The 142,312-nt window shown below is 39.1% G+C and overlaps 9 protein-coding genes, 2 long non-coding RNA genes and 1 pseudogene across 16 annotated transcripts; 6 read left to right on the forward strand and 6 right to left on the reverse strand.

Moving 5' to 3' along the window:
• Nucleotides 1-14,452: 14,452 nt before the first annotated feature.
• On the reverse strand, nucleotides 14,453-15,198 carry LOC112203889. The gene is made up of 2 exons (XM_024344793.2): nucleotides 15,093-15,198; nucleotides 14,453-15,003 (listed from the first exon to the last, which is right to left on the reverse strand). The coding sequence occupies exons 1-2, from the start codon at nucleotides 15,177-15,179 to the stop codon at nucleotides 14,488-14,490; spliced, it is 603 nt and encodes a 200-aa protein (XP_024200561.2). The 5' UTR covers nucleotides 15,180-15,198; the 3' UTR covers nucleotides 14,453-14,487.
• A 4,470-nt stretch (nucleotides 15,199-19,668) lies between these two features.
• On the reverse strand, nucleotides 19,669-22,481 carry LOC121049532. Its single transcript, XR_005800651.1, has 3 exons — nucleotides 21,316-22,481; nucleotides 20,455-21,150; nucleotides 19,669-20,256 (listed from the first exon to the last, which is right to left on the reverse strand). It is a non-coding gene; the product is annotated as an uncharacterized LOC121049532 (long non-coding RNA).
• A 4,214-nt stretch (nucleotides 22,482-26,695) lies between these two features.
• LOC112168452 (protein fluG-like) lies at nucleotides 26,696-33,767 on the reverse strand. 2 transcript variants are annotated; one of them, XM_040507163.1, is made up of 5 exons: nucleotides 33,652-33,767; nucleotides 33,475-33,580; nucleotides 32,930-33,086; nucleotides 27,031-27,126; nucleotides 26,696-26,879 (listed from the first exon to the last, which is right to left on the reverse strand). In XM_040507163.1, the coding sequence occupies exons 2-5, from the start codon at nucleotides 33,489-33,491 to the stop codon at nucleotides 26,859-26,861; spliced, it is 291 nt and encodes a 96-aa protein (XP_040363097.1). In that variant the 5' UTR covers nucleotides 33,492-33,580; nucleotides 33,652-33,767; the 3' UTR covers nucleotides 26,696-26,858. The 2 variants fall into 2 exon arrangements, with proteins under 2 accessions (XP_040363097.1, XP_040363096.1); XM_040507162.1 differs by having other exon boundaries at nucleotides 26,696-26,886.
• A 9,887-nt stretch (nucleotides 33,768-43,654) lies between these two features.
• LOC112203890 lies at nucleotides 43,655-45,512 on the forward strand (annotated as a pseudogene).
• Nucleotides 45,513-49,370: 3,858 nt separating this feature from the next.
• Nucleotides 49,371-49,817, forward strand: LOC112203891. The gene has a single exon (XM_024344794.1). It carries the CDS (start codon nucleotides 49,371-49,373, stop codon nucleotides 49,815-49,817), a length of 447 nt encoding a protein of 148 aa, XP_024200562.1.
• Nucleotides 49,818-51,425: 1,608 nt separating this feature from the next.
• On the reverse strand, nucleotides 51,426-53,070 carry LOC112166984. The gene is made up of 3 exons (XR_002923533.2): nucleotides 52,413-53,070; nucleotides 51,816-51,923; nucleotides 51,426-51,659 (listed from the first exon to the last, which is right to left on the reverse strand). It is a non-coding gene; the product is annotated as an uncharacterized LOC112166984 (long non-coding RNA).
• A 2,504-nt stretch (nucleotides 53,071-55,574) lies between these two features.
• LOC112165045 (transmembrane protein 208) lies at nucleotides 55,575-60,803 on the forward strand. Of its 2 annotated transcripts, none has more exons than XM_040506319.1 (6): nucleotides 55,575-55,781; nucleotides 58,618-58,749; nucleotides 58,844-59,037; nucleotides 59,556-59,640; nucleotides 60,163-60,228; nucleotides 60,299-60,803. In XM_040506319.1, the coding sequence occupies exons 2-6, from the start codon at nucleotides 58,666-58,668 to the stop codon at nucleotides 60,404-60,406; spliced, it is 537 nt and encodes a 178-aa protein (XP_040362253.1). In that variant the 5' UTR covers nucleotides 55,575-55,781; nucleotides 58,618-58,665; the 3' UTR covers nucleotides 60,407-60,803. The 2 variants fall into 2 exon arrangements, with proteins under 2 accessions (XP_040362253.1, XP_024157201.1); XM_024301433.2 differs by having other exon boundaries at nucleotides 55,577-55,781; nucleotides 60,314-60,803.
• A 380-nt stretch (nucleotides 60,804-61,183) lies between these two features.
• On the forward strand, nucleotides 61,184-66,087 carry LOC112165046. 4 transcript variants are annotated; one of them, XM_024301434.2, is made up of 3 exons: nucleotides 61,184-61,338; nucleotides 62,982-63,158; nucleotides 65,825-66,087. In XM_024301434.2, the coding sequence occupies exons 2-3, from the start codon at nucleotides 62,997-62,999 to the stop codon at nucleotides 65,990-65,992; spliced, it is 330 nt and encodes a 109-aa protein (XP_024157202.1). In that variant the 5' UTR covers nucleotides 61,184-61,338; nucleotides 62,982-62,996; the 3' UTR covers nucleotides 65,993-66,087. The 4 variants fall into 4 exon arrangements, with proteins under 4 accessions (XP_024157202.1, XP_024157206.1, XP_024157203.1 ...); XM_024301438.2 differs by lacking the exon at nucleotides 65,825-66,087 and adding an exon at nucleotides 63,832-64,618; XM_024301435.2 differs by having other exon boundaries at nucleotides 61,188-61,342.
• A 41,451-nt stretch (nucleotides 66,088-107,538) lies between these two features.
• Nucleotides 107,539-113,350, forward strand: LOC112165626 (ubiquitin-conjugating enzyme E2 variant 1C). The gene is made up of 4 exons (XM_024302210.2): nucleotides 107,539-107,685; nucleotides 108,615-108,754; nucleotides 112,381-112,506; nucleotides 112,927-113,350. The coding sequence occupies exons 1-4, from the start codon at nucleotides 107,652-107,654 to the stop codon at nucleotides 113,065-113,067; spliced, it is 441 nt and encodes a 146-aa protein (XP_024157978.1). The 5' UTR covers nucleotides 107,539-107,651; the 3' UTR covers nucleotides 113,068-113,350.
• Nucleotides 113,351-120,297: 6,947 nt separating this feature from the next.
• Nucleotides 120,298-123,206, reverse strand: LOC112167591 (probable ubiquitin conjugation factor E4). Its single transcript, XM_024304630.2, has one exon. It carries the CDS (start codon nucleotides 123,204-123,206, stop codon nucleotides 120,357-120,359), a length of 2,850 nt encoding a protein of 949 aa, XP_024160398.1. The 3' UTR covers nucleotides 120,298-120,356.
• Nucleotides 123,207-129,527: 6,321 nt separating this feature from the next.
• LOC112166597 (probable CCR4-associated factor 1 homolog 11) lies at nucleotides 129,528-130,580 on the forward strand. Its single transcript, XM_024303476.2, has one exon. It carries the CDS (start codon nucleotides 129,636-129,638, stop codon nucleotides 130,485-130,487), a length of 852 nt encoding a protein of 283 aa, XP_024159244.1. The 5' UTR covers nucleotides 129,528-129,635; the 3' UTR covers nucleotides 130,488-130,580.
• Nucleotides 130,581-134,346: 3,766 nt separating this feature from the next.
• Nucleotides 134,347-139,131, reverse strand: LOC112203894 (eukaryotic translation initiation factor 3 subunit A-like). The gene is made up of 13 exons (XM_040505864.1): nucleotides 139,021-139,131; nucleotides 138,899-138,920; nucleotides 138,095-138,598; nucleotides 137,529-137,683; nucleotides 137,406-137,435; nucleotides 136,770-136,997; nucleotides 136,525-136,686; nucleotides 136,102-136,258; nucleotides 135,897-135,957; nucleotides 135,494-135,815; nucleotides 135,228-135,353; nucleotides 134,699-134,827; nucleotides 134,347-134,610 (listed from the first exon to the last, which is right to left on the reverse strand). Exons 1-13 carry the CDS (start codon nucleotides 139,129-139,131, stop codon nucleotides 134,578-134,580), a joined length of 2,040 nt encoding a protein of 679 aa, XP_040361798.1. The 3' UTR covers nucleotides 134,347-134,577.
• Nucleotides 139,132-142,312: the final 3,181 nt, after the last annotated feature.

A 142,312-nucleotide genomic window follows, 5' to 3' on the forward strand; every position in this document is an offset into this window, starting at 1 on the left:
TTTTAACAAAAATCTCTCATTGTTTTGGGAAATCGGAAATTGGGAGAGAATTGAGTTGTGTTTTCATTGATAATAGGGGCCTATTTATATAGATGATTACAAGCAGAGAATATAAGTCTTACAAGGAAACTGAATCATACATTGATTAGAATTTATCCGAAGATATCTGTAAGACTAACCCTATTACAACTTGGACAAGTCACTAGAGTTTGAGCCAGACACATAAATTCGATGCCCTTAAACACTCCCCCTTGTGTCACCCAAATGCGGTGCTCCTCTCGTTACCTCGTCAAAAACCTTGCCGAGTAGCAAAAACCCAGTGAGACAAAGATAACCTCGGTCGACTGACCAAACACATAAATTAGATGTCCTTAAACACTCATTTAATTTTTAACAATAAAAAAACTAAAATAGATTAAAGTTTTCTAATAAAATTATAATCTAATTTACTTCCATTTAAAAAAAAAAATCTTTCAGTTTCAATGTTCGTCTATTTCAATCAATGTCAAAAGATTAGTAAGTTAACATTTAACAACTATGAGCAATGAAGAACTGAAGAAGAGATTGAATTTTTTTTTGTGTTTAAAATTTTTACTTTCGGTGTTCACAAAGGTTGCAAAGATTTTGCGAAAGTTAACACTTATAATTTTGTGAATTGAATAACGAATTAATGATGAGACAACAAAAAGACAAAAAAACAGTAATAACTTGAAATTTGGGTGGAAAAGATAAATTTATGTTATCCAACGAGAAATTAAGTATAAGTTTTTCTATTGGAACCTCCAATTTTACTCATTTGACCTCCTATGCTTCTTACACCTCCTATCAAATTTTCAAATACTAAATTTACTCACTAAACCTCATTCAAATTTCTCAAATAACCTAACTCATATAGTTTATAAACTATTACCTTCAAAATATAAAATTTAGCCATTTCAATAATTTAATTACTTTATAAATCTTAATTACATGTCCATTCCTTAATTAGACAACATAAATTTTTTATCCAATAAAAAAATCAAGCACAAGTCATTGGGTTTCAAAATTAATTTCTAATCAACAAGAAAATGTTTTAACATGAACTATTCTATTTTTTTTTTTCACTTTTTCTTTTTCTGTTTTAGCTGTGCAAAAAAAAATTAAGATCTCTAATGTTTATTTTCTTTCTGTATTTTCTATACCTCATGGTGAATTATTTCAATAAAAATAATTTTTTTTTTAAATTTGCTAGCTCCTTTTTTTTTTTTACTAATATAATGGATAGACTTAGACTTAGGTCATAATAAGAGTTATTTTGTGCTCCCTCACTAATATGCGTTCAACACATATGATGATAGAAATTTGTATGTCACATGATTTTAATCATAGTGTTAATTCTTATTAAATATATATAAATGCTTTAATGAGTGTCTATTGAAATTGGAAAATAAAAATGGATAAGGAAAATAATAAAGAATGCAATCTATTTTTATTATTGAATTGGAAAGTCTAGAGAAAATAAATAAAATATTATTTTGATATTATTATTGGCCTTAGTAATCAATTTATAGGAGGATATATATGTCATTTAATAATTCATAACAGAGTGAGGTCAACTGAGCATATTTGAAGGTTCCAATAGAAACATTCATTAAGCATTTAGTTTCCTTATAGATTTGGATTTTAGAAAAGGGTCCTTGACCCAAAGCACCAAAATTGGCCAAAATTATCCCACTTACCCCAACAACAGATTTTTATTCCCACTAACCCAATTTAAAGAGAAATGACAAATATGCACTCTTCTTATTAATTAGGGCTGGGTGTTTGAGGCTGAAAACCCTAGGAACCGATCCGGAAGCCCGAGAAATTGACAGTTCAGGTCGGGCTTTACTACGTTTTTTTACGGTCCAGGCTAAGACCGAACTGACAATCTTGTTAACGGGCCGGTCTCGGTTTCTAATATCTCTAAGTTCGGGTAACCCGAACCGGCCCGATATCTACACCATGTATACTTGTCAGCCTTTCATTGGCCTTTAATTATCTCATTCAGTCGACCTCAGCCTTTAGTCCTTCACGTTTTGACATTTTATTGTTATGCTTTATTCAATCGAACACGAACCCAGAACCCTAGCCCCCAAATTTCTTCCCCAATTTCTTCCTCAATGGCTCAATCAGTCGATCAGTGAATCGGGTTGATCAAGCATTGAAGCCTCAAGCCTCTATCCCAATTTCTTCCCTCAATCAGTCAATCGACTCAATCACTCAATCTTTTCCTGATCAGTCTCGACTCACTCTCCCTATCTCTTAGTTCGTTGCAAAGCATGGCGTCAACTGATATAAGCATGGCTTCGGGGGGCACCCCAAATGCTATAATTCCGTCTGCTGAACCAAGTCAGTCCAATCCGGCAAGTTCAACAGCTCTACCACATGTTGACCCGAAAGCGAAGGGGAAGAGGAAGAAGGTTGAGAACGCCGGAAAGTTTCGATCCGATGTTTGGCTGCACTTTCAGAGGATTGAGAAGCCTGTGTTCGAAATAGTTGATGGGAAGATGCAGCAGGTTCGAACTATCACTCGTGCCCAATGTAACTACTGCTCAACCGATTTGGCTTGTGATTCATATGAAAATGGGACTAGTTCTCTTAGGAGACACATTCATGATGTCTGTAAGAAGTATCTGGGTAGGGCTGACATAGAGAAAGGGCAGACGCTATTGGGTAGTGAAGGGAGTGTAAGTGTTGGTGGTGAACCGAGTCTAGCTATTAAATTGTGGTCGCAGGATCAATGTAGGGTAGCTGCAGTTGAGATGATTGTGATGGATGAATTGCCATTTAGTGCAATTGAAAGGAAGGGTTTTAGGCATTTTTGTTTAGTGGCTGTCCCAAAGTGGGAGATTCCATCTAGGAGAACAATAATGAAACTGTTTTTGAAGACGTATAATGCAAAAAAACTAGAGTTGAGGAAGGAATTGATGAGCCATAGTGTGTGTCTAACCACTGATACTTGGATATCAGTGCAAAACATAAACTACATGGTGCTAACTGCACATTTTATAGATTATGGATGGAGGATGCACAAAAGAATTCTCAACTTTTGTGTAATTAGTAATCATTCGGGCAATAGTATAGGGAAGCTTATCGAAACATGCTTGATTCAATGGGGTATCGAGAGGGTTTTGACATTTAGTGTCGATAATGCCGCAGCTAATAAGCATGCAATAGATTATGTGAGGAAGAAAATAGGGAATTGGTCGAAGCAGCCAGTTTTAGGGGGTAAGTTTTTACATGTGAGGTGTTTGGCTCACATCCACACTCTCATTGTGAGATCAGGACTCACAATGTTAGATAGGTTAGTGGGTTCAATTTGGAATGCAGTTAAGTTTGTTAGTAGCAGTTCATCCAGGTTTGAATTATTCAAGAAGTGTGTTGAGGGACGATTTGGCTCCCGATACTGCCCCCGAGGGGTATCGGGATCCCTAGTTGGGAGTTCCTTTGTTATCCTTTGATAGCTAGGTGAGCCTTGTGCTTTCGGTACTTGTATTTGGGAGGTATATATATAACAACAAGTCCTCCAAGTCCCCGGTCAAGAGTTCTCTTGGGTGGAGAGTTTGTCTTTTCTCTAGTAGAAGTATTGGAAGTTCAAGGTGAGTTCCTAGCCACGTGGCTTCCATACAACCATTACCCTCCCAGTCCCTCAAGTCCCCATCTAAGAGAAGTGTTGACTGGGGGGGTAGGGACCATTTTCCGCTTTTTGGCGTTATATCGCTATCGTGTGCTCGAGTTAGGGTTTCATGCCTCTGTTGGCGTATTTGCTATGCCCTGGCGACACTTGTGTTGTTGTCATTGGCGTTTCGTGTGCGGGAAGTCAGGTGTACTAGATTCCTTAACAGTTAATAATGGGGTAGTACGTAAGGAGCCAAGGTGACAGCGCATGACCACTGTGACGCTCAGACCTATCGGACACGTCGCGGGATCCAGTGTTGTAGTCCTTGCACGTCCAACAGTCCCTGTACTCTCGTGGATCCTATATATAGACAGAGGAGGGAGATGGAGATGGCTACGTACTGTTCCCCGTGTTCTGATTAGATTTTGAACGAGAAGACGGGTAAAGTTGGAGACTTTGGTGCCCAAAAGGTTTGAATCTTCGTCTGTTGCTAGAATTTGTAGTTGCAGAGGAGGTTTCCGGCGTTCGGTCTTCGTCTGTGGAAGAGAACGGGTACGTCAGCCTTTTTGTTTTTTGGGTTTCATTATAGCAGTTTGTTGTTGAGAGAATGTGGGTTTGACTTGGAATTGTTGTTTTGAGATCACAGTGGCAGGGAAATTTTGGGTCTTTGTGTTGCTGAGTTAGGTTTGGGGAGTCTGAATTTTGGGTTTGGTCGGTGCTTGTGTTGTGGCTCTAAACTAGTGTGTCTGGATTTTGAAAATTTTGTCGTGGAGTGTTTGGGGAGGGCGAGTGGCAAGAGTGATTGACTTACTTTGGGTGTCATTCACAGTATGGCTCGTGAGCAACGTAGCCGTCGCAGGCGGGTCAGTGAGGACTCCTCTAGAGGTAGGGGTGGTGAGGGTTCCTCTCACGGCTGTCCGAGTGGTGACTGGGCTCCCAAGGAAACTGCGGGTCGAGAGGTTCCCAATGTGGAGGAATTCGAGTTGTTGGAGGTTCCCCAATCGCCTTGTGGGCGGTTGCTTATTGCCCCTGACGATATGCCTATCGACCAATCGGGGCCGAGCATGACAGAGGAGCTGATTGCCTAGATGAGGGTGACTTGGGGCATTCCGAACAATGTGTTACTGCGCCCCCTGAGGGATGGCGACTTCTTTAGCCATCCCGAGATGGGGTGGGCGTGCTTTTACGAGTACCAGCTCAAGTCTAGATTGACGTTTTCGATACCGGAGGAGATGTAATATTTGTTGTCGTGCCTTAACATTTCTGTGGGGCAACTGTTGCCTAATGTGTTGAGGCAGATGATGGGGGTTTTGGTGTTGGGGAAGCTTAGCAGACAGCAGTGCCCCAGCATTAATGAGTTTAGTTCCATGTTCAAGATGCAGTACTCCACGAAGACTGGAGATAGCGGGTGCGTGAATTTTTGAGCGCGCATGTGCATAATCATTGAGGACGTGCCTTCCAACATTTATACTCGACGAAGGGGGAAACCCTATCTCGTTGGTGGTCTTAGGCAAAACCTCGATATGGTGCATCGGGCTCCAACTCAGTTTCAGCCCATTTGTGAGTATCGTGATTGCGTCTTTAGTATATGTTCGTTACTAGTGTGCTAACAATGTTTCTTTGTATTGTAGTAAGGCAGGATACTAACCTAACCCCAATAGAGAAAAAGCGCATCATGAGGGTTCTGGGCAAGTTTCCAAAGTGGAGGATGGGTTTTTATCGCCTGTGTAGACCGGGAATTTACTAGAGGTTTGAATTAGGGAGGCGCCCTGGTGAGGGGTGTTAATGTTTAAAGTTAAGCGGTAGCTAAACTTTTTCTAACGCTGGTCCGATGGGCGGACCGCTACCAACAATACTCAGAGTTCCTGCTACCTATCAAGTAAAATACAGAGGGCGTCAAAGGGAGACCGCGTTGGGCGGTCTTCTCTTCTCCGATGCCTAAATTAGTCAATGTATTTGTGTTGACAGAGTAACAGTAGGTAAGTATTAAAATGCGTCATCAATGAGGAGAGAGGAGAGAACCTTTTATAGGTGAGGAGGGAACTGATCTTCTCCATGTTTTTGATGTGGGACTGATGTGCTTCAGTCCCCAGCTTCTGAAGCTACTGATGCCAACTTGGCCTGGCGCGTGGTGGCACGTCAGCCGTGATCTGGGGGCGAGCCGGGGCTCAGGCGATAGCCTGTTTGGCTGTGTTTCTATAGGTCACTCTTTTGGCTAGAGTTGGTACCGCTAGCGGTAGCATGAGCGTGGCTCATTATAGCTAATTATGCTTGTGAATGCCTATGTAAGTACAAGGGGTTTTTTTTTGTCTTGCTTACATGTTGGTATCGTTTTTGGTCTTGTCTTCTTTTGCTTTGCTGATAGAATTCTTTTCTTTTGTAGCCAACATGCCCAGCGAGGTTGCTAGCAAGAGTAATGCCCCCCATGCTGAGGTGAATACGAATGCCATCATTGAGGAGTTGCTAAAAGACTCGGAGGTGGTAAGGCGTTGCAACATGGATTTGCCAGGCGGAGAGGGGTTTACGAGACCGAGCATCAGGTGAACATGCAGCTACTCAATGACGTATACGAGAGGTTTCCTGATATGGTTTTGGAGTACCACAATAGCCAAGTAGTTGATGCCAAGGTACAGGCGGGCGAGGATGCGATACAAGGTCAACAAGATCAGGCGGGCAAGGCGAGGTGGCATTCTCGAGACTCGGCAGGTAGGGCAAGGCGTCGTTCTTGAGTCCCAGTAGAACGAGGGGGACAATCCCCCCCGAGTTCGAAATGAAGAGAGGCAGGCCCCCAAAGTCCCGATAGGGGGAGGAGTTAGGGGGGCAATCCCCCGATATTCAAGTGAATGAAGGTGTTCACGATATCGAGCAGGGTGCTCCAGGCGTTGTAAAGCAGCAGGCTCCGTCTTTGGAAGTGGAGATCTCCGTGGAAGAATTATTTGAGGAAGTTGAGGGGCATTAGAGCGATACCAGTGCTAGGGTCCACTTGGGGGAGGACGTGGTCTTGGAGCAGCTGGAGTTTGTTTTTGGCACCGATACCGAGGGTCTGGGGTCCTGAGAAGTTATCGTTGTTGATAGCTGGGAGGCTGAGGCTGGCGACACTCAGCCAGGTGCTGGGGAAAGTGGAAGTGGTAAAGACGCCCAGGTGGCTGAGGTGGTGGCTTCTGTTGAGCCAGGCGAGGGAGATTAGGCCCAAGGTACTGGTACCTGCACGCGCACTGACCGTGCTGGGCTAAGAAAAAGGACTATTTCACAGCTCCGTCTTGGGAGTCCTCTCGTGGGGGTGAATATCAATACTCGTGGGGGAAAGAGGTCTCGAGTTGATGAGGTGGCATGCTCTCACTCTACTAGTGAGGGTTCCAGACACTCTCGAGATAAGGTTGCTAGGGGTCTCACGCGGACTCTAGGTGAGATCGGTATCACTGACGGTGCAATTGTGCATATGGTGGCGGATCTGCGGAACTGTCATCGCGACCGGGGTCGTGTTAATGTGGAGGATCCTTGTAAAGGATATCGGGACGCCCAAGAGAGACTGATGAAGGTGAGTGCCGCGTTGTTAATATTCGCTTTCACTCCTTTTGTTCTCTCTTTTTGTAACATTTGTGTGGTGTTGTACGCCGACTGTGAATATGAATTATCAAACTTCTGCTGAGTTACTTGCTCATTTTGATCGAGAGGTTGCAAGGCTCCGGGGAGAGTTGGATGCCGAGAGGGAGCTAGCTCGTGAGCTCCAGGATTTTTTGGATTGATGCCAGGCTGACCATGAAGAAATGAGGCGGGCCACTGACGATGGCATTGCGAGGAGGATAGAGCTGGAGCGGTCGTTGGCGGTGGAGGAGACTCGACGGCTGGAGGCCGAGGAGGCTGTTGCCCTTTTGAAAGAATCAAACATAGACCTTACTGGGAAATTGCAGCAGGCCGAGGTAGAGTTGAAAGCCTTGGAGGAGGTTAGGGCGCAGTTCTGCACTGTTGGAGAGAGTCTGCATGAGTTGGAGAGGCAAATCCGAGCTCGGGATGCCGAGTTGGAACTTCGCGAGGCGACATTATAGCGTTTAGCCCCTTACCTGGATCGCGTGGTCAAGTTGGAGGGGTAGCTCAGTGGTTTCCAAAGGGAGGTTGATCATTTAAGTGTTATCGAACGCCAGGCTAGCGAGAAGGATGTGGAGCTGGAGTAGTTGAGGAAGGAAATGGTTGAAGAGCATTCTCGGGCTAGTGCCTTTGCTGAGGATTGTATTGTTTACGTGCGGAAGCGGCGACACATGTGGACAAGCTCAAAAAGGCGAAAAGGGATGGTGCGTTACGCGCTGTCGATCACTACCTTCTATCGTCCAATTTCAAGGAAAAAGTGAACAAAGCATTCTTGGATGGGGCCTTGCATTCGATTAGCGATGGTATCGCCAGAGGATGGATTGACCAGGATAAAATGGTTCACAATATGCAGGCAAAGAAAGAGGCCAGGTCGCAGGCCAGTGCTGTGAGTGGTGGCCATGGAGGGGGCATTGTGATCTGGGAACATTGGTGATAGGCTTGTTGACGTGTAAATACTTTGAATTTTGTGGGAACATTGGTCGGTTAGTTTGTTTCTAGAATTTACTTTTTCTTTTTGGGAATATAAGGAGTCATTTGTTGGGAACAGCTACTTCGATGAGCGATAGTTCTTCATTCATTGAACGTATTAACTGCCTTTTCTATTTTCAATGCTGTCATTATTGCAGGCTATTAAAGCAGTGTGACTTTTGGGAATTCGGAGGCGGTTTCGGTGGTGAGTTTGGGGTGGAGCAAACTCACAACATAACTTCTTTCTTGTTTTTCATTTTACTTCTGCTTATAAATCATTCCTTCGAATTGTCAGTTTTCCTTTTCAGATTTTTGGGCTTTATAGCTTAATCTCATGCCTGGGTTATAGGCTTTATAGCCTATTCTCAGGCGGGCTCAGCCCTTCCATCACTTGAGGGGTTGAGCAATCGATGCTCCTGGGAAACTGAATCTCCGTTCAAGTGAGAAACCCAAGGGCACTGATTGCTAGCGGTGCGTCGCGGCTACAATGATGGAGATCAGGTGGCGATAAGGCAGAGAGTGAGTCTGTCCCCCAGTCTTTCCTACCAGAATTTGACTAGCCCGTTAGCGCCGGTGGTAGTGATCTTCTTCCAGAGCTCCTCAAATTCTGAAGAATCAGGCTTGTCGGAGGAGTGACTTTCACCTAGAATAGACTTATGTATCGTGTTCTTACAACTAGTAGACTTTGAGGTATCGCTATTGGCCACAAAGCCCGTTGTAGTAGATGGTCTTAATTGTGCTGCTTAAACTTGGGTTCCACCATACCTGGGTTTGCCTTGTTATGAATTGTATAACTTCGGCTTCCATGACTCTCTTGATCAATGGCTCTCCAGGCAGGAAATTTAGACCCACAAGGGGTTTACGCCAAGGTGACCCGCTCTCCCCCTTTCTCTTCCTGTTTATCAACGATGTGCTATCTACAATGATCAGAAAGATATGTCACGCAGGTCTTTTAGATGCTATCAAGCTAAACACTTATGGACCTTTGGTTAGCCACCTCTTTTTTGCTGATGACTCAATCTTCTTTCTCAAGGCCACTTTGTCAAATTGTGAGGTGTTGTCTGACACAATTCATCACTACTGCTGTGCTTCGGGTCAGTCTATCAATAAGCAAAAGTCCACTCTCTTTTCAGCCCCAACACTCAACCACAGATTGCTCATCTTATTAGCTTGGTTCTGGACATGAAATCGGTCCCAAATCTGGGCCGATATTTGAGTCTTCCTACTGTTTGGGGTAGATCAAAGATCTCAGCTTTGGCTTATGTTAAAGAAAACATCCCTCAGAAGATTTCGGGTTGGTCTAAGTCAACTCTATCTCAAGCAGGCAAGGAGATATTGATCAAATCTGTTGCAATGGCAGTCTCGATGTACCCAATGACTGTTTTCAAGTTCCCAGTAGGGCTCTCAAATCAAATAAACTCAATGTTGGCTGATTTCTGGTTGGGGAACGCTTCATCTCCGGGTATGCACTAGAAAAAATGGGCTTCTCTTGGTATTCCAAAATCAAATGGAGGTTTGGGCTTCTAGAATTTGTCAGATTTCAACATTGCTTTGCTTGCAAAGCAGGGTTGGCGCATCCTTTCCAGTCTAAATGCATTGTGGGTAAGAGTCTTAAAAAGCAGATATTTCCCTCGCTCCACTATCCTAGAGGCCACCCGTGGTTCTTCCCCTTCATGGGCTTGGTCTAGTCTCCTTGAAGGTAGGCATCTCATCTCGGGTGGAGGAATGTGGCAGAGGTTGGTTCTGGCTCCCAAATTGACTTCTGGAAGGATAACTGGATCCCTAGATGCCCCTATGGTAACCTCCTCCAATACAGGCCCCAAAATGTCCCTTTACTGAACTCGATGAATGTCTCTCATGTTATTGATAGATCATCCAACTCTTGGAACCTGGATTTGGTCTCAACTTTCATTCCTTTGGAGATCTTGAATGCTATCCAAGCAACCACTTTTGGCTCCCAGAAAGACCATGACAAGCTAATTTGGGCTCCCACTACATCAGGAATTTATTCGGTTAAGTCTGGTTATGCACTTCAAGTCTCTCGTACTTCACATAACCTTGCCTCTCACCCTCATCAATCCCATTCTATTGACTCCAAAGTTTGGATCTGGTTATGGAAAGTCCGAGCTACTCCAAGAGTGAAACATTTCCTTTAGAGGGCTCTGTCAAATGTCTTGGCTACAAATCATAATCGTCACAACAGACACTTAGCTCAATCTCGTTTGTGTTCGCTGTGTCAAGCTCATCCTGAAACTGTTGAACACATTCTCTTGTTATGCCCATGGGCCATGTGTACCTGGTTTTCCCACCCACTCTCTTATAGAATTGACTCTCAGACCATCACTTCTTTGGACAGGTGGCTCACTAAGTTGTTCCTTTCTAATGGTGGCCTTTGTACGACAGACTCACAGTTCACTACACATGTGGTTTTCTTACTGTGGTTCATTTGGAAAGAACGGTGTAATTGTGTGTTCAATCATACCTCCCCAAATTCCCTATTGGTGGCTTCGAGGGCTTTTAGAGCTTCATCGAAATTTCTGACAATTCCTACATTTTTAAGCCCAAAGATTCACCGCACTCGCAACTCTGAGGACTCCTCTCATTGGCTTCCTCCTTCGGTTCACTCTTGGAAAATTAACACGGATGCGGCTTGGGATTCTACCATTCTTTCTTGTGGGCTCTCAGCTCTATTACGTGACTCTACTAGAACTTTAGTGAAAGGCTTGTCCCAGTCGAATTTTGCTTCCTCCTCCTTGGCTGCTGAAGCTATGGCAATTGATCTTGGCCTCAGCCTTGCCTCCTCTATACCTCTATCCTCTTTTCAGTTGGAATCAGACTCTTTGGTATTGATATCAGCTTTTTTAAACCCTTTGTCTGCGGTTGACTGGTCGGCTTCTCAGATTGTTTCGACCATCCGAACGAAGGCCTCTCGTTTCAACCGTGTAAACTGGCGTTGGACTAGTAGGAGGACAAACGCTACAGCTGATCTTGTGGCCACATGGACCTCGCGCAGGGTGTTCCCGGTGGATTGGGACTCTAATCCCCCTCCCTCCCTAATGCGCATTTTACTTTATGATGCAGCTGGTCCCCCACCTTAGCCCTGCTAATATGAGTGTGCACTTTAATGGAGTTTGTTCTCCATTTTTTCTTTACTTTCTTTGTTTTCCTGGCGTTTAGCCTCTGTTTCTGTTTTCTGTTGGCTTCTTAGCCTGTTTGTTTCTCTTGTATTGTTCCTTTGCCAAAAATAAATAAATAAATAAAATAAAATAAAAATAAAGCAAGGATTGATCAAAAGACTCGATCAAATATACCATTTATAGTCTCCCCAAAAACCTGTACAAAAACATTTACACTTCCAAAATAATCCACCTTTATTCTTTTCACTAGAGCCACCCTGCTCCCTATATCACAACATCTCCCATTTCACAAACAATTCTGAACTGAAGAATATTAATCTCATAGGTTATCAGAACAATCTAATGTACAGGCGTACAAGAGAATAGAATACAAGATAAAGGACCAATACTTTTATAATGCGGAAGCTATGACAGCTATGTCTCAACCCCAAGTACGCTCAACCTCAAGCTAAACTGGCCTGCAAACTGGGCATTTAAAACCGAAGGGCCCAGGGGAAAACATTTAAAAAATCGTTAGAGTGACTGGACGAAAAATAAGTAATTTCGAATGAATAAGTAAAACTTAATGCTTTCCCAAGTTATTCTCTAAAACCTCGCATGCAGTAAAAATCTTGGAAATACTTTAAATCATCACCTTTACTGCAATCTCTTAAGATCTCATCCTCAATCCTTTTTAAAACATCCTTTTTCAAGAGGTTCGTTTGATGACTAGAAATGACTGCTGTCTAGTCATCTAATGCCATCTGGGAGGGACTGCCACCCAGATGACGCATCGGAAGGGACTGCCAACCGGAATAGGAGGCGGTGGATAGAAGGGACTGCCAACTAACCACAGGTAGTTAGAAGGGACTGCCAACTAACTACCTCATATCATCTGGAAGGGACTGCCAACCAGGTGATGCATCGGAAGGGACTGCCAACCGGGATGTAGTCTAGAAGGGACTGCCAACAAGACTATTACCTAGAAGGGACTGCCAACTAGGTAATGCATGCATGCGCTGACTGATAGCCTCCTCAATAAACTAGAAACAACCTCTTTCAATTACTTGCTTTCGGAAACAAACTTGATATTACTTCAATAAATCATTAATAATTCACCGAAAGCATAACTCAGGATTAACTCGCTAACTCAAACCTCAATATCTCAATAAATCCTCGAAAGCATAAATCAAATACTCTGTAAATCAATAAATGTGTTCGGAAAGAAATCTCAATCTAACTTCAAGGCTGATAAGTGCGGAGCTCAAAGCTCAATAAATCTCGATAATTCAATCATGCTCAAATATTCGATGAAACATTCGTACTTGTGAATCCTCATAAAAACCGATATTCGAAATCAATAATTCTCATAATATTTTCTTAATCAGTCACTTCCCGAAAATCATTTCCCAACTCAAATAACTCATAAATAACTATCTCGAAAATCTACTAAAAGCCCTCGGGAAGGAATTTCAATACTAACCTCGTAATTCATAAAGCTCAAATCAATAAACTAAATCTCATAAAACCATAAAACTCAATAATTCAAATAATAAATTAAATCTCAATCGGAAAATATTAATATAATGCATGCACAATTAATTTAAAATAAATGTCCACTCACAGTACAATTTTGGCGATCACGCATACAAGTTCCTTCATCGAGTAATAACTCGGTATATCGCCTTGTACACAATTATAATTCATGAATATCGATTCGGCAATTAAATACGATTCCTAAAATCAAATCCTCATAATCATATCTTCACTTCTTCTCGGATTCAACCCAAATTATACCACTAATACCAATTCGTTAATTTAAAGGTTCCACGGCAGAACCGAGAGATATCCGACTGTCGGATTCTCGTAAATCAGTAATGGAATTCTAAATTCCGGAAATTTCATTATCAACACAACTTTTCTTCAATTCCAACCAAATTCACATTTACGAGCTCTACATCAATTATAGGATTTAATAGGCTAAAAATCAAAGTTAGAAAACTGCCCTACGTGCCTCCACCTGCCACCTACAGTGGAGGCGCGTGGGGCCCACGAGCAGACGGCCACCGCCTCCGATGGCCACCAAATTTTGGCAGCAGCAACATCACAACAGACCCAACAAGTTTCTCAACTACAGCACATTCCAATTTTACCTTTAAGTGGCCGGTGAAGGAAACCCAAAAAATCCAAGAACCCTAGGATCGGGTTTTGATCGATTCTCCCTCTACACTGCAAATCATGGCTCAAGGCTAGGGGGAAAATGATCCTTGGCAAAAACTGCACCTTCGAAGTCGGTTTGGTGGCCAAAGACGGTCGGAATCGCCGGAAATCGATGAAACTTCCAAAATTGTTGCAGTGAGCTTCACGGCTCAAATCCGAGCTCCTCCGGCCGTGTCATCGAAAAACACCACCGCAGGTGTGACAAGGAGGAGGAGGCGAACTTGCCTGTGCCCGGATTCCGTAGTGGGGTGGCCGGAGGAGGAAGAAATCGGTGGAGGAAAAATCGGGCCGAAGAGGAGGAAAGGATCGGGGGAGAGGAGAGAGAAAACTCGGTAAGTTTCCGAAAATGCAAACTTACCACAGTAGTTTCCACCTTTTATAGAAACTTACTATGAACAGTAACTTTACCTTTTTGCTTATAACTTTCGCATACAAACTCCGATTTTTACGTACCACATGTCCACGGACTCGGTTTAACGTCATCTACAAATTTTATGAAGAACATTTTCTCAAATTTTAACCCGAACAAAAAGCCAACTTTTAGGGCCACTAAAAGCACTAAAACGATAGTAAAAGTGAAAGTAAAGATCGTTCACCGTCCAAGTGACTAGTGAACCGGTGAATTCGGGTTCGGGACGTCACATTTTTGGGCAAAGTTCACATACAGCAAAGTGATCATAGATTGAGAAGAGCACTAATAACATCCATAATTTCATAGATTAGTAAGCAACCACAATATGCATACTTCTAGTTAGTTTTTACACATCGACAAGTCCACCGATTAATACAACACAGTGAGAGATACACTGATTTAACATTCCACATGCTAATAAAGATCCATCTAGCAATTACAAAAATGAATGTTAATCTAGCAAATAGTGGCTTGTCCAACATGTGTTAAGGCAGCAACTTGTGGTTTTCCAAAAAAAAAAAAAAGAACATATCTTCAGTCAACAGCTAGGTAGATCCTCTAGCAGTGCCCGCAAGCAAGTTCTTGACATACACTTTTCTCACTTCATCATCTAAGGACATGAACACAAAGATATTCTGGGGCTTATCCAAAATGATTTCTAATGCCTCAATTTGGTCTAGAACAGAAAGTCCCATTTTCTTAAGTTGCTTAGCAATATCAAATTGATCTTCGATACCTTTCACTATGGCATCAGTCACTGCTTGCATTCTTTTTCCAGATTCTTCAAACAATTTATCCAATGCAAGCATAATTTTATCTTCATCATTTCTTTTCCTCTTTTTTTGACTGACCTGAGATTGTCCAGTGCTATCTTTGCTCATTGACATGGGGCTTGTGTTATTCTTAAGGCCTACATTATCTTCATTGTTGCTCTGCTCCTCCATCATATCAGCAGGGACCTCAGCCCCATTTCCAGTAGCATGGTCACTCCCAAAGATGGTAGCTAGTCTATCAAATAATGGATACTTCTTGTTTCTCCATCCCTTTATCTTTTTGTTGTGCTATGACAAAAACAGAAAATGAATGGATCAAACTCTTGCAATGAAATCAGTTAGCTTAAAAATCAAACTCTATGAAACTTCCTCATTACCTGCAAATACGTATCCCATACTTCATTACTATCAATTTCAATGCACATTTTGATATCATTCCATGCAAATCCACTCTTGTTCATCATGTCATATATGATGCTATAATCTTTCTTAAGTTTCTTCAACTTTGACTCAGTATGTGGACTTGCCTTCATATTAGAATTGGGACATAAAAGATTTAAAGCATTCTCTATTTTGATTAAAGTACCAGATTTGAAACTTCCAGTGTCGCAGCGTTGTCCTCCAACAATAATTCCATCAAGAACATTCAACAAAGATTCTTCTTCAAAGCTGGTCTATACAAGCCAATTGACTTCCCTTGCTCTGTATTTTCATCACCACTTTCCATTTTCTAAAAAAAAATCAGCATCTCATGGTTAAAGAAACATAAATATGATCAACAAACCAAAAATCATTGCTGGTTCCAGTTTGGGTTCACCTCATCTTTCCAGCTAGAAAATTGACAAACCAAAAACATAGCAACTTAATGTAAGTTCATATCAACAGAAGGTAGTGGAGGCAACAGAAGCACAATGGCAACTAGTTAAAGTTGTAAGTAAAAAACTATCACCTATTTATAGAAGTTTAGATTCAAATAATGCTTGTACAAATAAACACCAAGAAGGACTGTGCATGTGGGAGACAGCTTCCTTGTTTGGTCTTCCATTAATAAGCAAAGTAATGAATGCACACTTGAATGCAAAACAACAATAATAGTCCTTCCTCACTCCATGAAAACCAGAAACTCTTTCATTTGGTCTTCCATTAAACAACCGCCATCATCTTACCAAGAGTTCAAATATGAAAAGAAGTGCAAAACTAAGTTTAACTTATTCAGTTGTTAACACCAGCAGAAAGACATCAGCATAACCAATCCCTTGCCTTGGTTGACTAGCGACTAAATACTTACTGTACTTTCAAATAGTTCCATCGACAATTTTCCCATTCCATTTAGTGCGAAAATGTAAAGCATTCTGAGTTTGCATGTGATATGCTCGACTCAGAATATATCCTTAGGTTGGAATAGTCCAGACCAGAATGTAATCAATGCGAAAGGAATGATCAAAATTGTAGATTGAAGAATGGCAATCACACTAAATCCAGAACTGAGTGCTTCATTTCAGTGCAAGCAAATAGAGAGGTATTGCCTTTCATGTACATGTTAATCTGCATATCTTCATCACAGTTTTTAAGATGATTGTGTACTAATTTAGTCAAGCATCACGCTGTCCAAAGTGATCAACTGCAAGTATAAAATGGTCCCAACCAAGACATAAATGGGAACAAAAACATGAAATAAGAAACTGCACAGAGTAATACATTGCAGATAGATAGCAAAGAAGAATATGAGAATGTAAGCAAACAAACATAAGAAAATCCTTAAAATTTTCTACACACATATAGTGACCATACTGGTTTTTTTGAGTATTGGGGAGGATGGATTTGAACATAAGACATCTTCCACCAAAGAATGAAATGAAACAGATAATCTAAATGGTTTCTTATTTTTCCCATTGTATGTCTGCAGTGGCAGATATTGCATTCCTAACCAAAAATAATTGGTGATTATCTCCTACACCAAAAGCAGATATTTTTGTTCTTTCTGGGTTGTGTCTCAGAGCAAAGCTAGAAGAGCAGAGGGAAGAGAAAAGCTAGGCTGGTATGTATGTAACTGAGCAATAGCATTAAAATGCATTCTCTAAGATAACTCTACTAAGCAATAGCTCCTAACGTACAATGCAAGTAATTGATGTAGAGAGACAGTTAGCTAGTGTCTCATCTAGTGTTCACAAAAAATGATCCTTAGTACTTAGATATATATAAAGCAGAAACTACATAATTTATTCTCTTGAAGCTCTTGCATCCCTTGCAGCCTAGCAGCAGCACCTGAAACCACTGTATCTCCTGCAACCCTTACAGCCCTTCTTCCCGTCCATTCATTATGCATTTGTAAAGCTAAGTCATTCCTCCAAGTAGTCCATTGATTAGACGCTTCAACCGTGCCAACTACATCAACTTCTTCCCCATTTTGTGCATCTAATTCACATACTGCATACTCCATCGGATCAATGGACATCTCTCTCCTAATAAAATTATGTAAAAGACAACAAACCGTAATTTTGCGGCATTGTGTCTTTATTGGATAAAATGATGGACTCCTTAGTATTCCCCACCTTCCTTTTAGCATTCCAAAACACTGTTCTATGACATTTCTTGCCTTCGAATGCTTCATGTTAAAATATTCCACATGATCCCTAGGCATATTTTTTTCATCCCATTCCAACAAATGATACCTTGTTCCTCTATATGGTGAAAGAAATCCCTCACCATTTGTGTAACCACCATCTACAAAGTAATAATAACCTAATAGCCAAAATAAAAATTCCTATTAGTGTGTCAAAGGCACATAAACTGCATTAATTTAATCTACACATTGTTGGCCAATAACCTTACCAGTGGGAACTCTTAATCCATTCGGCCTAGTGACTGCATCGTGAAGAACTCTAGAGTCTAATGTCGATCCCTCCTAACCCGGTAAGACAAATATGAACTGCATATCACGAGAACAAGCAGCTAACACATTTGTAGCAACTTCACCTTTTTTGTGCGGTATCTTGGCTTGTCAATTGCAGGTACACGCACTCTAATGTAAGTTCCATCTAGTGCCCCCAAGCAATTCTATTAAAAAAATATATATATATATTCATGAAGTTTATAAACTGTACATATAGAGATGAACCTTTAACGATCAGAAAAGGTATAATTGTAGTCCCTACAATAAACTAACCTTAAAACACTTCCATCTACGATCTGTGCAGTCAGCAAGTACAGGATCAGGTACCCTCAACAAACTACCTTGCAATCGTAAAATACCTTGTACTATAGAATGGAAATACCTACTAATTGTCTATCGAAAAAATCTACCTCTAATAGTATGATATTCTTCACATGATGTGAAAGTATATGTAAAAACATACATACTTGCTCTTCCACATACACCAAACCATCACTCTTTATCTTTCCATCTGTGCGAAGGAGTTCACAAAAAAGGCCAAAAGTCCTTCTATCCATTCTTAATTCGTGTACACATTCGTTGTCACTATTGCCTATAATACTATCTAGATAACTCAAACGAGTCTCACGTCTAATGAATGAACGATTATTTAGAGCATATCTTTCAGCATGTCTTCGTCTCAAATTAAACATCAGTAGCATAGTACAAGCACACATTGTCTCTAGGTGCCACAACTCCACCAATAAGAGCAACATAATTTGCCTTCGATCCATATCCAAGATTCACAGTAACATCCAAAATCAATGAAAATAACCAAAAAAAGAAAAGATAAAAACACAGAAGTTGTTAGAAGAAAAAAAATCCAGTCTTGAAATTGATCAATTCTTAGCAAATCAAGCTACCCAGACACCAATTGTTACAACCCATAAACAATTGTTAATACAAAATCAATCAATAGTCTTTAATTTTACAAATCACAGTAGATACATGACTTGATACACATTTAAGCAAGCGTTCGTATCATTGTCAAGATAGGGAAATATTATGCCCAAAGTTTATCGTACCACATGGATTAGTGGCTAACCCACAATCCTTGGGTAATCGGAAATAAAGACACTTAGCAAACAAAGAAAATAAACAAAAATGTTAATCCAAGGCACCAAGCCTTACCAATGCTCGGCTTTGATTTTTACCAAAGCCTAATCAAAACTAAGAACCTAGTGGTGGATATGCACAAATGAGTGGAAGAGTTTAATATTTGGGAGTTGATTTCAACTTAACAAAAAGATAATGAATGTAAAGCAATAAAAATAAAAATGAAATGTAAACAATAAAAATGAGAATGTTAGGTGCTAGGGAGGTTCCTTCACCCAAATTCTATGTGGCGGAAGCTAATATAATGTAGATGCAAATCTCCTATTTTGGCGGTAGTTGTATCCAAGGCGGTTCAAGGCTCAAGGACCGAAATTCCCTTTCATGATATTCCTACTCCGGTTCAAGGGTCGTAGGAACTCACTTGACATGAATTAGAGCTGGTTCAAGGGTCACTAATTCACATCAAGAGGCGTAAAGATTAAAGAATTAGACTACTAAGCGACCCGCCCGTGCAATCACGCAACGGGTGTAAATCACCATGCTTATAACCCCTTGAATACGAAATTGAAGGTTTCTAGCTTAGGAATTAGAGGGAGTCAAGCCTCTAACTCCGTCCTAGACATGCTCAAAATATACACCCTAGAGTTGATTAGGCTCCTAGACATGTATTTTAACCCAACAAAAATAGATATAAGCATCCATCATATGAAAATTGTATTATTACATTAAATTAAACATCTTTTACACAAAATTTGGGCTAGGGCACACAACCCTAACCCCCAACAAGGAAATTACTCACAACCCATAATTATGAACATCAAAGATACAAAATTCAAAGGGAAAAGAGTAGAGAAGTGTAGGAGAAAACAAGGATAGTCACAAATAGCTATGAAGCTAGCATGACTAGTCTTGAATTACAACCCCACAAAATACATAAATCTTGAATCTTGTAGAGATTGAGCCCCCTTGATAGATCCTTGAAGCTTTGTATGAGTAGGTCCTTCAAATCTCAAAATAAAATAGAAAGAAAAGAGGAAAAATGGAGGAGAAGTAGGAGAGAGAGCAGCCCAAAGGGGCTGCCTCTGTTTTGGTGGTTTCAGCTACTGTTGCTTCTCGAGTTCTCCCCCTGTTGGTGTTGTGAAAAGAGAATATATATATATATATCGGTACTCTGTGAGAGAAAGAGATAAATGGGTGGCTATTTCGTGTGGATGAGGAAAAGGTGAATGGGATAATGGGACACGTGGTTGGATTGGAGGGTATGATTGATAGCTTTGGTTAATTGAAAGGAGAGCACGTGATAGATTGTTCTGATGGTAAGTGAATAGAATGAAAAATTGCCACATGCCAAGCTTATATTTGGTCAGAGCAATTAATGGTTATAAACGTGCATGCATGTTTAAGTAAGTGGCTAATTAACCAAATGCTCAACTGATTAATCAATCCATGCTAATTGGTTAATTAAGTCATTCTAATTTCGTCATTTTGTCGAGAATCACAAATTGCTCTCATTTCGCCCATTTTCTTTCGAAATCGACAACTCCGCATATTTCCTACAAAATAAATAAAAGTGGATTAGTTATATAATAATTGACATGAGGATTAGCTTGATTCTAGTGTTTTAGATATAATTACACGTATATAAATGCGTGTAATCAATACACGAGAAGAAGAAGGTAGAGGGGGTCGAAGGGAAGAGTGAATAATGATCAAAGCAAAAGTAGGAGCATGAGAGAGGAAAGAAATTGAACCTGGACAAGAGTAGTTCAAGGAGGCTGAAGCGGGAAAGAGAGTGGAGAGACGATTGAGCGTTGTTTAAGCCCTTGCTTCCACAGTCCGGTGAGTTTTGGGGGGTCTATGTAAGAAGGTTGGGAGCTGATGCAGGGACTCTCTTATCTCATTTAAATGAGTCCTTATGTGTGCCAAACGTGGGATAAGTCTAATTTTATTACATAAACTAGTCCAATCCCGTCCAGTCACACGAAACAAACACAACCTTAAAGACTAAGCAGACTCCCTTATTCTGATCGAGCAGAAACAATCTAAAATTAACATATACTTCCCAACCACTATGTAATGAATCTGCTTCAGCCATTACTAAGTAGAGTGAGATGTGGTTTTGTACTTTCTTCTTCTTGTTTCCATTAGGGTAGAACACAAGTTTCCTGTGACCAAAAATGGATATAAGGGAAAAGTTAAAGCCTGTAGATATAAAAATATGAAGTTACAAACTTACAATGATTCACTATTACTTGGTGTCTGAAAAGCAATGAAGATGGAGAAAGAACACGTGTGTGTGTGTGTGGGAGTTGGCATATGAGAATATTACCATCAGCTTCAAATTCTTATCCATCCTCTAAACCTTTCACTCACCAATGAAGACAACTTTATTTGTACGGTGTACTGAGTTGGCGGTGAATCTGAAATTGATTTCGGTACCCCTGAAACTAACTAAATGCAAGAAAAGAAGACAATCAAGCAGTAGGCATCTATATATGACAAACAGTTTACTGAGGGCATCCTTTATCTTAACTATGAAATTTGCTTATGATTGATACTGTACTATAAATACATGCTTAGAGACAGAAAGAAAGGATATCCTAGTATCTTACCATCTTTCTCAAAGTTAAGGCTCGCCATGGCAATAAACTTCAGCTCGATACAAACTAATTACGGATTGCATCAAGAGGATTGCCGGTAACGACATTAGAGAACTTGGAAGAGAATTGAAAGCCAAAAAAGAGTGGAGTAGTACTACGATCAAGATTCAAGCAGAAATGTACAATTGATACATATAATGCGATTTGAAATTGAGTAAGAGAGAGATCGGTATCTATTCACACAGAGACATATATACTTGCAAAAACTTTAACCTTCACTCAGTTATAGTGTAATTTGAAAATGAGTAACTGTATATCTATATAGTCTACATCCCAGTTCACAAATTTTCACAAGAACTCGATGGAAAATCAATCAAATATGATAAACAGGTTACAGAAGCTAAGCCATTTCATAGATTACAATTTCTGGAGACCCAAGTCGTAAATCTGTAATTTAGCCAAAAAAAATCTCACCGCAGTAAACCAAACAAACCAAAATTCACCTCACTTATGGACCAATACCAATCAAACAAGCTAAAGGAAACGACGATCAAGCACTAGATTAGGGTTAGTGTTAGGGAATATGAGTGTAAATTAGAGAATTTTACCTTACAGTCCCAGAGATGGTTAGACAGGAGACCAGACTCAAGTCGTAAATCAGTAATTTAGCCAAAAAAATATCACCGCAGTAAACCAAACAAACCAAAATTCACCTCACTTATGGACCAATACCAATCAAACAAGCTAAAGGAAAGGATGATCAAGCATTAGATTAGCGTTAGGGTTAGGGATTATGAGTGCAAATCAGAGAATTGTAGTAATCATACCCAGAAGTACTGCATCAACCGTTCTACATTAATGAAAGATACAGACTACTCAAGGATTAGGAGTGCCATCTTGATAAAGTCTCAAGCATTAACAATTTTGACAACCAGAAGCTCTCCTAGAGACTAGAAACCTAGCTTAGCTTGTCAAAAAGAAACGACAAATAAGATATAGACCAGACTTAGAGCAAGTTGGAGGTGGGTGTGGCTGAATTGAATGAGAACTAAATCAGAAATAAAAGGAACCTGGAGGTGGGTGTGAATGAACTGAATGAGATTGATGAAAGGCGGTTGGGTAGGTTGTTAAATGCAAGAGACCGAGGCAAAAGCTCATAGCACTTTTCTCTCTCAAGGAAATGTAGAGAAGTGCTCTAAGCTTTTGTCTCGATCTCTTCTTGCATATAACAACCTACCCAACCGCCTTTCATCAATCTCATTCAGTTCATTCACACCCACCCCCAGGTTCCTTTTATTTCTGATCTAGTTCTCGTTCAATTCATCCACACCCACCTCCAAGTTCCTCTATGTCTGGTCTATATCTTATTTGTCATTTCTTTTGACAAGCTAAGGTTTTTAGTCTCTAGGAGAGCTTCTGGTAGTCATAATTCTTAATGCCTCAGATTTTGTTATGATGCCACTCCTAATCCTAGAGTAGTCTGTATCTTTCATTAATGGAGAACTACCTAACACCGTTAATCAATCTCAATCAGTTCATTCACACCTAACTCCAAGTTCATTTTATTATGAAGTAGTTCTCATTTAATTCATCCACACCCATCTCCATCTTCCTTTAAGTCTAGTCTATATCTTATTTGTCCTTTCTTTTTGACAGTCTAAGGTTTCTAGTCTCTAGGAGAGCTTCTGGTAGTCATAAACTCATAATTGTTAATGCCTCAGACTTTGTCATGATGCCACTCCTAATCCTAGAGTAGTCTGTATCTTTCATTAATGGAGAACTACCCAACACCTTTAATCAATCTCAATCAGTTCATTCACACCTAACTCCAGGTTCATTTTATTTCTTAAGTAGTTCTCATTTAATTCATCCACACCGACCTCCATGTTCCTTTAAGTCTAGTCTATATCTTATTTGTCCTTTCTTTTTGACAGTCTAAGGTTTCTAGTCTCTAGGAGAGCTTCTGGTTATCATAATTGTTAATGCCGGAGACTTTGTCACGATGGCACTCCTAATCCTTGAGTAGTCTATATCTTTCATTAATGGAGAACTTGTGCGCCAAAAACAAGTGCGGCAATTTAACCCTGCAACAATGTCATATTGTAGTATAGAATAATTATGGATCGTTCAAGCTAGGGATTGAGGGTACACAATTAATCACGCAAATAAAATAACTAAAATACAAAACAAAAAGAAAAGAAAATACCGTTTGGGGGTTTTTTAAATTAACAAAAATAAAAAGAAAATAAGAAAACAAATTTGATTTTTAGGTTTGAAAAGATATGATGAAGATTTCAGGGATTCGGTAATCCACCAACAAACATGCTCAAGATAAGTACCAAGTCATGAAAAAGGTTTCAATCAAGAACAAACCATGAACGCATGCAAAAGTTCTTATTACTTTTTTAAATCACTTAATTAAGCAAGATGAACGCACCATTACTAAGCCTTAATTTAGAACAAACAATCAAGGTATAGAATGCTATCCTATCAACAATTTATTCTAAGCATTAATCACATGTGGAAATTTGATCAAAACAAGAATCCAATACTAGTGTGGAACGCCAACCTAGCATGCAACTCTCATTATTTGATTTGGTCTATTGTCCTATAGACTTTGCTACCTATGAAACAAGCATTATTAACAGTTTAGGAGATTAAAAAACATATTTCTTACCCCACTTACATGCTCATAATATTCTATGTGTACATCATAAAACATAAACATGCAAGAGTTATCCATCAAGCGAAATCAAATAATCAATCCTAACAACAAAGTAATTTCTAAACTAAGAATCAAAACAATGTCAAAAACATGTCTAGGGGCTTCAAACCTCCCCCCTAACTAAGAAATTTAGTTATACAGTATAGCAAAATCACAAGCATAAAACATAGTATACAAATAAAGAAAAAGAAAAAGATGGTAGCGGATGAACAAGAAAGAGGGATACAAGAGAAGGTGAGGGGTATATGGTTCTCTTCAACGTGTTACAAAGCTTCTTTGTATAGGGGATGCACAGCCCTAGTTTCCTTTTCCAATTCTGCTCTGCAAACCTTCCCTAGTTGCTTAAGGTTTCCTTTGATTGGTGCACAAATTAATTACTCTCAAGCCTTTGTAATCTTGCCATAATCTCATAGGATTATTCTAGGACTCTCCTTGATAATTGCATCATCATAAACCGTCCAAAAACGCACAGCAAAGCCGCCCAAAAAGGATTCTCGGCCAAACTCCCCGTATTTGACTAGGATTTGATTTTTGTCTCTGAAGCTTCCTTCTTGGACTAGTTTTGACTTGCTATTGCCATGTTTCTAGATGGTTCTCGATTAACATAAGAACAAGGCACCAAAACAATAATTTATACTAACTTGGACTTTTATTAATTTCACAAAAAATACAAGAAATTAATACGAAAATCCATTTCATTACAAATCTAGACAAAGTTGTCCATATTACATTAATGCTTTGACAAATATGTATATGTACACTTCCCAATTGTAATATTGGTAGGATAGTTATGGTACGTAGCAGCTCTATAAGAGCATAATTGTAAATCATAAGTGTGTGCTTGAATATATAGAAATACATTACTAGATTTGACATGGTATCAGAGCAGTTTTGCTCTTGAGATTGATATCCATACCCATACCCATATTCCGCTGCCAGAAATACCAAGAGAAAAACTTTGTTTCTTCACCTTACCCAGTACCCAGAAACTCATAAAGTATATCCATATCAGTACCCAGACAATACCATATGCAATGGGACGCAATGGGTTAGCAACATGACTATTGTACAAGCATTGATGCAGTATATAGAAAAATGAAAGGAAAAAAAAAAAAATCTTGACAAAGTGCAGGCTGTGCAGCCCTATAGTACCTCTATATCCACTTATCTTGAAAAAGTTGTCCATATTACATTAATGCTTTGACAAAGATGTATATGTATACTCAACTGTAATTTATGGTAGCAGCTTTACAAGTGCAGAATTGTAAATCATTAAGAGTGTGCTTGAATATACAGAAATACATTACTAGATTTGACAACCTAGCAGATGGCATGTCCCCCGTATCCTTAATTTGAAACAATTGTTATATGAATCAGTGAGGGTCATGTGTATGGTAGCAGCTCTGCAAGAGCATAATTGTAAATTATTAAGAGTGTGCTTGAATATACAGAAATACATTACTAGATTTGACAACCTAGCAGATAGCATGTCCCCCATATCCTTAATTTGAAACAATTGTTATATAAATCAATGAGGGTCGTGTACACTCAATCGAATTGTTATAGTACAGAGAGCTTTGAAAACATTGTGTACTAAACCATGGCGAGTTTCTCGTTACTCTCGGCTATTGCAAGAAGGTATTCACTATCCATATATACTTCTAGAATCTAGCTAGTACAAACTATAATGGTGCGATTCAGATTAAATTTAGAGGTTTTTAGATGTATATCGAATTTTATTACCTCATATTGGATTCAGTCCATAGGTAATTTCATTATCAATCTAAGTCCATTGACTTTTTCATTATATCACTATACCACAAAGTTAATCAGACAACTGTCGAACGACTGTTGTCTGAATGAAAAACCTGCTGTTGTCTAGTAGCCTGATGTCTGATTGACTTCATTCAGACAACTGTCGATAACAGTTGTCTGTTTCTCAGTCACACAACACATATAAGTAAATATTTGTTGTCTGAATTTATCCAAAATCTAATGTGTGTTGACTTAGACAACAGCTTGTTATTTTGGTGTTGAGTGAAATTACTTTAGGACAACTATTTCCTGAATGTTGTGTTGTGTTTGATGAATCTCCAACAACAACAATATGTGAATGTTGTTGTCTGAAATGAACCTCAGACTACACATACTTTTTTTCTGTTGTCTGAAATGTATTTAAGATAACAGGTTGCTAGATGTAAATGTTGTCTGACAGCATTTAAGATAACAATGTGCTGGATGCATCTGTTGTCTTGAATGAACCTCAGACAACACGTAATTTTTGTTTCTGTTGTCTGAAGTTCATTTAAGATAACATGTTGTTGGATGATAATGTTGTTTGAAATTCCATTAAGATAACAATGTGTTGGATGCATGTGTTGTCTTGAATAAAACTCAGACATCAGTGATAGTTTGGTTATGTCGTTGCAAGGAATTGCACACAATGTCTCCTTTATTAAAACTGTTGTCTGAATGTTCCTCAGACAATAGATATTATGTGTTCGTAAATTTATGTGTTGTCTGATGATATTGCACTACCACAGTTAATAGCCTTATATATGTTGTTTGAATTGAATAAGCACAACTGATTTCTGGAAATAGGCAAATATGAAATACAAATTAGTTCAAATGTCATTTACTAGCACATCATTGTCATACATCGCCAAAACACACCGAAACTACAAATAGGGTACCCAATTGTATGAAGTATTTCTTACATATCAATTCAAAGTACTAGCTATTTCTTACATATCAATTCAAAGTACTAGCTATTCATGTCCAACCAAAACGTAACCACAAACTTTGAAGAAGCTGAAATCCCCAAACTGAACTAATTCTCTAACTCTCTGTATTGTTTCCTTGAAATAAGAGAGAGCAAATTTCAGTCTTGAGAAACCAAGTATAGTAAGGTATAATAAATTTTCATTCAGATATGCATTGAAGAACCAGATACATTCTTGAAAGAAAAGTAACTAACAACTGAAAACCAGATATACTGTTACCTTCTTAATTGGAGCAAGCTCCAAAAGTTCTTTTAGTGAAGATACCATCCCTTGGACACTGAGCTTGGGTATAGCCAAGCCAAAGTCGAGGTAGACCTGTATGTGAAAACGCTTATCATCCTCAATGACCTACCAGTTTACATTCTGTTAATGCTTGGATCCGTGGGGATCTAATTAACGATAAGTAAAGAGAGTGAGAGAGAGTGACACGAGATGTATAGTGGTTCGTCTCCCGCCTTAGCGGAAAACTACGTCCACTTGAATGTGTACTAGTGTGTCGAGCCTTGCGGCCTAACAAGATTACAAGAGATGTAATGGTTCCTTGAGTAAGTGAGAAGGAGTCTCCTTTTATAGGGGAAGGAGGCTCCCTCATTTACATTTTCTTAGATGTGGGACTCAAAGTTACTATTCTAGTCTAGAGAAGCATATTGTGGAGGCAACTTGGCAAGGCCGGGAAAGTGGCTTCCCGGCGACGGATTTGAGACTTCCGGATACCGTAGCGTAGCTTGAACATAGGGCTACAAGATGCATGTCTCGGTTGGGCTTCACCATGGCTTGTGGGTGTCCCAAAGAGGGTGTTACTTATGCTTGGTGAGATAGCAAACTAGTGTCACTAGTAGAGGTATCTACAAGTCCCCGAAGTCCCCAAGTCAGAGGAGCTCTTGGTTGGGGAGTTATAATCATGAAGTCATCAAGCATAAGTAATAGGGCGGCATGGAGCCCCTACAAGTCCCCGAACTCCGTAAGCAAGAAGGGACTCGTTTCACCTGCAAAACAAAGACAAAAAACCAGCATATGTAGAATGCTCGTTGCATTGGGCAACAAATGTGAGTTGCATTGATATGCGTTGGCATATATGAACGTAATAGTGCGCATATAGTCGTGTGAGCAAACGAATTGCATATGATAAATGCGTGATGCGCGCAAGGAGACGAACGAGGTCGAGTTTGACGGGGTTATGCTCGCGAGATGCAAGTTGCATGAGCGCCGCGAAGGTATCCATTTGTAACTCATGAACGATGACCGCGCGTACGGTTGTGTTTGTTTGGTTGTCGCTCGTATTAATGGAACGAGAAAAGAATTCAATTTGTCGCAAGCGACAAATGGTAGAAGAATTCAATGTTCCATTAACGTGTTGTGTGTCGAGTAGACATGAGTGTAAAGCTCGAGGATTGCCGGGCAGGCAGGAGCGGAAAACTCAGGGTTGCCGGGAAGGCATGAGCGGGAAGCTCGTGGGTTGCCGGGAAGGCATGAGCGGGAAGCTGGTGAGTTGCCGGGAAGGCATGAGCGGGAAGCTCGGGGGTGCCGGGAAGGCATGAGCGGGAAGCTCGGGGGGTGCCGGGAAGGCATGAGCGAGAAGCTCGTGGGTTGCCGGGAAGGCATGAGCGGGAAGCTCGGGGGTGCCGGGAAGGCATGAGCGGGAAGCTCGTGGGTTGCCTAGAAGGCATGAGCGGGAAGCTCGTGGGTTGCCGGGAAGGCATGAGCGGGAAGCTCGGGGGTGCCGGGAAGGCATAAGCGGGAAGCTCGGGGGTGCCGGGAAGGCATGAGCGGGAAGCTCGTGGGTGCCGCGAAGGCGTGAGCGGTAAGCTTGTGAGCGGAAGCTCGGGGGTGCCGCGAAGGCGTGAGCGGTAAGCTCGTGGGTGCCGCAAAGGCGTGAGCGGTAAGCTCATGAGCGGAAAGCTCGTGAGCGGTAAGCTCATGAGCGGAAAGCTCGTGAGCGGAAGCTCGTGGGTGCCGCAAAGGCGTGAGCGGTAAGCTCGTGAGCAGAAAGCTCGTGAGCGGAAGCTCGTGGGTGCCGCAAAGGCATGAGCGGTAAGCTCGTGAGCGGAAAACTCGTGAGCAGAAAGCTCGTGAGCGGAAGCTCGTGGGTGCCGCGAAGGCGTGAGCGGTAAGCTCGTGAGCGGAAGCTCGTGGGTGCCGCAAAGGCTTGAGCGGTAAGCTCGTGAGCGGAAGCTCGTGGGTGCCGCAAAGGCTTGAGCGGTAAGCTCGTGAGCGGAAGCTCGTGGGTGCCGTGAAGGCCTGAACGGTAAGCTCGTGAGCGGAAGCTCGTGAGTGCCGTGAAGGCTTTAACGGGTAGCTCGAAGCTGATGCCCTGAGGCTTGAGCGTGACCGTTGCTAATTATGCTGGGCTGTATGTACAAGTCCCCGAAGTCCCCAGTCAAGGAGGGTATTCTTGCGGGTTGATACCAAAGCATAGCTTTGTGCCGTATATCAAGCATAATTAGTGCGAGTGCGTCGTCCATCTAGAATTGGTTGGAGCGAATGCTTTTGCCCTTTCGGGTGGGCCCCTGCTAGGCCCGCCAGGTAGTCCCCCACTCCCCAGCCACGACGGACCTCCGGATGGTCGGTAAATTGTTTGTTGAGGGGGAGCTGCACGGAGCAGAGGGTGTTGGGTAGTGAGCCCAATCTTTGGTACCCAAGCGTCAGGGTTAACTGCCGGATCAATGGCTGCCGTGGGCTGTGTTAACTAGTTCCTTTACTATTTCTCGGAGGAGAAACTTGACTGCAATGCCGCGTAGCGGTCATTGTCATTATGAGTCGCTGCCCTACTGCTTGGCGGTGACCATAGACTCGTAAAGTTTGTACTTGTATGAAACATGACAAACAAATAGAGCAAGTAACAAAATTTTGTTTGAGTGACCCATATTTATTTAATTTTGCAATTAAATAGAAGCATGGCATGTGCAACATGTACTTGTAGTAAAGTTGCTAATAACATTTTGTAGGCATGCTTAAGGGTCATAGAGACATGTATAGTCATGGCAAGGGCTCTATTTGCAAGAGTGTAAGAGATAAGATATAGTGACTTATCTTGTGTCGATTTAGAGCGAGTTGGAGTTGGAAATGATCTAAGTACCCAAATCATGTTGGAGTTGTCCAAGCATGACGCTCCATTGCTCCGGCGAAGTTCCTTAGTAGAAGGCTAATGATCTCGTTGATTGAAACGGTGCTTGTGCCTCATTGACATAAGATAAATGATTAGCATATAAATTTGTAACATTTATTAAATGTTTGGAAAATGCATTGGTCGGAGAACAATGGTAGTGCATTCAATGGGTGCAATGCAATTTATGCAAATGGTAAAGTAATATACTTTTTGTACGAGTCATGTGCACAATGGCTGACTATATTGAACATGCCTATGACCACAATATGAATAGGGAGTCATGTTGCTTGTGCATCAGACTAATTGAGGCATGCTAGTGAATGGCAACTTTGATAATGATGGAGGGAAATGAGCTAAGCATCGATTTAATGTGTACATGAAGTTTTAGATTGTCGGTGCCCATGGTATGGCCCAGATTGTTTTGGCAAATGCAAATGTATATTGCTAACACTAGTGCTTAGTCAAATATAAACCAAGGCCCAGTGCCGCTGCACATACAATTATATATGACCAAGTTTGTGCATGCTTTTGACAAAACAATCAATATAGGCAGTATAGGCATTTATCATTTTTAGAACAAAGATGCCAGGCATATATAATTATATATGTCATATGGACAGGTGTAGGGATTGAATGACAATTATGCTTTTCATTATATCAGATCATCATGTGCAGCACATAAGTATTGTAGTGTATACGTGCAGTATGGATAGGAGCACGAACGTGTGCATAGCTATAATGGTGGGTCATGTTATTTGATAACAAGTGTATAAAATCATGGTGTAATTGCAGCACCGCCAGCACGTGAATAACCAAACATAAAGTATATGCATATCAATACATAAAAAATGTGCACAGGAGATGCAAACATAATTTATACATGGCATGATGGCAACTTTGTGCGTATAGCCTAGGTAAACCACATGAGGCTACAGCAATTGACGGTGGATCTCGATAATAGTAAAAGAAAATATGTGTTGTGCCTGATGACTGACGACATGCACTGAGTAGGCACGTGGTGTCCATATAACATTGTATATTAATAAGAAGATGAGGGATAAGAAGCAAGAGCTTATCTTATTTCGTTGGCTTATCGACGAAGAACCCAGCGCTCGGAGCGAGAGCTGCAGTTGCTGCGTTCTCGAGCCCGTGCAGTTGTAAGCAAAGTGGGTGCAAGAGTGGAGTTGCATGGAAGAGCTTGAGGCTGTGGTCGAGGCTGTGGTCAGCAGATAAGCGCGGCTACAAAGCTCTACATAGATGCCGGCAGTGTTTCCGAGCTCAGAGGAGTGGCGGTTGGCGGTGCTGAGGTGATGGCCTCGTTGAACTGTAGCTGAGCGGATGTGGGTTTCCGCTGATGGAGATCAGCGGAGGAAGTACCGCTGACGGAGAGTTGAGCTGGCAGCAGTGCCTAGCTGCTGTGGAGCTTTGCTGGCGGAGGTGATGACTAGCGGAAGTCGACTTGCGAGTGTAGTCCAGCTAGCGGAGGTCATGAGGTCAGCGGAATCCTTCTTGGGCGGATGGTGCCTGGCGCTTAGTATTGACGGAGGAATTTACCGCGCTGCCGCCGACATAGCTCGGCGGATGAGTTGTTCAGCGGAACTTGCTGGCGGAGGCCTGGGACACCAGCGGAGTTTACTGATGCTCCGCCAAGGTTGTGAGCATCTGGAGCTAGCGGTGCTATTTTGCCGCTGATAGTGTTGGGCGGAAGATGTCGATGCTGCCGCTGGCGGAGGTACTCCCAAGCTTCAAAAGATAGCCGGCGGTGATGATGGGCAGCGGAAGTGTTGGGTTACCGCTGGGGATGGCAGGCGGAGCGGGTCAGCGGAGTAATCGACAGAGCTGGGTGGAGCGGAGTCGCTGGCTGGTGGTGGCAATGAAGCCTGCTGCTCACTTGGAGCTTGGACTGAGCTAAGCGGAGGCTCGGTGCCGGCGGAGTGTCGTGAAGGTGGCAGCGAGCTGTGATCGCCGCAGGAGGTAGCGGTATACAGTTCAGCAGGGCGCTGATGACTGAAGAATGCCAAAGGGTGTCCAGAGCAATATGACACCTGAAATTTTTTTTTTTTTTTTTTTAAGTTCAGCGTTGACCTTTTTTGAGATGGTCGTTGATCATTGCTTGACCGCTGTTGACCAACCTTGTCAACGTTGGCCGGAGTTAGTTGGCGTTGATGGAAGTTGGGCGTTGACCAGAGTTGACCAAGCCTCTAAGATGCAAATTTCTGCACATTTTTGTTCTAATTGTACCGCTGGAGTAGTGTTTGATTATGCCTTGGCAAAAGTTGCCGCCAAGAAACACAATTTCAAACATGAACTCACTGGGAACCAATGAAGACTCAAGAATGACCAAAGAGAACCGGGTGACCAATGAATTTGAAATGGCTCAAAGAAGGAGGGAAGAATTTCTTTGAGTTTCGCTAAGCAGATTTAGCTCATGGTAGGTGACGAAGCCAATGTGTTGGCTTCCCACAGACGGCGCCAATGTTAATGCTTGGATCCGTGGGGATCTAATTAACGATAAGTAAAGAGGGTGAGAGAGAGTGACACGAGATGTATAGTGGTTCGTCTCCCGCCTTAGCGGGAAACTACGTCCACTTGAATGTGTACTAGTGTGTCAAGCCTTGTGGCCTAACAAGATTACAAGAGATGTAATGGTTCCTTGAGTAAGTGAGAAGGAATCTCCTTTTATAGGGGAAGGAGGCTCCCTCATTTACATTTTCTTAGACGTGGGACTCAAAGTTACTATTCTAGTCTAGAGAAGCATATTGTGGAGGCAACTTGGCAAGGCTGGGAAGGTGGCTTCCCGGCGACGGATTTGCGACTTCCGGATACTGTAGCGTAGCTTGAACATAGGGCTACAAGATGCATGTCTCGGTTGGGCCTCACCATGGCTTGTGGGTGTCCCAAAGAGGGTGTTACTTATGCTTGGTGAGATAGCAAACTAGTGTCACTAGTAGAGGTATCTACACATTCAATGCCCAAAAGACTATTTTAATTCAACGAAACTGCAAATATCACCTGGGGATAACCAGAGGCTAGATATGATGCTTCCTTTGAAAACGGGTAGGATGCATGTAAAAGAACAATGCGGCTTTTAGAAAATCTCTTGGCCTCAAGCACAGCCCGGAGATGAAGGGGATTGGATAGCCTCAAGTCCAAATCTTTGTCGCCAAAACTAGTTACAGGTCAAAAGTGTCAATCAATTATATCCAAAGAACATACAACTTTGAATAATCACAGAAGCATACAGCTCACCTATAAACTTTTGCATCCTAGTTGAAAATAGGTTGTTGAATTAGTACTAGTACTTAGAATCATAAAATTTGGTTCGCAACTCCTAAAAATGGATAAGCCTGTGAATCTATTTCCTTCACATTTCATTTCAGCATTAATGTTTTTCTAAAATTGACCCAAGTTTCTTACATGAAAGAAGTAATCAGCTAACAAGAGAAGTATTCCTTCAAATAAACAAAAAAAAAAAAAATCCATATTTTTCTATTATATTAACAGTAATCATTCCAACAATGCAAAACCAATTTGATAATTGCAATACTCTCCATTACCCTGTATGTATCTGCATTGGCAAGTCAAAAAGTAGAGCAACCTCCAAACTACGAGTGAAAATATAGTCGATAAAACTTTTATTTGATATGTGAACAGGCTTTCCAGCTGCAGAGACAAAATAATTAGCATACATTCCAGTTAACAAAGATAAAACATCATCTAAATGCAGTACTCACCCTGTATGACCTCAGAAAGACCTTCCTAAACATCTTTCCTAGTGACATGTGTACTAATTTCCAGACCGCTGCGATATGCAGCTATACTTTTCAAGCCAAAAATCTTATCAGCAAATGTAGCATAGGTGTTAAGAAAATCAACTCAACCAGGGAGTTTATTTTTATATCATTCTAGGAAAAAGTTACAGAAAAAAATATACCATAAGCTAAATGAAAGGATATGACTTCAACTTTCCAACAAATGCTTCAGTGAACACATCCAATGTCCAAGAAGATCCACTCGGCAACTTCTAAAAGAAACACAAAACAACAAAAACTCAAAAATGAGTATCACTTGTAGTCCAGACTCCACAGAATAAACACCTCATAAACACAAACCATACAATCCTCGGCACAAATGACGCCTCATTCGCAACTAGATTTCCGAAAGAACTACTAGGACTGAAAAGAGTTAATATTTTACAGAAATCATATTTAATTAACAAAACAGAAGTATAATACGAGATTTCAGGGTCTTCAAACCAGATGCTTCTGGGACTTCTTTCTCCTCCTTGCTAAATTTATCCTTCAACGATTTCAGGGTTCCACCAGATTGCTGACCGCCTGTTTGAGGACTACTTGCCTAAAACAAGACAACTATAAGCACAGGAAAGCAGGGTAGATAATTAATGTCTGTGACGGTCAAATTCACATACCCTGTTCATTATTGATTGCTCTGCCTCTTGTCCTTTTCTCTAGGATTGAGTTTTGACTTCTTCCTCTTTACGCTGTCTCTCCATCCTACCACAAACCAGTAATTGATAGCTCATGTATTAAGCTCATATACATACATATAATATATATATATATATATATATCCTATTAACACAAGAGAAACCATTTAATACAAAAGATTACACAGGGACAAAATCCTCCAAAGCTCGTGCAAAAGTGCACACACATATCACCTACACTCTCAATCGCATGGGGAATTGGTGCTCATTTGAAAATGCAACAAACTACTAAATGTGTCATATTGGCACTATGTTTTACGAAGTTGAACAAAGAATAGAGACTACCTCCTCTGTCGAAAAAAAGTGAATTTCTACTTACAAGGTTCTTTTGTCAAGCTTGCAAAGTCTTGGCCACTAGTACTTTTGTATGGATTCCAGCACTGGGTACGTACCTATGAAAACCCAATCAATACACCCAATTATATCAATAAACCCAATTGAAACCCAATGAAAAAATGGAGAACTGAACTAAATATTTTGAAATTCAAAGTATCAATCGATCTCAGAAACCCAATAAATAAGAAACAGCAATATCTGAAAATCAATCATATCAGAACTCAGAAACTCAATCAAAACCCAATGAAAAGAAAACGAAAAACTGAATCTGATTGAGAAGTAAGAGATAGAGAAGAAGAACAAGGAGGGAGGGAGGGAGAGAAGAGAGTCGCGACTGAGAGAGACTGAAGGAGAGAGAACCTGCAGTGGAGAGAGAGGCGCAGGCAATAGAATTGAGAATGTCAATTATAGAATTGAAATTACTGCAATAGCTGCACACCAATATCACAAAACCCAATCAAAACCCAATTTTTTTTTTCGATTTGAAAAATTGAAGAACATGAATCTTATATTGAAGTAAGAAAAACCAAGAAGAACTTATGAGAGAGAGAGAGAGAGAGAGAAAGAGAGAGAGAGAGAGATGGAGGTTAAAGACTAAAGTCAGTCTAGATCGACAGAGACAGCCCATTGAGAGTGTATCGACTAAGACTGAGAGCTACAGTGAGTGTGAGAGAGGCTGAGAGCGATTTGGGAGGGAGAGTGACCTAAAATTTTAGCTAAGGGAGGGAACACGGGTTTTTCACAAAGGCTGCTAGGTTTTGAGTGTTTTGAGTTGGAAAAAAATAAATGTAAATTAAATTTTTTTTTTTTTTTTCGTTTTTCAGACAACATATATCCTTGTTAGTGTTGTCTGAAATCTCTCAAATTTACCAAAGGATCATGTGTTGGATGAGTAGAAGTGAGACGACAGGTTTAAAAAATCTGTCGTCTGACTAACTCAGACAACAGGAAAAACTCATGTGTCGTCTGATGGTTGTCGTGTGATTGAGTTATTCTAATAGTGTATGTTCATGCCCAGTTTACCCTTTGAGTTAAATATAGAAACAAATTAATTGCGTTTAAGTATTTATTTTTTCAATTTGAATTTTGAACCAATGATGAACCTACAATAATTTAAAATAAAATTATTATTATTATAAAATTAGCAAATAGAGATGAGAAATAAACCTAACTGGAAGGTGTAAAAAAAAAAAAGTGCATAAAAAAATTCTAGCTAAAAGGTACGTATAACCTAAGTAAGAGATATAAATTAGAGATTAACTTTCTTATATTGTAGGTATACCATAAGTAAGACATACGTACCTAAGTAAGAGATATACATTTACATATTAATGTTCTTCGATTACTATAATCGAGAAATACTTAGATATAAATTTATGGATTAATTTTCTTCTATTGTAGGTACAAATTATAAGTCGAGATATAAAGTAAGAGATATAAATTTACAGATCTGTTAAAGGAAAAGCACATTATGTGTCTTCGTCAAAGAAACAGACGAAGAGGGAATCAAGCAATTACAAATCACAGCTCAATCAGCATTTAGTATCATCAATGTAATTGATATTTCCGTTGTAATCCTATCCCTATATAAAGGGGTTATGAATGAAATGAGTAGACCAATTCCAATCCATTTTTACTTTTACACGTTATCAGCACGCTCAGAGCAAATAGCCAACAGAAAAAAATCTTAATTTTCTAGTTTTCTTTCTAACGAAAAGAAACAAACCCTAGAAGAAAAAATATTTTCTTTTGTTTCTGCCGCCACCAACAATCAAAAAAAAAAAAAAAAATCTCTTCTTCCCCGGCGGCTCTTCCCACCCGATCCCGCTGTAGATCTCTTCTGATCCTGTTGCAGATCCCACCACCACCAAGCCCAGCGTGGCCCCAGCCCCGCCTACAACAGTGCTGCTCCCTACCGGCATCCAGCACAGATCGCTGAAGAATCCGGCAGCCCATCTGTAGCAGCGCCTCCGCCAGCCCACGTCACCGGCCTCCATCCCGATCCAACGACCTTCCCCCCTCGATCCCAGCCCTCCAGGCTGCTCGCTGCAGTCTCCAGCCTACAGCACCACCTGCAGCCCACACCCACGCCTTCGACCAGATCGGGGACCGCAAGCCCTACCTAGCCACCGCCTGCGCAGCCACCTCCTGCTCGCCCAGACCGCCCCCTGAGCCTGCAACACCAGCTGACCAACCATTCCAGCCGGCCTCAACCAAATCCCATCACTGCACTGATCTAGCCTCCACCGAGCCGCTGCCTTCGCCGATCCAGCCTCCAACGAGACGCTGCCTTCGTCGATCCAGCCTCCACGCCCACAGCCGCTGCCCTGCCAAAACAAAAAAGAAGGACAGAGAACAGGCAAAGAAAGAAGGAGGAGAGAGGAAAGAGGACGCGAAAGAAGAGAGAGAGAGAGAGAGAGAGAGAGAGAGAGAGAGAGAGAGAGAGAGAGAGAGAGAGAGAGAGAGAGAAGAAAAAAAAGGAGCAAAGAAAAAAAAATAATAACAGAAAAAAAACTGGGACCCGGCCCAAAGTAAAGAGTCGGCCCGAAAGAAAAGAAACAGGCCTGAGGCCTAAGAAAAAAAAGACAAAAAAAAAAAAAAAAACAAGAACAAAGCTCATTACTGAAAAGAAAGACGAAGCAGTCCAGTTTTCTCAAGCCCAAAAACATCGCTACGCACGCCTGCACCAACACGCGCGTGCGCTAGGATCGTTTTATTTTCTTGACATCAAGTATGTTTTCTTTATTTTATTTTTTATGATTTTAATCAAGCATGTGAATTTTATTTATCTTTTTTTTAAGCATGCTTTATACCTTATTGTTTATACATTTATTACATTTTGTTATTGAGCATGTTTAGTTAGATAATTTTGATCATTTAAAGTATGTCTTGTTATTTATGCTTTATATGATTATCTTCAAGCATGATTATATATTTTATTGTTTATATTTTGTTATATATTGTTTATGAAATTTTTAGCATGTTTTCTTTTTACGATTATATAAATTATGCCTACGCATGCTTCGTATTATACTATTGTTTATATTTTATTGTATGCATGATATATTCTTGCTATTATTATATAATTTGCTATGATTATGTGTAGTATATAATTTGTTGTATATTTATGAAATTTGAGCATGGCATGTACTTTATTTCTTATATATGTTATGTGCTATGTTTTTATTATTTATTACGTGCTATGATTATTACTTGTTTAGAATGCTATACAAAAAGAATTGCGTTTTGCCATGATAATGAAAGTTCATGCGCATTATACACACACTTACTGTGATAAAGTATTTTCACATAACATCGAAAAATGTGACCATTACGAATCTTGGTCTTGAAATCTAATTCATATTTTGGAAAATAATTCACGTGGATGTCTTTATGACTGCGTAATTTATTTCTTCTCTCTTGTTTATGTAGATGGTTGATCCAACTAGACCTGAGTTTGACATTTTGGACTCAGAATGACTTGAGTACCATCGTTGGGTTTCCGATGTAGAAACTGCCTTTGTGGCAAAAGACTACACTGCCACCATTACTGACCCCAAAGATGATGAACTATCTAATAAGGTGAAAGCAGATGCCTTAATGTTTCTGAGGCGACATATTGATCCTAGCCTACGCTAGGAGTACCTTCAGTTGAAGACACCCAAAGCACTGTGGGATGCCCTTAAAGGACGTTTTGGGAATATTCACGATACTTTGCTCCCAGGACTGGCTGTTCAGTGGAATGGAATCCGCTTGCTTGACTATAAAAAGGTTAGTGACTTCAACAAGGACATGTTGCGCTTAAAAGCACGTCTCAATTTTTGTGGAAGGGAAATCACAGAAGATGATATGATCTACAAGACTCTTACCACCTTTCCTAATTCAGCTTTTATACTAGCGAACCAGTATCAATTGGATTATGACAACAAAAGAATCACAACCTTCAACAAGTTGATAAGCCTACTGCAAGTGGCTGAGAGACACAATGAGATTCTCTTGAACAACAATGCCAGGCCCACTGGGACAAAGAAAATTCCCGAGGCTAATTATGGAAAAATGAAAGGTGGAAATAACTCCAATGCAAGGGGGTTTAGACGTGATAATCCCTACCCACGTGGCAACAATGCACCACGTGGAAAGCGACATGGGGATCGTGGAAACAAGATGCCAAAGGAAAGAGTTGACAATGAACCATGCTATAGGTGTGGATTCATTGGGCATTGGTACAAGAACTGCCAAGCAAACAACAGAGTAGCAGCCAATTACAAGAGGTATAGAGAGTCTAAAGAACAAGAGGCTCACTATATGGAAGAAGGAGGTCATGACCTAGACGTCAACCTTACAATTGCAGACTTCAATGGCAAAGAGGAACTTGCTAAGTCAATGGATGCTCTCAATCTTGACTGATCTGCTTTATTCATTTTTCCAAAGATAGTTGTGAAGGCATAATGCCTCATTTTTAATTAGACTATTATTTGGTCTTAAAGAATGGTTTGATGAATTAGATTTCTGAACAAAGACCTTGATTTGATTATCGTTGGCTCATTAATAAATTTTGAAGTTTATTCTTAAGCACTGAATTTATTCAAATTTATTTACTACACATATTTACATGGTTTGAAATTGCAATATAAAGATGTAAAGCAATACATCTAGAGAAAAAATTATTATTAGAATGAAAAGATTATCATTCTACTAAAATAGAATTACTCTAAAGAATCTGAGATATATTTAAAGTCAAAGACGCTCTGTATGCACCAAGAGCTAATCGAACCTTGTTAAAGTTTCAAAGCAATTTGTGTCAACGGTTATCATGTAAAAACACACCGTGAGAATGGAACTGAATACCTTGATATTACATCTAATGACTGTGGAAGGAAACACATCTTAGAGAAACATATGAGTCAATTTAGTGGACTGTACCTCACTACGATTCGGCTCATTGAATCATATACTGTCACCAACAATGAAATGTGGGACACTGACTCATACAGGCTTTTTCATGACCACCTATGGCACCGAGGTCGTGACATGATGATCCGTATTTTTCAAGAACTCACACGGACATCCCTTCTTTCGACATCTGCCACACTGCAAGGTGTCGGTTCTAGGATTGCTCAAATGCAGTCATTGCTTTCTGAAGTACCAGAAGCACTACCTCCCTCCCATTATGCCTCATTGACTATTTCAAAGGCACATCACTCGTTTTGCAAAGCCTGCTCTTTAGCAAAAACAGGATCAAGACCTTCCTATGCTAAAGATACAAAACAAAACATTCCATTCTTACAAAGGATACAAAGAGATGTCTGTGGACCTATCCATCCAGAATGCGGACCATTCCAGTACTTTATGGTTCTGGTGGATGCTTCGACAATCTGGTCACATGTCGTTTTATTGTCCACAAGAAATGATGCAATACTCATAGCACAGATTATACGTTTAAGGGCTCACCACCCTGATCATCCTATCAAGTCTATAAGGCTTGATAATGCTGGAGAGTTTATATCAAAAGCATTTGATGATTATTGCATATCTATTTGGATCGATGTAGAGCATCCTGTACCCCATGCGCATACACAAAATGGTCTCGCAGAAGCCACCATCAAAAGGCTACAGATGGTGGCTAGGGCATTGGTAATGCGCACCAACCTGCCTATATCTGCATGGGGTTATGCAATATTACATGCAGCTTTACTTATTCGTTTCAGACCCACTGCTAGCCAACCATTTTTTGCGTACCAGTTGGTAACTGGATATGAGCCTGACATTTCACACTTACGCATATCTTGTTGCGCAGTATATGTGCCTATTGCGCCCCCACATCGCACTACACTGGGTCCTCAGAGACGATTAAGTATTTATGTTGGATACGAATCCCCAACAATTATCCGCTATTTGGAACCCTTGACAGGCGATCTCTCTACCGCTAGATTTACGGATGGTCACTTTGATGAGACAGTCTTCCCGTCGTTAGGGGAGATAGGAAAAAAGATTTTCCAAGGGAACGACTGGAATTTTCATGGTTTGTCCCCACTCTGTCTCATTTTGATCCCCGCACTTCACAAAGTGAAAGTGAAGTGAAAAGAATAATCGATCTTCAGAACGTAGCAGATTCGATGCCTGATACGTTTACTGATATCGCAAAAGTGACGAGATCACATATACCAGCTGCAAATGTGTCTGCAAGGTTAGAAGTCCTCAACAAGGGGCACAGTGCCGCAGATAGAGGCACTGCAACCGCACTTAGTGGAGGTGTGGTTGAGGCCGTGACTCCCCAAGGAAGAGGGGGACGTCACTTGGTTCGATAGACACTCACCAAGGAAGAAAAGGGTGAGTAAGGCACAAACCAATCATCAATGTATAGAATCCCTCTCATGAGATTGTCTCTGATTATAGTTATGTCCATAAATCAATACTGGAGGACGCTCCGATGTTAAAAATGATTCCAGAGAACAAAGAAATCTCAGAGGATTATGAGAGTGCGTATGAGTTGATAGAAAGATCTTCCATACACATTGATGATATATACTGTTGCTCAAGGAATCATAGAGCACGATGATATCGAATCACGCTCTGTTGCAAAATGTCAACAAAGAGCAGATTGACCTAAATGGAATGAAACAATCCAGGCAGAATTAGATTCTCTGACAAAGAGACAGGTATTTGGTCTGGTAGTGCTAACCCCACCAAGTGTAAAGCCTGTAGGACATAAATGAGTCTTTGTCAGAAAGCGTAATGAGAAGAATGAAGTCCTAAGGTTTCTCACAACGCCCTGGAATTGACTACGAGGAGACATACTCTCCCGTAATGGATGTTATAACGTTCCGCTACTTAGTTAGCTTAGTAGTTTCCAAAAGACTGGAAATGCAGCTCATAGATGTGGTTACTGCATATCTCTATGGGGATCTAGATTCAGAGATATATATGAAAGTGCTTGATGGCCTTACATTACCCAAGTCAAGAGACTCTAAACCACGGAGTGCGTTTGCAACTAGGTTGAAACGCTCACTTTACGGATCAAAACAATCCAGGCGGATGTGGTATACCCGTCTAAGTGACTACTTGATTGGGAAGGGATATAAGAACGATGAATTATGCCCCTGTGTATTCATAAAGAAAACAAGTTCCGGATTTGCAATTGTAGCAGTATATGTCGATGATATGAGCATAATAGGTACTCTTGATGAAATAAGAGAAACCGCAAGCTACTTGAAATCCGAATTTGAGATGAAGGATCTTGGGAAAACTCGATTCTATCTAGGCCTTGAACTAGAACACCGAGTTTGTGGAATACTAATCCACCAGTCTGCATATGTCCAAAAGTCAGGTGATATAACATGGACAAAGCACATCCTGCTAGCACTCCCATGATTGGTCAAAGTATGGATGCAAGGAAAGATCCATTTCGTCCAAAGGAAGATGAAGAAAAGGTGTTGGGAGCTGAAATTCCCTATCTAAGTGCAATAGGCGCATTATTGTACTTAGCCCAATTTACTCAACCAGACATTGCATTCTCAGTGAACTTGTTAGCTAGATTTAGCTCAGCGCCAACGCAGCGTCACTGGAATGGTATCAAGAACATCTTTGATACCTAAAAGGAACTATTGACTTGGGACTGTTCTTTCCCTGCAGAGAGACAAGAGGGACCGCATATGGAATTGCAATCCCTAAAAGAAATGTTGATGGCGAAAGCGCCACTCACTACACTAAAACACCAAATGACGTTTTGGTTGGTTTTGCTGATACTGGGTACCTCTATGACCCACATAAAGGTCGTTCCCAAAATGGTTATGTATTCGCCATTGGGAACACGACGATACCTTGGAGATCAACCAAGCAAACCCTTGTGGCTACCTCCTCGAACCACTCAGAGATCATTTCTCTACTTGAGATGGTTCGTGAGTGTATATGGTTAAGAGCTATCATCACACATATTCAAGGGACTAGTGGTTTGAGTTCTACCACTGAAGAGCCTACTTGCATTTATGAAGATAATGCAGCTTGCATCGAACAGATGAAGCTAAGATATATCAAGGGTGATAATACAAAACACATATCGCTAAAGTTTTTCTACAATCAGCAACAACAGGTCCTCCTCAAGATTCAAGTGAATCAAGTAAGGTCTGAGGAGAATGTGGCAGATTTGTTCACCAAATCACTGCCTAAGGCCACATTTGAGAAACATGTGAAAAGCATAAGAATGTGAAGACTTTCCAAGCTCACTAGATTAATGTAAGTATCAGGGGGAGGTGTAGACGTCAGGGGGAGTCTAACACACACATGTCATACTCAAATGTAAAAGGTGCGTTGTGCTCTTTTCCTTCGACCAAGGTGTATTTTTGTCCCACAGGGTTTTTATTGTTACTTGGCAAGGTTTTTAGTGAGGCAACAACTCATGCACCATTTCGTCTTTGACTTGGCACAAGGGGGAGTGTTAAAGGAAAAGCACATTATGTGCCTTCGTCAAAGAAACAGATGAAGAGGGAATCAAGCAATTACAAATCACAGCTCAATCAACATTTAGTATCATCAATGTAATTGATATTTCCGTTGTAATCATATCCCTATATAAAGGGGTTATGAATGAAATGAGTAGACCAATTCCAATCCATTTTTACTTTTACAAGATTAACTTTCTTCTATTGTAGGTATACCATAAGTGAGATATGCGTACCTAAGTAAGAGATATACGTACATTTATGGATTAATGTTCTTCAACTACTATGATCGAGATATGTACCTAAGTACGAGATATAAATTTATGGATTAGTTTTCTTCTCTTATAGGTATAAATAATCAAGATATATATGGTGAGAAAAGCTACCTACATATGAGTTATATTATGCAATGCTGAAGTTTTTAGCTCTAAATATATCTACCACAACAATCGTGTAATGGTATATTACCTTAGAAGAAGGTTACAATAGTGGTTTGTCAACCTAAAACATAGATATGGTATTATTGAAACATTACTAAGTTCTATCCTGATATGAATATCGTTGTTCTAATCTATTATATAGGTAAACAAATACATATATGTTCGTTTCTAGGTTAAAGATGAGTTAAGAAGGAAATGTAAAAAAAAAAAAAATGAAGAAGAAGAAGAATAGCTACCATTTATGAATGGAAGAAAAAGAAAATAGAAGACCAAATGAATCACAGTCATATAGGGCCAACAAGAAAATACATTGACCATGCATAGAGGGCTTAATGTTAAAGAAGGAGAACCACATTCATGAAAAACTTGATATTACATATAAGAGTCATATCCATGGAAGCTTTGGTGTTAAAGAAAAAAACATTACCATGATATTGCTTTAGAAAGATTCCTAACTTATAGAAGATACATCTTTTAAATTTGAATAATTTTAGGAATGCTTTAAATTGAATTCCATTTATCAATTCCGTAATTTTATGTCGGATCAATAATAATAGTACATTAAGAAAGATATACATCACATATGATATTAAATTACTAATCAAATTGCTAATTTTAATCCTATTAATTCTTGCCTCTTATGTGCAAAGACATTCAATAAAGGCATATTAGCCATGTAAAAAGAAAAACTAATGAGAAAATGAAATAAATCCAAGGTGGCTGTTGAGTCATTGGACTACAACTAACAAGATAAATTGATGCGTACTACAACCAATATAGGGTCTAGCTTTTGGACTTAAATCAAATTAACTCTTCAATTTCACTGTTTGTGGATTGATATGTAGGCTTGAAGGTAAGGTAGCAGTGATCACCGGCGGAGCCAGTGGCATCGGATTATCCACCGCCAGACTCTTCTCCAGACACGGCGCTAAAGTCGTGATCGCCGACGTGCAAGATGACTTGGGCCAATCCGTTTGTAGATATCTGAACCCTTCCTCCACCACCTTCATCCATTGCAACGTGACGAACGAAAAAGACGTCGAAAACGCTGTGAACACAGCCACCGCCAAGTATGGAAAGCTAGACATTATGTTTAACAACGCCGGCTTCAGCGACTTGGCCAAGCCGAACATCCTCGACAACAACAAGGCCGATTTCGAGCAGGTCCTCAGAGTGAAACTGGTTGGTGTCTTCTTGGGGATCAAGCACGCAACTCGGGTGATGATGGGAGCTCGAAAAGGGATTATTATCAACACGGCTAGCGTTTGCTCAGTCATAGGAGGCGCTGCGTCGCATGCGTACACGAGTTCGAAGCATGGAGTCGAGGGGCTCAAGAAGAATACAGCGGTAGAGCTCGTACAGTAAGGAATACGTGTGAATTGTGTGTTGCCGTATTTGGTGGAGACGTCGTTGACCAATAAATTTTTTAAGCTCGACAAAGAGGGAGTCGGTGGTGTTTACTCCAACCTCAAAGGGGCGGTGCTGAAGGCGAAAGATGTGGCGGAGGCTGTTCTTTACTTGGGAAGTGATGAGTCCAAGTATGTTAGTGGGCATAATTTGATAGTAGACGGAGGCTACACTATTGTCAACTCAAGGTTCTGTATGTTTGAGCAATCTTAATTCAACGGGAATGTTCCTAGTCCAAGTTAATGGGACAATTAAACAATGATATATATGCCTGGATATGATGCTTAAAGTATGCCTGAATCTCAAATAAAAGATAGATAATAAAAAGGATGAAAAATAATAACAAAGTGTACAAATTGAGGTCGAAAATTCATAGCTACTCATCAGAAGGATCTCAAGGTTCTTATGAAGTACTTTAGAGAGTCAACACTATTGTAGCACAAAGTACAATAAGGAGTATTGATTAATTTACCTTGCGTTCGGTGTAGATAAGTACAAAGTTAAATAATACTATCTAACACCCTTTTTTTCTTCTTCAAACTCACTAAAAACAACTCCAACAGCTTCCCCATATTTTGATTTTTCTCTATTTTAGGGAAAAATGAGTCTCTTTTTCTCCAATAGATTTCCCATAACTATCCCCAATTTAGGGATAGTGAGGAAAGAGAAAACAAAATTATCCAAATTTACAGCAATCTCTAAAATTTTAAGGAAGAATTATGGAGATTTTTGAGATAGCTGTTAAATAGGGAATCTGTTGGAGTTGGAGAAGTAAAACTGACAGGACCCGCCCCAGATTTCACCCTGAAATCCGAAGAGGCCCTGCAGGGCCCACTTTAGAAGAAATTCTACCAAAAATTTGACAGAACTTCCCCTAAAAATGGACAACCCAAAACCTGTAGAAAAACATCCACACTTCTAAATCATCCATTCTTATTCTCCTGGAGCCACCCTGCTCCCTATATCACAACATCTCACATCTCTCATTTCAAAAATAATTCTGAATTTAAGAATATTAATCTCATAGGTTATCAGAGCAATCTAATGTACAGACGTACAAGAGAATAGAAAACAAGATAAATGACCGATGCTTTTATAATGCGGAAGCTATGACAGCTATGCCTCAACCCCACGTACGCTCGACCTCAAGCTAAACTGGCCTGCAAACTGGGCATTTAAAACCGAATGGCCCAGGGGAAAACATTTAAAATCCGTTAGAGTGAGTGGACAAAAAATAAGTACTTTCAAATGTATAAGTAAAACTTAATGCTTTCCCAAGTTATTCTCTTAAATCTCACATGCAGTAACAATCTTGAAAACACTCTTAATCATCCTCTTTACTGAAATCTCAATCACGTAACAAGAACATCTTGAAACCTCTTTAAATCTCATCCCCAATCCTTATAAAAACATCCTTTTCATGAGGCTCGTTTGATGACTAGAAAGGACTGCTGTCTAGTCATCTCATGCCATCTAGGAGGGACTGCCACCCAGATGACGCATCGGAAGGGACTGCCAACCGGAATAGGAGGCGGTGGATAGAAGGGACTGCCAACTTGCTACAAGCAGTAGACGGGACTGCCGACTAACCACAGGTAGTAGACGGGACTGCCGACTAACAACCTCATGTCATCTGGAAGGGACTGCCAACCAGGTGACGCATCGGATGAGACTGCCAATCGGGCTGTAGTCTGGAAGGGACTGCCAACCAGACTATTACCTAGAAGGGACTCCCAACTAGGTAAGATACGCATGCGCCAAAACTGGCCTCCTTAATAAACTGAATAGCCTCCTCAAAAAACTGAAAATAACCTCAAAATCTCAATAAATCCTCGAAAGCATAAAATCAAATACTCTGTAAATCAATAAATGCTTTCGGAAAGAAAACTCAATCTAACTTCAAAGCTGATAAGTACGGAGCTCAAAGCTCAATAAATCTCGATAAATCAATCATGCTCAAATATTCGATGAAACATTCGTACTCGTGAATCCTCATAAAAACCGATATTCGAAATCCAAAATTCTCATAATAATTTTTTGAATCAGTCACTTCCTGAAAATCATTCCTCAACTCAATAACTCATGAATGACTATCTCAAAAATCTACTAAAAGCCCTCGAGAAGGAATTTCAATACTAATCTCGTAATTCATAAATAAATCTCGATAAACTAAATCTCATAAAACCATAAAACTCAATAATTCAAATTATAAATTAAATCTCAATCGGAAAATGCTAATATACTGCATGCACAATTAATTTAAAATAAATGTCCACTCACAGTACTATTTAGGCGACCATGAATACGAGTTCCTTCGTCGAGCAATAGCTCGGTACGTCACCCTGTACACAATTATTTGAACATAAATAATTACCGGACGGAAAATAATTTTACGATAATCAATAATTAAGTCTCAAAACCCAAAACCTCAACTTCTCCAATTCTCTTCCACATCCAACCAAACTTCATCAACACTGCCCACTCGTCGATTTCAGACTATATAACAATTATGGAGGAAATCCGACAACCGGATTCACGATTAACATTAATCGAAATCCAAATCTTTAGAAATTTATAACCGATTCAAAACTCCACCAATCCTCACCAAACTTCATATATAAGCTCTAAGATAATTATAGAATTCAACTAGCCAGAAATTGAAATTAAAAAGCTACCCTAGCCGCCGCTACCGCCGCCCACAGTGGCGGCGCCGCCGCCGCTGCCACCAACTCTAATGGCCACCAAAATTTGGCAGTAGCACCTTCTCAACACACACATTAATTCTTTCAACTACAACCAAGCCAGAAAATGCCTAGAACTACCTCAACAATTAAGGTGAAGATTATACCCGAAACGTGAACAGTGTCAAGAATTTCAAACCTTTGATTCGTCGATTTTTCCTTCGATTCGTGGAACAAGGCTTTGGAGGAATATCATCCCCGTCTCGAGGCGCATCGATCAAGCTCAAAAATGCCGCCGGAGATTGCCGGAATCTGGAAAATTTTCCAGAAAACCCGAGCTGCTACAGTGAACTTGTTGGCTTCGATTCGTCGTCTATGGTGAATGATAGGGTGCAAGGCATATATAGATAGAAACCTTGTTTCAAGACGAAGAGATGGACACCAATTTCATGGCCATAGGTGGCCGGACGAGGCGGCAGCGACGCCGGAAAGGTACGTCGGCGAGAGGAAGAAAATTGGAAATTTTCGGGGCTTTCCCGAAATGGAAAGTCCAGATTTCTATTTATAGACATGAATTCCACAAAATTACAAAACTGCCACTAACTTAAAACCCTTATAACTTCTTTGTTACTACTCCGATTTTTACGTACCACATATGCACGCGCTCGGTTTAACGTCCTCTACAACTTTCATGGAGGAAATTTTCTCAAATTTTGATCCGAACAAAAAGTCAACTTTTAGGGCCCCCTAAAAGCATTGAAACGACAGTAAAAGTGAAAGTAAAAGTTGTTTACCGTCCAAATGACTAGTAAACCGGGGAATTCGGGTTCGAGACGTCACAAAAACTATGGAAAGCTTTAACTTTTACTTCCCTATAATACAAAAATTATAGAGAAACTGTTAGAGTTGCTCAAACCGGTGTTATGCTGAGTACTCTATTCTGAAATTTCAGAATAATACCAGCTTTCTCTCTTCGTTAGTCTCACTCACACAAAAATAATCTTCGCCTTACTCATCGCTTTTCTTCCTTCCTCATCATTTCTTTCAACGCTTATGGCTCTCGAGAGGGAATCGCAAGAAAATTTGTTGAATGTGGCTGAGTTATGAATAAGTGGTGCATGCATTTGAGAGAGTGGTCTTTGCTGTCAAATTGAAGCAAATTTTGAACTGATCGAATCGATGATTTTGTTGAATTTGGTTGATTTGGAGAATTGGGTATTGCATGGAAATAAGGGGGGAAAGTGATTCTTTTGAGATTTGGAAGGAACCACCTTATTTTCTCTTTCCTTTCATATCCCAAACACAAGAAATGAACAAGTTTCATTTCCTTATGTTTCACAAATTAGTTTATGAAAGTGAAGGTTTTTTTTTTTTTTGGTTAAAGAAATTACCGATCGGGTTTAGAAACGATTTCTTCCAATCCAATTTGAGCACCGAATGAGATTTTCTACATGTCATTTGGGAGTATCCGAAAGCCAAACAGGTTTGGAAGAAATCGTTTCTAAATGGCGTCCATAAGGTGTGGAATGAACGTTCTCTATTTGATTTGGTTTACCATGTCCGTCTGACGGCTACTGAAACAGAGTTGAGAGACTTTCTGCTTCATATCCTGGTAGTTGTGGCGAAACATAAATCTACATAGGCATGGAGAAAAAGTTCTGGGACCAGCTGATGTCGTACTTGAAGTTAATGAATGGCAACGTGAATATGGAATCATGTGTGGTCCAGGGAAGCAGGTCACTATCAATGTACCTCGATCCACAGAACCATATTATCTGGGAGACACCACCTTTTGGTTGTTTAAAGATGAATTTTGATGGGGCCTCTGATTCAAAGAGTGGTATTTGTGGTTTGGGCGTAATCTTCAGAGATAATCAAGATGTAATGAAGGGTGCTATGTCAGTCCCACAAATTGGGAACCTCCCTCCAAGATCAATTGAAGCTCTCGCTCTCCTACATGGACTCAGATTTGCTATGCATGTGGGTTTCATGAACCTAGAAGTTGAAGGTGATGCTCTCACAGTTATTAACACATTAAAAGATAGTGATGATGATTTGAGTTTTTGTTTTTTTAACTGGATGATGATTTGAGTTCCGAGGTTAAGTCGTTAAGTCGTTAGTTCAATTTCATAGTTGTAGCGGGCACTTTGTGAAACTGGATGACAATAAAGTTGTCCACCGTTTATCAAAGGAAGCCTTGAAACTTAGTCAGCCTTTTCTTTGCTTCAAGTCAGGGCCTGTTTGGCTACATGAGTGCGTTGATATGGACTTTCAGTGCGAAGTCTAGTGTGAGTAACTATCTAACTTTTCTACCATGTTGGGGAATAAGTGTAGATTGTTACTCGAATTCATTATTAATGAAGTTTTCAACAAATAAAAAAAAATTACCGATCCGGTTAATCAGTTTCAAATTTCGTACTAAAAAGTGGAGAAAACCGAATCAATGAGTACATAGACACACCGTCCTTTTTCTAGAGCTAGGGTCGAAATCCAAGGTGCACAAGCATGACTGCAAGGGAGCGGCCACTCTCTTAAGAGGGAGAAAACCACTTGCATCCTCTGCTTCCATGGACACTCACTTCTGCTTCCACTATGCAAGTATCATTCATCAAAAACACCTTGTCTGGTTGCCTGAAAAATCTTTTCTTTAATAAATGTACGCCAACCCCAACTGGAAGACACGTCAGTGAAGCTTTAAGTACCTCGTAGAGGTAAAAGAAATTGTTAGTTCAATACTAATGATGTATAACCTTAATAAATTCATCATCCTTTCATACAAAGAATTAGGCACTTCTTTACCATTCAAATGATGATGCCTGTCATGAATTTGATCTAGGACGCGCAAATTATACTCCACAATGAGTTTAACGCCGGGGGAAAGGGATTCGGGACTGGCCAATGCCAGAAACAGAGAAAGATGACGGCCAATAATCTTAATAAACCCATCATCCTTTCCTTTTGCTTTGTGTGGTTACGCTTAGTGAACAACTGAACAAGTAATTATTTTGTATTTACTTAGAGATATAGATGGAGTGAGGGGGAAGGGATTTCATAATGCGTGGAATCAACGCTCTAAAACAAGGATTTGATCAAAAGACTCGATCAAATATACCATTTATAGTCTCCCGTACTGCATGGTTTGGAGTCAAAACATTGATCGTTTTCAACTCTACTTCTCAACCTTCCAAACATATTTGTATGTAAAGGCATCCTTTGTCCTGGCTAGGTACTCGCCTTTTCCGGGTCTTCTTTCTTTACAATTTACAAACAAAGACGTCGGCTCCAAATACATGTGTCATCGACTAGAAATCCCATTGCAAACGTCAGTTAATTCTTCACGTGGGATAAGTTTATCGAACCCACATGACACATCGCCCCATAAAAGCACTTTTTCTTCATAAAAGCATCTAATCAAAGTACACATGCAGAAAAAAAAAATGACGCACTTTGCTAGTATGAATATAGTCATGCTGAAGTAGATAATTAATTTATACCTTTAAAGACTAAGCCGACACCCTTATTCTGATCGAGCAGAAACAATCTGAAATCAACATATACTTCCCAACCACTGTAATGAATCTGCTTCAGCCATTACTAAGTAGAGTGAGATGTGGTTTTGTACTTTCTTCTTCTTGTTTCCATTAGGGTAGAACACAAGTTTCATGTGACCAAAAATGGATATCAAGAAAAAGTTAAAGCCTGTAGATATAAAATATGAAGTTACAATGATTCACTATTACTTGGTGTCTGAAAAGCAATGAAGATGGAGAAAGAACACGTGTGTGTGTGTGGGAGTTGGCATATGAGAATATTACCATCAGCTTCAAATTCTTATCCATCCTCTATACCTTTCACTCACCAATGAAGACAACTTTATTTATACGGTATACTGAGTTGGCGGTGAATCTGAAATTGATTTCGGTACCCCTGAAACTAAATAAATGCAAGAAAAGAAGGCAATCAAGCAGTAGGCATCTATGACATACAATTTACTGAGGGCATTCTTTATCTTAACTATGAAATTTGCTTATGATTGATACTGTTATAAATACATGCTTAGAGACAGAAAGAAAGGATATCTTATCTTACCATCTTTTTCAAAGTTAAGGCTCACCGTAGCAATAAACTTCAGCTCGATACAAACTAATTACGGATTGCATCAAAAGGATTGACTAGCCTGTAGCGACATTAGAGAACCTGGAAGAGAATTGAAAGCCAAGAAAGAGTGAAGTAGTACTACGATCAAGATTCAAGCTGAAATATACAATTGCTACATATAATGCGATTTGAAAATGAGTAAGAGTCGGTATCTATTCACACAGAGACATATATACTTGCAAAAACATTAACCTTCACCAAGTTATAGTGTAATTTGAAAATGAGTAATTGTATATCTATATAGTCTACATCCCAGTTCACAAATTTTCACAAGAACTCGATGGAAAATCAATCAAATATGATAAACAGGTTACAGAAGCTAATCCATCTCATAGATTACAATTTCTGGAGACCCAAGTCGTAAATTTGTAATCTAGCCAAAAAAAGAATATCACCCCAGTAAACCAAACAAACCAAAATTCAGCTCACTTATGGACCAATACCAATCAAACAAGCTAAAGGAAACGATGATCAAGCACAAGATTAGGTTAGTGTTAGGGACTACGAGTGTAAATTAGAGAATTTTACCTTACAGTCCCAGAGATGGTGAGACAGGAGACCAGAGTCACCAGACCCAAGTCGTAAATAAGTAATTTAGCCAAAAAAAAAATCCCTGCAGTAAACCAAGGAAACCAAAATTCACCTCACTTATGGAGCAATACCAATCAAACAAGCTAAAGGAAAGGATGATCAAGCATTAGATTAGGTTTAGGGATTACGAGTGCAAATTAGAGAATTGTAGTAATCATACCCAGAAGTACTGCATTAACCGTTCTCCATTAATGAAAGATACAGACTATTCAAGGATTAGGAGTGCCATCTTGATAAAGTCTCAAGCATTAACAATTTTGGCAACCAGAAGCTCTGCTAGAGACTAGAAACCTTAGCTTGTCAAAAAGAAAGGACAAATAACATATAGACCAGACTTAGAGGAACTTGGAGGTGGGTGTGGATGAATTGCATTTAACAACTTACCCAACCACCTTTCATCAATCTCATTCAGTTCATTCACACCCACCTCCAGATTCCTTTTATTTCTGATCTAATTCTCATTCAATTCATCCACACTCATCTCCAAGTTCCTCTAAGCCTGGTCTATATCTTATTTGTCCTTTCTTTCTGACAAGCTAAGGTTTCTAGTCTCTAGGAGAGCTTCTGGTTGTCATAAACTCATAATTGTTAATGCCTCAGAAACTCATAATTGTTAATGTCTCAGACTTTGTCAAGATGTCACTCCTAATTCTTTAGCAAGGTTCTAAAAAACGCTAGGCGCTAGTCTGGCGGTGGGTTGGGGAGGAGCGCCCAGGGCGGCTAGGAGGGTGCCTAGGCGGTTTTGTATTATTTAATTTTTATTTATTTTTATATCATATAAAAATATATATATATATATATATATATATAAGAGTATATATAGCCTTTAAATGAATATATGAAGACTTATTAGTTATTATAACTTATAAAAAAGAATAATAAGATATTCTATACAACTATATTTTTTTATAAGATTCCAAACCAATGAATTAAAGGGGGAACAGAGGGAACATGGGGAACGTGGGGAAGACCACTTCATTTAGTCTTCGTCAAAAAGAGAATATGTGAAAGACAAAAAAGGAAAAAGCTTATCTCTTTCCTCCTGCTCTGCTCCCCTCTGCCTCGTTATCTCCATTCTCTAACAGCCTTAATAAAATCTCTCTCTCTCTCTCTCTCTCTCTCTCTCTCTCTCTCTCTCAATTTCACCGGACTTCCAGGATCACGATCTAGATCTATGCAGTTGGTTGCATCCATCAACGAGCTCATCGGGTTCACCGCAGTGGTAGATTCATCGGCCTTCGGAGTGGCCAAGGAGCTCAGATCTCTTGTCTTCTCTCTTCGATCGACCATCGTGTACAAACATCAAGCTTCAACCTTCTCTTTCTCTTCCATTTTCACACTTTTGGTTAAGCTTGAAGGTGATTTCTAGATTTATGTTGGGAAATTGGATCCTTGAGTGACTGAAAGGGATCTTGAAGGTGATTTCCAGATGTCCGGTGTTCTTCGCAACCCGCCCAGACAGCGCCGCTCAACCACCCAGGCGGCCGCCTAACCCCAGCCCGCCTAATCCTAGCGATTAAGCATTCCTCGAGTCGGAGACCTGCCGCCCAGTGCCTAGGCGGCCTGGGCGGCCGAGTTTTAGAACACTATTCTTGAGTAGTCTGTATCTTTCATTAATGGAGAACTACCCAACACCTTTAATCAAACTCACATTCCTAATTCTTGAGTAGTCTGTATCTTTCATTAATGGAGAACTACCCAACACCTTTAATCAAACTCATTAAGTTCATTCACACCTGATAAAGTAATCTGGAGTTCATATTCAAAACCAATTGGCAATGGATGGAGTGGTCCAAACCCTTATAAACTCATAGGCAATGTCCTATTTTTCCCATTTGGGATGTATATATTTTTAACACGCCCCTGCACGTATGGCGAATTTTCAAGCCATACACATGGACAACTTTGGGTGACGTGGAGCCCGTGTGGCCGCAATGCATGCACAGGTGGGATAACCCACTCTGATACCATGATAAAGTAATATAGGGTTCATATCCAAAATCAATTGGTAATAGATGAAGTGGCTCAAACCCTTATAAACTCATAGGCCTAGAAACCAATCTATAAATAGTGATAAAAAACCTTGGGGGATACATAAAGCCTCAATCAATAGCTTGGAAACAAATTTTATAAACTTTAGAAATCAGCAAAAACCAAATAGGCATCACAAAATAAGCACACAGTATAGCAATCATAATGAAGATGTTCCTAGTGTTTCTAAAATAGAACCGCATGAAAATGAAATTAGCTTCACCCAAAGAACATAACCCAATCGAAAAATAAGCAGAGAACAAAGCGTCTAAATTAGGCAGAGGAATAATCATTAATCAAATGGAAAGGATAAATAATTATATTATTTTTGGAGAAACCGAAAATCTGAATTGGGAGATGGCACTTTCCGGACCTCATGATGAGAATGGCCATCATAGGATCTGGACAAGCCTAAATCTGAACCGCCGATCCAAAAAACCGTGCAAACCACACCACCTAGAATCCCAAAAGCTTTTGCAAATCCTGGCTAGTTTGTTCTCCAAGTAGATACGTACCCAATGAGTCCAGGTTATTGGTAAGATGAAAAGCAGGAAAACAGTGAGTAGAATGATGTGGTCAAAGAAGGGGCCATCATAATTATGATATCTATTTGTTTTTCTTTGGTTTTGCATCTTGTTTTAACTGCTAGTTTTTTTTTTTTTTTGGACTCTGGACGACAATGTAACTCCCTACCCCACTCCCACCCCATCCCTGATGTCAGTGAGATTTGAACCCTTGACCTCCACGGTGTTAGTTAGGCTAACTAACCAACAAGCCACGATAACAGATTTGTAAGTTATTAATGTTATACATATTTTCTTCTAAACAAAAAAAATATTACACATTTATGTAATTTGGTAATATGTCTAAATTAGTCATTCTTCAGCACTTTTAGTTTTAAGTTTACTAAATACTATGTCACTGCTTTTAACACTCACAACACTTATAACAGCTCAGTTTTATCAAACACGAGGCTGTTTTGCTTTTCAACTAGTTATTTAAAAAAATAAGCAAAAGCCGACTTTTCTTAGAAGCCCGTGCCAAACACACCCTTAAACAGTAACAAACGGACACCCCAAGGCCGTTTAGTATCTGATTCTAGTATCTGCTTCCTCTCATAGTCAATTTCTTCAAGCAAATTCAAAGCTCCAGAGCTCTCATACAATTCACGGCAGTAGATAGCTTCTTCTTCCTCAATTCTATTAGCTGTAATATGATCAAGTGATGATGATGGAGCCGATCATGAACTAAGGGTTTTGTTGCGGACGCTGATACGTAAGTCTTCCCTTTCATTTCAATTTGGATCAGCAGCTACGTTCCTCTTATTTGTTTGCTCTTAATTTATGGATTCTTTCTGTGTGTTTAAGAATTTACCCAGATTCAATTGCTTTGCATTTGGATTCCATTCCTAATTTAACCATTTCGATTAGTTTGACATGGAAAATTTTGTGTGTTTAAACTCTAAGAACACGTCTCATAGTTGAAAAGGAAATTTTTTTTTTTTTTTCTTGAATGAAGAAAATTTATGAAATACCTGTTCAATTGATTATAGGAAACAGGAATTGATTATGTTTGATCACTTATGTCCACTTGCTGTCCTGCATTACTACACGCCGGGTTTGTTTTGCTGAGAATTTGTATGCGGTGAAAAGAGTCGTATACAATTGCCTCGTAGTTTAGACTCTGAATGTTTTGTTGGTATTAGTGGGTCTTTCCCAAAATCAGAAGCCTAACAAGGCACATTTGCAGGCCTCAAGAGGCCAATCAAATCACTTTCTGCTTTCTGATAGAAACCATATTACCATAATGGGAATGTGATTCGTACCAATGACCGCCTACCAGCTTGACAGCAAGAGTCTACCTCAACATATATTTTCTGAACTTTTATATCTGCATAACTTTTAAGCCAAAGAGATCCCCTGAAGTTCTGTGACTACAATTTCACCAACTCCGAGATTAGTAGTAAAACCGCCTATCCATCTGCCACTACTCTCCTAAATAACTCCACCAGCTGCAATATGCTGATTCAAAACTTCTTCTTGAGCCAGTTTAGCTAAATTGGTGGGAGGAGGAGACCGTCCAAGGAGAACTTCAGATCTAGGAAAATTGCAAACAGAAGGTCTCTTAGCATCCAACCATTAAGGATGATAGAAGAGGATTCTTCTGTTCATTACATGTTCATACCATTAGCTTTTAATCACTAGGTGAGTAGCCTTCCTTGAGACATCAGCCAAATGAATGCTTTAATCTGGGGAGGAATCCTCATATTCTAGATGAAATGCCGCTAAGAACACAAAGAGTAGTCTGATCATTACGTAGTTCAAACATTGACTTCAGTGAAATTTCCATATCGGGAGGGATACAAGTATAAATTCATCCCTGCCAAAACCTGTAGGAAGACTAATAATCCTCCACTCAATCTCATCATCCAGTGAGCTCATCAACTTTGGAACAATTGATTGTTATTCACCAGATAAGGAGCCAAGCATTCTTCCAAGTTCAAATATTCAAAATGAGTAGAGATCAAGTTGATCACAGGTTCACAATCAATTTGAGTCTCTCCAAAACTGAATTTAGGGCATTATTCATGACAGCAAACTTCTAGGCCGTTTAAAGGTGCAAACTCTTTCCCATCTTACTAGATGAGGCCTAGAATGAGATGTAGCATTACACCAGAGGCTTGACTTAAAGAACCTCATAGGTTCCAGTTGTTAAGTTTCGCGTTTTAAATAATACTTGTGAGTCGAAGTTGCTTCCTATTTCTATAATAAGGCTATATCTGTTTGAACTGAATTAGTTTCTGAAAAAATTGCCCAGGTCACTAATATTGTAGTTTTGTTTTGAAAAAATAAAATCCTTTCAGTTAAAATAAGGTCCTGGAAAGAAAGTTCTATTCAGAAAAGTTTCTGGATATTTGCAGCTAATTCTGTCAAGCATAATAACATTGTCTGGATTGGTTTTTGTAAACCTACCATCAGCAGTTAATTCTCTCAAAGGGAAGTTCACTAGAAATAGTTTCCTTAAAACTCAACTTTATGTAGAGACAAATGGAGCTCAAGTTATTTCTGCATCTTTTCCAAGATTAGAAACTAAAACAGGATATGGTATGTAGCAATGAAAGTAAATTATGCTTTTACTAAAGATTGTTGTTAGGAAGGAGGGATATAGTGAGTTCCTAGTTTAATATGCTTCTATATCTTGTGTGATAACTATACCATCGTTAGGAACTTAGGATGAGTACTAGTGATTCTCTCTTTTGGGATTTTGGGAGTTTGAATGACCTATAAGTTCTGGAGTTTTTGTCCTTAACTTCAAAGCTTGTGAACGTTGTGCCGGTCTCATCGAAAGAAAAGGTGGATTTGGAGGCTTTGGTTTATTTTCGGTTTTGATGAATTTAATATCTTATGGGCAGAGTTTTTTTTTTTGGGCTTCTCTATGGGCGTCAATTGATTCAGCTTTTAGAAATAGTTAATTTTTTGCTATTTACATAGATGTCTGCTCCAGTTAGTTAACTACTTGTTTTATTCTTCTCTGGTTGGGGTTCCTTGTTGTTCTTGGTGTTTTAGGGGCTCTGTTCAGTGGATCTCTTTTCCACTTCTTTGTAATGGTATACATATTTTTTTTCCTATAAAATTTTGTTTGGTATCATAAATAAAATAAATCTCGACTTTCAGGAGATCGATGTATCAAAAATAATACTTCCATGGAAATAAATTTACTTATATTGTTTTAGCAGGTTATATATTTTACATATCTTGTTCACCGAAGTTACATTTAATTAAAACTATCCTCAGAGTACAACTTCTCATGCCCCTGTTTTGAACTTATAAAACTTGTTTCTCTTCTCTTTTGAACTAGGATTCACAAAAAATTTATTGACATAATTTTTGTTTTTGAAAGAAACAGTCTAAATAAGCTTTAATATATAAATGGTTGGTATAGGAAATTAAGGTCTATTTCTTAAGGAAAAATAATATTGTCATAAATTCTAGGCTGTGGGGCTAAGCCTGAACCCTGAGTGATTTCCTTTTTCACTGGTTATTTATGGCCTGCCCAATTTAAGGGGGGTCAGGCTGGTCCATCTGACATTGTCTTCGTGCTAGTTTTTCAGATTCTGCTAGGGTAAGTCCTATAGAGAGGCATAGAGAGAGAGAGAGAGATGGCAAATCAAGGTGCAAAAAAGCGCAAGGAAGAGAATGCTCGGCACATGGCAAATATCCGTCGCCTGATTGTGGCCTGCAATGTAGGCTTTGGTTGATGTAGTACAAATTAATGATATATGTTAAATTTTATGTTAAGCAGAGTGATGTTGATGCTCGGTTGGTGACTTGATGTAGGTGATTTATGTGGTAGTAAGGATGCTCATCTTCCATTCTACTTTTACCTGGAAAAACTGGGTTGCTTTGCTGCTGACATCTGTAATTTATTATATTCCCTATCAACAACTTGCCCAAATGGCAAATCCTTCTTATGCTGATGATGGCGAACTTCTAGACGGCGGATTTGATATGACCACTGGTGGAGTGTGTGGGTATGTCCTTCCAATCAATGATTTCTTATAATTTACAAGAGCTTTATTATTCTCCTACACTGCTACATGAGGTAGGAATGATAGGACCATGGATTTGGATAAGCATACTCTTTACCATATTATGTTATGCTCTTTTCTCTTGGGGTCCTTAATTATGTATGATAAATAAGTGCTTAAATGAAAGTTAATTTACATTCAGCACTGGGAGCAGGTAGCTTTTATTTTTATAGATTTGTTGTTTGGCAGTTGGATACAGTGTTTCATCTCACAGATGTCAAATGAATTAGTAGACCTTATAATTCATTGTTTTCTTATGCAACACCACTGACGTGTAATAATTAACAATCTAGGCACTTTGACAAGCTGTAGAAATGAAATATGTATTGTGTGTTTATAATACCATGCTTATTGGGTTATGTAGTCAACACACACACACACAAATAAAAGTGCACACGCAGGCTTATCTGCTTATGCATTTATTGTAAAATCTTGACTTTTGGGTTTGTCATACTTTTCAGCTATTTACATGACGTAATCTACATTACAAGCTTCGTGCAAGTCATGTCCATAATCTCTGGAAAATTTTGGTATACGTATCTGCTGGTAAGATCTGATTAACCAATTTTCTTGTAATCCTGCACTCACATGCTTTTAATAGATTTGTGCTTGTATGTTTGTCAAAGACGTGGAGGATAGACAGTATGCTATACTTGCTTCAACTTAATAGAAAATTACTTGGTTTAGTTGGTCATGTGTCCCATGTTGCACAGTCTCTTGGGCTTTTGTGGGGTTAAATTTGCCCAACAAAATAGTTGATGGATGAGTAAGTGCAACAAACAGTTGATGGATGAGTAAGTGCACTGATGTTCGTCCTTAGCAACTTTGTTGTTCTAGGACCTTCGTCTGATGGTAGAAGGTGTCCCTAGAACATTCTCACAGTTAGGAAGGATAGGTTGACGAAATATGCACTGAAGAATATATGGACAGTTTAAGGATTGGAGAAGGTTGCATATGTCTATGGGAGGAGTTTTTTGTTTTTAATTTTAATTTCTTAGTTTTTTCATATATGTTGATCAGAGATTTTGGCAATGACGTCTTTGGATACACTCTGCTTATGGTTTCCAGATACCAGGTTTTGGAGCATACAAATCATTTGGTTTCTTTAGAGGATTTATGTCCCAAAGTTCAGAGGTAACCTCTTTTAGTATTTGGATGACAGTAAAGTTCATATATTTGCTATATTCTGTATGATTCGGTAAAGCAAATTTGTAATCAGGGAGGCTTGGAGGATGAAAAGACACGAAAGAAGAGGGAAAAGATGGAAAAGAAGGCTTCAAGAGCCCAGTTTGTCAAGACAAGAAAAAGATGAGTTCTCTTGAAATTTGATACAGCTTCTTCAGAACCAGGGAAAGTGTGACTATGGATTGTCTGCTTACTGCAGAAGCAATTCTTGTTAGTTCCATGTTCCCAAGTGCTACATCCACACTGCCCCTTAGCCAAAACACAACTATGGGAGATTCCACATTTATATGAGGAAGATAATGCGTTTTTGATGTTAACTTTAGGAGAGAAGTCTGGTGGAGTAGTACTAACCGGTATGGTTACATCAACATACATTGTTAAATGTGTTGCAAAAATATTGTAAAAGCAAACCCAGAGTCTGTTGGCCAGAGCCTGAGATCCTATTTATGTAACCTGTGTTGCCGAGTATTTGACAAAAACTAGATGCAGAATTGCGCAATAGAATGAGAGAGCATTTGATGGAACTTGGCTTTCACTTGATTAGTGTAATTTCGTTCAATATTCTGAACGTCTTATGCCAAAGAAAGAAGATGCATTCTCATGCGTATGGCTAATTACTCTCATTAGAACATTAAAATGAGTCGGGCATATATGCTAGTGATATTCGAACCCATGTCTTTGGCCACGGTCTTGGTTTACAGAGTTATCAGCAACAGGTTATAGCTCACTGATAATTCGTGTCACAATTTACTGGATTATTAAAATTAGAACATTTCAAAATGAAGGTGGGAATGTAAAAGATATAATTTACTCCACGGGTGTAAAACTGTAAGAAAAGTCCGCTAAAGTAAAATTTTGTAAGGTAGGAAGTAGGAAGGCACATGGATTTTCTCATATGTAAGACTTGGCCTGCAGCATGACTTCAAATAGGAAGGTCGCTTTTCTCCAAGCCAATTCAAAGCTTGCTAAAAAAAATTCATTGTCTTACCCAATTCACAGTAATGATGGAGTCTTGGGGCCGATCATGATATTGGGGTTTTGTTGCCGACGCCAATCTCTGTAAGTAAGTCGTCCCTTTCATTTCCGTAGGTAGTTGCATACTGATTCAATTGGATTCTGTGTAAAATCAAATGCAGAGCTCATAGCTAAGCCTGATTCAATTGGATTAGATTCAACTATCTGCACCTAATTTAAGGAATTTAGATGAGATTGGACCTGGACCTAAAGAACAAGTCTCATAGTCTTATTGAATATCCTTTTTCATTCATAATCCCAAGGTGCAATTTGATTATCTTCTCTTGTTGTTTGATTTACTTGAGACTGGACACTGGTTTTGTGGTTGCTGTGAAAATCGGATCATAATTGGCGGCTGCTTTAGACTTTTAATCTCTTTTTCTTTGGTATTAATGAGCCAAATCAAATCCTTCTCAGTAAACCTTGGCAATCCCAATCCTTCTCACTATGGTTTGCTCCCATGTGGTCTGGGTTTCAAACATCCTCAACCTACCTACTTAGCTATTTCCTATGGCTTTGTGCCCCTCCTAAACATTGTCGGGTTCGGCAGGAGGTCCCAGTTTCTATCCTGGTCTGTGAAGCGAGTGTTTCTGGTCTGCACAACTTCACCAACTCCAGGACCAGGAGAAAAATCGGCCATCCATTTACCACTACTGTCCGGAATAACTCCCACCAGCTGCAATATGCCCGTTCAAAGTTTGTTAGGCCTGCAACATTAAGCTTAATTGGTGGGAGGAGGAGACCGTCCAGTTACGGCTCTGCATCTAGGAAGGTTGCTAACTGAAGGTTTATTACCATCCAAACCATAAGAAAAGGAAGTTAAGGATGATAGAAGAGGAGTCTGGTTAATTTACATGTTTCAAATCATTAGCATTAAATCAGAAGAGTCTTGTCTTTAAATCGGCACGAGTAACCTGCCTTCCAAAATCAGCCAAGTGAGTTGTTTGTCTGTTTCTCTAACTGTCTTCAATAGCTCCTTCTTCTGTCGACTCCTTCTCCACCTTGTTATACTTTCCTTTTTTCGCACTTTCAATAAAAGCTGTTTGTTTTCCACAAAATTTTCAGTTTTTAAAAGAGTATGGAGCCTGTGTGGAAAATTTTCAGTCCTTTAATCTTTTTCTTAAGATTTACAACACAGAAAATGTTCTTGACTTCGCGTTATCTTGGGAATGTAGACTGATAGCAGAAAATTCCACCAAACACAAAAATGCTCTCTAGAAGTTAAGCTAGGAATTCTGTCAAAAGGAAGTTCACTAGAAAAACTTTCCTTAAAACTCTTCTTTATGTTGACTGTTAAACTCCAAAAACAGTTATTGCTATCGATACCTCTGCAGTTACTCGTAGATCCTTCAGTCATAGGTAATCTCGTACTAACTTGCAGGAGATTCAACAACCAGGTAGTCCCGACTCGGCAGGGTTCTAATGCTTTCTATATTGGAAGATTTTTGGGTCTTCCACTCTCTCTCTTTTTCAGAAGAATAAAACACATCGCAATGGCCATACATAAAAAGAACGAAATGAAATAAAGAAGACAAATGCAATTTGAGTTTGATTTCTGCATCTTTTCCAAGATTAGAAACCAGAACATATCTAGTGGAGTATAGAATGTAACTTATGCTTCGACTTTAAATTTTTGTTAGAAGGGAGGGATGTAGTGAATTCCAAGTCTGATATTTGATGCTTGTCAGGTTTTGTAACTGTGAATGATGTCAAGACCAGTGTTGCTTGTTTTTCTGCTTCTTGTTCTCATAATCACTTCCCAGTTTGAGTGGAAGCAACAACTTGTCCCTGACCTTGATGCAACTCCAAGTATTTCCCAAAAGCCAAGTCAGAGCTCAAAGAGGGAAGAAGCTGTAAAAGAGAAGGTAATAGTTATTCTTTTTTACTGTATTTTTTTGCATTAATATTTGGGTTTTTATCATGGGCAGGTCTAAACTTTCTTGAACCGGATAAGATGGTACCCAAACTTTCAAAAGAATCAATTAGGTACCTGAACTTACAAAAACGCGTCCATTTAACTTCTGTTAACTTTCCATCCAATCTCTGTTAAAATTGGAGATAAATTCGACATTTCAACACACTTTTCACATTAAAAAGACATGTATACCCTCAATAATTAACAAAAAAAGAATCATGAAATTTGAATTGGAACACGACCAATCCTAAATACCGGAGGAGAGACCGATAGAAAGCTCCCAATTTGGTTTACCTTTTTTTTTTCCTTTGCTTGAAGGATTTTAAATAAAAAGAAAAACAAAAGTATGTGGACTGTCTGTTTTGCCCTCAATTTTAACGGAGAGTGGATGAAGATTTGACAGAAGTACCTAAGTGAAGGGTTTTTGTAAGTTCAGGTACCTAATTGATCACTTTGAAAGTCTAGATACGATTTTGTCCGGTTCAAGAAAGTTTAGACTGCACTCATGATAATAACCCTTCTAGATAAGTTTTGGTTTAGAAATGTTAATGTTTATCGTGCAAAGTCTTTCTTTCTCGTTGTTTACAATGAGTTGTGTTTTTATTTTTTTTGGATAAATCTAGGTGCTAGAGCTCGTGCATATTACTTGAAACCAAAACTACATGATTTTCCTTAGAAGAAGAAGAAAACCACTTTCTATTCTTCTTTACTATATGGGAGATCTAATTCTTGCTATCAGCGTGGACAACTTCCATTCTCTGGCGTTAATTTTCAATCAAGCAAGAATCACCTTTGAGACCAGTGGAGTCTTTTGGGGATACTTGCCAGTATTGTTAGCATGACTATGGGTGGTTGCAAAGGGATTCAAATGTTGGGCATGTATTTGCTTTGACCTTTCTTATATATTTTGGTGGTTGTTGGTTTGAGTGGGTTGGTTAAAAGTGCATGGGACATGCAACTGATAGAAGCACTGACAGTAGGAAGGGAAGGAGTGGAGATTTCTTATCTACAGTTTGCCAATGACGCAAACTTCTTTTCTTTCTGGGTTTATCAGAATTTGTGTGATTTACTAATGGTGAGTCTTTGTGTGTCTTCTGTGGGAATAAAATTAATAGAGAAAATTGTTCGTTACTCTGCATTTCTGCAAGAGGTGAAAGTGATTGCTAACGTAGATTTTGGGATGGTGTGGAAAATTGGCCTATCAAGAAATTGGGGCTGCCTTTAGGAGGCGCTCTTGGGATCCAGAGGTGGAAAACATGGAAGATGGTTAGAAGGGTCTAAAAAAGCTCTTTTGTAACTTCAGTCCAATCTATTCTTACTTCTTAGTAGTTTGCATCTATTAACTTTAATCTCAAGCGATGTCGCTAATATGTTAAATAGATTAATGAACAACGTTTTTTTTTTTTTGGTGGTAAGGGGTGGAGAAAGGAAGGGATCTCTTAATCATTTGGGAGGTGGTTTCTTAAAAAGGAAGAAGAGAGTGGGTTTGGGGATGAGGAATAGGCGGAGGAAGGAAGAAGGGATCAGTTAATCAATTGGGACGTGGTTTCCTCAAATAAAGGAGAAAGGGGTTTGGGGTTTGGGGGTGGGAAAATGGTGAAGAGGAATGAGGCTCTTCTTCGGAGGTGGTTATGGAGATGTGAGGAAGAAGGAGAGTCCCTGTGGTACGCGGTCTGAAGTAAATATGTGCTATGTGCTAATGGCTGGATTCCAGTATTGTGATCCAGGGTTGAAGCCGAAGCCCCTGGACAGCTCTCTCCCCATGAAGTAGTTCGTTTTCTATTTGTTGCCATTTTCTAGTGGAAATTGGCGAAAGGGTAAGGTTTTGGGAAGAGAGATGGGTTGGGATACAACCTTTTGCCATTCTTAGCCTTGTTTAATAACTTTACTATTGCTAGGATGTTAGGGAGCTTTCATGCTTTTTTCTCAGCTCGAGGACGTATGAGAAGGTGGTTGTTGGAAGCTTCAGGCGAATTTTCTTGTAAATCCTACTAAATGAAGTTGACCTACAACCCTATTTTGTGATTTGGAAGGCTAAAGTCCCTTCTAATTTAGAACAGAAGCAGCCTACTGAGAAGGGAAAGAATGGAGGGAGATAAATATAGAAGCTTGTGTCCACCTCAAAACAAGAGAAGTAGAACAAGAGAAGATAGAGGAAGTTAGGCTAAACTCGTTTTCTTTTGGCCAGTAGAGGTATTGGTGTCCTCAAAACAATTGCTTCCACGTAAATATTTCAAAACCCAAATGGTCAGGGTTATCTCTTTTCTTTTCTATTTTCTTTTATTATAGTGAAACTGCTTGGAATTTATGCATATAAGTATATTAATAGATCTGATTTTTGAGATTGCTCATGAGTCTTATGACTAATGTTATGTTGGATTAGCCTGACTTGCATCTAATGGCTGGAATTGATATTATTCAGACCAATGTACTTTGTTGTGGATAGAATGATAATGTAGGCTAGATGAGAGAAATGTTTTCTTGGTGTATCTGGAATTATTAATCTTATACCATCGCTTCGAGTTCATTCATCTTTTCAGTGAATTTACATTACATATATCAGTAGTTCTTTTATGACTTTCTTCGGTGCCTGAAATTTCATGTTTCTTGTTTTAGATCATATTATTGCAAGAAAAGAACATTAAGAGACTCAATGAGATTGTCCATAGCCTTAGGGAACAGTTGCGACGGTGTAAAAGCAAGAATGAGACAAGGCAGCACAGCGTAAGTTTCCTATCTGAACATGTTACAGAAATTGAACAACATCAGATATTCGAGGACTAGGTTGAGCCCGTGGAAGTATATGACTAATACTTGTAATATGTTTGACCTGTAAAACCTTGGTAGGCATTTGGTAAAAAGCAATTCTCACAGTGAAATTCCATCTTGGCCAAGTATAGAATGGAAATTTACTTATGGTCAGGAGTGTTATATCTGAAAGAAGCTTGTCACATTTTACTTCTTTTCCACTCATTGAAAGAAATGTGATGTCGACAGCATTACTTATGCAAATAAAGTTGTACTATGCTTGTGAGGATTTAATTTTAATTGAGGAGAGAGGTGACGCGTGAGGGGAATGGAGAAAGGGAAGTACTTGGAATGGTCTTTTTCTGGTGTCATCAAATCATATTCTATTTCCCATCATTGCCCCTTCACCCAAAAACTGGTCCTCCCCTGAGTCCCCTCTTTGGTATTGGTCTGATGTAAATAAAGCATATCACTAAATATTTGTGACGGCCTTGCTGCTCTCTCCTCGTGGTAATTTTCTCTTTGAGAAATTCTTATAATCTTGCTTATTGGAGGCACAAAAGCCAAAGCCAAGAGAACTCACCTAAACTGGAAATCCACCAAGAACAGACCCAATTTTTTTTCTCTTGAACTTGAATTATACTAGGGGGAGGGCGAGGGTGATAAACAGAGGAAGCATGAGAACCTTTGGAACCCTATGCTACGGAGAAAGAGAAATTTGGAAAAGCACCCGACACAAATGCGATTGACCATCACAAGCATAATCACAATGCTGATGACCACAATTGCCAACATCACACTCCGATTAGACCATTATTCAAAGAGGGCTAGAGTTTTGGATGAGGGTAGAGGAAGGAAGCGATTTGAGGACGATGATCAGAATGCAAATTTGCCTCTTAGTGCAGTATGAGTTGGACAAATCAACCGATTTCGGGATAAAACTTCAGTTCAGTTCAAAACTTACACACATCAATCATAGCACCACTGCAGTATTTCTAAATGAATGCATACGGGATGGACATGGACTTCGATCAAAATAGGAATAACCATTTTGTATGAATGAACTGTACCCAAGACACTTCCGAATTAATGCTCATTTAGTCGATCCTCATCCCTCCTTGCAGCTAGACCATCCTTAATATCCTCCACTCCTTTGGCTACAAACAGTAATTATAATCCCATACATCATTCACTACATAAAGAGTAATCCACCATTTTCTGGAGTATGATAGTGGACTACTGAAAAGGTCTTGTGCAGTTATCATGTCATTGATGAAACCGAGTATCCAACATTTCGTTCCTCAACAACGCCGCTACTTCCTTGTTTCCTTCTTTCATATAGCGACTAATAATTGCACTATAAATTTCAGCCTTCGGTTTAAACCCTTTTCCCACCATCTGAGCCTGAAGCTTAAGCGCTTCTTCCAACTTCCCCTGCTCACACAACCCTCTTATCAAAAACTCATACAACTTCCTCTGAATCAATTCTTCCTATTTTACAGCATCCTCTAATAAGATGCTCGCAAGTGGCACCAGTAGTCTCTATTCCACCCAATCCCATTTGTTTGAAAAGTCGTTTTGGGTGAAACCGGAAGGGTAGAGACTAGAGAGGAGGAGGTAGCCTCAGCGAGACTTGTATCGCAGCTGGGTTAGGAACTTAGGATGGAGACGAGGGACGGGATTAGGGGCGCGGAAGAGGAACACAAGTAGGAGCGGCATAAGAGGTACAGCTTTTCAAGATTTGAACAAGAGGAAGCTCGGAGGGAATTTCAGAGTCATAACAGTTTCTACTTGTCTGAGATATTGTTGCGGTGTAAACTTTTATACTCTTTTCCCCTTAAATCAATATTTTTCCTAACCGGACTGCATTTTTGAATTAACCAATCAATTCTCATTCAACTCAAGTCAGAATGACACAAATATATACATTCTCTTGCCAACTCTATGGGCAAGTCTAGGACGTGACATGCTAGCATCACTCATTAAACAACTAGTGCTTACTAATTAAAAGCGAGGCTACGAACTATGAAAAGGAACCATAGTAAATAGGTTAAGTCCACAAAATGAAAAAAAAAAAAAAAAACTGAAATTCTCCTTGCCCGTCAAACTAGGGCTAGGAGGCTTTGTAAGATATGTCATCTCAATCCTCTTGGATTCTAAATACGAAATTCGAGAAGACCTGAGTCCATCTGTATGGTCCAAACTTGGGCCTATATCCGAAGAACTCTGGAGACACAAGATGTAATTGATCTGGGCACCCAAGCAGAACTGGGCACTCAAATTGATGTGGGCACCCAACTAAAACTGGGCACTCAAATTGATTTGGGCATCCAAATTGTAGATCGAGCCCGAAGCCTCCGCGCAACAACATACCAGTGCACCCAGACCCCAGCCACCGCATCTTGGAGTTCAAAGCATCGCATCGTCGCCATCACAATTACGAAGCCCGTCTCCGCCATTCTCTGGGCATAGAAAACTTGCCCCCGGCATGATTGAACCGCCTTCATGTCCATCACTTGCATCCAGTTCAATCTAATCCTCGCTGGAAATTCATGCCCCTTAACGGCCTTGAGCCTTCCTCTGCTTGGTCAAACTCGACCCAGATCTTGAAAAGTGTCTCTCCCCTTTAGAGTCCATCAGAGAGCCGCAACGCCCTTCCCCTCTTGCCGACGACGGAGGCCGATTCTCATGAGAGATTTCAACGCTCCCAACATGGAACTCAACTTCATCATAGGCCCATCACTACGCACGTCCTCTGCTCCAGGAAGCACAATGTTGACACCATTTGAAGAACGATGCACATCGACACCATATGAAATTATGAATAGTACGTGCAAAATCTTTTCCTTGCCGGGAAAAGAGACCGCACCCATTAGAGAAACTATTGGCGAAAAGGGGCGTCAATGGAATCCTAGGCATCAACTAGGGTTGAAAGGAAACATAAAGCCGGTACGTAATGCTTTTGATTATAGCATAAATGGTTTTTTATTTCAACAGTGTCTGAACTCTTTGAGGACTTTTAAAATGATACATGTACTTTCAAAGTGATCAAATTGATACCTGGACTCAAGTTTTCTTATCAACGTCGTACCTCCATTAAAATTCTGTTACGGCTTAGTTAAATATGAGCACATGATGTCCATGTGACTGGAGTTTGAAGGATAAACTTGTCATTTGACTTTAACTTATTATTAAAAATAAAACAAACAAAAAATTAAAAATTCTTTCTCAGATTTGTAGTCGACCAAAAAAAAAAAAAAACAAATGCAAACTTTCCTTCTCCTCAACTACACCAAGAAAACGACGACGAATCCTCAACCTCTCAGCCCCACCTCCTCCATCACCGCCAACACCCACACCCTAGATGACTACTCCTCCGACTACACCACCATATCCTCGGAATCAACCTGGACCCAAAATATGATTTTATCGAACTCAAATCCACGCACATGGTAGCTGTGAGGGCAAGCCCCCGATTCCCTTCCAACCACTAGAACTGAAGCTGTACCTTTCAACTTGCTGCAAAAACCCTTTTTTGACCTATTGCGGTCGGTCCTAGAAATGGCGGCAACGGTGCGAACTTTTTCTTTTTGGAATGGAATGTTTACGAAGTAGGGGCTTAAAAGCTTGTTGTAGTTTAGGGGTGCTCAAACCCCGTATCCTGATCCAGATCTAGCTTTCCGATTTCTAGAAAAGCTCAAAGCCGGAGAGTCGTCCTGATTCAAAGATTGGGAATCAGAAATCGGGGAATTTTGGATTGAGTTTGATTTTGATTTCGAATTTGATCGAATCAGTCAAAATCGTTCAAGATAATTCCGAGTTCTCGACTTCCAGCCTCGCCGTGGCGAAACCTCAGTTCACGTTGCAGCACCATCACTAGAGCTCCGACATCGGCTGAGCATGGATGATTTTGAGGTGGAAGACGAGGTCCGACCTGAATTCTCGTGCCCATATTGCTACGAGGACTTTGACATCACGTCGTTGTTGTGTTCGTACCTCGAGGACAAGCACGTGCGAATCTAGTCACCGTACGTGATTATAAAGTCTAGAGTGAGAGAGATTGCATTTGAAGAAGACGAAAGGCGGAGACGGTGGAGGAAGATGACTAGCGGTGGAGATGGTAGAAAAAAATGATTTAAAAAAATGTAAATACCTATTTTTAATAAAAACTAGATAAAATGTCGGATATACCCCTATATTTAGGGCAACTCAGTCTTTTTATAATCATTTAGTGCCTCACGTGAGTCACACGTGTTAGGACTAACGGAGCCTTAACAGAATTTTGATGGAGGTACGACGTTGATAAGAAAACTTGAGTCCAGGTATCTGATACGCTAAAAACAAGTGTGCAATTTAACCCTGCAAAATGTAATTGTCAGTATAGAATAAGTAGGGATCGTTCTAGCCGGGGATTGAGGGTACACTTATAATTGCAAAAAGAAGAATTAATATAAGTATAAAATATTATTTACAAAAAATAAAATAAAAAAAAGAAATATATACAAGTAAACACAAATAAAGGGGTTTTAAGATTTTTAAATTAAAAATTAAAGGGTGGTTCTAGTTGGACATCCAAATTTGCTATATGGACCTCCATTATTTTCAATAGTTATTGGACTTTGTCAACTCATATAAAAAGACATATAAGGATACAGAGAGAAAGAGAAAAAAAAAAATCTCTTCTTACCTCCTACGACAAACTAACGACATTTTTCTTTTTACTTTCAAAGTATGTGTTCTGCCTTCAATCTCCCATGCTTGGATGCGAGATGATACATTTGTAGAAAATTTTAAATTGTTATTGTTTTCTATTTGTACTTACATATGCATTTGCAAGCATAATTAGTTATAATGAGCCACGCTCATGCTACTACTAGCGGTATCAACTCCCGCCAAAGGAGTGACCTACGGGAACACAACCAAGCAGGCTACCGCCTGAGCCCCGGCTTGCCCCCAGATCACCGCTGACGCACCGCGCCAAGACAACATCAGAAGCTCCAGAGGCTGAGGACTGAAGCATATCAGTCCCACATCGAAAACATGGAGAAGATCAGCTCTCTCCTCACCTATAAAAGGTTCTCTCATCTCTCCTCATTAATTACGCATTTAATACTTACCTACTGTTACTTTGTCAACACAAATACATTGACTAACTTAGGCATCGGAGAAGAGAAAACCGCCCAGCGCGATCTCCCTCTGACGCCCTCTATATTTCACTTGACAAGTAGCGGAAACTCTGAGTATCACAGATAGCGGTCCGCCCATCGGACCAGCGTTAACAAAGGTTTAGCTACCGCTGAACTTTAAACATTAACACTATTAAAGTCCCATGTTTTGAAGATGGAATTAGATAAGTTTGGCCTTTATACTTGTAAGCAAAACTACTCCTTATTTGTTTCAACTTTAGGAAGGGATAGATGAATGCAACAGTAACAAAAAATACTTGTAATTTCTCATCAGTTTGTTCTGCTGCTTCCCTTAAATTTTTCTTCACATATCTTCAATTCTCCATGGCTTACGACACTCCAAAATGTTAGATTGATTCATAGAACCAAGGGAACTAACATCAAAGAATCTCACTTTTAGGAAAGGCTCTTCTTCGAGTTCGAGCGTTAATACCCGAAAGACTCACGAGCATCGGTAATACCAGAAACTTGACTTACTTGACCAGTCCAAATCTGCAATTTAGTCAATTCATTCTGCTTCTTCTTCTCTTAGTTTTTTTTTTTTTTTTTGGTTTGATTCTTCTTCTCTTAGTTGAATTAATAGAGATAATAATAATAAAAATAAATAGAAAAAAATATTATTGAAGAATAAATTTAATTGTTCAAGTATATTTTGGTAAAATTAAGGAGGAGCACTTAGCTATTTAAGTAGTTGAAAAAATGAATTAGAGGTCCAATAAGTAGGAGAGGTCCAAATAGCAAATTTAGAGGTCCAACTAGAACCCCCCAAAATTAAAAGAAATAAAATAAAGAAAATTTAAAAGCACATGTACAAGGGTGGAATGCAAGGAACAAAGATTAAAACCACATTCATATGCAAGAAATCCAATTACAATTCCTATAGTTGATTTTTTATGTCATGAGAAAGAAGTTGACCATGTGAAACGTTAGAAAGCAAACGATTTCCCATATTTTACTTTCCTTCAATATTTGATCTAAGTGAAAGCACCTAAATTAAACCTATTAAACATGCAATCATAGTCTAGAAAGCTAGCTACTCAAGAACACATTCAATGTATGAAGAACAAAGAAAGGATGTCAACCAAAGTGCACAACCTAGTATGAAAAAGTTCATCTATTTACAATCCTCCTTAATTGATTTCGACTTTTGTCCAAAGCCTTCACTACTTATGATTTAGGTTCACAAAACTATTAAGTGAATTGTTAACCTAAATCTAGCTCCAATTACATGCATATATCCTAAGTTGGCCACCAAAAAACATAAACATGCAAAAGTTTTCTGTAATCCAAAATCAATCAAGCAATCTCACATAAGCAACTTAGAAATCAACATAAAGAAATCACAACTTTATTTCAAAACATGTAAACAAGCTTTAAATTTTGCCTTTAATGTCATGTTAACTAGAATTCATAACTCTACGAATCAAACAAAGGAAAATAAAAGAAAGTATGAAATACACCGTGGAAGATGGATGACAAGCCTTGAGACGAAGAACTTGAAGATCCTTGAAAGCAAGAAATCTTTTAGGGACGACACAAGGATGGATGGCGGCTAGCATTTTGATGTATTGCATGACTTCTTCTCCACCTTGCTTGAGATGCAGAGCTTCTGAAGACTGAGAATAGAGGGAATTTTTCTGATGTTTAGAATTATGGGATTGTGTGTTGTGGTGTGTTGTAAAACGTCCAAGGAGAGGGGGTATATATAGGGGGACAGCAAGGCTTCATGAATCTTCTTTTAATTTCCCCAAGAATTATCTAGTCATGCCACGCAGCTTCAGCCAATCAAATAATGCCACGTAAGCCCTGCTGCTTCATCCAACTAATCAGAGGCTTCCAAAATTAAGTAAATTAAGTCCAAAACTCTTCAAAAAGATATTATTACTGAATTTCCCAAGATTTTATCTGATTTTTCTCTTAATTTTTAGCCAAAATACTCTTGAGTGAAATTAGGAATGATCTGGACTTGTTTTGGACCTTTTCTCCCTTAAATCTCTCCATGGCGTCATTATCCTTGATCCTCTCTTGATTTTTGACATTAACTCCATGATTTCCATCCCTTTTTCAAGGCAAAATATATATTCTCCCCAAAAATATCTCTTTTATGTCCAAAAACCCTAAATCAATTGGGCTTTTTCCTATTTTGCAGAAATCCACATTTAATCTAGAAGGATCTTGGGCTTTCTTAAGTCTTCTTCAAGCCATGTGGTCTCCTAGTGCCTTTAGGACTCCTCACATTTCACCATTTTTCTTCATTATTTCGACCATACTTCCTGGTTAGCTTAGGAGTCTTGCTTTGTCAAAGTTTCCTTTTCTAAACAGGGTTTCCTGGTTGAAACAGGATTTCCTAGCTAGACCAGGAAAACTTCATTTCTTCGTTTCAGCTCATTTTTGCAGCCCTTGTGCCTTGTCTCAGCTTTCTCCAACGTTTCCTAGCTTTTCTTTCTCTTTTGAGCTCATTTCAGCTTCGTTTGCTTCATAGGACCTGAAAATAGAAACTATTACTAAAAGTAGAAACTTCCTAAAAATAGAAATTTTTCTAAAGAAGAAGGATTTATTTAAGGAAATAACTAAGTAAATATGAGGAAATAACACTTAAAATGTCGCATTAAAATGCTCCTATCAGTATCACTTTGATCACTTTGAAAGTACATGTATCATTTTAAAAATCCTCAAAAAGTTCAAACATTGTTGATGTAACATCCCGTATCTCAATTACCCGTTTATTAGTCATTTGGACGGTAAACGACCTTTATTTTCACTTTTACTATCGTTTCAGTACGTTTAGTGGCCCTAAAAGTTGACTTTTCGTTCGGGTCAAAATTTGAGGAAACTTCCTTCATGAAAGTTGTAGAGGACGTTAATCCGAGCACGTGCATATGTGGTGCGTAAAAATTGGAGTTCGTATGTGAAAGTTATAAGCGAAAGATTAAAGTTACTGTTTACTGTTACTGTTCATAGTAAGTTTCTATAAATAGCCGAGTTACTGTGGTAAGTTTCCATTTTTGGAAACCTACCCGGCTCTTTCTCTCTCCTCCCCCGACATTTCCTCCCTCTTCGGCCCGATTCTTCCTCCTCCGATTTCTCCCTCCTCCGGCCGACCCACGGCGAAATCCGGCCATCCCCAAGCTCGTCTCCTCCCCCTTGACGCATCTGTGGTGGTATTTTGGGGAGATTTGGCCAGAGGAGCTCGATTTCTCGCTGGGAAGGTAACGGTTGCAGTTTTGGGATTTTACCGATTTCCAGCCATTCCGGCCACCTCCGGCCACCGTATTCACATCGAAGGTTCGGTTTTTGCAGGAGATTATTTTGCCTAAGGTCTTGCTTCTCAATTTGCAGTGTAGGGGTCGAATCGATCGAACCCGATTCTAGGGTTCTTGAGCTTTTCTGGAAAAATTTCACCGGCTGGTTTCGACTGTTTAAAGGTAAAATTGGGTGGTGTTGTAGTTGAGAAAATCGATCAGTGTGTTGAGTAGGTGCTACTGTCAAAATATGGTGGCCATCGGAGGTAGTGGCCGCCGGCGCGTGGGGCCCACGCGCTGCCACTGTTGGCGGCGCGTGGAGGCGTGTGTGGGCAGTGTTTTAATTTCAGTTTTAGCCCTTTAAATTGTATAATTGTTGTAGAGGTTAAATATGTGATTTTGGTTAAGTTTGGGAGAAGTTTGACATGGATTATGAATTTCCGAAGTTTGGGAGTTTCGGTTGTTGAATTGTGGGAATCCGACCTTCGGATTTCCCCTTGTTCCGATATGGAATACATTAATCGATGGATGGATATTAATGGTGAAGTTTGGTAAGGATTGGTGAAGTTTGATTGGGTGTGGAAGAGGATTGGAGAAGTTGAGATTGGGTTTTGAGATTAATTATTGATTGTCGTAAATAGTTATCAAATTGTTGTTTACGGATTATAATTGTGTACAGGACATGATACCGACCTATCGCTCGACGAGGATCCTTACGCTTGGATACCACGTTAGCCGTATATTGTGAGTGGACTTTTATTTTTAAAGATTGATGCATGCATATATATTTAATTGCTTATTTGCTTCCGAGTTGATTATTTTATTTATCCATTTACCTTCTTGAGCATACGGTTATTTTCGGAAACGGTTTTGGTTAATTGATTTACTTGGAGATTTTATGGCGTGCGGGGTCACGTCATTGGATTACGCTTATCTTCTTTTATTTATTTATTTCCGATGTGATTTCCGGATTTATACTATTTATATTATACTTATATTCGGCAATTTGAGATTTCTATGAAATGCGTTGAAATTAATCTTTATACTTATTTATATCCTAATTATTTTTGATGATGAGATTATCTGGGCGTGTGGGACACGTCATGGGAAATTCTTTAACGAAATATGGGGAAGCCTTATGTAATTGTGGTTTTACTTGGTTTTCGGATTTCTTATGCCATACTTGGGTGACGTATCATTGCTAGCATTGATTTTCCGCCTTTGTGGCGAGGTGATGGGATCACCGAAGCCCTCCGCCTTCGTGGCGCTGGTTACTGTCTTTGTGACAGTAATTCTAAAGCCCAGTATCCTATCGCTACACATAGTGGCGTATGGGTATATTACGGGAGTAATGGGAGTACTTTAGCCTGGGAGGCTATCACCCGAGCCTGGGTGGCTCACTCACATGGCTATCATCTTCCCTTACTCTTTATACTATTTTTGACTAGCGGGGCTAGTCCGATTTGTTTTAGCCAGCGGGGCTGGTTCTATTTCTTTGAGTATCGGAGTTTCCACTTTTTCTTTTATTCGTATGTGACTAGCGGGGCTAGTCGGCATTCAAGAGCGAAACTCCTCTTATTTTATTCTTTTTTGTTAATCATTGCATGCATCGGAAGTTTTTAGAGATATAAATGTGGGAAAGTATAAAATCCCTTTTATTTGAAATTGTTTATTTTTGTCCACTCACGCTAACGTTTTTATGTACCTTCCCCTGGGCCCTTCGGTTTCAAATGCCCAGTTCGCAGTGTAGCTGTTCGGCTTTAGGAGTTGAGGCTTAGCACCACCGCTGTCATCTATCCCTCGTAGGTTACTTGCTAACCTACTATGTGTATCGTTGTTTTTTTAGTTCTAGACTGCTCTGATAACCTTGAGATTTTTGTATTATTATTGTAACCTATGACTTGGTTGTTTAGAAGTGAAATTAAAATTCTACAGGTTTTGGGTTACCCATTTTTAAGGTTTTGGTTGTTTAGTAACCCTTCTTTAAAGGTGGGTCCCGCATGGCCACTTCGGATTCCAGAGTGGAATCCGGGGCGGACCCTGTCAGTTGAAGTAAAAAACCCTAACATAAAATTGGTTGTAGTTTAAAACACTTCACTAAAAGAAATGAAATAAACTATCTACTAAAATTACATACCTGATCTACTGCTCAAACAAAACTAATAACATTACATACATGACCTTATCTCTATTTGACAATTTCCTGCCATTAATTTAGCTCATTACATCATGACTTGCATGGGATGAATAGAAATGAAGGACGTCCTGGGTTTCGGCCCAAATGAAAAAAATTGTGTTAATCTTTCCTTGTATGATTATATATCACGTGGAATGCTTTGGCTTTTTGTAAGACCCTCTCTGGTTGCCAGAAACACTACAATGAGTGAGGTCAAGTCATGCCACATGATCATCATCTCACGGTCTAAATTAAATTGTGTTTGTGACGGAAGATGTGAATTCATGAACTCGTGAAACGAGCATTGAATAAGTATGAAATTAAAATAATAATTCTTAATTTCACCCCTAGAGTGTATAAGTATATTCATCATCTCTTGCGATTAATGCATAATAACTTTATAATTTTCTAATCCAACCATTCATGTTATATTTTTTTTGAATAAAGGGCTGGTGCGGCTGCCCTCAAGCCTTGATTAATGAAACTATCGAATACAAGGGGGGACATTGAGCCTAAACCCCTGATTACAATAAACATGTAGAGTATTTTCTGAAATAATATCAGAAATCTCTACAATAGACTTGTATTCTAACAAGCACCAACTAGCAAAGAGTGCACAAATAGCTACTCCATTTGCTTTAATATAGCAGTGACATAGTGGAAAGATAACTCGATATGTAACCCGATTACAACATAGCATAAATACCTGCTTTAGCACAGCTTTCCTCCTATGTTGCCGCCGAAAAGTAAATCCGACGACACTTAGTCTCACCCTGCCACTAGGCGGCAGCGCCCATTTGAGGAAGCAAATAACTCGCCGCCAACCTAGAGCAGACAAGGCACTTAGAGTGCACACACAGACATATAGCCCCACTAGCCCTACACGACAAATGTAGGGGCTTATTTCTCGCAAAAAGCGCAAATAAACTAAATAACATAAAAATCAATAACATGAAATAAAATAATAACCAAGGAAGGGCCCAAGAAATGAGCCCAAACCCCAACTCCAGCCCAACTAGTAGAGAGATCAGAGCCACCCAACAAGGCCCAGCCCAATTCCTGCACAACTCCTACCTTCGTCCCCTCATCCTTGTCACGCCACCGGTGACGAATTATGATTGGAGAAACAAAGACGGTCCAAGGTAGTTGCTCCACCGACTGCTCCCCCTTAACCCAAGCACTCCACCGCCGGCATTCGACAGCCTGAGCCCCACCAATCCAGAAGTTCATCGAACCCAGATTGGATCTGGGCGAATTCCACCATCGCCGTCCAACCTGGAGTCGAGCCGCCGCCACGAAGCCAACCACCCCAACCTTCTTCGCCACTGAACCAGCGCCACCAGTCACGCTCTTAACCATCGATCTGACCTACACCTCCGATCTGCAGGAACTGACCCGAAACCTCCCGATGACCCTAATCTTTCCTACCACCAGCCATCAATCCCCTCGGTCAGAAGCGACTCCACATCGATCGGAAGATCCGCGCCGCACAAGAAACAATTCCCGTCTGACGACAGTGTCCATTGACGCGCCGTCGGACGGAGGCAATGACAAACTTTTCGAACCCTAGCTTCGGCCTCCTACTCGTGAATATACCATTCATGTTATATAACATAATATAAAGATTAGCTCTGTAAAAAATCAATCAAATTGAAGACCTTTTAGTTATTCATTTCTATGAAATATATGGATGGTTCATCATAATGGTAGTAAGTGTTGTTAGAACCATCTATTTGTTTGATTCAATTAGATAATTAAACAATTTCCGATTCGATTGATTTTTTTACAGAGAATATCTTTAAAGGCTAATTTAAGATATAGATCATTGGATTATAAATTTATTACGTAAAACTATGTTAATCGACAATGGGTTGAATATGCTCGTTCATCCTAGGAGTGAATCTAAAAATTGTCCAATTGAAAATAACCTACGCAAGATGTGTAACACCCCAATTATCACCACACTTTGAACTTCTTTACTTCCCGCCAGATCTTACCATTCTAATTTTTTTATAAAAAAAACTAAATTGCCTAGCATTTCTTTAGGACATGAATAAAGCCCTCTTAGCTTGTGTTCTTAAAGATTCGTGCAAATTGGAGTGTTACAAGATGTATATTCAATTCATAGAATTATTATATTCAATCCATATGACACTAGGATAACTTGCCCTAATGTCCAAACCATTAAGGTCGTGTGAACAGCACACAAAAAAATTCTGCCAAAACATGCATGTGTACCCTATTTGACTTTTAGACTGAAATTTCTTAACATTGTATGGATGTTAATTAAACATCGGTCAAAATAAAGAAATTTCATTCATGTTGGGAAAACGATTTGTTTTTGGATGTAGATTTGTTAACATACAAATCTTTTCCCCTCAATTCTTCCTCCATAATTTCCCAGCCATAACCATAGGAAATGAAGAGTTGTTACTGTCTTAATTTCACACATGCAGTATAAATATTGAATTTAGTTTTCATATTTCGAGTCTAATTAATACATGTAATTTCCACCAAAGCTCCAAGTCAAATCGATCATATAGCTAGCACTGAGTTGATTTTTGAACTTGAAGATTCGTACGAAGAAAGCATTACACACACACACACATATATATATATATATATATATATATATATATATGAATGCAGCTACAAGTACGTGGGAAATATATATGGGTTGAAACTTAAAACTTGACCTTTCATGCTCCAACTTTTGAATTTTGACGTACTGCACGGGTGTGATAACTGGCTACAAACTCATCGTTTTTTTTTTTTTTTTGCCAAACCTAAAAGTGGTATGTGGATCGGAGGATCAAAAGAAATTCAAATAATTTGAGCTGAAGTTAATGGGAAACCAAAAAGAAGCAAAATAATCTGAAAGTCTGACACTCGTTGTAAATTGGTAAACACTTTACTAAAGAAAATCAATCAAATAAAATGTGTAGGGTTAGGATGTAAATTAATAAAGACTACTTAATCACATACCTGACCTCTCTGTATGACAATTTCCTACCTCCGCCCTGGATTACATCATGACGTGCATGCATGGCATGCAAATTGAAAATTCCATGTTTAATTTTTTTCTTATATCATGTATACTCAATCCATATGACATTAGGGTGACTTGTCCTAATATCCAAATAGTCAAGTTCATGTAAACACCACGAGAACTTTCTGCCCTACCGGTTTGAATTTTTCGTTTTTCTCATTTTCTGATCTACATATGACTAGTCATGAAATGAACTGAGAAAAAAAAATCAAATTGAATTGAATTCTTTGATGCATGGTAAGGTTCAACCTAATTTCCAAACTGACCCCGAAAAACAAGCAACCCTCGATCAGTAGTTATAAATAGAGGAAACTGACTCATATCCATCCATAACCAATTCAAGATCTTAAGACACAAGAATATATCTCAATAGTAATTACCAGCATGGGTTCTCCTCAGGATATATTTGGAAAGGGTTCAGATGTACAGGATGATTCAGATGGAGATGATGGCTCTTCTCAACCAACTGGTCAAGATGTATTGGGCAAGTAGAATACACTGCTTGAATAAAGAACGTACTGTGCAGAATGTGGTCGCATGCATGTCTCCAGGTCTCTATAGCTAGTTCTTTTTAGTCCTTCTTTCATCATACATACGCATGTATTGTCAGTTGTAACATATAGATACATCTACATTTACAAATTGATCTTTATTCGTTGTACAATAAACAATTTGATCCAATCTGTAAGCACTTCGTTTCAGTTGTTATATACTAGTAATTATGAAAAATAAATTGGTTGGCTGGTGCGCACTCCCACCATTATAAATCCACTAGTATGTAATACATCGAAAAAATAATTCCCATTGTTATATCATTTGCTTCATATATTATGTTCCCATAATTCTTTTAACAATCACCGCCAATCGATGATGTTGAATTATAATAAAGAGGCAGAAACGTGAAATCCATGGTATAAACCATGAAATCTCCATTTTGTACGTCCAGCAATAATTCCTTGTTTATAGTTTTGTTGGTAGCTTAATTTGGATTTATTTAGTTTACTCAGGGTCTGAGAGTCTAAGCAGTAATAATATGGAACTAGCAAGAAGTGTTTGCGACTCTCCTCTCCATCAGTCAACCAGACACGGTTTGCTATATGCTAGCTAGCTATTTTGTGCGGTAAGGTAGCGGTACAGTTTAAACACCTCCAGGACATGATAGGGTTGTTCCAACATGTCAGCGTTGTTCGAAGAGAAACTAAAGCAGCTTTGAGCTCGAGAGTGGGTGTGGCTCCGAGAGCTAGCATGAAGGGTTGTCATTTCCTTTTTGGCCTGCACGTTTGTACTTTTCTGCTTTCAATCAGACACTGTTTGCAATTACGGAAGGACTTTTCTACATGTCAACTTAATTTGCTGTTTGAGTAACACTATCGGATCCAATGTGAACTCATTTGTACTGCGGATATAGTGTGAACATCCTCTATTAGAAAGAGAAATGCTGATTAACGATTCAGTTGTCCCAATTGGCGTAATTAGTTGCTTTGTGTAGCCTCTTCTTCTTCGCTCATAAACTTCACGATCCTGATCGTTAGATCTAATACTGTTATTTGCGCAAGTCAAGAGCAGTGGCGGAGAGAGATTAATTTCAACTGGGGCCAATGGCGGATCTAGGATTCGAAAATGGAGTGGGCTACATATTCAAGTGTCTTTTATTTGGGCGAAGGCCAAATTTTTTTTTTTTGGTACAAACGTAAGAAATATCGTGTTGTATTGATGTCGATGGAGGCGAGAGTATTTGGAAAAGAACAAGTGGTGACTGATAGGCTATAGAAACAAGAGTGAGAAACCTAAGAGAAGAAGAAAACGAGGGCTCAATTTCTAGTGAATAATGGAATGGACGAAGAGGAGATTGGAGTCTGGTCCCTAATTATTTTCGGGTGTGCTTCAACATCAAGCCGACAACATTTTGATGATACTTTATAAAAATTTCTTCAAAATTTTCGGGTGGGCTTGAGCCCTCCCCATCAACTATGTGGATCCGCCAGTGACTGGGGCACTCAGAAGTTTTAAGAAAAAAAAATTAAATTTAAAATACTTAGAATTTTAATAAAAATAAAAATTAGAATAAGGTTATGGAAAGATCAAATTTATTAATCTGTTCAAGTAAATTCAGAATATGTGTCTGGCCCAAACTCTAGGTTACTTGATCTAGTAGTAATAGAGTTTTAATTAGAGATAATCTCAGAGAATCTTAAAGATATCCATTCAATGTATGATTACCTTTCCTTATACAATTCAGATTCTATGCATTGTAATCTTCTATATAAATAGGCTCATATTATCAATGAAAGTACACATCAATTCTCTTCCAATTCAGGTTTCCTTAAACACGTTATCAGCACGAAGCCCTAACCCTGAAACCCTAAATTTGTAGCCTTCAAATTCTAGAAACCTCCGCCGCACACCTTGAAGCCCTAAATCCCAAGAGTCCAGAACCGGCCGGATTTATACCGAACCAGCCCTTAGAAGAAGTAAAAGCTTCCCTGCCCGGTTCGCACCTTTCCAGTCCACCTCTTACTGTCATCTTTCACCACCATCAACTATTCAACCCCAGGATCCGGGAACAGAAAAAAAATTTCCCCTGAACCAGCCTAAAAACACATGAACTGGCCACCTGACCATCTGCACACTTGAACTGGCAGAAGAAGAAAAGAAAGAAAAAGAAAAAAAAAAAAGGAGGAGCCCAGAAGCCCACTAACGCAACCCAGAAGCAGGCCCACTGCCATGTCAGCAGCCACATCAGTAGATTTTGCCACGTCAGTAGCTCTGGCGACAGGTCACCTCCAGCGACTTTTCCTGCGATTTTCCGACCACTATTTCGAGGTATTTTTTACTAAAAGTAAAGTTTTTATTCAATTCTCTTCTTTTTCTCAGGGACTTGCAAACTCCGTTCTTCTACCCGCCCCCCATTTTCTTCATCATAAGGGAGACCTAATTAAGCCGAACTGTGGGGGTTCGTGCTGACTCCAAGCTCGGAGCTTGTAGCTAGAGTTCTCCAAACTTAGAGTTTGTTGAGAAGAAACGATTGACCACAAACATCATTGTTTCGATCTAATCCAACCCCTTTTGGAATCGAATTTCTTGGAAGCGACTACGCTCAGAAATTCTATTGTTTTCGTGGTAGCCTTTTGCTTCGAAACTAACCCTAATCTTTTGTTGTTTTTAAGGATGAGTAACCTGAACAAGTTGAGCTTCGCTCCACTAGAGACAACAAGTGCAGGATACCACAAGTGGGTCTGTGATGTGCGCTAGCATCTTCAGGCTGATAGGATCCTAAGTACGATCCAAGAGCCAAGTCAGAACGTGCTTACTCCTCAACAAGCTGCCGCTTTTGAAGCGAATAGAGCTAGGAGAGAGGCCAATGAAGCTAAAGCCATAATTCTCATGACAAGGCACATGAATGACATGCTCCAGAATGAGTGCCTCAATGCGGAAGACCCAAGAAAACTATAGGTAGAATTCGAGCAGCGTTTTGGCAACGTTCATGACTCCCTGCTTCCTTATTTAGAAGTAAGATGACATAGCCCCCGCTTCTGTGATTTCAAGTCTGTACTTGACTGCAATTCGGAAGCACTTCGTATCAAGTCTTTGAAGGAATTCTGTGGGCAGAAAATCACTGATACGATGTTGATCGAGAAGACTCTCTCTACCTTCCCCATATTTGCATTGATGATATCCAAGAACTATCGTATTGATGTCAATGTCGGACGCATCACAAGATTTCATGAGCTTATTGGAGCCATGAATGTAGCTGAAAAGCACGACAACATACTTGTGAAGAACTATAACTCTAGACCCATGGAAGCAAAGCCAATTCCGGGGTCTAATTATAGTCGCACCCCTAAGGGAGGGTTCCAGGAGTGAAACCCTAAGGAAAGGGATTATTCTAGACATTTTGGTCCATATTCTTGCCCCATAGAGGAAGGAAACCTCCAAGATAGGCATGCACGGAACCGTAGAGGTCAACGTGTGAAAAGAGAGAGAGAGGCAGAGCCTTCAGCTATAGTGGTGGTGCCACCAAGGATCATAGCCATCCTTAACGCGCTCTAGGAGCTTCTTGATCAAGGGAGCTTGACCATGATGATGCTTGTCTTTGGTGTAGAGCGTCCGGGCATTGAGCTAAAGCATGTAATGCACCCCAGAATGTTGCTAACGCGTACAAGACGTATAGTGAAGCAAGGGAAGCAAATTACGTGGAGCAAGAAGATCAAGATGACGATCTCGCTCTTAGGGTTGAAGACTTCAAAGGCCAAGATCTAGAGACTAACGATTTTGATTAAGTATTTTTATTTTCCAAGAGATGTAATAGGCAATTGACATATATTTTTGTAGTAGATGCCAATGGTTTAGTCTTTCTTCAAAGTAGGCTCATCCAAAGTAAGTGTGATGTTTAGGAAGCTTCTGAGATTAGTGGTACTTAAGCGAGCCTTGCTCCACCGATATCTCTATACTCACCTGGTCACATTTATTTTGGAGTTACTGAAAGAAGTTAGACAACTACCATTGTTTTACATTAGCTAGCATTTTGGATTAGATTTTCTTTGGTCAAAGAGAGAATGATATAACTCTGTTGGCTTATGAATTAAAATTTCAAGTTCTTTTCATTATGACACCATTTTGATTCTGAGCATATTATTTTGTGACTATGATGGCTGGGCCATCAGTATTAATTCAAGGACATGGAATAGCCCAAGTTCCCCTTGCCAAATGCACCTTGATTATTGTCACAGAAATTCTCTACGCTCTTAGGGCGAATCAAACCCTATTGAGCCAAAGGATTCCATGCAAAAACGCATGTAAAGAACGAAAAATGAGTTTCTTTGCACTACCTCTAATGATTGCGAACAAATGCACATCTTAGAGAAATTTATGTGTCTCTCTAGTGGACTCTATGTCACTATTCGAGCTATTAAATCCAATAAAATCATGAGATAAGATCTCTTACATTTAGACACATATTGGCTTTGTCACGACAGGATAGGCCATCCTGGTCATGATATGATGATCCGTCTACTAAAGACTTCACATGGACATCCATTCTCTCAAGCGAAACGAAGCATGAATCAAAAGTTGATTCCTGGACTAAGTGTGACCGCCGCCGCTATCTAGCACCAGCCTAGGGCTGGCACAGTCTCTATCCATGACGCCATGGATGACATTCATCATGGTGATGGCGCCCCAAGTGATGCTGCAATCACCAACTTTGCTTCAAATAGTGTTTTAGACACTCAGGCCAACCAAAATCCTCATTGGTTACTTCTAAAGCCTCTCGCTCGTTTTACAAAGCCCGTTCCTTAGGAAAATTAGGACTGAGACCGTCTTATGCAAAGGATATGAAAATACTCATTCTGTTCTTACATAGAATCCGTGGAAATTCTGTGGACTTATTCAACCAACTTGCAGACGTTTAAATATCTCATGATGTTGGTTGACACTCAAACACGTTGGTCACGTGTTATGCCATTGTCCACCCGTAAATGCTACTTATACTACACTCCTAGCAAATATCATATGACAACAAGCTCACTCCCCGGATCATCCTATTCAGTCAATTGGATTTGACATTGCTAGAGAGTTTACATCAAAGACTTTCAATGGTTATTGCAATGGGACTGATGTTGGACATCATATTCCCATGTACACACCCAAATGGTCTCGCTGAAATGACTACAATGGTAGTCCGGATATTGGTAATGTGCACCAATCTCCCTATATTTGCTTGGGGTGATGCAATATCGCATGCAACTATGCTAATTTGTCTACGACCCACCGCCACTCTCTGCGTTACGGCTAGTGACTGAGTACAAGTATTTCGTACTTACACACATTTGAGTGAGTCATTTATGTGCCAATTGCGCCGCCACTGCACACTATGATGGGTCCTTACAGATGAATGGGCAACTCAGTTAGATTTGAGACTCCAACAATGGTCTGCCACTTAATGCCCTTGCAAGGCGATCTCCTTACCGCTAGATTTGCTGGTTGTCACTTTGATGAGACAGTCTTCCCGTAGTTAGGGGGAGATAAGAACATGAAAGTTCAGCAGAAACGATAGGAATTGTCGTGGCCTGTCCCCACTATGTCTCATCTCGATCCCCACTAAAGTGATGAGATCACACATATCTGCTGCAAATATGCCTGCAAGGAAGGACGTCCCTACGAGAGGACGTAGCACCACCCTACACGGAGGTAGGCATGGCGCCAACGCCAAAGAGAATGACACTCTAGCATTATAGACCATGGCCCCAGCTAGGATGCGTAGGAAGCTCGTGGGTTCGAAGGATATTTTGGCACATTCCAATCCTTTGATCATCAACACTCAAAATCCGTCTCATGAGAATCCTCCAGATTATGGTTATCTTTGGAGGACACCTCAACGTCAGAACCTATTCCCAAGAATATAGAGCTCTTTGAAAATTACACTAGTGTACATGAGACGTGGGATAGAAACTCCATCATAATTGATGATGTAATCGCCCATTTCATTACGCATGAGTTTGTTGAGTCTGATGATATTGAACCACACTCTGTTGATGAATGAATGCCAACGTAAAAAAATTTGGCCTAAATAGAAAGATACAGTCCAGGTTAAGTTGGAATCTCTAACGAAGAGGATGGTTTTCGAGCCAGTGACGCCAACACCTCCTAAAAATAAAACTATTGACTAATGGGTCTTCGTTAGAAAGCGTGATGAGAAAAAGATATAGTAATCTCCCCTTATGGAGCAAGGCTTCTCACAAAACGCCCTGGAATCGACTACGATGAGACATATTCTCTCATAATGGATGTCATTGCACTTCACTACCCTGTCAGTTTGGCAGTTTCCGAATAACTAAACATGCATTTTACAAATATGGTCACTACGTATCTCTATAGGGATCTAGATACAAAATATACATGAAGGTTCATGATGAACTTTATTTACCCAAGTCAAGTGGCTCTAAACCACGGAGCATGTTTATAATAAGGTTAAAACGCTCACTAAAGTGACTACTTGATTGGGAGGGGATATGCCCACGGGTTTCGATAGAAAGTTTCGATTCTATCGCGGTTCATGTTGGACATGATCTTCATTCGAAGCCTTTAAAGAGTTAAGGAAAACCGCTGAACACTTGAAATTCGATTTTGAAATGAAGGATTTTGGGAGAAAACGATTATGTCTCAGTTTGGAACTTGGGCATCATGTTGATAGATGCTTAGGCGTTTTGACAAGGTCAAGCCTTCAAGCACTCCCATGATCGTCTGTAGTCTTGATCCTTAAAAGGATCCTCTTCGTCCAAAGGATGATGACGAAGATGTGCTAGAGGCAGAAATGCCTTACTTAAGTACAATAGGCGCATTATTGTACTTAGCTCAATGCACAAGACCGGACGTCTCATTCGTAGTGAACTTGTTAGCTAGATATAGCTTTGGGCCAACGCGACGCCATTGGATTGGTGTAAAAGATGTCTTTTGGTACTTGAGATGTACGATTGATATGAGCTTGTTTTATCCCTACAGAGGGACAATGGATTCGGATCCATCACACACCAGGAATGCCGCCAACACTAGCCTGCGTCCCCTATCCCCATCCCAAAACAACATGTATTTTGGAAGGTTTTGCTGATGTTGGGTATCTCTCTGACCCACACAAAATTCTTCCCAAACTGGTTAAGTGTTCACCATGTGTAAAGACCATGATATCTTGGAGGTCTACAGAACAGACCCTAGTCGCTATATCTTCGAAGAATGCAGAGATAATTGCTCTTCACGAAATAGTTCGTTAATGTATATGGATAGGATCCATAATTATGCATGTTCGAACAATTGTGGTTTGAAGTCTACCACAGATAAGCCTACAGGATAATACTGCTTGTTTTAATGAAGCAAGGCTACGTCAAATATGACAACACCAAGCATAATCAGCAAGAACAGACTCTCCTCAAAATCACAGTGAACTAGATTCTATTTGAGGACAGTGTGGCAGACTTGCTTACTAAGTCATTGCCTAAATTTCACTTTCGAGAAACGTGTTGGTAGCATCATTTGCGGAAATTATCCGAACTCCCATGACCTTAGTCATCAAGGGGAGATGTAGACATCGGGGGGAGATGTAGACATCGGGGGGAGATGTATACACATATGGTCTCGAAACATGAAGGGGTGTTGTGCTCTTTTTCCCCTTCGACTGAGGTTATTTTTGTCCCACTGGATTTTTGTTACTCGGCAAGGTTTTTAATGAGGCAACGAGAAGAACACCATGTTTGGGCGACACAAGGGGGAGAGTTCAAGTAAATCTAAAATATGTGTCTGGCCCAAACTAGAGTTTACTTGACCTAGTGGTAATAGGGTTTTAATTAGAGATAATCTCGAAGAATCTTAGAGATATCTATTTAATGTATGATTACCTTTCTTTGTATAATTCAGATTCTATGCATTGTAATCTTTTATATAAAGAGACCTCTATTATCAATTAAAGTATACAGCAATTCTCTCCCAATTTAGTTTTCCTTAAACATAATCAAATTCATATATAGTTTTAGATTTTAGACAATTTTTCATGATAAGAATATAAGTTATCTTTGAATTCTTAAAACTATTAGAAAGAAAACTTGTCCAAGAAAAACACTATAAGAAAGAATAGTATTAATGTTAAAAAAATAAAAAATAAAATAAGTAAGTCTAAATGTTTGAATCATGTTTCGAACCTAGGACCAACCACAATATATCAACAACTCTACCACTAGAGCAAGTTGGATTTTGGCTATACTTGTGAGACTCTAAATATTATATAGACATAATTCTATACAGAAAATTAAAAAAAAGAAAAAAAAAAAAAGACTAAATACTGGTTACTAGCCTGTGGTTTGCGTCCAAAATCAATTCAGTCCCTGCACTTCCAATTTCATCAAAAACACATTTACACTATTATTTTGTCATCCGATAAGTCATTCATCATGTGTCCGTGAAATGGAGTCGTTAAATTGCTGAAGCAGCGTGTCAACTCAGCTCTGGTGGGGCTCACTTGACAGAGAAATTTCCTAATTAACCCCGGCTTTCTTCTAACCTAGATTAGAGCCTTAATGCCTAGATTACCCTCATTGGAATTCTGGCTCTCTTCTAACCCAGATTGTCAATGAGTGTTTACACTGTAGTTTCTTGGTTAGGTATCACGACGATGGAGGAAGAGGAGGAGGAGGAGGACTCAGTCTAATTTGGAGAAGGGAACACATCCCATTACTCTCTATAATCTGCTTCAACACCGAGTTCTTCACATGTTCTTGATTTTCAGCGTAGAATCTGGTACCCCTCTAAACTCTTCATCTCTTCTTGACGGGAACTTATATCAATTGGAAACTGACAAAAGCTAGCTTCCCAATTTTTGTTGCCGTAGATTCATAATTCTTGCAACAACTCGTCGATCAATTGGCGTATAGAGATCTTGCGACTCATTCTCTGGTACGACCCACCTTTGTCAATACTTTTGTTCACCAAAATAATCAATTAAACTTGTTTTTCATCTCCTTGTTGATCATGTATAGCACTACCTTGAGCAAATTTGAAATCAATTATCATTGCCACCATTCTTTTGTCTTCTTTCTTATCACACACAACATTGATTCTGGAAAACAAAGCAATTGATCATCAATTAAACTTTGCCTCCATTTCTTTTGTCTTCGATCAGTACCGTTTTTAGAAATAGGACATGTTCAAGTTTGAATGATTGGTCAAATTAAACAAAGAAGCTTGGCCTCCATTATTTTCTTGCTTATCACCGATAGCACCACTTCTACAAACAAAGCAATTGTTTATTAATCAATTAAACTTATACACCACCGCTTCTATTAATGAATTAAGCTTGTCTTACTTTGTCTTCTTGTTGATCGGACCACCGCTTTAGGTAACAAAGAGAATACGAGATATCAAAAGAGAGCAAAGTGGTGTGAGAGTAACAGGATAGAGCAATGCAGCAACTCTTGATGAAGCGTCGTGGCCGTCCCCACCAACATCATCACCGTTAGGACTCGTTTCCGGCGTCTCGGTGAGCCTATGACTCTATTCAGAGAACGGGAGATTGAAGGCGAGATCGGCTGAGGACGATTCTGGCCAAACTCATTTCGGCGCAGCTGGAGACGTGATGCTAAGGTTCATATTGCCCGCTACTTAATGCCCTGTGTAAGTATTTGGGTCAATATCATTCAACACACAAATTCCTATTACCTCTAGGAGATCCGAGATTACAAAATAGTAGGAGAATACTTCTCCTGCATTCTAAGTAAATCAAGGGAACAAGAAGAAGATTGCATAATCAGATAGTACAGCGAAAATCAAGGAAGATCGCCTCACTGATCTTACGTTTAAGGTAGGACTCATGCATATCATTTTACATGATTTGCATATCGGATAAATGACCTGATATGCTTATCTTCATTAAAGTGTTTTTATCTTGCGAGATTGGATATGCACAAAAATAAGGAAATTGATTTACTGTTTTTGAAACCTTTACATATATATCTTATTCAGTAATTCAATAAGAGATTTCTTGATTGAGGGGGAGTCTTGCTCCTCTATAAAAGGTCTTGAAACAGTTTTCTGAAGAAAGTTTTTGGCCTTCAAAACTATTGTTGTTTTTGTGTGTTGCTTAGTCCTCACCGAATGTTTCGTGCCAAAACTCCAATTGTTATATATATATAGTTTGTTTTCTCACTACATACATATCATGAGTCATATTTGAAATCAGTGAGATCAGTGAGTTCGTGATACAAGCAACAGAGGGGGAGATCTATAGTATAGAGAATACACTAAGCATTAGCTACGTGTGTAGGATAGTTTCTGCAATTGTAAACAAGTTAGCATTGTGTGCTAGTAAAGTGATTGTGATCAATGTCACTACTTGTAATTGTATACTCTTTACACATAGTGGATTTACCCTTCGTATAGGCTACGTAAACAGCCTCGCAGTGAAGTTTCCTCAGTGGAGAGGCTAGGTTTACACTGCGTTAGCAAAAGCTTGTGTTTGTTTTGCTTGAGTTGGTTGATTATTTAGTCTTTTCATTTGTTCACATCATCGTGTTTTTTGTTCCATCTGGTGTTTTCAATTGACATCAGAGCGGGTTCTAGAACTATCTAGTGATCCCAGGAAAGATGGAACATTCACGTGATAGGGCTGCTGGTGGATCTATAAATAGTCCTCCATAGTTCGAAGGCGGATGTGAAAAATATACTCAGTGGAAAATATACATGAAATCATATCTCTATGCTCAAGATGAACATGTTTGGAATATTGTAGAAAATGGCTAGACTATACCTATGGCAAAAGCAAAAGGAGAAAGCTCTTCCACTGCAATTCCCAAACCAAGGAGGGACTGGACTAAGGAAGAAGTTCGTGATCTGCAAGCAGATTTCAAGGCTAAGAATAGTATTTTCACTGCCCTATCTGAACGGGAAAAACTAAGGATAAGTCACTGTGATACGGCCAAGCAGGCATGGGACCTTCTACAGACTACATATGAAGGGAATAAAAAGGTACGTGCATAGAAATTACAAGCACTGATCTTTGAATTCGAAACTATGACTATGGGAGATGATGAAACCATTGATGACTTCCATGGTAGAATTCTTAAAATTTCCAGTCAGTGTCGTAGTCTGGGAGCACCTTTCAATGAAGATAAGATTGTCAAAAAAATTCTCAGAGCCTTGCCAGAAAAGTTTCATTCAAAAGTCACTAGTATAGAGGACTCATTTGATATTAATGAATATCCACTCGATGAGCTCATCGGCAATCTCAAAACCTATGAGATGAGGTTAAAACCTGAGAAGAAAAATAAGGGAGTGGCCTTCAAGGCCATAAAAGGAGTAGAAGAAGAAGAAGAAACACTAGATCTTGCTCTACTAACGAAGGAATTCAAAAAATTTCTCAAAAGCAAGAACTCCTCTAGAAATCCCAATGCTCCTAGGAAAAACTCTTACGGAGGAAGCAGTAGCAGTAGTGACTACAACAGCAAGAGTGGAAAAGGAAGCTTCAAGGGAAACCTCTCAGGACAGCCTAAATGCTATGAGTGTGGTGACTATGGTCATATCTCTACTGACTGTGGAAATAGAAAGCATGGAAACAACAACAACAAGTCTCTTCTCTCAACTTGGATTGATGATAAGTCTCAAGAAGTTGAAAATCTAGCTCTTGTATCATCACTTCTACCTTATTCAGACAGTGACGAGACCTTCTCTGATGATGAAACAAATGTCCGCTGCAGACAACTCTACAAAGCTTCAAAGGCTACTCTGCTTAAAAACTTGAATTTGGAAAAAGAAGTTGAATTTCTGAAAACTGAAAAAGAAAAGGTGAAGCGTCTTTTGGAATCCTCGCAATCTGCATGGAAATCAGAGAAATGCAAACATGTGAGTGATCTACAAGATGACCAAGAGCTATTGGCATGGAAGACTGAAAAAGATGAGTACCTCAACAGGATCAAATTACTAGAATTGGATGTTAAAGGACAACAAGCATTAAACTTGGAATTGTCGGCTAAAAATGAGTCTCTGCAAGATGAATTAAGATTGACTCAAGAAAGATTCACCAAGTTTGATATCAGCTCCAACTCCATGTCAAAATTTCTCGGATCAGGAAAAGCTCCTTATGACACTTGTGGGTTAGGATACACTGGAGAGAATTCCAAAAGTACCAAATTCGTAAGAGCATCAAGACCTTCTGGAGAAAAAGAAGAAGTCTCCCCTAATGATCATGTCAAGATTGTGAAGGAAGGCAAACCAATCCCAAACTGTCAGGTAAAAATTGACCAAGAGTTCCCCACTGGTCAAAACAGGTACGCAAACTCTAGAACTTTTGTCCTTATTTGTCATCACTGTGGTAAGATAAGCCATATCAGACCTAAGTGTAATGAAAGGCTTTCAAACTCACAGTTCTCTCAAGAAAAATGTACTTTTGAATCCCTACAGTTTGAGCTTAAAGAACAAAAAGAACTCATTAACAAACTAGCTGAAATTGTTTCTAATAAGAACTTTCAAACTGAAAGAAGAAAAGAGGTCTGGACCAAGAAAAATGAAAGTAAGTGTCTTCGTTCTTATGAAACTAATGATACATGTCTTTTCGCGTGTGCAAGCAAACAACGCTCTCACATTGAGGCAACTTGTTTGGTAGCCTTGACTGCATTAGCTGACAAGCGACGAGACTTCTGGTATGTTGACAGTGGTTGCTCTAGACACATGACTGGAGACAAATCTTGGTTCACATCCTTTGAGGATGAAAACACAACTGGATCAGTCACGTTTGGAGATGGAAGAAAAGCAAATATTATGGCTCAAGGCACAGTAAACACTCCAGGTATACCTAACCTTAAAAATGTTTTATTCGTTGAAGGCTTAACTGCAAATCTGATTAGCGTCAGTCATTTGGCTGATGACTATGAAGACGTGTGGTTTAACAAACAAAGATGTTTGGTCTTAAATCAGAAAGGAGAAGGTATCATGGGAGGTAAGAGATCTATTGATAATTGTTATCATATTCAAGCTAATGAATCTTCCAGCTTGCAGTCTTGCTTGTCTGTAAAATCTACAGAGGAGACCTTTGAACTTTGGCACAGGAAGATGGGACATGTCAACTATCAGGATTTGCTGAAATTATCTTCCAAGCAATGTGTCAGAGGCTTGCCCAATTTAAGGGGCAAAACTGACAAGATATGTGGGGAATGCAAAATAGGAAAACAAACAAAGGCACCTCACAGAGTGATAAATTCTACAACAACCACAACGGTATTGAAGATATTACACATGGACCTCATGGGACCAGCTCAATCCGAGAGTATTGGAGGTAAGAGCTATATACTAGTAGTTGTAGATGATTTCTCAAGATACACTTGGGTAAATTTCTTAAAAGACAAGACTGAAACGTTTGAGTCTTTCAAAAACTTGAGTCAAAAATTAATTGTTGAGAAGAAATCATCAAATACCAGTATAGTGAGAGTAAGGTCGGATAATGGTACTGAATTTAAAAACTCCGCTTTTTCTAACTATTTTCATGAGCTTGGTGTGTCACATGAATTCTCAGCTCCAATCACTCCACAGCAAAATGTTATTGTGGAAAGGAAAAATAGGGTATTGCTAGACATGGCTCAAGTAATGCTACATGTTGCAGGTCTTAGCACAAATTTTTGGGCTAAGGCTGTCAGCACTGCGTGCTATACAATGAATAGAGTCCTTCTCAGACTAGGTACTTAACAAACAGCATATGAGCTGTGGAAAGGTAAGAAACCAAATGTGGGATACTTTCATATTTTTGGAAGTCCTTGCTACATTTTACGAGATAGAGAACACCTCGGTAAATTTGATGCTAGAAGTGATGATGGCGTGTTCTTGGGATATTCTCCGAACAGTAGAGCTTATCGAGTTTACAATAAAAGAACTCGAATTGTTATGGAATCCATTAATGTCTCTATTGATGATCAATGTGTGAAACAGGAAGAATCATTTGCAGATCCATCTCCCTCTTCTGTTATACAACCTCTGAACACAGAACATCCAACTGAGGAAGAAGGAGAAGAAATCCCTGACAGCATTTTCGAACCAGCTCCAACTCTGAGGAGAAGGTTCAAGCAAGTTCAAAAGGACCACTCCAGTCAAGATATCATCGGACATCTAACAGATGGAACGATCACTAGGAGAAAAGCTGCAGCACAGGTAAGCCCCTCTGAGGTAAGTCAAGAGAATGTGTTACTGTGTTTTGTTACTAAAAATCTGCTAAGCATGAATATTATATCTCATTTTGGTTTTGTGTCCATTATTGAACCGAAGAATATTAAGGAAGCCTTGTTGGATGATAACTGGATTAGTGCTATGCAGGATGAGCTAAATCAGTTTACTAGGAATGATGTGTGGTACTTAGTACCTCGACCTAGTAAGTGCAATGTTATAGGAACCAAGTGGATTTTCAGAAACAAAAGTGATGAAAAAGGGAATGTGATTAGAAATAAAGCCAGACTAGTTGCTCAGGGATACGCTCAGGTTGAAGGTCTTGACTTTGACGAGACCTTTGCTCCTGTAGCTAGACTAGAATCAGTTCGGTTACTTCTTTCTGTAGCATGTCATCTCAGGTTCACTTTATTTCAAATGGACGTCAAAACTGCCTTTTTGAATGGGATTCTTCAGGAAGAGGTTTATGTGGAACAACCTCCGGGTTTCAAAGATCCACATAACTTAGATCATGTCTATCGGCTCAAGAAAGCCCTGTATGGTCTGAAGCAGGCTCCTAGAGCCTGGTATGAAAGGCTTTCTACTCATCTTGTGGAAAAAGGGTATACTAGAGGCTCCATTGATAAAACATTGTTTGTCAAAGGAACTAAAAATGATATTATCATTGCCCAAGTGTATGTTGACGATATTGTTTTTGGTTCCACATCCAAATACCTTGTCAAAGAATTTCAATCCGTCATGGAAAGTGAATTTGAAATGAGTATGTGTGGTGAACTAACTTTCTTTCTTGGATTGCAAGGTAGATGGATACAGGGTTGTTTCTCTCTCAAACCAAATACGCTAAAAATTTGATCAAGAAATTTGGTCTCGAATCTAAGAAGACAGTGAGCAATCCCATGAGTACCACTACTAAGCTGCAAGAAGACCAGGAAGGGAAATCAGTTGATCCAACACTCTTTCGTAGCATGATTGGGAGTTTACTGTATCTCACTGCCAGTCGACCTGAGATTTCCTACAGTGTGGGAGTATGTGCTCGCTTTAAATCCCAAAGAATCCCACTTAGAAGCTGTCAAAAGAATCATTCGATATATTTCTGGTACAGTTAACTATGGTATTTTCTATACATTCGATACTAACGTGGAAATTGCAGGGTACTCTGATGCTGACTGGGGAGGAAACCTAAAGGATAGAAAAAGCACTTCTGGATGCTGTTTTTTTATTGGAAACAATCTTGTAGCTTGGCATAGCAAGAAACAAAATTGCATTTCCCTGTCTACTGCAGAAGCTGAATATGTTGCTGCTGGGAGTTGTTGCACACAAATGTTGTGGATGAAGCAAATGCTTCATGATTATGGTATTTCTCAAGGTAAGTTGTCTATCTTCTGTGACAACACAAGTGCTATTAACATCACAAAGAATCCTGTTCAACATTCTCGAACAAAGCACATTGATCTTCGATATCATTTCATTAGGGATTTGGTTGAGCAAAATATACTTGAATTAAGCCTTATGCCCACTGAGAGTCAACTTGCTGATCTATTCACTAAGCCTCTTGACACTGCTAGGTTTGAAATGTTGAGAAATGCACTTGGGATATGTTCTAAGTAGTAAGGTACTAGAATGTATGTCCACTGTTGATTGAGAAATTCATGATCTTAGTACACTTGGACCACTATCACTTGTGAACTGCATATATTTTCAGCTATGCACACTCTATGACCATGCCTTATTCTGGACAAATGCTTATGTACTCATGATTAGTCTTTGACTCACGTCACACTACTATGTAATTTTCTTATCGCTTTATGTGGTGGCACATTTCGTGTTCCTTGTCATGAGAGAATAGATGAAGTAGGCAAAACGCTTAATATGCTCAGATGGCTAATTTTCTATTCTCAGAGTAATCAGGTCCTTGTTGTGGTGAACTTTCAAGGATTTGTAAGAAATGAGAATGGTTCTCTGTATCCTATCACTCAAAGTAATCAGGCCTTGGTTGTGGTGAACTTTCCAAGGTTTGCAAGAAACGAGTTGGTAGGTGCACCTTGTACGTAAATTGTGAAAATTCAAACAACAACTCGAGACTCTCTTCTTGGAGCATCCTTGTTATGCTCAGTACCCTAAGATCGTCTGGTCTGGGAGTTGCTAGGACGGGTCTTGCTACATGAGTTCTTGTTTGCACCATAAAGAAGTCTATGACTCAAATCACATCACTATCTAGGAAAAATGTATCCCACTCCTTCTAGGAGACCTCCTGAGCTCGGTCTATGTGTGAAGTTTTTTTCTCTTCACTTCTTCTCTCTTTCACTGAACACGTCTCTAAGCCCCATGTACTGCTCATGCTCACACTTTTCACAGATTTACTCAGTCATGTCTCATAATGAGTACAAACTCTATTTGTTGATGGAATACATAGTGGTCACCACATGGAAATATGTTCCGTTCATTAATTGATTCGTGCTCCTTGTGTTTCAACTATGCTATAATTTCTCTATTCAATATGATCACTGCATTCATTCACTTGATACTTAGCACAAGAATAGATTGTGTGATAAATTTGCTGATTTTGTGCTTCTGGTTGTCTCTTCGAATCCTGACTTAATTGCCATCTGGTTGCACTTACTTCTCTTATTGTTTACGCCTAAATTAAGAGGGAGACGAAATATGCATGCGTGTATCTCGGAGAAATAAATTGTCATGATTCTTCTCCCTTTTGCTACGCTATTCCAATTGGTGTGTCCTTTGGTTTTCCCTAACCCTACCGGTTCTCTATATATCTAGTCTCTTCTGTCTCTTGGATTTTACTCTTGTCTGTCTCTGTGTGCATGTTCTCTCATCATGGTTCGCACAAAGATTACTACTCGATTTGGTGGACACCGACGTCTTCCTCCTCCAGAGGAGGGCCGTTAGGCCGCTGTCAGAGCCGGCGTCCTTCATCCCGGCATGCACCGTGCACGCAGTCGGAGCCCTCCTCTTCGTCCCCCTCCTTCTGGTGCCCCCTCTAATGTCCCTCCTCCTCCTGTTTCCCTGGATAGCCTTCGCGACCACATCCTGGTGACTGACTGGTGACTTGCCTATCTCACTACCGACATGGACGACATGCACTCTCTTTTGGTTCGTACTCATTATGCCGTGACCAACCTCACCAAGGAGATCCGGAACATGCAGCGCCACCCTCCCGGGTTTGACGCTCCCGGGCCATCCACCGCTGTTCCTGAGGTAGTCGCCCCTGCGGAGAGCTTGACTTCGATGGATAGCGAGGAATTTCAGGACCATGTCACCCAGCTTTTGGAGGAAATCGAAGGGCCTTCCCCTTCAAAGGGGGAGAAGTGACATTTTTCTTTACTTTTACTTTATTTTGAACTTTCTGTTATCTGTTTTCTAATTTATTTTAAACTTTGTTGGACGATGTTTATTTTTACTTTTGGGATGTAAGTGCATAAGCACAAACTAACTAGGATGCTTATTTTTACTATATTATGTGATATTTACTTTTGGCTACTTGCATCAGGAAAAGGATATTGGAAAATGATTCCTTGATCCAAGAAGCTACTCTTTGTTCTCCATTATTATCTGTAATAATTTATCATGCAGGACAAGAAAAACATCATGTGTTGAATGGGAATGCCCAAAGGGGGAGATTGTAAGTATTTGGGTCAATACCATTCAACACACACTTTCCTATTACCTCTAGGAGATCCGAGATTACAGAATAGTAGGAGAATACTTCTCCTGCATTCTAGGTAAATCAAGGGAACAGGAAGAAGATTGCAGAATCAGATAGTACAGAGAAAATCAGGGAAGATCGCCTCACTGATCTTACATTTAAGGTAGGACTCATGCATATCATTTTACATGATTTGCATATCAGATAAATGATCTGATATGCTTATCTTCATTAAAGTGTTTTTACCTTGTGAGATTGGATATGCATAAAAATAAGGAAATTGATTTACTATTTTTGAAACCTTTACATATATATCTTATTCAGTAATGCAATAAGAGATTTCTTGATTGAGGGGGAGTCTTGCTCCTCTATAAAAGGTCTTGAAACAGTTTTCTGAAGAAAGTTTTTGGCCTTCAAAACTATTGTTGTTTTTGTGTGTTGCTTAGTCCTCACCGAATGTTTCGTGCCAAAACTCCAATTGTTATATATATATAGTTTGTTTTCTCACTACATACATATCATGAGTCATATTTGAAATCAATGAGATCAGTGAGTTCGTGATACAAGTAACAGAGGGGGAGATCTATAGTATAGAGAATACACTAAGCATTAGCTACGTGTGTAGGATAGTTTCTGCAATTGTAAACAAGTTAGCATTGTGTGCTAGTAAAGTGATTGTGATCAATATCACTACTTGTAATTGTATACTCTTTACACATAGTGGATTTACCCTTCGTGTAGGCTACGTAAATAGCCTCACAGTGAAGTTTCCTCAGTGAAGAGGTTTACACTGCGTTAGCAAAAGCTTGTGTTTGTTTTGCTTGAGTTGGTTGATTATTTAGTCTTTTCATTTGTTCACATCATCGTGTTTTTTGTTCCATCTGGTGTTTTCACCCTGGGCAACCTTGCTGCTTCAACGTGCGAGGAGGAAGGAGGATGAACCCGATCAGAGTCAGGGTTAATTTGGGAATTTTACCAACCAAGTGGGGCCCACGGAAGCTGTGTGGCATGCCACGTCAGCGGTTTAATAGTTCTATTTCACGGAATGACCTATTAGATGATAAATTATAGTCTAGGGGTATTTTAGATGAAATTGGAAGTCCATGACTGAATTGATTTTGAACCCAAATCACAAAGTAGTAACTAATATTTAGCCCAAAAAATAAAATAAAATAAATCACAGTTGGGCACGGGGGGATCTCGTGCCACTATCTGGCTCCGTCCCTAGTCAAGAGGTTGGTCTTTTAAAACCAATGGATAGGTAGGACAGTCATCATTAATTTATAACAATCTCATTTTTGTTGTAAATACTACTATTGTGAGTTCTCCACACAATTATTTTGGAGTCAATTTGTAATATTCACTAGCTAGTATCTTCATATATGATGTAATATCAAGGAAGTTCGTGAGTGATCCCTAAGAAACCATAACAGTGGTCACCAAGTAACCTTGGGAGTGATCACCAAGCCAACTTATGAGTGATCACCAGCCAAATTACTATATGAGTGATCATCAAGTAACTCTACCCCTATTTAAAGAGAAGTAATGAGAATGAGAAGATACACATCTTTCCCCCATCTATTCTTCTCTCTTCATATTCTTTACTTTCTAACAAGCAAGTTCATTTTATAACAATTTTACATTTATATAGTAAATTACAATGAAAAACATCAAAAGAGATTATTAATGACTTGATTAGGGTTTAGGATCAATTTGTTTGGTATTAGAAAGAAAGTCTTCGTTGCATGCATGAGAACTTTATTTTATATATGGGGTCTTAACCCAAAATGCTCTCACTCACCCTAATAACATATTAGGGTTTTCACTTAGCCCATTTGAAAAGAAAAAATCACTTTTAGGCTCTAAAAAATACAATAATTACAAACAACCACTAAGAGATCGAAACCCAATCCCACATCAGTTTTTTTTTTCCTATCGTTTCAAATTCTCTCTCTCTCCCTTCCCCCCTGGGGGGGGGTAAACCACAACTCATTTCAATCATCTGCAGTTCAGATCCTCAAAAGCAACTTCGATTTAACAATTCTTTGGCTTCAGATTCATCAAAATAGGTAAAATTTCAATCTCCGATTTCATTTTGAAATTTTGAAGTATTTTGTGAAATTGATTACATATATCTTCGTTTTACAGTTGTTGTTAGCCTAATTTGCTTTATCGAGTTCGCTGATGAGAAATCTAGGGTTTGCATGTCTGAAAATCTGTGAAATCTAGAGTTTATATGTTCATTTCTGTTATAGATTCAGATATATATGTTTTTTTTTTTTTTGAAGTAAAGATTCATATATATATATATATTGTTTTATGTTTATTGAGCAACAATAACATGTGAATCAGTGAAAATAAAGATTTATTAGCAGTTATTGGTGATCAATAAAAGCTCTCCCAATAAAAGTTTATTGGGAGACAATAATCAATGAAAATGAACATGTTCTTGATTTTGAAAGTCCTAACAGGTTTTTTTTGTTTTTTTTTTTTTTGGGGGGGGGGGGGGGGGGTATAAAAGTTTATTTGGGGTCAATAATTAGTGAAAATGAATATGTTTTTGATTTTGAGAGTCTTAAGAGATTTATTGGGGGGACAATCAAAGCTTGGATTAGTTTCAGTTTATCCCCCAGAGGTTTGGAGGTGTTATCATTTCACCCCCCAAACTCTCAATTTCACTTTTTTACCCCCTGAACTTTCCAATTTCAATATGCCGTGTCCAATTTCTCCTATTCCGTCCAAATTGGACGTTAACTTTGACCTTTGAGGGCTAAAATTGGAAAGTTCAGGGGGTAAAAAAGTGAAATTGAGAGTTTGGGGGTGAAATGATGACACCCCCAAATCTCAGGGGGGTAAACTGAAATTAATCCTAAAAGTTTATCAGGAGGCAACAAAAGTTTTATTGGGAGTCAGTAATTCAATTATGGATAGCTAATAATGAATTTGCTTCTCTTTATGTGCAGAATGGTGAGACCAAAACACACAAAAGAAGTTGAGAGCTCTAATTCTGAGGAATCAAGGCAAGACACACAACAACAAAAGATGGAACAAATAAGGTGGAAAAAGAGCACAACGAATAGAAGAGCATACAAGCAACAAGCGGAGGAAACAAAAGATGACGAAAAGGAAGAAACAGAAGATGAAGAAGAGGACGACATAACAAGTAGATTCTACATAAAAACAAGAAGTTAGAAAAGAAAAAAAGCAGAAGATGACTCATCTACTATGTTTTCAGCCTCTTCTAAACCAAACAATTGATTATAATTCTTCACAAGGATGTTGTCATGCTTGATTATAATTGGATTCCGGAATATGCTCTGTTTCCACGGATCTCGAATTATAGTTCTTCACAAGGATGTTGTCATACTTTTCAGCGACATTCATAGCTCCAATAAGCTCATGAAACCTTGCGATCCATCCTACAGTAACATCGATTCGATAGTTCTTAGCAACCTTCAATGCAGAGACGGGGAAGGTAGAGAGAGTCCTCTCAATCAACATTGCATATGTGATATGTTTTCCACAGAAGTCCATTAAGGATTTACTACGAAGTGCTTCTGAGTTGAAATCACAGAAATGGAGGCTATGCCATCTCACTTCTAGGTCAGGAAGCAAGGAGTCATGAACGTTGCCAAATCATTCTTCGAGTGAGACCCACAACCTTCTGAGGTCTTCTTCATTCATATACTCGTACTTGAGCGAATCATTCATATGACGAGTCATTAGGATGATGGCTTCCACCTTATTTGCCTCTAAGGCTGCTCTATTTGCTTCCAAAGCTTGAGCTTGCTCAACAATTAGCACGTCCTGCCTAGGCTCAAGAATCGTATCCAAGATTCCATCGGCCTTGAGATGCTGGCGAACATCATGAACCCACTTGTGATATTAAGAGCCAGTTATTCCCAATGGAGTGAAGTCCAGTTTGTTCAGGTTACTCATCCTGAAAGAGAACAAGAAAATAGGGTTAGTTTCTGAGTTTAAAAAGGATACCACGAAAACACATAAAATTTCTGAGCGTAGTCGCTTCAAAGAAATTTAGGGATTTCTGAGCGTAGTCGCTTCCAAGAAATCCGATTCCAAGAGGAATTAGATTAGATCGAAACAATGATGTGTTTATAGTCGATCATAACATCTCAACAAACTCTAAGTTTGGAGGACTCTACAAGCTCCAAACTTGGAGTGAGCACAAACCCCCACAGTTCGGCTTAATTAGGTCTCCCCGATGATGAAGAAATAGGAGGTAGAAGAAGGGAGGTTGCAAGTCCCCAAGAAAAATAAGAGAAATTGAAATAAAAACTCAAAAACGGGAATTTTTAGTAAAAAATACCTAGAAATCGGTGGCCGGAAAATCACAGGAAAAGTGGTCGGAAAATGGCCAGAAAAGTCATTGACCAGAGGTTTGACCATGGTTGACTTTCATTGACCGGTGACGACGTGGCAGGCGTTGTTGACGTGGCGCTAGAGGTGGCCTCTGGGCTACTGGGCCGCGTCTCCTTTTCTGGACCGGCTTCTCCTTGTTTTTTTTCTTTTATTTACTTTCTTTTCTTCTGCTACTGGGCCCGCTCTTTTCTTTTCTTCTTTCTTCTTCTAGCAATGGTTTTTCTCTTGTTCTTGTTTTTTTTCTGGCAGTGGGCCACACCCCTTCTTTTCTCTTTCCCTTTTTTTTTCTTTTCTTTCTTTTGACAGCAGGGGTTGCTGCTGCTTCTGGGAGATAGCAGCAAGTGCCTGAGCAGGTTAGCTTAGCGTGTGAGGCTTCAAGGTGTGCGGCGGAGGTTGCTAGGGTTTGAAAGCTACGATATTAGGGTTTCAGGGTTAGAGTTTTGTGCTGATAATGTGTTTAAGAAAAACTGAAATTGGGAGAAAATTGAGACATGCTTTCATTGATAATAAGGGCCTCTTTATATAGAGGATTACAAGGCATACAATCAGAGTTCTACAAGGAAACGTAATATTACAATTGATTGGATATCTCCAAGTTTCTCCGATATTATCTCTAATTCTAACCATATTACCACTAGGTCAAGTAACTTAGAGTTTAGGCCAGACACATATTCTGGATTTACTTGAACGTTGATTTATTTTTCATCTATTCACTCTAATAGTTTTCAAATACTTTTCCCTGGGCTTTTAGGTCTTTTGTACCCAGTCTGCATATTAGTTAGGGTCAGGTGTGTGTAGCAATTGAGGCATAGTGTCCACCACCTTCATTCTTGTTGTAGGTTATACTATTAACCTACTTGTACTTTATTTCAATTTTGATTTAGATTGTTCTGATTGCACTAATAAATTGATATTCGAGATTTGAGTTTAGTTTATTTTATGTCACCTGTGGAAGTTGAATTGTTGATCTGAGCTTGTAGGCTCATGGAGATAGAGATTTTGTTAGCTACTAAAAGTGTTTGGTTGTTTATCACAAGTTTGGGTAGTCACTTTTTAGGGTAGATTCTCTAAATTTTTGGAAGAATTTCCCCTAAGAGGGACCTTGCAGGGCCATTTCAGATTTCAAGGTGAAATTCGGGGTTCTATCAATTGATCCTAGATGATTCTCTAAAAAGGTAATTCGTTCATTGAATCTCATAGCATATTTGTTTTTTGTGTGATTGCATGAAGGGATTGAAGACTATGTTTCAATCCCGAAGTGGTCTGAAAGACATATGTGTATGTTTAATGTTAGTTTGCCTATGGACGAGTTTCAATTGAAATCAATCATGTATCTGATTTATATGATTGCATTTTATTTGATTGATTTGGTTAGTTATGTATAGCATTTTATTTCAGGATAAATCAATTTGTTTTTTGCCTGTTTCTTTTGCTTTGTTTACTAGGACATGGAAAAAGGACTCGTCTCTTCCCTGTTTATTTCAAGTTGGGTTTTGGTCTGATCCCCCTAACTATTTTGTATTGGTTTTCTTCTGCATTAATAAAATAAGGGGATGAGAGTGGGTTCCCAGAGTGTGGCAGACCCTTCTCCTTAGGGATTGAGGGTGAGACTAGTTCCCTATATTGTCTGCCTCCGAAAAACTAATATCGCCTAATCATTTATTTGGAAAAAAATATATATCAGTTTGTTTTTAACTAGATATTTTTTAGGAATATTTCTTTCCTAATAGAAGTCGATTTGGTTTAGAGTTTTATATTCCCTTGATGTCTTAGGATATTTGCTGCACAAAATATAGGAGAAAATTATTTTCTTTCTACTATGCTTCTTGAGATCATATTTGTGCATCCATTGTTATTTGAGAGAGTTGTCATTCATAGAAAAACTCATGAGCTTCATTGAGAATTGTTAATCCAGTACTTGTTCAATGTTGAAGTGATTAACAAGCTAGGTAAAAATCATCTTCATTTTATACATCTCATATCACATGCTCGAGTGTCCTACGAGATTAGTTGGGAGTTGAGGTGTGTAAGGTTTGAAGTCTCAAGGGTTTGATAGTCGCAGTCAATACTGCTTAATCTGGTGAGACAATTGCAAGCATATCTGGAGGTGGTGAACAAGATAGGTGATGAGTCTGCAATCAGCTAGAGTGAGTCTAGTTAGAGGTAGCCAAGATTAGAGCTATCCATATTGGTTGTAAGTTCATCTTGTATTTGTTTACATTCATATAGTGAGTACTTTGCACTTGGCCTTTAGGAGTTAAGGCCCGTAGTTGTTTACCTCAGTTTAAGGGTTTTACTACGTCAACAATCTTCTATATTTTTGCTCTTAATTTTATGATTGTTGTTATGTGTTTGGTGGAAGAAAGAACCTGGGTCAATTGACAAGTTTTGATTTTCTCGTTTCTGAGATGATTGGATATTTGCAGTCCCAGTAGCTCAGATTTTAATCAAGTTAAAATCAGTTGTTCTGTTGTGGAAGCCCATCCTACTACTTTCATTAAGATCAAAATCATCTTCAAACTCAAGCTAAGATTGATGACACCTCAATTTCCTCTGTGATAACCCTTTTAAATTCTTTGTACTATCTCTCTTGATTGTCTTGTTACAATAGGTTGGCATTTGCCTTATAATTTTTTTAAGCTGAAACCATTGTGACATTGGATTCATAAAAGTTGCTGATAAGAGCATCTCCAACGGGTTAGTCAAAAAGCTTATGTCAAATTCGAATTTGAAGGATGACGTGTCGTGGTCATTTTTGACAAATTTTTAGTCTAATGGATTAGTTATATTTAAATATTATTTTATTATTTTTTGAAATTTTTTATAACAAAAAGAAAACTATTTTTTTATCTTTTCTTCATTATCTCTTCGATCTGATGTTCTTTCTTCTTCTTCTTTTTGTTTCTTTTTTCTTCGATCTGAACTTCTTCTTCATTCTGTTTCTTTTTTCTTCTTTGATGGGCAACAAGCCAACAATTGCAGGAGATAACTTTTCAATCCCAAAGCACCCAAACAAATCTTATTCCATCTACCCAAAGCACCCAAATAAGATCGAGTCTCACCCATCTACCCATTCATAATTGGAAAACCATTGACAATTGGAAAACCATTCACTCTTCTTCTTCGGGGTTTAGTCTCCTTCTTGCTTCTGGGTCCAATCCCAAACTTCAGGGTTAAAAGTTGACGATGCTCGATGCCATAGCCGGAACCTCCTCGCTGTTTCTTCATCTCTTGTGGATCTGGAATTGGGCGGCAACGGCCACCCTTTCGAGGTCGGTCTCTCCTTCGCAAAGCTTGGAATCAAAACCCCGTTGAAGGACTACGTCCAAGTCGACACCGGCCGATGTTATTGTGGGTCAATTGCTTGAGAAGATGAGAAGATGCAGAACTGGAGAAGGAAACAGAAAGAAGTTCTGTGGGGAAAGAAGCGAGAGAGAGAGAGAGAAAGAGACGAGAGAGAAGGAAGAGAGAGAAATAATGATTAAAAAACAAAAGACAAATTGAGAGAACACTGTCAAATTTGACAGCCTAACTCCATATGTAATTTACACGTAGGAAAAGACCTATAGGTTGGAGTGCTTCCATATGTCTTTTGTTACCAGTAAAAGCCTCCACGTGGATTTGACACATCCATTGGAGATGGTCTAAAACATGGCTGTTGTCAGACTATAAGGTAGTACCTGTTTGATAAGTTGGTCTCAGAAGAAAGAAAAAGAGCTACATTTAACACCAAGAGTTGGTTGTCTGTATAAAAACTTTAACATATTTGAAAATCAAATTATGGAATTAGATATTCAAAATTCTGATGGTAAAAAACTCATAAAATTATTTTTGGTTGGCTCTCTTTATATAGAACTTAGAGACAATTTTCATGACGTGATTGCTACATTTCCGCATCGAGAGTATGAAGTGTCCCTTCAATTGAGATATCAATTTGGCCATGGTAGATCCATCTCAGATCTCTTCTTCACCATAAGATCATCATAGTTTAACATTGTAATACACACACCATAAATTTTTAAGTTTATACAATTATTTCCTCTCAAAGAAAGTTTAACCTTCAAGATTGTCTATGGGCTATAAAGTAAAGTGAGCCCTTCTAATAAGGACTACTAAAATGAGGACTAGTTGAGGACTTTTGTGTAAGACCCACTTTTCGATCACATTTCTGCAAATCAACAGTTAGATGTGCAGATATTTATGTGTATATCATTTATGCAATTTTTCAACCAAATTGAAAATAGTTAAGATATTCATAATCATGATTTATCAGTTATGAACAGGACCAGTTCATGTTTTACAGATTTGGTTTGTCCATTGATTTGATCTAGTTTGATACCTTAATTATTCACAATTTAGAAAGAAAAAAATTTCAGAAATGATCTACTCATGCATAAACATCTAACAGTTTATTTACGGAAAAGTGATCAAAAAGTGGGTCTCCCAAACTGTTAATTAGAAAGTTCTCAACTAGTCCTTATTTTAGTGGTTCTCATTAGAAGGGCTCCCATAAAGTAAATACTAGTAGCATAAATCTGGTAACACTCTAACTCCAACTTAAAAAGTCCACCCAAAGAATCCAATGAGAATGAATCAACAACTATATTATCTAACACCATATCAACAACCCTCCTCTGCAGCTCAAACTCACCAACACGGTCCTCCGATCACCTCTAGCAACTTTTTATTATAAACATTGGGAAATTTTTAAAGGTGATCTTTGAGAGTAAGGATGATTTGGTGTGATAAGTGGTTTTTTTTTTTTTTTGTTACGAAAAAATTGGAGAGAGGAAAACTATCTTACACCTTCACGCCAGGGTAGACCTACAACCTTGATCCCAAAGATTGACATGGGACATATACCTGTCTCCATAGCCTCTAGGAATGGATTCTGCATGATATTTACAGATCACGCAACCCAACATAGGACTACTAGCAATATGGATTAAACTTAAACTGTGACTCAACCACAAGCACGCTCATATCACAAAGCACACTTCACACGCCACTAACTGAAGTGTTTTAGTTAAAAGATTTTTAATTTTAATTTTTTCTTTTTGAAATTAGAAATCCAAAATGCTAATATTAAATATTAAAGTTGCCTCAAAGCATTGATCAATATTCCAACCAAAAAGAAAAAGAAAAAGAGGTATATATATATATATATATATATATATACACACCCATTAATTTCTAATTGCTTCAGAGTCTGAGTCGTCGTCCCCTCCTTTATATACTAGTGCACGTTATTCTCCGCAGCTTAGCAACAACGCGTTTTCCAGAAACCCTCTCTCTCATCTCCGATCGGATTTCATGACGATTGGTTCTGCTGGATCTAGTATCGTTGGTATATCATCTTCACTCCCTCTTCAACTTTGATTTTCCGTTTCTTCTTCTTATTCGATTTCATGTTTTGGTTCGGAAATTTGTTCTGATTTTCCATTCAAGTTCTTCGTTTCAGAAATCTATTAGCACCTGACCATAGGCCTGAACTTGAATTGGATTTCAAAGCAAGTATATATGTGTGTGTGTGTGTATGCACAAAGGGTATATCAAATTAGGGTTTATGTTGGACTGCTAAATTACAAGAGGAACTGAATTACTTGTGCGGTGTAGAGTATATGCACTCCAACATGAGCTAAAACACTTCAATTTTTTTGGTTTAAAGGTACACCATTGGTTATAGTGCGTAAAAAGTTTTTCAATTAAGGGCATTTTTTTTAGCTGTTGAATCTGATATAGAAAGTGGGAGATGTAAGCGGTACCTGTAAATCGATGTATCTGGGTCCTGGATTGAAAAATAGATACTCATTTAATAACTTGTTTGAGTATAGTTACCCATGTCTGTAAATATAGAATATGAGTCTTGTAAGGAATTATAGTGGATAAGCAAGTTACGGAGGTGATCGTGTCGGTGTCAGGTGTTTATATGGTCAGATGAGAGTGTTTTAATCTTAGTCTTGCATTGAAAGATCCAGCATTATCTAAGTTGGCTTTTTAATTCAGTTCTTTATTAAGCCAGACTAGATATATCATGGGCGAGTTTTCAGTTATTGCATATCTGTTGTAACATATGGTTTTGATAAATGCCGTCATACTGTGAACTGTTTGCATAGCTTTCAACTCCATGATACCCCCCCCAAATACAACTAGTAGATTTGGCTTAATCTCAGTCTTTCAGTGTCTTATCTAGGAAACTATAAGTATTGGTACTGTTATGTATACTTTGCAAGTTTTGGATGCTTCTCATGTCTTTTGATGCTGTGCACTGTGCAGTGCCACGAAATTTCAGGTTGCTGGAGGAACTTGAACGTGGAGAGAAGGGCATTGGAGATGGTACTGTCAGTTATGGAATGGATGATGGAGATGACATTTATATGCGCTCCTGGACGGGTACTATAATTGGCCCACATAATGTAAGCAAGTGCGTCAGTACTAATGCCCCTCCCAAATATATATATCCGCCACCACCCCCCCTCCTCCTCCTCTCACGGCGACTAACCTCTTGATTCCATTATTTTATATTGGATGCATTAATACATAATCATTTGTTTTTGTAATGTGTATTCCCGATCAATAATCAATTACCGTAGATATGGTTATTTATAGATCATCTCACATTCATAATTTCCCATTCAGTCGGTTGGTATTTAACCAAGTGAAGCCCAATAAAGAAAGATGCCAAATTGTAGACAAGTTTACTTTTGATTTAGACCTACACATTCTGCGGCCTGCTATTCCACTTGGCAATGGCATAGGCCTTCTCAAGAAATTCCTTGAGGCGACGACATCTAACTAGATAATTTCTTATCTTTCTTAAGGCATCACAATTACAAAATACATGTAAGACAAAGCCTTTAACTTTGTGAGTGCTTCGAGAAATATTTAGATTGACAAGAAGTTTTTATTTTTTTATTTTTTTTTGGCAATCGAAGATTGAAGGGGAAAGGCGATCTTTCAGTTACTAATTGCTTAGCATGTTGGTATATATGCCGTTATTTTTGTGTTATGTTGTGTATGTGTACCATTACTGTGCATTATGTGTAAGTTTTTAAATGATTGTCCATTTCTTGATGAGATATTCTGATGCAATAGTCTCTCTACGTTTTGTTTTAGTTTTTGATTCTAGTTAGGATCGGTAGAATTGTTAGTTGAGTGTATGGTTTATGAGAGGCATCCTTGTCTACGGGTTGTGGTCATCCTTTTCTTTTTGCCTTTTCTTTTTTCCTTCTCTCTTTTACTCATGCAGCACCATTAACATAACTGTTCATACTGTTGCTTGTATTTGCACTAGAGGCATGCTTGAGTCCCTTGGTGGAAATGCCCTTGCAAAACTTCTTGTGGTGATAGGTGCTCAAGAGCTCGTTTTCAGCTCAAGAGATTCTATTTTTTCTGTAGGATTTCATCATGCTGACATTGTTGTGGGCCCACTCCCTCGAAACCAGCATATGGTTGCTCTCTCCAGTTAAGGAAGCAACGTCTGTGGTAGCTCTCTCCTATTTAAAAGTAGCTTCCTCACATATTAACCTATCTTTTTGTAGCTTCACTTACCACATGGTAGCACTCTTCTCTAGTAGCTTTACTCATAAATGGTAACCCTCTTTTTAGGTAGACCATAAATCAATGATAGTCCTCTCAGGTAAATCCACTCATCAAGCATAGCTCTCCCTTTGGTAACTTTACAATTAAAAGGATATTTAGGAAAGAATTGGAGAAAATTAATGGTTAAAGGGTTGTTTACTATCCCAGTACCCCTTCAATTCCTCCCTTATGAATTTCTGTAAGCATTCACAATGAGATGTTTCACTTTTAAGAAGAAATGCTTTCATAAGGGATTGGAGTGCAGCTGCAGTTTAGGAGTACCTTTTGTTCTATTTCGGGAGCTTCACCAGGGGTCTTTGGATTATGTTGCTCTTTTGAGTCAATCCTTCATATCTGTTTTGTGTGTGGTTCTGGTCCGCTGTGTTTGTATTCATCTTTTTTTAAATAAAATCTGTTCTCTCTCTCTCTCTCTCTCTCTCTCTCTCTCTCTCATGACATTTTCAAAGATGTATCTTGGGCAGTGACATGTGCCGAAGAGAGGAAAAAAGCTTGGAGCATGGATCTATTATATGTTTGTCACCAACAGCGTACAAGACTATGGTTCTCTTTCAGGCACAGCGAACCAGAGAATGTTGTATGCCAAAATGACTTGTAGTTCTGAAGTGTCATCTAAATAGTCCTCAGACTGCAGTAAACCCATAATGGAGATACTGTCCCTTTCATGCTGCTACTCCGATTTATCGCCCGATATTTCTATTTCTCCCATAAAATGTTCCATATTTGCCAACAAATGCTCATAATTTCTGATACCCCTCAACTCTAGAAATTTCAGGTGGAAGGATGAAATTTGTGTATCAAATTTGAAGGAAGCCACAGTTATTCTTGATTTTGGCAGCTACCCCATTTCCATTTGCTGGTTGATTTGGGCATCAACCCACTCTAACTTTCTGGCTGATTGTGGCAGCAGTCCTCTCTCATTGTGATATTGAGGTGGATGCTCTTATTGGTCATGAGGAGATAATGATCACAAGAAGTCATTTTGGGATGGGGGGGACAGGAATGAGTCAAGTGAAATCTCTTGGTTTCCCTTTTTGTGTGTTTTGTTCGCATTGCTTTTTGAATCAACACTTTATGATGACATTTTGTAGGGAGTTTTTATCTAAGCTAAATGGTATTATTGAGTTTTCATATGTTATGTGATGGTTAAATGATGATTAATTTTTTTGAACCATTTAACATATTTTCTTAATACAATAATTTGATTTGTGCAAGGCTTACACACAGAAGCCTCTTCTTAAGCCTTTGCTGTCTAGAATCTTGTATTTATGACATAAACGCAGTGTCAACTTTTTGTCCTTATATATTGGGCCAGTCAGAGCATCAACCTGTGCTGTACTGTTCAAACAATGATTTTCCATATTTACTTTGTCAGCATAAATGATTGGTCAAATTGCTTTGTTATAATTGCTAGTTCAATGCACGACATGATCAGTGACTATATCCTAGTACTTTATTCTATCAGCATGAACTTTTGGTTATCATGGCTTTAAACAGCCTAAACCTGAAAGTTGTCATCTTCCCCTTCACTCTATGTCGTGATTAGTTCATGAAAACAATTCCAGTGGTCGGTTTCCTTTCCAGGATATATTCAATCAAATCCTTGGCCTGCACTTTCGGGTGTCATAGTTTCAGTAGATATTGTAAGTTTACAATGACATGGGATTTTCGCATGCAATTTTTCATCATGGTATGATATTGTTAGATATATGGGCATAAAACCACCAGAACAGGTTGAGATCCTGCCTTAAGGAACGTTTTAAGCAAGTATATTGAGTGGTACAGAGTGCGCCACAGCAGATCTTAATCTTACTCTGCCACTGTAGGGGGATTGTATGTTTTGAACCTTTTTTTGTCTTCAAGTTTGTGCTTGACCTTTACTCCACATTTAATCCAAATTGGGTATTGTTTAGTTTCTTTTTTCCGTGGCTCTAGTTAAGTACACCTTACACATAACTGATGTTGGTCCAACTTCGAGGCCCAAAATCTTCTATATGGTATTACTATAAAAGAACCCAATTTTGGCTCCCTGATCTTCTCCTTGGCATGAATAAATATAGAAAATGCTACTCTGATGTAAGTATCTTTGGATTTTGTTGGACTTTGTTTGTGCTCGTCCAATTCCTGTTATTGTGGTGGGTGAACAAAGCATGGATCTTTCATTTCTCTGGAACTTTAATTTACTGGCATTGCAGTAATGTGCCAAATTTTCTGTTGATTCTCTGTTTGTGGTGCATATTTTGAGGTGGTTATGTAGTCCAGTTTCGTTTGATATTGCAGTTTATCACAGCTTGCTTGAAGTGAATGCACTTTTTATAATATTTTCATTTTGGAGTTTCTCACTGCGAGAGTTGTTGCTTGCAATTAATTCTGCATTGTTTTGAGGAAGTTGATATATCTCGAACAGAAAATGCTCATGGTTTGCTCGTTGAATTTGTTTCAGACTGTTCATGAAGGGCGCATATATCAACTAAAACTGTTCTGTGACAAAGATTATCCAGAGAAGCCACCAAGTGTACGATTTCATACACGCATCAAGATGACTTGTGTCAATCACGAAACTGGAGTGGTAATGTTGTCTCATAACCTGCATTTTAGGATGTTATTCAACTGCTTGGTTTTGGCAATTATTGGCTTTGCTCCTGGTTTTAATTTCTGTTCCCTGTTTTCATATGTGATTATCCCAATCCTTATAGTGGATACAGGTTGAGGATATGATTTCAATGTTATTGGGAAATTAATCAAGACTTATCACTATTAAGATCATATGTCCTAAGAATTAGGAAATCAGACTGTCAGAAACTTGCTTTCATATAGGTGTAATCTCTTATAGAAATATAAAATTCTGAGTTGCACTTTGTTTCGTTGAGCCATTGTCATATTTCCATCTTGTTGCAGATTCTACAAATATGTATGAGTGGTTTTCCTCTCACTATTCAAGAATTTTGTATTTGCGATTCATGTTATTTAATGAAGTGTTTGGGAACAGGTTGATTCAAAGAAGTTTGGAATGCTGGCAAATTGGCAGCGGGATTTCACCATGGAAAACATATTGATGCAGCTGAAGAAGGAAATGACAGCCTCACACAACCGGAAACTTGTCCAACCACCCGAAGGTACATATTTCTAATGGGAGGCAACTTTGAAGATTGTCACTGATCTGTTGAAACGATGGATTGGCATAGGCTGAATCTCTTTTATACATGTACGATATTTCCATTATTGACAACTTAAGATATTTCCATTATGGACAACTGGAGGAAAGAAAGGAAAAGTGGTCCTCAAGCTCTGTAGTGTCACTCTATTGTTTTTCTTTTGGATGATTCTTGTTTAAACATTTCTTATTGAGAATTTTATCCATGTATTGAGTGAAATGCAATTAAAATCAGTTATGGAGTGCTAATTTTCTGATATAGCTTAGAGTCCCGTTCCCCTGGTCAGCTACTGTTATCGGAAAGTACTAGACAACATAATAGTTAGTTGCTGGAAAAGTATAGGATATTTATGCCAAAATATTCTGGAGCAATTAGACGGTACTTTTGTGAGGGTAAAAGGATGTAAGCCATCATCTAGCTGTAAGATGATGCTGAATTTGTATTTTCAAATGGAGCCAACCACGAGCTGGTTGCATGGTTATTTTGAAGGTAGAATTACACGTGACTATACTGGTAATATAAGAGCAACTCTAACAGTTTTCCTATATTTTGATTTTACTTTATTTTAGGGAAGAATGAGCTTCTTTTGCTCCAACAGATTTCCTATAACAATCCCTATTTTAGAGATAATGAAAAGAGAGAATCAAATTTCCTAAATTTACAGTAATCTCTAAAATTTAAGGAAGAATTATGGAGATTTTAGAGATTGCAGCAAAATAGGGAATCTGTTGGAATTGGAGAAGAAAAAATAGCTAAAGCTTTGACTTTTGCTTCCCTATAATACAAAAATTATAGGGAAGCTGTTGGAGTTGCTCTAAGTGCTTCTCCAACAGACTAGCCAAATTCAATTTTTAGCTATATATAACTATTTTTAAAGTAAAAATCAACTCCAACAGATTAACTATACCCAAGTTAAATTTAGCTTTAGCTAAAATGGCTAGCTATATTTAGCTAGAGAATCTTGCATAGCTAAAGCAAAAGTTATATTTCTCTATCCTCTTTTGTCCACATGTCAGTTTATGATTCGATAAAATTTAGTATATTATTTACAAATAGCTACTGCTGGAGCAACATTGTTAAATCAATAGTTATATTTCACATCTTTAGCTAAATTTAACTAAAAAGTAATTCCTACTGTTGGAGATGCTCTGATAAGGTAATTCTTGTGCCTTGTGGGCTTAGGCATCTCAGAAAAATTGGATTCATGGTTCCACCTAAGGTGATTCACAATGGTCACAATTTACTGCCAGTTATAAACCCAAACCTGTAGAAAGTAAGAATGATTTCCTTTTCTTCAGGGCGATATTTGGGATACTGAAAGACTGGATTAGATTCGATGAAGCATGAGTTTTTTTTGCTTTTAGCACCCAAAATATTGTTTGAGTGAGCTATCCCGACCTCGTGTTACCGTGGCGTTGGCATTGTGAGTTGAGGCGGATATTCATCCCCTTCAGTGTTGGCTCCCATTTTAAGTGTCCCACATGATTTTTGACTAGTAGTGTTTTTGAATTAATAAAGAAAATTATTTGTATGTACAAAAAAATTTGTAAAAAATATAGAATGTGTCTTGGGTAATGTCCGAAGCACTTGAACCAAGTATTGGGATGAATGCACGGTAGGAACCCCCCCACCCGTGTGTAGAATCGCTGTAAATCTGTATGTAATTAGGATTTTATTTAATTAGGATATCCTGTAATTATGGAAAGATTGTTTCCTATTAGAGTTAGACTACTCCTTTGTACTTGTATATATACCCTCATTGTGGGATGAATAGAATCATCGAATTAACCTTGAATTGAAGTATTCTTTTCTACTTGGTATCAGAGCAGGTTCAATCCTTTGAACTTGCGTTGCATCCTTTGAATCCTGAATCCTGAATCCTGAATCCCGAAGAACACCACAAACCGCGCGTACCACCACCGTTGAAATCAAACCATCCTGAATTTCAAACCACCATCACCCTACCTTTTTTCAGACAAAAGAAACAAAAAAAAAAAAAAAAAAAATTCTTTTCCAAAACATTCATATCCAGCTTGAAACCCTTGAAAATCCAATCCTGTGAAAATCATGAATTCCTCAATAATGCAATCAGAGAAACAGGCTATGGGGCATTCGGTAACTACCGAATTTTCTGTTATGGCTCAATGCAAACAGGGTCCTCCTCCAGGCTTCTCAGGACATTCTCCACACCGTCCTCTAGGTAAACCAAATCCATATGCAAAAAAAAAGGTGCATTATCTGTGGGGAATTAGGTCATAGCAAGGAGCGGTGCTATGAAGTGATTGGTTACCCTGATTGGTGGGACTTCACCAAGAAACCGCGAAAGAATCTGGGCAAGGCCGCTGTTGCTACTAAAGAGGAAGTTTACCTAGACAATGCCTCCGCTAATGTAGCGCAGTCAAGTATGAAGGGTAAGGTTACTTTTAATAGTACATGGATAATTGATACAGGTGCATCTGACCATATGACCAATGACCCAAGTCTTGTGAAAAACCTTAGACGTTCCCCTCAAGACATTGTCTCTACTGCTGATGGTACTCTAACTCCGGTCACCGGAGAAGGTTCTATTGCTTTATCTGATACCTTAACCTTTGAATCTGTCTTAGTTGTTCCATCACTAGTTTATAATCTCCTGTCTGTTGGTCAAGTTATTTTAGCTCTTGCATGTATTGTGACCTTCTATCCGTCTTTCTGTGTGTTTCAGGACATTCTGACTCGACGGATTCTTAGTTATGGTGTTAGAAGGGGGAAATTATACTATCTGGATCTGACAGAGACTGGAAAGAAACAGAAGCATCTTTTGGGACAGGCTAATCAGATCAACAGGGTAGAGAATGCTAAGGAAGCTATATGGTTATGGCATCGCCGTTTAGGTCATCTATCCTTTCGTTATCTTAAGAAGCTGCAACCTCAATTGTTTTCAGTTGTTAGTGATTTGGATTTCCACTGTGACATCTGCGAACTGGCCAAGAGTCACCGTATTTCATATTCACCAAGTCTTAATAAAAGTCATGTTCCTTTTATGAAGATTCACTCCGATGTCTGGGGTCCTGCAAAAATTCCTTCTCTTTCTGGAGCTCGGTATTTTGTAACATTTATTGATGATTGCACTCGCATGACATGGGTGTCAGTACTGAAGAATAAGAGTGATGTATTTGGAATGTTTACCGAATTTCACAAAATGGTGGCAACTCAGTATCAACAATCCATCAGAGTGTTTCAGTCTGACAATGGTGGAGAGTTTGTGAATGGCCCTATGATTGAGTTTTGCCGGTCACATAGAATTCGTCATCAAACCTCCAATTCTTATACTCCTCAACAGAATGGTTTAGCAGAACGGAAGAACAGGCAGTTGATGGAAGTTGTTCGTGCTTCCTTGTTTGGTATGAATGTACCTCGGTCCTATTGGGGAGAAGCAGTAAAATCAGCAGCATATCTTATCAACCGTACTCCTTCACGGGTGATTGAGTTTCAGAATCCTCATCAGAAGCTTCAAACACTTTTGACCATCCCTTCTATGCCTAATTTGGAGCCCCGGGTGTTTGGGTGCACAACCTATGTTCATATTCCCAAGCCTCAACGCAGCAAGCTTGATCCCCGTGCCCGTAAGTGTATCTTTGTTGGTTATGCTGACTTCCAGAAGGGTTATGGATGTTATGATCCTCTTACTGGCACTATACATGTCTCTCTTGATGTTGCTTTTCGTGAATCCGAGCCTTACTACTCAGGGGGAGCATCTCAGTCTTCCCTTCATGGGGAGAGAGGTTGTGAAGGGAATCCTCGTTCTCGTTCTATTATTGATTTTGATGTCTTTGAAGACTTGGAAAATTTGGAGGATAGATTTGAAGGTAGAAATTCGGAAACAGAAAATGCAGTTGCCGAACAGAGCATTGTAAATTCCGAAATAGACAATGCAACTGCTGAACGAAGTGTTGCGAATTCCGAAACAGAAAATGTGACTGCCGAACAGAATGCGACTGTCGAACGAAGTGTCGCAAATTCCGAAATAGAAAATGTAACTGCCGAACAGAGTGTTGTGAATTCCAAGACAGAAGAGACAACTTTTTTGGATAGTTTGAATCAAAATCAAGACATATATGAAGCTCACACACAAGATATTTCCCCTTCTGCATCACCAACTGAAGATCCCGGTCAGAATGATCCACCTCAGGTACCCCTAAACTGTAATGAGTCTTCTGGGTTAGAAAGTGTCGAAGCTAGGAAATCACAAAGGGTTACCAAGGGAATTCCTAAGAAACAATATGAACCAGATATCAAAGCCAAAGCTAAATACCCTATAGCTAATTTTATGTCTAACCATAGGATTTCTGGGTTACATGCACTTGTTGTTGATCAATTATCTACTGTATCTATTCCTAGTAACGTGCAGGATGCATTGACGGATCCAAAATGGATAAAGGCGATGAATGAAGAATTGGAAGCTCTTCAAAAGAATGCAACATGGGAGCCAGTACCTATGCCGGTTGGAAAGAAGACTGTAGGATGTCGTTGGGTATTCACTGTGAAGCTAAATGTAGATGGAACTATTAATAGATACAAGGCGAGGTTGGTTGCCAAAGGATATACACAACGCTATGGGATTGATTATGAGGAGACTTTTGCACCTGTGGCAAAGATTAATACTGTCCGGATTCTAATCTCACTTGCAGCAAACAAAGATTGGCCCTTGCACCAGTTTGATGTGAAGAATGCGTTTCTTAATGGGAATTTGGAAGAAGAAGTGTACATGGATGTGCCCCCAGGTGTTAAGAATTACCTAAGTGACGTTGGCAAGGTGTGTAAATTGAAGAAGTCTTTGTATGGCCTGAAGTAGTCTCCAAGAGCTTGGTTTGGAAGATTTTCAAAGTCCATGAAAGCCTTTGGATACAGACAGAGCAATTCTGACCATACCTTGTTCATCAAGCGCAAGAGTGGTAAGATTACAGCTCTTATTGTGTATGTTGATGACATGATTGTTACAGGGGATGATCCGAAAGAGATAAATGAATTACAAAAGTATTTGTCAAAGGAGTTTGAAATGAAGGATCTGGGACAACTGAAGTATTTTTTGGGTATTGAAGTTGCAAGGTCTAAGAAGGGGATTTCACTTTCACAGAGGAAATATGTTCTTGATTTACTTGCTGAAACTGGGATGCTGGACTGCAGACCCATCGAGACACCCATTGAGATGAATCACGGACTTGCTATCTATCCTGATCAAGTTCCAACTGATAAAGGGAGGTATCAACGTCTTGCAGGAAGGTTGATTTATCTTTCACATACTAGACCTGATATTGCTTATGCTGTAAGTGTTGTTAGTCAATTTATGCATTGTCCTAGTGAAGAGCATATGGATGCAGTCTTTCGTATTTTGAAGTACTTAAAGATGGCGCCAGGTAAAGGGTTATTGTTTCAGAAAAAAGATGAATAGGAAGTTGTTGGGTACACAGATGCAGATTGGGCTGGTGATAAAACTGACAGACGTTCTACATCTGGGTACTTCACTTTTGTTGGAGGGAACCTTGTCACTTGGCGTAGCAAAAAGCAGCAAGTTGTTGCCAGATCAAGTGCAGAAGCTGAGTTCCGAGGTATGGCACACGGAGTCTGTGAAATGTTGTGGATTCGTAATGTCTTGAAAGACCTGGGATACAAGCTTAAAAAGCCTATGGATTTGCATTGTGATAATACAACTGCCATTGAGATTTCACATAATCCAGTTCAGCATGATAGAACAAAGCATGTGGAGGTTGATCGTCATTTTATTAAAGAAAATCTTGACAGAAAGGTTATTCGCTTTCCATTTGTAAACTCAGAGGACCAATTAGCTGATGTTCTTACTAAAGGAGTGTCCAGGAAGGTATTTGACAGCTCAGTTGACAAGTTGGGCATGATAGATATCTATGCACCAACTTGAGGGGGAGTGTAGAATCGCTGTAAATCTGTATGTAATTAGGATTTTATTTAATTAGGATATCCTGTAATTATGGAAAGATTGTTTCCTATTAGAGTTAGACTACTCCTTTGTACTTGTATATATACCCTCATTGTGGGATGAATAGAATCATCGAATTAACCTTGAATTGAAGTATTCTTTTCTACTCCGTGTTCGAAAAGATCCTTCTTGGGGAGCAAATTTTTGTATGAGGTGGTTAGTTGGCAAACTCAACTATCCTAGTGTTTTGGGATGAATGTACGGTGGGAACCCCCACCCGTGTTCGAAAGGATCCTTCTTGGGGGAGCAAATTTTTTTATGGGTTGGTTGAGTTGGTAAACTCAACTATCAAGTGTTGGGACGAATGCACGGTGGGAAAGCCCCATTCTCTGAGTTCGAAACCTAGCTCAGTAAAATCCTGTGGTCAGTAGTAGCCCGTTCCGTGAAGGGAGATTAGTCTTCCGGCATGGGTTGGGGGGATCCTTCTTGGGGAGCAAATCCCAAAATAAATTTTTTTAACAGCACTTAGAAATGATTTTGAAAAATACTTGTCAGGTATTTAAATGCGTTTTTATCAAGTTTTTAAAAAGCGCTTTAAGCCTTTAAGAAGTAGTCTTAAATAATTCCTTACATAGTAATTCTAGTGACTTCATGTTACTTTTAAATATTGTTCATCAATGTCGTCTATTGACCTTACTTGGATATATCGCAAATTAAAAGCATATCTAGAGAGAATGAATAATAGTGGCTACCGTGAGATTGACAAATCCAAAAAAAAAAAAAAAAAAAAAAAATAATAATAATAATAATAATAATAATAATAATAATAATAGTGGCTGCCGACTAATTATTGAGCTTCCTGGCTCCTTCATTCTTTGAGATGCTTTTAAACGCGTTATATCTTCAATTGGCTTAAGTCCACTTCACTAGTCTTTTCTATGTTTCTCATTTTATTGCAGCCATCATTTATATAATTGTTTATTCTCTCTTCCCTGAGTTAATAAATAGATTTCAAACCCTATATTTCCTGCTAGCTTCAAGCAAAGGACAAGTACAAGAATTTGAAAGAAAAAACACTACCCAGATGCCAGCTGCTGAAATCTGCCCTTTCTTATCAGTGAATAATAAAATAATTTTTACCATATATACATTGTTAATAACGTGTTCATGTATAGGATAATTATTGGTAAGCATACATCCATATCACAAAAACTAACAGTAATGTTGAAATTAACAAAGATGTAATCAAACTAGCATACCATATGTCGTGGTGAATTGGTATTGTAGTCTTGCTGCTCTGCATGCTTAGGCTTTTCCCACTCTTCGATTCTTTTACCTAATGAACTCTTGTATTTTTGCTTTCAATTCGTTGTCTGGTATCAACATGTCCGCAGTAAGATGGGAACGATTGAATGGATCAGTATTATCACTAAGAAGATGCCTCTGAATGACTGGCCGGTCTATTGTGATTCTTGAAGAAGGTAGGATAACTGGATCCTTCATTAAAGTGTACTGAATTGGGTCTAGGAACTCATCTGGTATATCTCCAAGTGCAGCTTCAGCGTCCAAGGCCTCCGAAGCAGCAACCTCAGCTTTGGAACCAAGCTCAACAAACTCTTGTATGACCCTCCCATCTTCACCAATTTTCCTCAAGACATCCGCGGCAGCACTAAACAATTGGTCATTGGAAGACCTACCATCTTTCGAGATGGCAGCTGCAAAAGTATTGTCTGTATCGCCTCTTGCCAGATGAACATATATGTAGACAATCTGCTTGATCAATTGCTCTGGGTGAAACTTACATTTCTCGGGGTCTTTCAAATTAAGAGATTTTCTTTTAGGACCTACCAATTGCAACAAAAAATAATTCAGCACGCTTGCCACCCTTTCAACCATCTCTGGGAGTAGGAAAGGAGCTGTAATCTGTTCTGAAGTAAATGCCAGCGTATTCAGATCTTCATTTGCGAACGTCAAATGAGTTTGGATAATCTTTTCCTGAGAGTGGAAGAGGCGAGCTTTCTCCTTCCTCTCTCGAGCAGGTCGACGCTTCCAGTCTGCATTGTTTGACATCTCGGCTTCCAGTTGTTTGTGTTCAAGAATCGTTTTAAAACTGTTATCCAGAAGATATATACTGTCATTGATCAAGAAGTTTAAGTAATTCAAATATACGCCCTTCTCCTCTTCCTTAGCAACCTTTTTCCAAGCATTTCGATGACTAGGTACTTGCCACAGATACTCGAGAAGCTTAGCAATTTTGTGCCGGATGTTAAACTTGTCATACAACTGTGTGTGAGAGCCAGTCAACTCAACATCCACATATAGTTTCAAGAGATTCCTTACAAGATACTCAAGAGACAGTTTGTGCCCTTCGAACAGAGTAGGAGGAGCAGCAGATGGTCGATTTCCACCCGGCATCAAGCAGTTGAGGACTTCAACCAGCTTTGATCTTAGATAAGGGTTCCTGATATATTCCGGACTTGCCATGAACATTATTATAAAGTTCATAAAATCATCCAACAAGATCCCATTAAATGCTCTTGGAATCCGGGAAGCAAATAAAAGCAACTCCATGGCATCTTCCACAAAATGCTCTGGCATAGATGCAAATTCTACGGGGCACGTTGATGGCAGAGGCATTTTAAATCCACCAACCAAGCGGCCTAGCCACACCACCATCAACCGGTAGAAAGAAATCGCCTGCTGTACAAGTGGTTCATCGCTTACTATCTGAGCTTCGTAGCAATGCCTTTCCTGTTCTAACAACTTTATTTCTTTCTCGAGCTGAGCTATGTTAGTGTTCAACTGTGGAGAACCCAGGTTTTTCATGGCATTAAGTGCTTCTTTAAACCTGCGAATGTTCTCTTCTAAATGTTTATGGTCAGAAAATGCTTTCAATAAACCCAGATTGAGCACCCTCGCAGTCATGAAGAAGCACTCACAATTAAAAGAATATTGAGCGCTCATGTTATCTTTACTAATCCATTCAGTAACTTCCTCAGATGTAGCATGTAGAGCTGTCAAACCTCTCAACTCCAGACGGTTACCTGAGAACACATATTTCGGATAAATTTTGTCTATTTTGGTTAAGTTTGCATCTAAAAGCGGCCCGCAAAGCCGAAGCATGACCGCACTGAGATTGACAAACATCCCCGAACTTGCGCAGGAAAGAGGATCCACTTGCATATGAGCTCTTGATGAGTTCTTGTTGATAACCACAGCAAGATACTCGAGAACTTTCTCGCTGGTGTCTGGATTTTTCAGTAGCGTGAGGAGAACTTGTGCGAGGCCATCATATAAAATGTTCATCACTGTCTTAATCGTCACGTACGAAGATTTATCAGCTGTGTTAGAACCTTCTGAAAAGAACTCACTAACAGAAAAAGGATGGTCAGACAGGGCACTGACATGAAAGAAAGGACCTAAAATACTTGTCTTTTCAATACCACGGCCATTCAAGACTCCTTTGGGAATCCACCTTGGGTGATTCACAAGAGACTTGGCACCAGCTGGGAAACTAACCAAAAACAACAGAGCCCTCAATGGCTGCTGAAAGTTTCCAAGTGCCGAAACATTTTGCACAGTCTCCATAAGTTCTTCATATAAACCCTTCAAAATGGGGTCCAACATATCAAAATCCGAGTCACGAAAGAACTCATCCAAAAACCCAGGTGGGCTACTACTGCTTCCTCCAAATCCATCCACTGAACTTGCAACCTCTGAGAAAATCAACGGCAACAAAGGGGACGCAGTTATTGAGTTATTTGAATTCCCACCTGGACTAGGAAACGCTTCCGGGTTCCCCAAGTGAATCCTACCATACGATACCGACAGCTTCTTGGCTTGCCTAATAATAGATTCCATATAAGACCTCAAATCCTTATTTTTCACAGAAGTAATCTTCTTACACTCATCATCGGCACGTTTGTAGCAGCCAACTAGGTACTGAAAAGGTGGTTCGACAGAGCCGAAATTACCCATAAACCGATCGATTAGGATCGACTCCATGAGGTCTATACTGAGCCTCATCTCCATGCCTACGCTGAGAATCTCTGCAGCCGTCATCTCCAAGTAGACGATTCGAGAATCGGGTTCGGAGGGCTCGGTGAGTGATACAAGAAAGATTTTCTGCAGGATTATGTCCTCCAACTCCTCCTTGGACATTTGGGGTTTTGGGATCGCCATAAATTCTATTGGGAATGTAAAGCTAAAGTTTGTTCAGAGTGGAGGTGATCGGTGTGTAAAGATAGCACATCAGAGTTCAAATGATGTTTGATGTGGGAGGGGAGGACAGAGTATATATATCACGACTATAGAGTTCATTTACAAATTCTATTGGATATAGGAGTAGGAAAACCCTCTCCTACTTGGGTAAGATTAAATCTTAAGTTGAAAAATTCTTATCCCTCGAGATCAAATATATATCGATTAAATCCTAATCCCTCGTCTAGGAAAATTATGATCGTAAATTTTGAACTTCAAGACCACCAGTATCTTTCTTGTCCTTGAAGAAAGCAAGAAACCTTGTAGCTTATATGGACCGAAAAAAACGCTGAAAAACAAAATCAAAGAAGATTCCGCCTTGGTCATTGGTTGGAGTGTACGCTTTACTACCTTAGTCTATGACTCTATGCACACCTCACTGTTTAAAAAGGCTTGTATTCTCTCAGTTAAATCATTGACATAATCATGCAAAGTGTCGGCTGAATTTTCATGTAAATTGAGTAAGTGACAGTTTCACTAACTTCCTATTAATTATAAGAAGCGTTAGGTTAGATGTATCCACTCCAAAATCACTTATACTTACAACCAAGTATGTTATTTGTGTTGTGCTTGTCAATTAATTGTATCAGAAGACTTATATGATCTTACCTAATTACGATTCATATTGTCTACAAGTTAATTGAATTACCATATAAATTAAGTACATAGTTAAGCTGAAGTTCTCTTATTTCTAAATCAAATGCATTACTCACACTACTACAAAAAACAAAACACATAACACTTGTTATACGACGCTAGACAATTTTCTACTGTCTGAATGATTTTGAATTATTGGGATGCCACTTTTAAAATATCCGGCTTCTAATATGAATTCAACAAATATCTCTTTTATGCTGGACTTTTGAAATAGTTGAATAGACGTTTATAGATAGCATGAAAGGACTTGGTGCTCATTTTTAAAGGATGACCGGAATGGAATGCCAACTTGGTCTTGGCATAGTGATCCACTACTTGCTACCAACGGACGAAGGGTGAACAGTGATCGTACTAAACTAATAACAAATATATATGCTAGTGAAAGAAAAAAAGCTAAGTTCTTTCTTCATAAATACTAGTTAAACAAAACTCTTGCATTAAAGAACTTGTGTCCAAACTAATATAGAAGGCTTTTTCATTACATTATACCAACCATAGTTAGTAAAATGTAGGATGTATACGTATTATCCAGATAATTTCATTTAATAGTTCGTTGAACAGTTTGGCATAATATTTTTAATTAATTAATTGATTAATTTTAAAATATTAATTTAGATTCGTTTTTGTTCAATAAAATGTGCAAAGTATATATGTGCAAAGTAAGGAAAAAACGTTAAAAAAAAGATGTGTAATACTTTTGAACTCAACATTACAAGAAATTTAATAAATCTCTTTCAAAAGTGTGAAGTACACAAATATCTTAGAAAAACATGCCAATACGTGTAATATTCGCATTTTAAATTAGAAAGTATTAACTAAGGTGCCAATTGATAACCAACAAAAATTTCGCTAGCTAACCATGGTTATCGTGTCATGGTTAAGAATTACATGCCCTAATCAGGTTTACGAAGCCCTAACCATGGTTAACTTGCAACTAAGTGTTAACTGGCCCAGCCAATTTGCTTACCCTATAAAAACCTGGACTGCTCCACCCCTGGCCTCCACCCCATTGAGGATTTGTCATGGACTCCCTATGGAATTTCCTTATCAATTACAGTCCTGAACATGCTATTCCCACTCCTTGGGAACGATGTATTGATCTTAGGGTTGGCCTCTCTCTTTGTTGTTTTTCTCTAACGATCTGTAATTTTCATTTTGATTTCATGATAATGATGATGATCATTATATTAGGGCGGAGCCAATGAAGGACGAGTGGGGGCAGTGGCTCCCAATAAAATCATATATTTTGTTCACTGATCTTCTTTTTGCCCCCACTTCTTTTGATTTAGTGCCCACTGATCATATATTAATAATATGGGTCCTTCTCCAAGTGGCAATATTCTATTATTCCTCCAACACGATTCCTCTCATTCTCTCTTCTTCTCTCTCTTCTTCTTCTCTCTTCTTCGGTTCTTGATCTTCTTCTTCTTCCTCAGCCGGTCAACCCCAATTTTGCTCCTCCTCCAAAAACTAGAGATCGACCTTCTTACTCTTTATGTTTTCTTTTTTATCAATCTTTCTCAACTCTCGGTCTCCTCTTTATCTCATTCTTCTTCAGTTTTTTCTTTTTTCTTTTTTCTCTTCCTGCTTCATCTTCTTCCTCTTCCCTCAGTCCGGCACTCCGTCAGTTCCTCAGTGCACAACTCCTTCTTCCCCTAACGCGTCTTGATCTCCTCCACATCAGCCACGCTTCTAACGGTGCCGACCAAGTGGAGAAAATCAATTCGTTTCATTATTTGTTGTAGATGTAGCCTTGCTGCTACTGTAGATTGCAGAATGGTACTATTTGCAGCCTTGGTGCTAGTGTCAGGAACCGAAAGCCCTGAGAAACCGGACTGTATTGTCTCTGTTCTGGTTTAGGCTGGTCCCGGTACTCTGCATGTTCAAAACCAACCGGAAGTTGCTCTGCCATGTAGAGGAGAGGCAGAAAGTTGCTCTGCCAGGTAGAGGAGAGGCAGAAAGGAAATAAATTTTTTTGCCCCCATTTATTTACATTCCTGGCTTCGACATTGATTATATATACATGCAGTATCTGTGAGTAATATGGATCTAATTTATGTAATGTTTTTGGTGCAGATACAGATAGAACACAACTAATGGAACTATGGTAATCGATTTGAGGCCTCAAGTGAATCTCGAGGGAGGTTTACACAGCCACAACACCCTCTAACAACAGCAAACAACTACATACGCTAGAAGTTGGCCACCATTGATTCCAAGGTGTATCAATCACTATGGTCATGATAGTCCCATTTTGCTCTTTTTAAATTGCAGCTGCACAGCCCCCACCACCGCTTATCTCGTCATCCCCAAACTACCCTCTCGCTGCACCTTATGTGGCCGCTTCTGGTTCTTTGTTTAATAAGTATTAGGACTGCACATATTATGTACTAGCTATCTGCTAAGAGAGACTTGCGTGGGGCACCCGCACCGCCATGTGGTGTGGCAAACCAATCACTGTCCAGTAGGAGGATTTTTTGGGTATTGTACATTTAGGGAGTAGGGGTAGTTTTGGAAAAAAAGAAAAATTTTCTTTTTTCTGATTGGGTGGTCCTAAAGCCACGTGGTGGGGAAACCCCCCACCTAAGAATTTCTCATCTGCTAATAATGTCTCCGTGTAAAATAATTGCAATCGAGTTATGTCATGAATATGTGATTGGTTGTTCCGATTTACATGGTTGAAATCTGAACTCTGTAGTTGCATTACGGCGGCAGGGCCAAAGCATAAACCTTTCTCTAGCTATGTGGAAATTATTCTATGCACCGACATGTTCATCAATCAATCAATTCCTTCTTCTTTTCTGAAATCAATAACATGCAAAATATCACTAAAAAAGGAAAAATATAAATTGCAAAAAGGATGACGTGATCTTTTGCTACTTGTGCTCCACATGTTAGTGCTAAGCTTGTTTTTGATGCTATTTACGATTTCTTTTCATTTCATTTTTCCTTTACTTTTTAAAGTTGAGTTTCCTTTTCTGCAAGACAAATTCAATTCATCTGGCCATGTTTTTATTTTAAGCATTTTTTTGGTATTACTTTTTTTTCCCTTTTTTTTCTTTACTAATTTGAGTTTTGTCTTACCTTTTTTTGTCTAGAGTCCCCAAACATTAAATACATGTATAATATCAATTTATATGGCATATATATCTGTCCCAAATTTCCATTTCTCATTCAGTTTTGAGTTGTTGCATGCATATCTGACGCATTTTTCCTAATTAAGTTAATGCACGACATTAATTACATGAAATAAAAAACAAATGAGATGAATATTAGTTGTAAATATAAACATTGTTAGAAAATTGAATACAAAAAAATACAATATCCAATTAATTGCTACCTACCCCTCGAGTAACCTTTTTTTTTTCACTGTCGCTATTTTTTTTGGAGCCCGACGACATCAAATCCAAAGCCAGACATAAAGTGAGATTGGTGGGAGTGGCTACTTGTTGACCCCGGTAATTTGGATTCAAATTATTGTATAAATTTAGCCAATGGTGTCTTTCGAAGCGAGGTCAAGTAAGTTTAATACATTTTTCCAACAATCCCGGAACTTTATTACAAAAAATAAATAAAAAATAAAAAAAATAGAGTTTTGTCCAAGATCATGATTTTTCACCAAAAACTATGGAATATCACACGGTTTTTTGTCCAAAATCACATGTTTTTATTTTACCCTAAGTTTACAAGCAATGAACCTAAACAAGAATTTTGGAGTTCACCAGAGATAAATAAGAAAACTCTCAATTTGATTAATAATATGATAAAAGATGGGTTATGCAGCCGTTTAAAGTTGCTTATATATGAGAAAAGAAACCCTAGGGCGACTAACAATGAAACCCTAAAACCCACGGGTGAAAACAAAACAAATCCAAAACAAACTAGAAAACAGAAAATTCTGAAAAATTGTAAATTGCAGTTTTGAGGCCCTAAACGACACCGAAAGCCCGAAAAAAGCTCCACACGTTGTGGCAAAATGACGAGTTTTATTTTTGGTGTCGTTTCCTTTTCGGAAAGGTATAACAATCACAATTCAGACACCGAATGCCAAAGTTGCAGCAAACCGGGTTTTCCTCCTTTTCCACGATTGAGCTGTTCTTCAATTCGGACCGCCATTCGTTCTACATCAATTTTCTCACCAAAGTTTCTCACTTCTAAATCATGATTTTTAGCCAATTTCAGAACTGACGAAACTAAAAAGACTCGACCTGATTTTTCTTTTAAGATTTTCCATAGTCGAAAAATCAAAAAATAATTAAATAAATCGGATTAAGATTTTTGCATTCCGTCACTTGGAGTAACCCCCAAAAATAATGTTTTACCAATGTTCAATGGTGAGATAATGAAACATGACAATTTTAATAAAAAAATGGTGTTGACACAAGTGTCAAACCCTATCAACACCAGTTTTTATTAAAATTCTCATGTTTCATAATCTCACCACTTTTACAACATGATTGTTGAGATCTACGTCAAAGTAATGGGCCACATTAATCTCAACCCAATTTTTTTTGTTTTGCAATTTTCTCGATTGTCTGATTTTAGAAAATCGTAAAAAGAAATTGGGTTGAAATTTGAGTTTTGTTAGTTTTAACATTATTTAAAAATCATGATTTAGGGGAGAAAATAAAAACATGCGTTTTGTAGACAAAAACCTGAGTGCTATAGGCTATAGATTTTGGTGAAAAATCATGGTCTTAGACATAATAAATTAATAACAATTTGGAAGAAAGTTCAAGAAGTGAATCCCATTGGGTTAGAAAAACATACTACACTTTTCAGTGTTCTTAGCCTCGCTTGAATAGACATCATTAATCTCCCATAACATGACCACCGATAGCCTCACTTATTTTGGGTTCTCTCTCCCTTAAAAATAAAAATAAAATACTCACTGAGTATCCTCCTCCTCATGTATTGTCAAATCTACCGCAACCGAATCGTCCAAACCCAATTTAGTAGTCAAACTAACAGTCATTACCTCAATCCGTGATACGTTAGACAAAAAAAAGTGTGAAAAGTGCTGTAAAATTTTGAAACATTAAAAACCCTTGAATCACAAAGCCAAAATTTTTATGGACAGAAACAAAAGTCACTTAAATTTTGATCGAATGTAGCTAACAACACAAACAAGAATCTATCATACCTGAAATTGCAACAAATCATAAAAAAAATTCCAAGTGCCGAGCCGTTAAAGTATTCATTGTAGATCTTTCATTGCAATAATTAAAAACTCTGATAAAAAAAAATAATTAAAAATAAAAAAAAAGGAAAAGAAGTAGAAACCAGAAAGATGGAATCATCAAATCAATCATTCATCTGAACCAAGTAACGAAAGGGACAAGCGAGAAGAAAAAGAAGAGGAAGAAGAAGAAGAAGCCAACCTTGACCAGGTCCGTTACATTGGTCAGTCAACAAAACCCCCAAAAACCCTGCACGCATTCAACACTCTTAACACAAGACTCTATAGACTTTAATACAATAATGGAATACACGCACACTTTCCTTATTATCGACTTCCTCCTTTTTTCTCCGAACCTTCCCCTCTCTCTCTCTTCCTCTCCATCCGTATATATAACTGCCTTCACTCCTCACTCTTCTCCAACCCAAAAACCCATCTCAGCGACTCCCAAGTCTCCAGTCTCCTCCTCCTCCTTCTTCTTTGATTATTTAATTAATATATTCAATTTCTCCGACATGTACTGCAACATGGATCACCCTCCAAATCCCAGCCCCATCGTGATCCGCGAAGTCTGGGCCCACAACCTGGACGCGGAATTCGAGCTGATCCAGAACGCGATCGACGACTTCCCTTACATCTCCATGGACACCGAGTTCCCCGGCCTCGTCTTCCGCCCCCAGCTGGACCCCACCCGCCCCTACGGCAAGCAGCTCCGCCCCTCCGATCATTACAAGGTCCTCAAGTCCAACGTCGACGCGCTCAGCCTGATTCAGGTGGGCCTCACGCTCTCCGACTCCCGCGGCAACCTCCCCGACCTCGGCACCCGCGGCGCCACGCGCTTCATCTGGGAGTTCAACTTCAACGACTTCGACGTCGCGCGCGACCCCCACGCTCCGGACTCCATCGAGCTCCTCCGCCGCCAGGGCATCGACTTCGACCGCAACAGGGCCGAGGGCGTCGACTCGGCGCGTTTCGCCGCGCTCATGATGACGTCGGGGCTCGTCTGCAACGACGCCGTCAGCTGGGTCACCTTCCACAGCGCGTACGACTTCGGGTACCTGGTCAAGATCCTCACGCGCCGGAACCTGCCGAGTGGCATGAAGGAGTTTCACAAAGTTCTCAGGGCCTTTTTCGGGAATAGAATTTACGACATCAAGCACATGATGCGGTTCTGTAAGAGCCTGTATGGCGGGCTGGACCGGGTCGCCAGGACCTTGGAGGTGGACCGGGCCGTCGGGAAGTGCCACCAGGCCGGGTCAGATAGCTTGCTGACGTGGCACGCGTTTCAGAAGATGAGGGATGTGTATTTTGTAAATGATGGGCCGGAGCAGCACGCCGGAGTGTTGTACGGTCTCGAGGTGTTTTGATTACTGTAGAAAAACCGAAACAGAAATCATAAATTTGTTCATTCTATTAATTCCTTTCTTATTAATTGGATGTAATTGGTAATTAAGATAAAATGGAAACGGGTGAATAGGGCTCGGAATGCGAAACCAAAACAAAGCCGTTCGACCGGATTTGAAACGGATCAGACTAGTTTTCAAAATTTTTTTTTACTCTATACCAACTCGATTCTAACCGAAAACTATATAATCGGATCGGCATAGTCAAATACATACCGGATATATTGACCCGACCAAATTAGAATTAGTTTGAAATTTTGACTATTACGTGTTGACATTCAAGTGTTTGTTAAAGCAAGCCTATGTTACTTGTCTGCATCAAATCCGACTCCCTTTGAAGTATCGAGCACGACTCCATTCAGCCACAAATTTGCAAATTTTCATTTTTTTTCCTTCATCTTCAACTGGAAACAAAATCCAAAAAATCCAACTCGAAGACTCAAAGAGAGACGCGTCAATCAAGAGAGACTAGGTTGTGATTTCAACCTGTTTGTGATTTCAACCTGTTTGTGATTTCAACCTGGTCCGAAACTCCCCCAATCTATTCAAAATACCTTTAATTAGTTAGGTTGGTAGCCTTAGTTGAACCAAGGGAACCAGCCTAGAGTAATGCACTGTCTGTTTTGGGGATGAAATTGAACATTCAGTTAAACCAAATCGAGTAAAGTGTAGAAACATTGAGCAGAAGTGGAGGAGAAGTTTAATACAAGATGTTTTTTTTTATTTTTATTTTTATTTTTTATAAATATGGTCTGTTACTTGTATATAATTTTCTATAATTTTTTTTTTTAAATTTTAAGTTTACTTAGTTCACCAATTTACAATACCTAAAATACTCTTTTTCAGTGTAGCGTTTAACTCAAATTCTTTTTCTATTTGGCTTCCTCTGCGTCTCGAATTCTTTTTCTGTTAGCATAACATGAGAACAATTGAAGATGATGAATGCTAAAAAAATAAAGTGTTAGAGTTTAACGATTACTGAAGATATTAAGAATGAAGTTTAAGTACGTTTTCTGTAGGGTGTAATCAGAAAAACAAATTATAATTTTAAGTAAGATATTGTCCTTTGTTATAATTTTATATTAAGATATTTTCATCTTTCAACAAATCAAAACCTTGAATGATGAAGAAATTAGTTAATAGGGTAGCAACAGTCGCACTCTTAAAAAAATTATGAGATTGGTATCAAATAAAAATATAAAATTCCCCGTCAGATAATTAGTGGACTTATGGACTATGAGTAGGTGGCTTCCCTTGGAGGGCAAGTATGAGGGATTACCAAAGTCAGTGCCCCTGTCACACTCTGCATGGTTATGGTTAGCTCAAGTATCAACAACTAAGAGGTCTATGTTTAACAGAGATTTTTTATAGGGGTGGACAAAAAACAGAAGTGAGGCAGGAAACCGGCCGAACTGGACAGGTTTTTCCAGTTCGGTAACCGAACCGATTATATTGTGACCGAAAATTTGTAGAACCGGACATAAACCGGGTCGGATTCGGTTTTATATCATGGACCGACCGGTAAAAATCTAACTGAACCGATATTTAAATAATTATTTTTTATATATTTTTTTTATACATGTCTTTAGATTATTGGTGGAACACAGAACTTGTGTAGACCAACTCACACCCGATCACACCTTTAGAAAACCCTAAGACTATCAGACCATCATGTATCGACTAAATGACTCATTTCTAGTTTTCTACAGATCTACTCCCTCAGCGCCTCTCTCTCACTCTCACTCTGTCTGCTGCAAATCGATCAACCCCGACCGCCTCTCTCTATCGCCGGCTCGCCCTCTCTCAGTCTCTTTCGTCGGACGTCGGCTATCACCCTAAACTCTCTCTTTCTTCCAGATCGGGTCGGCTATCACCCTCAACTCTCCCTCTCTTCCCCTCTCTTCCAGATCGGGTCGACTATCACCCTCAAGCTCTCTCGCCTGCACCCTCACTCAACGTCTCATCCTCTCTCGCCTCCACTCAACCTCTCTCGACAACGTCTCAATCCAGATTTTGGAAAGCAAACTCAAAGAAAGGTAGTTCTTGGTGTGGTAAGTTTCATCAGATCCATCAAGCTCTGAGAAGCTATTAGCTCCGATCATGAACCATGTGTTACTATAGATCATTGGCAGATTCATGATATCAGATCTTTAAAGTAGTTGATGTCTTGATAAATTGAAATTTGGGGTGGTTTGAGATATTTTTCATAGAGATAGCTGCCTTTTGCTTTAGGTTGAGACTCATGAGATTATTTAAATAGTTGTATGAATCGATACCTAAGCAAGTGGTGTGGGTGAAGTTGAGCTAATCAAGTGAGTTATTTGTTGTGATTAATTTCATTTGTCTAGGAGTTTAGAGATTAGGCAGTAAAAATTGAATTTTGATTTAATTTATTATACTTGGTGATGAGGAGGAAGAGTAGATGGGAAGGTGACAGAACAAAAAGAGGGAGAGTGATCACTGATTTGGAGTGTTCTATTTTTATCACTGCTCTGAATCTCTGATGGGGTTGCTGGAGAAAAAGAGCTGTTGTTTTTTTCCATTATTACTTTGTTTTATCAGTTTATGAGTAGAGCAATCTATTTATGTGATGGGTTTGTGGCGTTGATTTGGAACTGACTTTGTTTATGTTAGTAAAAGTGTAAAACGATCTGTTTCTCATTGTTTTGATTTGGAACTGATATACTGATTTACTTGCAGGATTGTTGATGATGGATGAATCAAATCAATCAATTCAGGGTCAATCACCGGTCGTCGGGACTAAGGTCACTGGGAGCAGCATTGGCACTACTGTTGCTGATACCCCTGCATCTAGTGCCATGGTTCCCCGACTTCCCCCTGTACTTCCACCTCCTGCTGGAGCTGCAACCCCTTCTTCAGATGCGGCTCAGGTTCAATCTGCTACGAAAAGGAAGAACAAAAGCGTGGTATGGGAGCACTTCACGCAGCTGATGAATCCTGATGGTTTGAAGTTGGCAAAGCCGAAGGCCAAATGAAACTATTGTCCGTAGACTTACTTATGCCACACGAAGTTCAATGGCACGAGTTCGATGAAAAATCATATGCTCTCACTACTACAAAAAGGTCATCAGACGACGGTGGATTTGTGTTGTGTGATGACCAAGCTCACCGTGGTCTAAGTGAGTGTTGTGTGATTGAAAAATCAGACAACGGTGATTTCACCGTTGTGTGATAATAGTTTGCTCAACAGAAATACCTATTTCCGTTGTGTGAGTTCTGCGCAGCATGTGCCTGGCATGGCATGCGCGGCGATGCCTCGGCACATTCAGACAACAGAAGATTAAATTTTGCCGTTGTCTGAAATTCATAACACACAACAGGTATGACTTATTCTTTGTTGTCTGAGATTCATAACACACAACGGATATAACTCATTCTTTGTTATCTGAGACTACTAACAGACAACGGATATAACTTAATATTTGTTGTCTGAGGTAAGTAACACACAACTGAAGTAAAATGATCTCCCTTGTCTGTTGATTACTCAGACAACAGTGATCATTTTATTTCTGTTGTGTGTTATGAATCTCACACAACAGAATTTTGTTTTCTTTTGTTGTTGGTTGTTAGTTCACACAACAACTATATTTGGTTATCCGTTGTGTGAATACTGTAATCAATTGGGTACCAACTAGTGACTGTTGTAGGAGAAGCCTCAATTTTGAACTCTTTTACATTCATACAACACATTGTTTTGTATTGTGTTGTATGACTAACCCTTGAACAACAAGAAGAATATCGATATAAATGTTTGTCCAGAATAATGCTCAATATATTACCATATAAACAATACTTTAATCCATATATATCATTCAAGTACCATTATTCAAGCATCAATACATTCAAGTAACAAGATAATGCACCAAACAAGAGCATTCTTAGCTAGCTACACATGAATAAAAAAACATTCCTATTCTCGATGGCTCTTAACCTTCAGCTGCCATTCGCTTCTACAAAAATCTTCGTCACTCCAAGATTTGCCTTAAGTTGATCCTTTATTTACTCCTTCGTCAAATTAGGTTCCTGTTTTTATCTAGCAGGCACTCCTCAGTAGTGAGGCAAGTCCCTAAAGGAAGAAAGCAATTTATGATTAACAAAATAAGATGACAACTGTGCTTACACAGAACGAGCTTTCATAGTGCCTTGATTGTTACCTTCTCCATCTGGCCAGGATGCTTAGTCATTGGAGGCAGATTAGAGGAAATGCTATCTACTTTATCTGTCCATTCTGATATTGACTTTTGTATTGCTGGAGCAACTTCCTTCAGTTGATTAATGAGAACCTATACAAGTTACAATTGGAAAATCTCAGCACAGCATCAGATGATTATACAAGGACATTCAAGAAAAATGAATTTTGCATCGCGGGAATTCCAGAAGGCGTATCCACCACTTGTGTCTCAATTTCATAATTGCCTGCCTTACGATGTCTATTCAGTTCTAGGAGTCCAAGCATACTAGGATTCACTATCCCACATCCCCTCATACCAACAAAAATAACTCAAATTGAAATACTTAATTTAATGTCATATATGAAGATTCAAATGAATAACAACTTCATTACAAGTTTATGTTAAATGTCTACCATGTTAGACAAGAATTGGTTCTAACTTCTACATAAGTCCAAACTGAGAAGCTGGAAGCACTTTAGCCATAACCAGTTCAGTTAAAGCATAAGCTTACCTGAAAGCTAACCAAGTGCTGCTGATGTTCAGCTAGTGTTGCAGCTAATGGCTCGGCATGACCACTTGAACTGCCTTCATGCGCACTTCTTAGAATTTCTGGACCCTCTCCCTCATTAGCTTTTGCCTACAAATTACCATTTGCACAATACAGATTCAATTACTGAGAGGTTATAGACCCAAGTCAGCATATAAGCACGACTAAAAGAATGCAATCTTTCAAATCATTTTCCCAACAAAATCAAAAACATAATTCCAAGTGCTTACCATATGAAGTGACTGTTTATGAATACGCTGTAAAGTATGTGTCCAACGCCTGATAATTTCTGCCACGTCAACAGTTGGGTGGACTCTTCCACTTCTCTCATCTGCTCGATGAAGAGTTTCATCATTTACTTGTGAATGGGATGAATCTAAATTATTCTTCATCTTTTCTCTGTTAATATTGACATATGAACCATCACTCTGCTCTTTATCATCTACATGTGTAGGAGTAAAATCACCAGACTGGACAGATAAGACATCTGCATAAGGAACCTGAGAGCTCTGATCCATAGCTGCAAGCAAAGAAGATCCAGAAATGCGGTACCTATAAAGGAAAATTATGCATGCAAAGGTAAATTTCTGATTGACCTCTAGTGAATTCAAATGATATTTGACAGTATATTACCTATGCTCCCGATGAGCGATTAAATCCTCGATAGGGCCCGAAGCAAGAACTTCATGTTGACCTACAAGTGATGGAGATTGAGTTGAATTATCAAACTGATTAACTGAGTATGAATCTAACCAGAAATTAAAGAACTAAATAAATGAATACATAATTGTGTGACACAATTTGATAATACTACTACAAGGATGATGATTGGACTTACTTTTACGGGCTAATATCGACTCCCACAAACGAGTAGCCTTGGATACTAAATGAGAATTCTGACTCGAACTAGATACAAGGTCATCCCAATGTTCCCCTTCCAACTTGACTTTGTTCCTAAGATCATGTAATTTTTCCAGCTCTTGCTGCAAATAAGCCTGGGATTCATGTTTTACGAAGAGACACATCAGAACACAAAAGATAAACTTGGATATGAATTGCAAACTTCTAGAATTTTCATTAAGTCCAGTAAAAATAAGCTGCTCAGTGTTACTCCTATACCTTTTCAGCACACAGACCACGAAACTCTGCTGTCATTTCATGAGCCAAATTTGACCACATTGGGATGAAAGTTCCAGATTCAAATTGTCAACATATCTAATGAAATCATAACAAAAAAGATGATATAGCACCCTTAACTTACCAAGTTACCAAACATCATAACACCCTTCATATGGTCGACTTTCATAGCTATGAAGTTATGTTTAACAGCATCCACATATATCTTCTCTACAACAGAAAAGTCATAAAATGGGATCATCCGAGATAAATGTTCAATCTTCATCGACTGATACACCCGAGACACCTGTAATATGTACAAGGAGGAATTTAAAATCCATTCAGAATTTATGCAAACAAGAGGTATAGTTAAGTACAAAATCAACTCACCTGCTGGAGCAACCTCAAAGTACCAAGCTTTTCAAGTGCAGGAACATATTGAGACAGTTGCACTTCAGGAACAGAAGAAGCTGAAGCCAGCTTACCCCCAAATTTTGAAATTTTAGTCAACAGTGGTTGTATCTTTACAGCAAGGTCGAGAGGTAGAAATTCATGCTCCAGGAGATGGAAGAGATCCTTTACTTCCTGGGTTGCACAGCTCAAGACACCTTTGGAGACCTGAAAACACAAAAACAAATAAGACCATACTGAAAAAACAATTAAAAAAAAAGACAGCATTTCCAAAGAAGCACAAAATTTCAATTTGCAAGCCATTATTAGTAAATACTGTTTTGGATAAGCATCATGACTAGCCCAGAAAAACAGTCGTTCATTCACACCAATATTAATAAGTGCCAAGGTTTATGGAAAATGATATATGAATTTCAAAATATCGAAAAAGGTGACCTGAATATAATTTGATTCATAAATAGTTGATGATCAACTAACAGCACCTTAAGAAGCTTGACCCAGGGTATATTAAACCATAATACCTCCTTAAAAATGTAATAATTGTCTATGTTTATCACAGGAAAAGTGAATACAATAAATTATAAATAAAAATAAAACAGAAATCAACAAACTTACCAGTTCTGATAGAAGAGCAGATCTTGAAAGCTGGCCATAAAGCACATTATCAGTTTGGGGAACAATTATAAGTTGAATCTAAAGAAGAAACTGTAAAAATAAACACAAACAAACTTGCAATACCACATCTCCTCTGTCGATTTTGGGGTCAAGATTAAAGCCAATTAGATTAGCCATCCTCAAATTGCGCTCTTTCTCATTTTCAAGTTCCAAGTGAGAGGCAGCACGTGTCTGATCATAGGGGGGAACTGAAAGTGCAGCCAAGACAACAGATGATGCTAATAAAAATAGACAATTTAATCGAATATAACATATGTTATGTTATACACGGCATTACTGCAGATGGTAAAAGCATAAGCAAAAATGGCAGCATGATTCAAGGTAGTGCATGAAGTGGAAGGCCATTAAAATGGCAACATTAATACTTAAAAAATTAATCTAAACAACATCAAAGCACAAGGAAAAACTAGAGCCCGTGAACAAGCCATGCAAATCCTCTCAATAGCAGTAGAACTGTAGAAGTAACAGAAACTTAGAGAACGCATAGAGATCACAAAATAATCAGAAGGCAAGGGAAGCAAAGTATAAGAACCATAGAGACCCATGAATATAGATTTTACATACTATTTTAACTTTATGAACACAAATGGTAATGAACAATATGATCAAAACAACCAATTGGAATCTTTATCTGAACAAGAAATACAGTACCGCATAAAGGGCCTCCAACTTTGAGTTGTTGCGCAAGATCTCAAGCACTGTTCTGTAGGTTTCCCACAAAAACTTGAACCAAGGAGTAACAACTTCACGATCAGACCTATCTTTTCCTTTCTCTCCACTGACATAACTCAGCATTAGATCTTCAGGCCTCTTATCTGCTTCGAGGTCATCAACATCAAGTGCTTCTTCTAATGCTTGAGCCTGGGTACGTGCCTGCTCAGCTTTCTCAGTTGACAGATGCATGAAGTGCTTGATCACCTCTTCCAAGGAACTGACATTTACTTGTTGACATATAATACGGTACTGAATCAGACCATCCTTGGCAAATCTACCCTTGCGCAAGTCAACACAAAGCTCCACATATTTAAACATAATTTTTTCAAGTGGCTTCTGCCATGCTCTATATCTCTTTGATGTAATAAGATCATGAAGCGATTGCAATGCATCTTGCTTCTGCCCAACATTGATCAACTATGCATCCACACATCATAACCGTCAGTCCAAATACAAAAGGGCACTTATCGCCACCAAATAAACCAATACACCATATCTATCTCAACAAAAAATTAACATGTCTGCTATAACAAAAGGTCTGTTCAACAAGAACATCAAATCCTGAACCAATTTAATTCTATTACTCTTCGATAACATACTGACAAAGATAAGTACTTAATTCAACGCTTAACTCTTCCAAATAGCAATGAAAATTTCCATAACAGAACAATCAAACGAATTATATTCAGCTAACAATCCCTAAATCAACCACAGCTCACCTTCAGCTCGCTTCAAAGCATATTATTACCTTGGCGGATTGAATTGGGCCACGGAGGGAAGAGAGGATGAAGTAGAGGAGCTGCTCGCCGAGTTTGGGGTTGGAGTGGCGGAAGAACCCGACCTGGGGAGTGGAGTTGGAGGCTCCGAGTCCGATAATGGCCGGGGGAGGAGGCCATTGCTGGGTGTTGGAATCGCCGTTCAGGGTGTGGTTGTGGTCGAGGGAGGAGGCCATTGTTGGGGGAGGAAGATTTTAGGGTTGGGGTTTGAAAGGGGGTGATGAGATTGAAGAAGAAGAGAGCATGAAATTGAGACAAGAGAGATCGAGAGACTGAGAGAGAGGGGTTTCGTGGGGGGGGGGGGGATGGGTTTCACGATTGGGAGAGTCGTGGGGAGGGGTGGTGGAGAGAGACGGGGTTTCACAACTGAGAGAGCTCGAGAGAATTTGTTTCATTTTTCTTTCGACACGATGTGGAACAATTAAACTTCCAACAAATTCTAAAGTTGCTCACACAACAGAAACCTAACAAACTGTTGTAAGAGTATCAAAATGTCAAAACATGGAGGGAAATCTGCCGCATACAACAATTTGGCTCAAAATGTTGCCGCCTATATGTTCCCACTTTCACACAACAGAAAAGTATAACTTCTGTTGTCTGATTTCTACAGCTTGCACTAGGTTTACCTTATGGAAGACATTCAATCAAGCGTCCTCAAAATTTGGCATCCAGTTTTCAATCACACAACGGAAATTATAAAGCACCGTTGTATCAAGTAGCACAAATTTCAGATTTCAAGAGGCAACCAAGGCTCCAAAGTGGAGGGAAATCTGCCGCTAATTTTTTTAAGACTCAGACGATAGACATTACTTAAATCCGTTGTGCAATGTAGTTCTGATAAAAAAGTTATCACTTTGTTGGCATTCACACAACGGAATATAACAAGTACCGTTGTGCAATAAAGCTTACTTAAACACACAACGGATGATTTCTGTTCCGTTGTGTGATTAACTTTTTGTAGTAGTGTCTATCAGTGTAAGAAGTGTCCCATTTACATTCCCGCTAAAAAACAGAAAAATTTAGTGTTTGATTCGGTAGATAATGGGGGGAAGTTAGTTGCAAGATGTTTTGACAATGATGTGGCGAGGCTAGCTTGTGCTAGGATGGTAATTAGGGATGAACTGCCCTTTAGCTTTGTTGAAGGGCAGGGATTCATTGATTTCATGAAGAGTTGTCAGCCACAGTTTAAGCTGCTGTCCCGTAGGTCAATTGCTAGAGATATCTGGGATCTCTATCAATCGGAGAAGACTAGGATCAAAAACATTTTAGCCACTTATGGTCAGAGAGTGTCCCTAACCACTGATACTTGGACTTCGGTCCAAAATATCAACTATATGGTTCTCACAGCTCACTTTATTGATGATGAATGGGTTTTGCACAAAAGAATCCTTAATTTTTATGTGATACCAAACCATAGGGGCAAGACAATAGGGCAGCTAGTTGAGACTTGTTTAATTGGGTGGGGAATAGAGAAAGTTTTTCGTATTGTCGTCGATAATGCTTCACCTAATCAAGTGGCTTTAGATTACATGAGAGAAAAGATAGGAAATTGGAAGGAGCTAGTCTTGAGGGGGCAGTTTTTACAACTGAGGTGCTGCTGCCACATCCTTAACTTAATTGTTAAGGATGGAATGGAGGAGCTAGATTCCTCAATTGATGGGATTCGGAACTACGTTAAGTACATTAGGTCAAGTCCAGCTAGATTGGAAAATTTCTGAAAGTGTGCAGCTCAAGAAAAAGTTGACCACAAGGGTGGGATAGTGCCTTTAGATGTGTGCACTAGATGGAACTCAACTTATTTCATGCTAGACATAGCTATAAAGTATCGGAAAGCTTTTCTAAGGTTGGAGGATGAGGATTCACAGTTTGACTCCTATTTCAGTGAGAGAGTTGGTGGGAAGAAAAGAGATGGACCTCCAGTTGGTCTTGATTGGGATAAGGCTGCAAGGCTGGTCAAGTTTTTGAAAATATTTTATGATGCAACACTCAAGTTTAGTGGGACACAAGTTGTTACCGCAAACCAGCCTTTGATTTGGATGTGCAACACTCAAGGTAAAATAATTCCTTGATTTCTGTTTTGTTACTTGTCAAATTTTCTGTTTATGTAGTTGTCAAATTTCAATTTTATAAAACTATATAACTAATTGCACGATTTTTGTTTTTACAAGGGGATGATCCATTGCTTGCGAGCATTGGGAATTCAATGAAGAAGAAGTTCGACAAATATTGGGGAAGGCTTGAGGAGCTGAACAAGATTCTTTTGATAGCTGTGGTGTTGGATCCAAGGTTCTTTTTTTTTTTTTATGATGCAATTTTTTACTGCTATGTTGGTATTGCTACACTTGAACTAACTGTTTCATACCAAAATACTGCTGCTTTGTTTTTGTCATTGCTGCACTAAAATCCATTGCTTCTGTTTTTGTCATGACCGCCTTTAAAGTAGTTGGTTGACAAGTATTAGTTTGCAGTATTGGTTGACAAGAGGAGTTTTACATTACTTTCTGTTTTGTAGGTACAAGCTGCTGTACTTGGAATATTTTTTTCCAAAATTGCAGCATGACAAGTCCATGGTGGATGTGATGGTGACTGAAGTGAAGAGCATGTTTCTGCACCTCTTCCTTGAGTATGTAGAAAATGATCCGGAGGCACCACAAGCGTCTTTTTCTGCAACTCAACCAAAGTTTGATGCTGGAAATGCAAGTTTGATTGAAGAGGACAGCTTTGCTACAAGCATGAATGAGTTGGTGAAGCTTAGGCAGGAAAAGGATGTCGTCGAGATCAAGAATGATGTTGATAAATACTTGCTGGAGCCATCTGAGGACCCTTCAAATACAAGCTTCCAAGTGCTGGATTGGTGGAAAGAGAATTGTGCTAGATTTCCCATTCTGTCGCAGATTGCAAGGGATGTTATGGATGTACCTGCATCAACAGTCGCTAGTGAAAGCGCCTTCAGTCTTGGAAAGAGGATTCTGGATCCATATAGGGCAAGGTTGACCCTGAAAATGGTTGAGGCGCTTGTTTTTTCAAGTGACTGGTTAAGGGCTACAAGCAAGCCATTGTTCAAGGAGCCTATGAGGGACGAAATTGAGCAGTATGCGGGGCTGGAAAAGATGGACGCAGGTAAAAAATTTTGTTTTGTTTCATTTTGCGTGTTTGTGATTTTGTTGAAAACTTGAAATTTGGGATATTGTGGATATGATGCAGATTCTAGTTTGCTTAAATCAAAGACTTTTACTTGCTGTTAGTGATGGACTTTTATTAGGACTGAAACTGATGGTGATGGACTTTTATTAGTATGGCTGATGGACTTTTATTGGTCTGTAACTAAGTGATGCTACACTTTTAGTCTTCACAGTT

Source organism: Rosa chinensis, chromosome 5, assembly GCF_002994745.2.
Source record: "Rosa chinensis cultivar Old Blush chromosome 5, RchiOBHm-V2, whole genome shotgun sequence".
Lineage (NCBI taxonomy): Eukaryota > Viridiplantae > Streptophyta > Magnoliopsida > Rosales > Rosaceae > Rosa > Rosa chinensis.

Coding starts and splice junctions, on each gene's coding strand:
- LOC112203889 (XM_024344793.2), bottom strand. CDS start 15,179: ATGATGAACAAGAGTGGATTTGCATGGAATGATATCAAAATGTGCATT. Junction 15,004..15,092: donor TATGGGATACGTATTTGCAG/GTAATGAGGAAG, acceptor TTTTTGTCATAG/CACAACAAAAAGATAAAGGG.
- LOC112168452 (XM_040507162.1), bottom strand. Junction 27,127..32,929: donor TAGCCTCTGGTTATCCCCAG/GTGATATTTGCA, acceptor TTTCACATACAG/GTCTACCTCGACTTTGGCTT. Junction 26,887..27,030: donor AGCTTGCTCCAATTAAGAAG/GTAACAGTATAT, acceptor TCTTATTTCAAG/GAAACAATACAGAGAGTTAG.
- LOC112203891 (XM_024344794.1), top strand. CDS start 49,371: ATGGAGAAAAAGTTCTGGGACCAGCTGATGTCGTACTTGAAGTTAATG.
- LOC112165045 (XM_040506319.1), top strand. CDS start 58,666: ATGGCAAATCAAGGTGCAAAAAAGCGCAAGGAAGAGAATGCTCGGCAC. Junction 58,750..58,843: donor GCCTGATTGTGGCCTGCAAT/GTAGGCTTTGGT, acceptor GACTTGATGTAG/GTGATTTATGTGGTAGTAAG. Junction 60,229..60,298: donor TTATGTCCCAAAGTTCAGAG/GTAACCTCTTTT, acceptor GATTCGGTAAAG/CAAATTTGTAATCAGGGAGG.
- LOC112165046 (XM_024301434.2), top strand. CDS start 62,997: ATGATGTCAAGACCAGTGTTGCTTGTTTTTCTGCTTCTTGTTCTCATA. Junction 63,159..65,824: donor AAGAAGCTGTAAAAGAGAAG/GTAATAGTTATT, acceptor TTCTTGTTTTAG/ATCATATTATTGCAAGAAAA.
- LOC112165626 (XM_024302210.2), top strand. CDS start 107,652: ATGACGATTGGTTCTGCTGGATCTAGTATCGTTG. Junction 107,686..108,614: donor TGCTGGATCTAGTATCGTTG/GTATATCATCTT, acceptor TGCACTGTGCAG/TGCCACGAAATTTCAGGTTG. Junction 112,507..112,926: donor TCAATCACGAAACTGGAGTG/GTAATGTTGTCT, acceptor GTTTGGGAACAG/GTTGATTCAAAGAAGTTTGG.
- LOC112167591 (XM_024304630.2), bottom strand. CDS start 123,206: ATGGCGATCCCAAAACCCCAAATGTCCAAGGAGGAGTTGGAGGACATA.
- LOC112166597 (XM_024303476.2), top strand. CDS start 129,636: ATGTACTGCAACATGGATCACCCTCCAAATCCCAGCCCCATCGTGATC.
- LOC112203894 (XM_040505864.1), bottom strand. CDS start 139,131: ATGGCCTCCTCCCTCGACCACAACCACACCCTGAACGGCGATTCCAAC. Junction 136,259..136,524: donor TTATGATGTTTGGTAACTTG/GTAAGTTAAGGG, acceptor CATGAATCCCAG/GCTTATTTGCAGCAAGAGCT. Junction 135,958..136,101: donor GTCGATATTAGCCCGTAAAA/GTAAGTCCAATC, acceptor CATCACTTGTAG/GTCAACATGAAGTTCTTGCT.